We start from the raw sequence: 124,487 nt of genomic DNA, 5'->3' as shown, positions 1-124,487 counted from the left end.
TAACACTATTCCATTCACCATATTGCCAGCTTATGGTATAGAAGTGAAAATACGTTTGGACAAAAGGATTATTGTAAACGTGCGATTTTAATTCCTTTCCAAACTTTTGTTTAAAGCATTTTTAGGAATTGATCAACACTGCGACCAAATCGGATTCCGAAGATCGTCCATTACTGACACACAGGAACGTGAGAACTCAGGATGTACGGATGGTCTGACCACAGGGCCCTGAGTATCCACTGGGTCTCGTTCTCTCACAGATGGGGTTTGTGTAGATACAGCATGAAGGAGGACCAGCCACATCCCCCCCACACACACACACATGGGGAGGAAGGGAAGGGGAACACGAGTCAGCCAATTGATATGTTTTCAATACTGGTAAAACAGAGTTAAGGCTGTAGACAGAGTGTCTCTTTGTGTGTGTGTGTGTGTGTGTGTGTGTGTGTGTGTGTGTGTGTGTGTGTGTGTGTGTATGTTAGTTGATGGAGGGAGGGAGGGAGGGAGGGAGGGAGGGGGAGAGAGAGAGAGAGAGAGAGAGAGAGAGAGAGAGAGAGAGAGAGAGAGAGAGAGAGAGAGAGAGAGAGAGAGAGAGAGAGAGAGAGAGAGAGAGAGAGAGAGAGAGAGAGAGAGAGAGAGAGAGAGAGAGAGAGAGAGAGAGAGAGAGAGAGAGAGAGAGAGAGAGAGAGTGTGTGTGGCACACACATGCTGGGCACACACATGCTGTGCTTGAAATAAACACCAGACTAAATTTAGCGTTTGCTCTGACTCGAGGCTGTAACTCTTAATGGGGCTGTAATGCTGCAGTAAGCCATTCATCATACTGTGCTATGATGTGGCTGTGTGTGTGTGTGTGTGTGTGTGTGTGTGTGTGTGTGTGTGTGTGTGTGTAAATATGAGAAAGAGAGAATGAATGCAGGGCAGTGTAAAAGCAACTGGAAAAAAATATCAAGAGACTGCATAAGTGAACAGATCCACAATCTAAACAATCTCCACAATGTAAAAAGCCGTAATTGCTGCGATTTTTCCCAATTTAAATGCAAGTACTGTTTCCATAATAGCAAACATCCTGTGTTTTAAAGGAAGTTTTTTTCCCCCTCTGTTCTACCCAACAGTTTCATATAGGCTTCTATTTACCAAACTAAGCTTTTGTATATGGACAAAAGAAACAGACTTTTCCACGAATATGTGGTTCCTTATCAAACCATTACCACAACATAGAGGCACACAATTGTACATGATTTGTTTGTGTGCGGTAGCAGGAAACGTTCCCTTCACTTAAACTTAGAGACCCAAACCTATTTCGGCATGGACCTGGCCCAAACCCAATATGCGTTTTGCATGGGTTGAAGTGGAAGATCTCCTGCTAAAGAGCTCTGACCTCAACCTCTAAAAAAAACACTTTTGGGATGAATGTAAGTGCTGACTGTACCCCAGGCCTCCTCACCTCACCTACATCATTGTGGCTGAATAAATCTCCACAGGCACACTCCAAAATTTAGTGGAACATCTTCCCAGAAGAGTGGAGGATATTCTAATAGGAAATGGATATTAAATGAGGAATGAGATTTTGGAAAGGTACATATGAATTTTATATCCGCCACCTTTTAAATACATTAGCATTGCAGCTCCAACCTTCTGAACAATTACATTTAAGATGTGGGAACTTGGGACGTATTTTATAATTTTCTTAGATTTGTTATATATTAACTGTAGGAAGTTTGAGATTTTAAATGTTCTTTGAGCTTTATAGCCATTGATTTATTTAAACTTCAACATGACACATGTTCACAATTATCCGTGTACCACACACGTTCACCGGGTTGTTCAGCATGTTATTTACTCCACCTTCTCCCTTCCTGTCCCTCTTTTTCTTGCCCTCTTGGAGGCAGCTGAGTCTCTGATTGGGGTTGTTTGTGGGGTGAGGTAGCTGGCACATATCCAGAATGCTGGCGGTAACTCTTACTCCTGGAACTGAGAATTGAGAAGATTGGTGGATCTGTGTCTTCACCTAACGCGAAGGATGCCCAACTCATCGTTTCTCCGTTGCTTTAGAAAAAAGTGTGTTGGGTAGATTTTGAACTCTAGAATTTTATTCAACATCAAATATATACACATGTACAGTGGGTACGGAAAGTATTCAGACCCCCTTCAATTTTTCACTTTTTGTTATATTGCAGCCATTTGCTAAAATCATTTAAGTTCATTTCTTTTCCTCATGAATGTACACATAGCACCCCATACTGACAGAAAAACACAGAATTGTTGACCTTTTTGCAGATTTATTAAAAAAGAAAAACTGAAATATCACATGGTCCTAAGTATTCAGACCCTTTGCTGTGACACTCATATATTTAACTCAGGTGCTCTCCATTTCTTCTGATCATCCTTAAGATGGTTCTACACCTTCATTTGAGTCCAGAAATTTTTGATTATACTGATTGGACTTGATTAGGAAAGCCACACACCTGTTTATATAAGACCTTACAGATCACAATGCATGTCAGAGCAAATGAGAATCATTAAGGTCAAAGGAACTGCCTGAAGAGCTCAGAGACAGAATTGTGGCAAGGCACAGATCTGGCCAAGGTTCCAAAAAAATTTCTGCTGCACTTAAGGTTTCTAAGAGCACAGTGGCCTCCATAATCCTCAAATGGAAGACGTTTGGGACGACCAGAATCCTTCCTAGAGCTGGCCGTCCGGCCAAACTGAGCTATCGGGGGAGAAGAGCCTTGGTGAGAGAGGTAAAGAAGAACCCAAAGATCACTGTGGCTGAGCTCCAGAGATGCAGTCGGGAGATGGGAGAAAGTTGTAGAAAGTCAACCATCACTGCAGCCCTTCACCAGTGGGGCTTTATAGCAGAGTGGCCCGACGGAAGCCTTTCCTCAGTGCAGGACACATGAAAACCCGCATGGAGTTCTCCAAGATGGTGAGAAATAAGATTCTCTGGTCTGATGAGACAAGATAGAACTTTTTGGCCTTAATTCTAAGCGGTATGTGTGGAGAAAACCAGGCACTGCTCATCACCTGTCCAGTACAGTCTCAACAATGAAGCATGGTGGTGGCAGCATCATGCTGTGGGGGTGTTTTTCAGCTGCAGGGACAGGACGACTGGTTGCAATCAAGGGAAAGATGAATGCGGCCAAGCACAGGGATATCCTGGACGAAAACCTTCTCCAGAGTGCTCTGGACCTCAGACTGGGCCGAAGGTTTACCTTCCAACAAGACAATGACCCTAAGCACACAGCTAAAATAACGAAGGAGTGGCTTCACAACAACTCCGTGACTGTTCTTGAATGGCCCAGCCAGAGCCCTGACTTAAACCCAATTGAGCATCTCTGGAGAGACCTAAAAATAGCTGTCCACCAACGTTTACCGTCCAACCTGACAGAACTGGAGAGGATCTGCAAGGAGGAATGGCAGAGGATCCCTGAATCGAGGTGTGAAAAACTTCCCAAAAAGACTCATGGCTATATTAGATCAAAAGGGGGCTTCTACTAAATACCGAGCAAAGGGTCTGAATAATTAGGACCATGTGATATTTTAGTTTTTCTTTTTTAATAAATCTGCAACAGTGTCAACAATTCTGTGTTTTTCTGTCAATATAGGGTGCTATGTGTACATTCATGAGAAAAAGAAATGAACTTAAATGATTTTAGCAAATGGCTGCAAAATAAAAAAGAGTGAAAAATTTAAGGGGGTCTGAATACTTTCCGTACCCACTGTACATACAATACGCTCCTAAGTAGAATAGCTAGCTAACTTTACTGTCTCAATCAACTTAGGAGCCTGGAAAATGTTTAGCCAATGCTTTACTGAGGTTTACTAGATTACATGCCGTTTTTCCGATATTAGCTGCCAAGTTCTGAACATTTTCGGCCCAAACACGCAAAAATGCCTACGCGCTGAATCACAGGTCATAGGTCTAAAATGTCACATGATGCCTTTATTTACATGCAGTAATATTATCTATCTATCTATCTATCTATCTATCTATCTATCTATCTATCTATCTATCTATCTATCTATCTATCTATCTATCTATCTATACATATATATATATATATATATATATATATATATATATATATATATATATATATATATATATATATATATATATATATATATATATAAGCTCAAATACCACTGACTGACTCACTCATCATGAAATCTCAAAAACCACTGAACGGATTTGCATGAAATTTGGAACATACCTTCCTCTTGGGTCTTAGGTGCTCACTAAGAAAGGGTTTTGAAAAATTCGCCCTGGATCGCGGCTAACTCGCGAAAAACGCGATTTCTCACGCATTGTAAATTCTTCGAAATAACAGTACGGATCCTCATGAAACTTAGTACATTGTTTCTTATTAGATGTTAGATGCACGATAAAAATTATTTTCAAAGTAGTTTGCCCTGTATCAGTACTACAAAGGGGTAGTACGTTATATGTTGACGTTACGTTCTGATCTCTGATCATCCAGTCCTGCTCAGTGCTTACTGCTTATTGCCATATTGCTTAGCGTTCTGCCTTCTGTAGCGAAGCACGGGTACTTTCCGCTAGTATAATATAAAATTAGCCCCGATTATATTATCATTTTTAAATAAAACTTTCTCTCGGCTTCTCCCATTAGGGGTCGCCACAGCGGATCATCCGTATTCGTGATCCGCATGTTTACTTTGGCACATGTTTTTCGCTGGATGCCCTTCCTAACGCAACCCTATCTATTTATCCGGGCTTGGGACCGGCACTAAGAGTGCACTGGCTTGTGCAACCCTAATGGCTGGGGTTGGTTCCCTGACCGGGAATCAAACCCGGGCCGCAGCGGTTAAAGCGCTACATGTATAGTCTGTTTTTGTCTTGTCTGTTTTGTCATGTATAGGTTTTATTTATGTCTGTACTTTTGAGAGTCACAAACAGCTGGAACCAAATTTCTTGTGTGTGTCTGATTCTGATTCTGATCCTAACCACTAGACCACCAGGGTACCTTATATTACCATATTTAAATAATTAGTTTAATTGGATTAATCTGTTTTGATAAAATGAAGTTTGACTAGCAAAACCTAAACTTTGTGGATTCGTATGTAATATTTAAAAATCTTATTTCCCATTTAGTCACCATTTGCTCTTATAATCACCTTCACTCCTCTGGGAAGATGTTCCACTAGGTTTTGGAGTGTGTTTGTGGAGATTTGTGTGGAGATTCATTCAGCTACACTGGTGTTAGAACAACATACAACTGAGTTAAAAAGGGATTTGAATTCATGACCTTCAGAGCTGAAATCCAATGCCTTACCCACTCAGCTACAACCTCCTGTGATTTGGTAAAATCAGGTACTGATGTAGCTGAGGTGAGGAGACCTGGGGATGCAGTCAGCGTTCCAATTTATCCCAAAGGTGTTCAATGGGGTTAATGTCAGAGCTCTATAGCGGGAGATCTTCCACTCCAACCCATGCAAACATATCTTTAAGGAGCTGCCTTTGTGCACAGGGGTAGTGTCATGCTGGAACAGGTTTAGGTCTTTAGTGGTCTTTAGTGAAACCGTGGTCTTCTAGTTCAAATGAAGCAAATAATTTCATGCTACTGCATCCAACAACATCCTATAAAATTGGGTGCCTTCAACTGCATGGCAATAGTTTGGGGAAGAACCTTGGCTGGAAAACCGAGGTGTCCAAATACTTTTGCCTAGAAGTGTATGTGTGTGAACATTCCTAACAATTGCTAACTAGTTTTTCTGCTGCATCGTAAAAAATACTGGCGCTGTCACAGGTTTAGTGTTTGAACAGTACAGAGTGTGCCTTTAATGCAGCTTTAATAAGTAGCTGTGTGTGTGTGTGTGTGTGTGTGTGTGTGTGTGTGTGTGTGTGTGTGTGTGTGTGTGTGTGTGTGCGTGTGTGTGTGTGTGTGTGTGTGTGTGCGTGTATGTGTGTGTGTGTGTGTGTAAGAGAGAGATGGAGAGAACAATATGTGAAAACCAGCTGGAGTGTTTATAAATCACCTTCTGTGTGTCGCATCCCATCCACAAGTGACCTCATCTCTCTATTCTCTGATTGGACGGAGCTCTTGCCAGTCAGGATTAGACTAAAAGACGTGAAGACACACACACACACACGCAGGTAGGGGGTTTGTGTGTGCGTATGTGTGCTGGAGAGTGGACGAGCCAGCGCGCACGTAAGCACTGTCACCGTGGTAACGCTCGATGTTGAGATCTGCTCAGTGAGAAGCGCGTGGGATGCTGAGCAGCTGTGACATCATCCAGGAAAACAGCTTCCTGTCCTGCTCAACACACACACACACACACACACACACACACACACACACACTCGGCAGGAACTTATCATTATTTTCCTCTTCATCATCATTATAAAGGACAGACTAGGAAACAGCTAAGAGTTATGGAGGAACTTCTCAAACGTCTTTGATGACCGTTTTACGCATCACTTCATTAGTGGATTCCAAGCAGTAATTACTCATCAGTGTGTTTCAGAAGTTATGGAAGCATTTCAATCACCTGAAACAGGATTTAAACCATAACTAGTACCCATAAAGAACCATTGACCTTAATCCACTTTTGTTTTACTCCTCAAGCTGCTGGATGTAGCATCAATTGCTTACAGGATGAGATTCGAACCCGAACACATCAACAATATTGACACACACTAAGCTTCTCTGGTTCCCCGCCTTTTTTTTAGAGCTTTATCCTTCATTTGGGATTTACATTAACATTTACGTTCATGGCATTTGATGGACTATTTTATCTAACTGAGCGGTTGGGGTTAAAGGGCACAGCAGGGAAGCTTGGTGGTGCTCTGTCGCTACTTGATCCAGACCGGAAAACACGATTTTTACTGTGCATGTGTGAAAATCTCAGAACAATTTACGGCAGTTTCATGCATTTACAATACTGAACTGTTTGACACTCCCTGATCTTACTAGTGATTCTCTTGATATTAATACACTTTTTGGTAAAATAAAGATCAATTAAACTAAATTGATTAAATTAAATAGAATGAAATATATGGAACAATCTAATTAAATAGTTTACATTTGTTAGACCCTATTTGAACAATACAGATGTGTACATAAGTGTGTGTGTGTGTGTGTGTGTGTGTGTGTGTGTGTGTGTGTGTGTGTGTGTGTGTGTGTGTGTGTGTGTGTGTGTTTTACAATTAACATTTAATTTTCTAAAGATATGTTCTACTTAATTTAGCTCTTTTTTACCAAATATCATTAAGGAAACATTAAGATAGTTATGTATTTATTCCAGTGGTGGACAGTAAGGAAGTAAATGTAATTCGTTACTGTACTTAAGTAGCTTTTTTACGTATCTGTACTTTACTGAAGTGTTTCCATTCTGGTCAAATCTCGTACTTTTTACTCAACTACATTTTCTGAAATCAGTCGTTCCTTTTTATTCATGAGAATAAAATCTTAACTGGGGAAACACGCAGCAAACCACCAATCAGGGTCGAGCGATCGCTCCGTTTTGAACTTGTTTTGATTGGCGCTTGGTGTATCTACTGATCACCAACATGCAGTTTAACATCCATTCAACAGCAACCAGAACATTTAGAGAGGTGATCGTTTCAGATAGATAGATAGTGAGATGTGTGATTATTTCTGAAAGCTTTGTTTTCACAGTCCACACTACGACAGGAAAACTGCATTTTTTTTTACACTTTGGAGAGCGTTTTTAACGCTGAAATCAGCGTCTAAACGTATACAGAGGCCATAAGATGCCAAGAAATGACGTGTTGAAAATTGTTAAAGGTGTACATTAAACACAAAATAATCCATATTGCTATCGCAATGACAGCACTTTTAAAAATGGACAGTTTCTCAAAGCAGCTTTAAACAGATAATGCAGTAATAAAAAAATGGATAAGATTGTTCTTTATATTTGTAAGTTTGTCCCTAATGAGTAAGCTGGTGATGACTGTGTGCGAAGAAAAACTCCCTAAGATGGCATAGGAAAAAACCTTGAGAAAAACTAGATTCAAGAGCGAACCCGTACTGATCTGGGTGGAAATAACGCAAGCGATAATGACTTTTCCTGTGGAGTTTCATGGTATGGAACTGGTAGCTCAGTGGTAGTAATTTATCTTTCATTCTCTATTTACATTTACCTTCATTACATTTGACATATGCTCTTATCCAGAACAACTCTCAAATGAGCGTTTGGGGGTTACGGGGCACAGCAGGGCGGTTCGGAGGTGCCGTTTTCTTCAAACATAAGTTGGTGTAAAAGAGTCATTTCCTGCATGTGGTCTCAAAACCGTGTACCTGAGCTACATGTGCATACACTGCACTCAATGAGATAAATGATCAGCTATTTTTTTTTTTCCTTATTTATCTTGTACTTGACATCTTAGACACACAAATACATGCTTACACGATCAAATCTTGCGTTTTAGTTGGAAAGGCTCGAAGACGAGACTTAGAGTGTTATTACACACAATTACTTTTCTGTGTGTAACAGGTCTGAATGTAACTCTTTTTAAAAAAAAAATCATTTGTTAATTTTTTTTCACAGAAATAGTGTGAAAAAAGACTTGGTCTCAACTTGACTTTCCTGCTTGAAAGGTATAATTGGTGTATAGTCACACTGTTATGTTATATTAATTGCATTTCGAGGCCAAAAACTGGCTAGCGCTCTGTCTGAAATGAGAAAAAAAAAACTGGGCCGAATACAAAAATTGGGATGATTATGATGGAGGCATGTGTATATATATATATATATATATATATATATATATATATATATATATATATATATATATATATATATATATATATATATATATATATATATATATATTGTGTGTGTGTGTGTGTGTGTGTGTGTGTGTGTGTGTGTGTGTGTGTGCGCATGTATGACTCAGTTGTGGGTTTTAGTTGCAGTGATGTCATCAACAAGCTTGAATAGCTGCAGCATTAAAGACTAATGGACCTGCCAGACGCACTGCAGCGAGACGAGGCTATGAACACATACATATGCACAGCACAGACACGTACACACACACGCACACACACACACATACACACACATACAGAGACACTTTCCCTATTTCTATTCCTTGTTAACTCTGGCATTCCTTTGATTCAATAGAAAAGTGCACTGTGATGTTTATGTGTGGAAACTTGAAGAGGTGAAAAACGATTTTTCACCAATTATTTTTCAATCAAACTTTTGTTTCCTGTTAATAACATTAATTATCAGTGACGAAGCGTAAAACTGATTATGCCATGAATAATGTTAAAGGTGCCATTTGTTCTCCGATCATTTGCCATGCGGAGTGAATAATTTTCGTAAAAATCCCAGGTAGTTTTACGACATTTGATTCGATACTTTCAAGTACTGAATTCTCCATCCTCCCGTTCACACCGTTGAAAAAAGAAGTCAACTCTGAGGGAATCTTTTGGATGCAACCAAACACATACACGCTACTTGCTCAGGTAGAAGACCTGAATGCTGATGCAGGATGTGGCAAAAAACTGGGTTAAAAGTCACTGATAGCCCTTTTAAATTATTTTGCAAGATGCACTATATGGAAAAAATGTTGTGGACACCTGAGCCTAAGATTCGTATGTGTCTTTTGTCTTGTGGAGATTTGTGCTCATATAGATACAGTATTAGTAAAGTCAGGTATTGATAAAGGTGCAGTAAGGAGGCCTGGGGATGCAGTCCGCATTCCAATTCCTACCAAAAGTGTTCAGTAGAGTTGAGGTCTGAGCTCTGTAGCAGGCCAGTCAAGATCTTCTGACCCAGCACATGTGAACCATATCTTTATGGAGCTGACTTTTTGCACATTGTCTGCTGGAACAGGTTTGGTTCTCCTAGTTCAAGTACAGAAACTATACTATTGTGCGCTAATATCTTTACGGTAGCAGTCAGGGAAAGAGCTACATATGGCTGGAAAAATCCCCAGGAATCCCAAAACTTGGTCATATGGTATATTATTCACTGCTAATTGTAGACTTGTTTCATGGTTAATTATTCAATTTAAAACCTGACGTATTTGGAAATGACTTTCTGATTGTAACAAATGCAATATACTGTAATATCTGATTGCACTGCTGCGCTTTTTAGAAAGTGTGTGTTGATTTTGTATATAAACAGCATTAGGATGTGTTATGGTTTCTATAATAAAAGCTCCTGCAGTGGGACTTGTACATGTGCTTACTTCTCATAATCTAAAGATGCATTTGGTGTCGGCTGTTTGTAATAGGCACAGTGATTATATATTGTTTCTTTCTAATAAAGACTTTCTGGTTTCTCTGTAATAACACACTTTTTTTGACTTATTGAAGGGCATCTTATTGAGGGGACGTGTTTATAGTGGCTATAATATAAGCTATATAAAGAACTAACTGACGTTTTATAGAATTGAATATAACAAACTGGTAGTAACTGTTGGCAAATCTTTGGGGTAGAACCCACTGTAGATGCACCGGTGTATTTTCAGCAGGGTTCATTGTGTTATCTTTTAATTAACATACTTTTTTATCTTAGCGTGTGTACAGAAAAACCACGACAAAATCGAAACTGTGGAAGTATGATTAAAATCAGCATTGACGGTTAATGGATTTCTGAAGAGATCAGTTCATGTAAATAAATTCATGTGACAGGAAGTGAAAGGTTGTGCAGGTTTGTGTCCTCTTGATCTTGACATGCTTTTAAATTCCCATCAGGAAAGTGGATTCAGAGAAATGTGTTTGTTTTCCCAGTGCCACAGACAGAGTGAGAGAATGAGGGATGTGGTTGTGCTGGAAGTATAGTGACATTAACTTCCAGTAATATATAAATCAATCTCAGTCACTGTTCACCCTGGTACAAGTGACTTCACCTTCCTGTTTCTGAAAACCTGTGTGTGTGTGTGTGTGTGTGTGTGTGTGTGTGTGTGTGTGTGTGTGTGTGTGTGTGTGTGTGTGTGTGTGTGTGTGTGTGTGTGTGTGTGTGAGTGTGTGTGTGTGTGTGTGTGTGTGTAAGTCTGCTCTGCAGCTGATGTTTTTGTGGTTAAAATGGTGTGAAAAATGCCACGTGTGTGTTTTGAGAGTGTTTGTGTGCACATCATGTTCAGATGCTTCACATTTCCTCTAGACAAGTGAGAGAGATAGCGAGAGATAGCGAGAGAGAGAGAGAGAGAGAGAGAGAGAGAGAGAGAGAGAGAGAGAGAGTCTGTCTCTCCTGCCCTTAATGTACAGTGTTTTTTTCCATTCTCTTTCAGTGTGTCATCTTGCTTTTAACTCTCAGCTGAGGCAAAACTAGGCCAGTTACAGACTGTAAACGAAGACACTTCTAGTTCATCGTAAACGCTCTAAGATTCACCTCTAAATGTCTCTTTGATTTTATTGATATTGTGTTTATCATTGAAGAGCTAGAACTCGGTTCAGTGCGAATCGACAGAACTGGCATATCAAGTTAAGAAAGAAGGTAGAAACTATGACGTCCCATTACATTGAATTGAATACGTCTCATTACATTGAATTATTTGTATTTTATTTATTTTTTTGCCTATTTGTCAAACTTAAATAATTCAGATAATCGGGCGAATTTATAATATTACACAAAGACACACTGAGTAAATATGAAATGCAATTTTTAAATGATTTTTTTTATTAATCGGGGGGAAAAAAGGCTGTCGAAACCTGCCTGGCCCTATGTGAAAAAGGCATTGTCCTTCCTTCTTTGCTGAAAGGAGGAATCATGAATGAACTGTGATTAACCACATTTTTTGGAAAGCTGAGTTCATTTGCACTCGCCACACCACGGCCTGTTTAATACCAGTCTTGTTGAATCAAGAAATCACTTAAATAGATCCTGTGTGACGAGGAGAAGTACGCCAGAAGATCTCACATCATGCCGCGATCAAAAGAAACAAAAAAAAAAAGGGATTCACGTGTATCAGCCTGGAAAGAGTTACAAAGCATTTTCTAAGGCTTTGGGACAAATACTTTTTCCCAGCACTGTAAACACTTGGGAGTGATTTTATATGAAAAAAATAAATAACACCACAGTGATGTGAGGCAACTTCTTACAAAATTTGATCCCTGATCATTTTTCCGATAGTCACCCACCTTGAAAATATATAAATGATATAAAAAATATATCCATTTACAGTTATGTTGTGGATGCTGATATTTTATTACATAATCAACAATCATTCCAAATCATCATTTTCTCTTTTTTTTCCTATGTGAAGTTCATAGATTTATCATTTATAACATTGTCAGTAGGTTTATTATTTATTAAGTTATTTACAAACTTACTTATAAAAAACATAATCTTATATATATATATATATATTCTTATACATATATACTTTTATTCACCGCATTATTTGTGTAAAGCTGCTTTAAGACAATGTTCATTGTTAAAAGCGCTATACAAATAAAAATGAATCAAATTGAAAGTTTAGGTTTTTGTGCAGATCTGAAGGGATCATGAATATAGACTGTTGAACTGGGAAATTTGGATGCTGTCGTCCCCCCACTCTGACACGTTCTCTCCGGTTTGTTGTTGGTATTGCGCCTATGTTATTTTCTGGCTCTTCCCTTTTAGTTATGGTGCCAAAGCTCATCTTGCCAGAGTCCCTACTTACACACTGATCACACTGTACAGTGTCTTTAACTATTATGTAACAATAAGGATACTTAATATTCCTTATTTCTCTCACTGTAACCCCTCTACTCTCTTTCTTTCCCTTTGTCCCTACCTCTAATTAAGAGTTCTCTTCATTTGGGGCCCACTTTGTGCAGCTGAGGATAGTTCCACATGAACAGCCTAAAGATCCATGAAGTTACAAAGCAACTCAAGAGCATTGAGACTGGGTTTGGACTGTAATTTAGTCGGCTAATATCAGCAGTGACTCAGGACTGCAGTTTGCATGAACAGTTCTGCATTTAAAAGCCAATCACTGAACAGCACACTTTATAAATGAGGGACCTGTAAAAAAAAAAAAAAAGCACATTTAGTGCCACCCAGATAAGGATGGGTTCCTTTTTAAATCTGGTTTCTCTCAACATTTCTCCCTCATGTCATCTCAGGGAGTTTTTTCCTTACCATGACACTGACTCACTCATTAGGGATAAACTTACAGGTACTAAACTTATAGTTTCTATTATACAACTTTGACTCTTTATCTCTGTATAAAAACGAATTGAATTCAACTGAAGATAAAAATACACGTTATCGAGAAATCCCAAGGCGTAAACTTTTCGGTCTTGAAATCAGTTTTCTTTACCTTTCACTTATAGAAAGGGCTGATGATCAATTCCACTTCTATTTTTGAAATTGTGCAGCACCACAAGTCAACGTAGAACTCGCTGCAAATGAGCTCTTCCTAATGAAAAGATCACACAGGGTGCATTGATATAAACCTGGCCTTACTAAACACCTTCTGACCAATCAGAATCGAGAATTTAACAAAGCTGTGGTAGAAACCATATTCCTTATTTATACTAATAAATAATAATTAATCTAATCCGTGTGCATAATCAGACTTAATAATGACAATTATGATGAGAAGTGAACGATACAAAGTGTTCCTGTTACTTTGAAAGTCAATAAAAAAAAATAAAAATTATTTTATATACACCAATGGTGTAATTATTTCTGATTTTGCATTTGTGTTCTCCTCTTCAATTAAACACGTGCAACACACACATTTATTCGTGCATACAGGGTATTAATTAAGATCTTAATTGTGGAGACATGGATCTTGGGCCTCTGAGGACTCTTCACACACACACACTCACATCTCACACACACAGACTTATATAACAGTGACTGATGAGGGCTCTGGAGAAAGCCGGAGATAAGTGGAGGGAGAAAATAGCTTTTAAACAGAGGAAATAAACATAATTTTTCATAATAATGAACACGGCCATGTGGTAGAGACGCTGAACAGGTCAGTGCCAGAGGGGCTTAAAGGCAAGATTCTGTTAAACTCTTAGACATGCAACTTTACAAATTGCATGTGAAGTTAACTGGCTTTACACCTGGTCATTTATGAAATGATCTAATCAGCTAGTCATGTGTCAGTGGTGCAATGTATAAAATCATACAGATCTATGCCCAGAGCTTCAGCTTTAAAATCTGAATAAAGGAAAAAAAAATATCTCTCTGACTTTGACTGTAGCATAGGTTAAGTATTTCATAATCTGCTTTTACTTCTTCTTCTTCTTCCTTTTCTTAATTTCATACCCAACAGTCGAGTTTAAGCATGCTGGTGTGAAAAACAAAAAACATCTTTTCCGTGAGCAGTAATCCTGGTTGGGGTAACACTTAGTTGCTGACAGTGGGGTCAAAAGAGAATAACTAGCAGACTGCTTTGAGCTAACAGGCAGGCTACAGTAAAACCAATAATCTCACTTTACAACCGTGTTGAGCGGAAAAGCATCTCAAAATGTGCAAGTCTTGAAGGGACAAAGAGAATCCACACGTGGCACCCAAGAGCAGGAATCTGAGCCCACATTGGGTAAATAATCAGCCAAATGGGACTGTAGGATATATGGTAAACCCTTTGTAGCATATATTTATGCATTAAAATTAATCTTCATAAAGATTCTAGCGGAAAAAATACAATTTCAAATCTGTAAAACAGCCTTTACTAGGCTCAATAACTCAACAGATGTGTGTTTTATTTTTAGACTCTATTTTAAACATAGTGTTTAAATGCATTATTGCATGGAGAGACTCTGTCTGGCCTTTCGCAGTCATTAAAATCGTTTACACTTTACATAATTTCCTCCCAAAACTCTCTGACACCAAACAGCACCACAGAAGCAGCTGTTAGATTTAAAGTAAGATGTTTATATGTAACTGACTGACTCATCAAAGGCGACGTTCAGTGACGAAGGACCAGAAGCCACTCTGGAAAATCTATCTGATAAACACAATCTCAGGGACGAACAAAACCCATCTTTTTATTTCATGCTTCCTAAAAATAACTCTGATAATGACCAGGAATCCATTCTGCAATATTCACTAATGAATGTGTGTTCTCAATGCGCTGATGTGTGTACACTATTGGTTGTTTTTATGTTTTTTTTTTGTATGAGCTTCAGCGCTTCAGGTTGACTTAGTCTTCTAAAGCACACACTCCTTTGTTTTAATGTCACTTTGAGGACCTTTATTGGCCTAAAGCTAATCATGATTATCAAATGGAAACACTTTTCCTTGCAGAGACTGTCCAAACATCAGGGTCAAAAATGCCTGATATTCCTATTATTTAGTCCCCAGTAAGATATAAAAATATGGCCACACAATCATTGACAAACACACACAGCTATCGGCTTTGGTACTTGGTGTCCTCTTTAACTTTGTATTACTTGGCTCAGTGTCCAAAAAACACTGCAGATGTTATTGTGGTGTTATTTTTTTGTTTGGTTATACAATGCCACCATGGTGTGAACAAGTGTGAAATTCTACATCAATCTTCAGTCACAATCCCTCCTAGGCCCTTAAGTGAATATTCTCAGAAGGAAAACTGAGATCTAGAGTCCCAAGTGAAATGCTGTAATCTTTCTTAAAAGAAAATATGAAAACAATGAAGACAATGTGTAAAATTAGCAGCTTTCAGGGTTTTTTCCACTGGAGCGAAAAGGGTACTGGAGCTGACATGGGATGGATGCTTATAGTTATACATTTGTATAAGAAGACATCATCAGTTGTGTGTAAACAGTTTTATATGAGTTTGTAGTACAAAATATCAAATATAAATCGATTCCAACATACAGTTTTATTTCTTTTAGGTTGTGGTGTTAGAAATCACATTTACAGGTTTGAGGTTTTGAACACAGCGACACAATTTGATGTAAATCCTTATAAAATGTCTTTTTGACTATAATGGAGTATAATGAGGACAGGGTTTGACTGATTCATGTAGCAGTCTAATCAAATAAATTCCCTTGTACTGGCAAAAGAATATTTCCATTCAGACTAACACTAAACAGAATAAAAAAATTCAGGTTTTTTTCCTACTTAGATGCTTATTGCCTCTTTTCTTCTCATGAGACCAACCAATTAGCCATTCTTTGGCCTAATCTGATGCCGTTTACATCATCGCTTGTGCCTTCAGCCAGATTTCTAGCTTTTACTAGAGAGTCTGGTGTTTAAACATTACCCATGAAGCACCTCTGTTCACTGGAACACACCATATGACTGGCACTCAACCTCCAATCTTTTCCTGTAGCTTGTTTACATACTCCCGATGGAATGTATTTCCTCGCTGCTTATTTATTTGGACTGACTTTTAAAGACGGGATGTTATGAACTTTTCCATGCCAGTGATCATATTGTACACCACTGGAAATGCAAGAAAATGCAAATGGACAGTCAGGTTACATGTTTAAAATTCTAAAAGTTGTGTCCTGCTACAGAAAAAGAATTTACTAGATACTGGATTTTATATGGATGGAGTGTCTGGTGTGATTCAGTGTCTGAATCACTGTGTCTAAAGAAAGTGTCTAAAGATTCAAATGTTTGATGTAAAATTCAACGCATCAACAATCTAATCCGAGTGTACAGAATTCTCCAAAAATATCTTTCCAAAAAGATCACGGTTTGGGTTTCTTTAGTGCCTGATGCAGTTCATCATGGGCCTGATAACAAGCTAAGAAAAGGGAACAGGATCGATCTAGGAAAATACAGAGTGACCTACAGGATTTGTTTAATTCTAATTAAATTCATGTCCAATGATGTCCAATGTTTTAAAAAATCCTCTCTTATTTTTCTTGCCCAGGAGTGCTTATAATCATGTAAATATAAATGTAATAGAAATAGAAATTCTGTACACTGTTTTAATCATGTGGGAAACTAACTGTTGAACATCATGACTACAATAATTTAGACAAAATACAAAATACACTGAATGGACAATAGTATTGGGACACCTGACTTTTCCAGCCATACTGTTACCATATATATATAGGACATCTTTAGATAGCATAATGTTTTTTCTTTACTTGAACTAGGAAACTCAAACCTGTTTTAGTATGACGATGCCCATATACTTTGCTTGGCGTGGAGGATCTGCTATAGAGCTCTGACCTCAACTCTATTGAACACCTTTGGGATGAATGTAAATGCCGACTCCACCCCAGGCCTCCTCACCTCACCTACATCAGTACTGACTTTGCTAACACCCTTGTGACTGAACAAATTTCACACAAATCTCCATAAGCACACTTCAAAATCTAGTGGAACATCTTGCCAGAAGAGTGAAGCTTATTATAACAGCAAATGGGGATTAATGTGGAATGGGACGTTACAAAAGCACATACCAATATATAGATAGGTGTCCACAAACTTTTGTCTATACATTGTACATAATTTAGAGCGAAATTGAATATCACTTGGTTTCAGGTTCAGCTGTCCAAATCTGGATATATCTTTTATATTGATATCTGAATATATGGGTTATTGGTTAATGGGTTAAACACAGGATTGTTTTAGTTAAAATAAAATGGCTGCTTTTTTTTTTTATGTCTTGGCTTCACTAAGTGATAAAACAAGAAAATATTTCAGCTAGGAGCTATTTTTTTACAAGATGAGCCTCAAAGTGTGGAGTTTGTTTAAAAATTATGTATCAGTGCACAATGTGAGAAGTGAATATGTGGGTAAGAAGTTTCGGAGTCTCTATTTAAAGGCTATGCCTTCAAATAATAGGCCAGGAGACATTTCAGTGAGAGCGAGTGAGAGAACAGTGTTTTGCATCAACAGAATAAGTGCTATGATGCAGGTGAATAATTGCAGGAAGTCTGACAGACTCAGTGGCATTAAAACACACACACACCACGTCTTCATTCATGGATGATCCACGCAAACCCAGTTAGCTAATTATAGATGATTGCTGAACTAATCATACGACTTCGTTAAAATGGACAAACGTCCTCCTCTACCCATTTTTATACTTTTGAGAACTTAGTCTCATTGGCCGGTGTTTGAATTTCCTATGCAATAATTTTCCATGTGCAACTCATTGTTTTATGTTTTAAATGTTTTATGTTCATTTCTTTATTTGTCACTTTTCTAACATTTGGTTGTTTTTTCTCCACAGCTGGTGCATGTAGTAAATTTCTTTCAGTTGATTTTAACACCTGATTCTTCTTTTTTCACATGTTCATGATTTTTCATTGTTACAATTACATGTTTTTCACATGATCACATGAGTTTTTTTCAGTGGAAGACTTGAAACCTTTCCTGTCGAGGTTTTGAATAATACTAACATGTATAGTATCATGAAATTTGGACATTTTATTTAATATTTTAATAAAATGTTTGCATAGGATTTGTCGATATTTAGACTGATGCAAATTTTGCAGCTTCTTCTTCTTTTTAAATACACAAACCCTAACAACTTTCCAACACAGTAACAAAATAATTCCAGTTCTGTACGCATGTGTGATCAGACCAACACACTCGCCAAGTCTTATTTCTGGAAAAGTCATCCCAATAGGTACAAATTTAGGTCTTTATACCCCTTAAATACCCCTAATTAGAGTAATAAACTAAAATGTTTTAAAAACTTTTATTGATGCTCCACAACTGCCCTAAAACTTCCATTATGAGGGAATTTCGAGTAAACAGGTTTTCCATAATTTTCCCAGTAGCTTGTTAATTTAATGTGGTGGATTCTTTTTCAGCTGCAGATGTAGTAGACAGAATTGGTGTATAATAGAGGGTGGAATACTCCTCAAATAGAAAAAAAATAGCTTATTTTGTGAAAAACAGCATCTGCCTAAAGAATGCTGGTGTTTTGGTGTTTTTGTTCAGGGATCAGTTTGGGTTTTTGTCGAGTTTCCATGGAAACACCATTACAGCCAGCGTGACTAAGCATCCTCAACACCCAAAAACAAGCAACTGAAGATGGACTGATGCAGACGCAGTCACCAGACTGGAACTGATCAAATCATGCCCTCTGATCGCACAGATGCATTTACTCTCAGGTATGTTTTTATATCTTTGTATTTTGTTTCAGAAAAGAAAACCTTCCTTTAGGGGGTTACATATGGGTGTGTTCTGAAAGCCCCAAATATAAATCATTCAATGTTTGAAAGTAGAAACGGAATCTCTAGGACACCGGTAAACACACACCCTTCCTTTACATGTGTATGATTGAAGGCCTGGCCTGTCCATTGGTTTCAATATTCTAACCACCACCATGCCAGGCGCCAGGAACATTATGGTTGCCATGATACCACACATTAGAACAATGAGAGAGAGAGAGAGAGAGAGAGAGAGAGAGAGAGAGAGAGAGAGAGAGAGAGAGAGAGAGAGAGAGAGAGAGAGAATGAAAATCAGGTGTTATCTGGTGAAATAAAACACCTTATCTAGCCATCATCTCTGCTATTTGTGCCTGATCTGGACTAAAGCAATTGCAGTGAGGTCAAACAGTAGCTAATATAGAGTGATAGTGAGTTAAAGTAGAGATTTACACAAAATGTGACTCCAGTAAAAGTAAAATTGTCTCTTTAAACTTTCACTTGAGTAAAAGTACAAAAGTATTTAAGTATCCACAGTACTATGATTTATTATAAGTATAATGTTCCTATCATCATTTTTGTCACAAGACTTTTTGCTTAATCAACTCAGTTTATGTGAAAAGACTCAAATGTGACTCTCAGCACAACAGTCTATTAATAGAATGATATTAATAAGTCAAACACTGATTGATTTTTATTCAAATTATTATGAGCCCAAAAACTTCTATTCAACCATTTCAAAAAATCACGTAAATAAGGCCACGTGTGTTTTGGCGAATTCGAGTCAGGGGTTTCTTCCATCATTTATTGCTTCTAAATGTTCTGTTTGCTGTTGAATCGATGCTGAACTGTATGTTGGTGATAAGTAGATACCGCCAATCAAAACACTATGATTAAAAACACGTTGATTGAAAACACGTGCTCGACCCTAATTGGTGGTTTGCTGCGTGATTAGCCAGTTACGTTTTCATCCACTCATAAATAAAAAGGAATGACTGATTTCACAAAATGTAGTTGAGTAAAAAGAAAAACATCTGACTTTGAAATGTAGTGACGTGAAAGTCTCCTCAAATGGAAATACTTTAGTAAAGTTCAGATGGGTTAAAAACCTACTTAAGTACAGTAACGAATTACATTTACTTTGATAATGTCCATCACTGCAAGTCCAACTCAATCAAATCCTAACACTAGCATCATCATAAGTGTGTGATGGTCCATCAACCAAGAACCGTTAACCTGAGAGAAAAAAGTCTCAAAATTTTGGCCACTATTGCAAAATATGTGAATTGGTCATGGAAGCTCAGGATTTATGGTGGAATCAACAAGGTTCTTGTGGAACCAAACAGTTATTACACACCACCAATGAGTAAAGACCAGCTCGAACCCTGAAACATCACTGAAAAGAACTCTGTGTGAGCGAGAGAGCTCGACAGAGACGCTACAACTCAGTGTGTGTATGCAGCTGGTGTGAGACGTGTATTTTGGTATCCCAGTTTATGTCCAAAGAAAACTCTGGAACTGGATGGCCATTCATACCATTTGGCCTTCAAGGTTTTGTTTGAACTTTATACAAACACACGCACACATACACACACACCTAGTTGTGCACTTTGACCCCATTAAAAGGCTTTAAATGGCTAGCCATAAAGCACGCTTAGCAACTTTCTCTCCCATTAAAACACCACCTCCTGCCTTCTGTGCTAAAGAAACAACAGATGCTTTGTTTCAAATTCTCAGAGTTACAATAAGTTGTACTCAGAAGCAGAAGTGGCACAGAGTGAGAACATGTGGAACAGTTTGTCAGCGCTCACTTTTTCCCCAACATGGAATTTATTTTACTTCACTCATGACGTAGAAGGTAACATAAAGAACAAAGACTAGGGTTTGATAGGGTTAGGGTTGTATGAGTGTTAGGGTTGTATGAGTGTTAAGGTTTTATAGGGTTAAGGTTGTATGAGTGTTTGGGTTTGATAGGGTTAGGGTTGTATGAGTGTTAGGGTTTGATAGGCTTAGGGTTGTATGAGTGTTAGGGTTTCATAGGGTTAGGGTTGTATGAGTGTTTGGGTTTGATAGGGTTAAGGTTGTATTAATGTTATGGTTTTATAGGGTTAGGGTTGTATGAGTGTTAAGGTTTGATAGGGTTAGGGTTGTATGAGTGTTTGGGTTTGATAGGGTTTAGGGTTGTATGAATGTTTGGGTTTGATAGTGTTATGGTTGTGGGAGTGTTAGGGTTTGATAATGTTATGGTTGTGGGAGTGTTAGGGTTTGATAATGTTATGGTTGTATGAGTGTTAGGGTTTAATAGGTTTAGGGTTGTATGAGTGTTTGGGTTTGATATGGTTAAGGTTGTATGAGTGTTAGGGTTTGATAGGGTTATGGTTGTGGGAGTGTTAGGGTTTGATAAGGTTATGGTTGTGGGAGTGTTTGGGTTTAATAAGGTTATGGTTGTGGGAATATTAGGGTTTGATAATGTTATGGTTGTGGGAGTGTTTGGGTTTGATAGGGTTATGGTTGTATGAGTGTTTGGGTTTGATAGGGTTAGGGTTGTATGAGTGTTAAGGTTTGATAGGATTAGGGTTGTATGAGTGTTAGGGTTTGATAGGGGTTAGGGTTGTATGAGTGTTAAGGTTTGATAGTGTAAGGGTTGTATGAGTGTTTGGGTTTGATAGGGTTATGGTTGTATGAGTGTTAGGGTTTCATAGGGTTAGGGTTGTATGAGTGTTAGGGTTTGATAGGGTTAGGGTTGTATGAGTGTTTGGGTTTGATAGTGTTATGGTTGTGGGAGTGTTAGGGTTTGATAATGTTATGGTTGTGGGAGTGTTAGGGTTTGATAATGTTATGGTTGTATGAGTGTTAGGGTTTGATAGGGTTAGGGTTGTATGAGTGTTTGGGTTTGATAGGTTTAAGGTTGTATGAGTGTTAGGGTTTGATAGGGTTATAGTTGTGGGAGTGTTAGGGTTTGATAAGGTTATGGTTGTGGGAGTGTTTGGGTTTAATAAGGTTATGGTTGTGGGAATGTTAGGGTTTGATAATGCTATGGTTGTGGGAGTGTTTGGGTTTGATAGGGTTATGGTTGTATGAGTGTTTGGGTTTAATAGGGTAATGGTTGTATGAGTGTTAAGGTTTGATAGGGTTAGGGTTGTATGAGTGTTAGGGTTTTATAGGCTTAGGGTCGTATGAGTGTTAAGGTTTGATAGGGTTAGGGTTGTATGAGTGTTAGGGTTTGATAGGGTTAGGGTTGTATGAGTGTTTGGGTTTGATAGGGTTAGGGTTGTATGAATGTTTGGGTTTGATAGGGTTAGGGTTGTATGAGTGTTTGGGTTTGATAGGGTTAAGGTTGTATGAGTGTTAGGGTTTGATAGGGTTAGGGTTGTATGAGTGTTTGGGATTGATAGGGTTAGGGTTGTATGAGTGTTTGGGTTTGATAGTGTTATGGTTGTGGGAGTGTTAGGGTTTGATAATGTTATGGTTGTGGGAGTGTTAGGGTTTGATAATGTTATGGTTGTATGAGTGTTAGGGTTTGATAGGGTTAGGGTTGTATAAGTGTTTGGGTTTGATAGGTTTAAGGTTGTATGAGTGTTAGGGTTTGATAAGGTTATGGTTGTGGGAGTGTTTGGGTTTAATAAGGTTATGGTTGTGGGAATGTTAGGGTTTGATAATGCTATGGTTGTGTGAGTGTTTGGGTTTGATAGGGTTATGGTTGTATGAGTGTTTGGGTTTGATAGGGTTAGGGTTGTATGAGTGTTAAGGTTTGATAGGGTTAGGGTTGTATGAGTGTTAGGGTTTTATAGGCTTAGGGTTGTATGAGTGTTAAGGTTTGATAGTGTTAGGGTTGTATGAGTGTTTGGGTTTGATAGGGTTATGGTTGTATGAGTGTTAGGGTTTCATAAGGTTAGGGTTGTATGAGTGTTAGGGTTTGATAGGGTTAGGGTTGTATGAGTGTTTGGGTTTGATAGGGTTAGGGTTGTATGAGTGTTTGGGTTTGATAGGGTTAGGGTTGTATGAATGTTTGGGTTTGATAGGGTTAGGGTTGTATGAGTGTTTGGGTTTGATAGGGTTAAGGTTGTATGAGTGTTAGGGTTTGATAGGGTTAGGGTTGTATGAGTGTTTGGGATTGATAGGGTTAGGGTTGTATGAGTGTTTGGGTTTGATAGGGTTAGGGTTGTATGAATGTTTGGGTTTGATAGTGTTATGGTTGTGGGGGTGTTAGGGTTTGATAATGTTATGGTTGTGGGAGTGTTAGGGTTTGATAATGTTATGGTTGTATGAGTGTTAGGGTTTGATAGGGTTAGGGTTGTATGAGTGTTTGGGTTTGATAGGGTTAAGGTTGTATGAGTGTTAGGGTTTGATAGGGTTATGGTTGTGGGAGTGTTAGGGTTTGATAAGGTTATGGTTGTGGAAATGTTAGGGTTTGATAATGTTATGGTTGTGGGAGTGTTTGGGTTTGATAGGGTTATGGTTGTATGAGTGTTTGGGTTTGATAGGGTTATGGTTGTGAAAGTGTTAGGGTTTAATAGGGTTATGGTTGTGGGAGTTTTAGGGTTTGATAAGGTTATGGTTAAGGTTGTGGGAGTGTTGGGGTTTGATAGGGTTAGGGTTGTATGAGTGTTTGGGTTTGATAGGGTTATGGTTGTATGAGTGTTAGGGTTTGATAGGGTTATGGTTGTGGGAGTGTTAGGGTTTGATAAGGTTAAGGTTGTGGGAGTGTTGGGGTTTGATAAGGTTAAGGTTGTGGGAGTGTTGGGGTTTGATAGGGTTAGGGTTGTATGAGTGTTAGGGTTTGATAGGGTTAGGGTTGTATGAGTGTTAGGGTTGTGTATGTGTTAGGATTTGGAAATGTTTGGGAATATTTCGAGGATAAACCATGTACAAGCTTGTGGCAACTGTGTCAAGTATCTGGGTGTGATCAGGAATCCTTTGTCTGGTGTCCACAAACGTTTAACCTTAATGTGTACAATCATTGATAAAAAAATGACTTAGGATTTAAAATTCCTGCTAAACAAAAGAAGGATTGGCTTCCTGTTCGGAAGAATGAAGTACTCTTGTGTGGTGTTTTGCATGACTGCACGGAGTTATCCTTCTTGGCTCACTGACCCACCAGTTGATCAAATTAAACTGACAGGTACAGAGATGACGTCAGCCGTTTAGCTCCTGTATATCATCTAAGATAAGGAGGGTCAGTTAGAGAAGAGGAGAGGTAGTTAGAGAAGAGGAGTGTTCTTACCAGTAATAAATTGCTAAACATCAATGGAACATTTTGAAAGCTTGTAAAGAAAAATGGCAGCAAATAATCTTTCTAAACTCCACATCTGTGGTGTGTGTGATTATCATATACAAGAAATCTCCTGTATTGGGAAAAGAGCAAAAAAATGAAATTGTAAACATATTTGAGTAATGTGTGTGTGTCAGCAGTGGTTTTTTTTTTTCTTCTTTCAGTACAAAGAAACGCCAAAATTGCACTCCACTGTAATCACACATGCACTACAAAGATTAGTTTGAAAGGCAATGGAACATTCCAAAATGTGCAATTTCAAGGTTAATTTTTCCTCCAGCCAATATTCAGAAATTTCTCCTTGTGGCTTCTGTAGGCTGTTTAATTCACGTTATGTGAAGAATGTAAAGAATTCTTGAATCCGATTGGTCAGAAAGTATTGATTCACATCCTATAACAGCAGCCTATAATTCAGGCTATAATTCAATAATCGGGTTATATGAGTGTTTTTGAAATAATAGGTTATCATTTCTAGAACAATTCACAGAGATGTGTATGATGGACACACCACAATAATAGTTATACACTGAAAAACATTATTTAATTAGGAAAATTTTTATTATTGAGATGGTGAAGTTTTATCCTAGATGTATGGGTGGAGTCTCCAGTGTTAGAAACTATAATCCACTAGAAAGTCTTCAGGTTGTTTTCATAACATGCAGATTTTTTTTCCAATTATATTGTTTTACTTAAACTCTTTTTGATAATAAAGGTTGTCTTTCAAACTAAAATTCCTTTAGTTTTAAACCTAGCCTAATTATTTGTTAGCTTTACCCACCAACCAACAGAATGGTATTTCAACATAACGTAAATGTTTTACATTACATTTATATTATTAGTAATAATGCTCTTTTAATAGGTGATATATCTTTAAAAAAAAATACTGCTCATTTGTTTGTACGGAGCATAAAACAATAAACTAATCTAGCATTAGGAGGCATAATAAATACATTTAAAATCATAAAAAAAATCTCATAAATCTGATTAAAAAAAAACAAACAATAATATGCTAGTCACGCCGGGACATGTAATTTTCTGTTACAGACCGACTCAAAGCCCCCTTTAAATAAAGGTATTATTATGTGGCCCTCACAGAAAAAAAGTTTGGGCGCCCCTGACTTAAATGAAAGACAGAGTTGAGGCTGAGGCATGGAAAGTCTGTTTATAGCTACTATAATGGTCATAAATCTGTCCTATGAATGTCCAACATTATTAAATACAACTAGATAAAAAACGAATGGTTGACAAATTGCTGTGGGAGAATAGGACGCGTGAGGATGTGCGGTTATTGGAAAATCTTACAGGCAACAGAAATAGTATGAATCATTTATTATTTCCTTCGACAGCATCTCCCACATTTGTTGGATTCCATACAAATGCAACATGAAAAACTTCGCAGCAGACCATGAAAATGCCATTTAAGCTTTATTATGATATCTGATAGTTTACAATACAGTGAAAAACAGACGTGACATTTCACTAGGACAGAATGCAAAGCAATGCAATCAAGTAAAAAGAAGGAAAAAAAAGAAAAGAAAAAAAAGCATACACTTGCTTTTTTTTGAGAGAGAGAGAGAGAGAGAGAAAAAAACATAAAAACAGACTTAAAAAAGACTTAATATAGCCTTTATGAATACAACATGCTTCAGACCTTATAGAATAACAGTCCTAAGAAAAATAACCCTTCAAAAACTTCCATCTGTTTTCCTTTGCATAACGTGATGCTTTAAAACTAGAGGGTTGAAACCAGTGTCACTAAAGCAGAAGGCAAACCGAGGGGAAATAGATTTTACTTAACATCCAATAAAAAAAGAAAAATACTAAGCTGCTGATTCAGGGATTCGGGAACTAAACTATGTAAATATAAATAAAGCACAACTTTGCTTTTTTTTTCTTTTCTTTTGGTTCGAGTTTTTACACATTCACGGATGTGTACTGACAGCAGTGACACTGGTCTCACTCATCTTTAGAGAGAGTTGGTGGGTTTTTGTGGAGAATCGAGTCTGGGTCGATTGCGAATGTTTCCGCAGGTGAATCCAGCTCACCACTGTGCAGAAACTAAACCAGGCCCAGCAGACCTACTACTATACTATTACTGATGAAAAAAACTGAATAAATAGCCTTGTTCATCATAGACAACAAAAGGAAGTAAAGAAGCGAGGACAAGGTAGAGCTAGGAGAATACAAATTAATAAAACTTAATTGTGGAAGAAAAGAGGAGGGGAAAAAAAAGAACAACAAAACTCGCGTTCACACTTATTCTGTCTCGCACACAAAAAATCCACATGCGTCCAGAAAGCTAGAGGTACAGTGAACAAAAGTGCTTCAAGTCAGGGAAGTAGAGGAACTAACCCAGTACAAATACGTGTGTGTGTATATATGTGTGTGTGTGTGTGTGTGTGTGTGTGTGTAATATATATAAAACCTTAAATATGTAACTATGTACAAAATCTGACACAGGGACAATATCTTGTCTGTAACTCTGTTTTCAAGTAGGAGCTCTACGACTATTCCCGTTTGCATTGACTTCGGCTGATTAAAACAAAAGGTCACGTGACCTGACTGACCTTGTTGGCGATAAATGTGATAAACGGAGGGTTTTTTCACTGGTTCGACTTTTTAAAATATCTTGATAATCTTTCTATTTTCTTTACTCCATAGAAATCTAGGTTTAACATCAAACGCCCTGCTTGCTACTGGAAGAAAGCCTGCCCCTTCCCTTTATAACGAATATAACCTGCCTGTCGGCCCACTCGCCATCCCCACCTCGTAATACAAGTGTTACCTACACACACTACGACTACAAATAAAACAAAACAAAACAAAAAAACGATCGGATCACGTTACGCTTCGGAATATAGCTTTGAGTGGATACAAATATCTGTGAGGTTCTCGGACTCGTGCAGAGCCACCGGAGGAAATCCGTCACTGTGGAGTCATGCACTGCACAACAGGAAAGGGAGAAATTACTTTTTTTGTCCATTTGGAGAGGCACACGGTTCATGCTGCTTAGAGGCAAAGAGGTGGAGGAGGATGAAGTGCGCATACATGCGTACATACACACACACAGCTAAAGTGCAGGAGGTATAAAGTGAAAGCTCCGGATTGCATTTGTTTAATAGCAGCAGGTTTTTTTTTCTTCGCAATACGCCGGTTTTTTTCTGTACGCAGCACTTTTTTAAAAACATTATTTACATAATTATTTCTGCTTCTTATCCACGTTCTGGATCAAATTGGCCAAATTCCTAGTGTTTTTTCTTTCCCAACTTGTAAAACAGAAGTAAAAGGTAAAGCAGCAGAATGTCTAGTCTTAGAAAAGAAATGAAAGAGGGAGACGATCATGCCAGCAATCACCTGACCCTGAAGTTCATCCAAAGCTACAATCATCCACAAGAACCTGGACTGAAAGATTTTTTTGTTTGCCTCTAAACCCATGAACAAGGCCTCTGCAAAGTGCAAACAAAAGAACTGCATTCAAGTAAAACACACACGCACTCTGCAACGCATGCACGCGTGTCCGTGCGATCACGTGACCAGAAAAAACAAAAAACAAAAAAAAAAAACCACACCATGAGTGTGATGTATGATGGAGGAGAGGTGGGGTGAGGAGAGGAGAGAAGATGAAGTGGAGCTGTGAATTACAGACACTAGGTTCAGTTTTCCCTGCTGTCCAGTGCCTTTCAGACAGCATTATATATTTATAAAAACAAACAAACAAAAAAAACACAAGTTCACTTATAGTACTGATGCAAACATGGAGCCTGCCACAAATGCCACCTCGACACTAAAAGCAACACATTTCTTTTTCATGATCTTGCCTAAAGCACCAATTACAGCTAAAGACAGGGGAAGAAGTGTACCAGAGGGGCGCACAAATAATTGCACAGTGAAGTCATCTGAGGAAGAGGGGTGGAAGGATCGAGAAATCCGAAAGGAGTTTAATCGCAAATACGATAAAGTAGAGGGATTATATCATAAATACAAAATGTCACTGCAAAGCTCAAACCCCACCCTCGAAACCCTCCATGGTCCAATAAGGGTGTGAGATACTGCTACATAAGCCACACCCCTTTCTAGAAATCTCCAAGTAACACATGTCCTTTAGACCTGACAACGCCCCGCCCTGCCCTGCCCATCCCACCCCACCCCAAAACACAGAAAAGAGCATGCTCAGTGAAAATCTGTCTCTGAGAGTAATGCTAACCAGTAACATCAATCCATCAGAAGGATTCCTACATGAAACACACACGCACACGCACACCTGGTCATTCGCTTTTGCAAACAGTGAAAATTAAAAGTGTAAAGAGTTAAATTCTTCCGGATACTGTTAACTGCTCACAATGGGCGGCAACACAGGAACCAGTCAGAGAGGCGGAGCAGATCCCCGGGTCTACCCCCTGCGTTAACATCTTGGAGATGAGCGAATGCTAACGGAGGAGCGAGATCTCATTGTTTTCTTCCCTCCATCCACTGCTCCCGATCCATGTGTCATTCCTTTTTGAGTTTCAGAACACCAGTCGTGGAGTCTGAATGTATTGGGGGTAAAGCATGGTGGTGGCAGCATGGCAGAGTGTGTACGTATGTGGTGTGTGTGTGTGTGTGTGTGTGTGTGTGTGTGTGTGTGTGTGTGTGTGGTGTCACTCTGTGAAGTCCGCTACAGAGCGGCCCGAAAGGTCACTGAGCAGAAAGAAAATGGACAAGACGAGTCACTCCCAGCCGTTGTCCTTGATCATGTGCGCCAGCTCGATGATGAACTTTCCCTCTTTGTATTTCTGACTGCTCTCGAAAGCATGCTCCTGTGTGAGAGATAGACAGAGAGACAGACAGAGAGAGAGCAGGAGGGGGGTGGGAAGAGGGGGAGAGAGAATACGACAGGAAATTCAATAAACAAATTCATTACGACCCACTAAAAATGCTCTTGACATTTGCATCAGTTTAATTCTAATCACCACCTTCAGCACAAAATTGCCAATACTCAAAATTAACTCTTTCACCGAGCAACGGTTACGCTAACGTGCATTTAACTATCCATGAACACAGACCTCCAACATACTTAGACATCATAAACACATTTACGGCAGATTAGTATTACGCCATTATCCAGGGCAACATACCGCTAGCTCATTTATACAACTGAGCAGGTGAGGGTTAAGGGCCTTGTTTAAGGGCCCAGCAGTGGCAGCTTGGTGGTGCTGAGATTTAAACTCCCCACCTTCTAATAAGGAGTCCAACATTTTAACCACTGAGCCACCACTTCCATAAATAAAAGACCATCGAAAATGGAACAGGCTATTAATACATGATCGAGCGCCCCTGAGACACAGAGAGTTAAGGGCCTTGCTCAAGGCCCCAGCAGTGGCAGCTTAGCAAGGCTTGAACCCCTAAACCAGAGTAATAACCGCTGAGCTACCACTTACCCTAAGTGGTTGAGACATGGGGAAGTTGTAGTTCAGCATTCATTACTCTGGGGTTCAAGCTCCGGTATCGCCAAGCTGCCACTCTTAGGCCCTTGAGCAAGGCCCTTAACCCTCTGTGTGCTCCAGGGGCACTGTATCATGACTGACCCTGCACTCTGACCCCCAGTTTCCTAACTTCGAAATTCTTTTCTTTGCATATACCAGCAATGTGCTGTAATATACATGTGGCAAATAAAGACTTCTTGCTCTCCTCCTCACCTTGAGTTTCTGAACTACATGCCATCATTTCTATAGTAACAAGTTTAATCTACATCAATGGATTAAAAAACACTTTGCATTAGGGGACATTTATTAAGTTGTGGAAAGAGTCTCCAGTGTCAGTGCTTAGTGAGAGCAATAGAACAGTCTTCAGAAATGTCTTATTAAATTTACTAGAGTAAAAAAAAAAAAAAGAAGGCTGGGTGAGGGAAGGGCAAAGTGATAACAGGAAGTCATTTGTGTCATGGATGTCCCACTACACTAAATGTAACTACAAATGGACAGGAAGCACATGTTGTTCTGTGAATGTAACTGTGGATATAATGCAGGTTGTAGAAGACAACTCATTACATGCTGTTATAATCCAATAACAAACTTCGAGGTAATTTATTTCTGTAATACTTGAAGGACCCTGAAGTGTTTTATTATTATAATTTTACTAGATTTCTGTTAAATGGAGCTCACGCAGAACAATGGGCTTTATCAGGTAGGACTGCAATTTTGACAGAATTATAAGAATTAATTATATTATACAGACAAAAGTATTGGGACACCAGACTTTTCCAGCCATATGTGGTTCTTCCCCAAACTGTTACCACAAAAGTGGAGGCACACGTTTATTTTTGGATGCTGTTGCATGAACATATCCCTTCACTTCAACTAGGAGAAACCCAAACCTGTTCCAGCATGACACTACCCCTGTGCAAAAAGCCAGCCCCATGAAGATATGGTTTACATGGGTTGGAGTGGAGAATCTTAAGTTGCCTCCAATTGAGCTCTGACCTCAATCCTAATAAATGTGAACCCTGACTGCATCCCAGGCCTCCTTACCTCACCTCCATCAGTGCTTGACTTTACAACACTCTTATGGCTGAATAAGCAAAAAAATCTCCACAAGCACAAATCTCCAAAATCTAGTGGAACTTCTTCCCAGAAGAGTGTAGGCGATTATAAAAGCAGATGAGGACTAAATGTTCACAAACTTATGTCGGTACAGTGTACTTGAGTTAGTCACTTTTAAATATGACCAATACAGCAGAACGCTCTGGGTTAAGATCATGACCACATTGTTTCATGTTGATGTCAGATTGGGCTACTGATTGGCTGCAGAAACTGTTAGTATATGATTTAAGTCAGATTCCACCACCACCCACACTCTTCAGATCCAGCTATGGCTCAACTGGTGCCACTGGATACTGATTTATACTCCACACCACACTAATGCAGACACTTGATTTCTAAATATATATCTAAATATAATACACATATTTATTTCTAAAAAAAAGCCCTGAGAATTAGCACATGATCTACTAAGTTCCCTACTGGATGCGAGACTTACACACTCCCTTATCAGTATTTGAATCAGCTCGTTTCAGGCTGAGCATCGCGCTGTCTTTCAAGCCGTCTCTCTCTCTCTCTGCTCTTCGTTTACACCGGAAATCTCTGCTTATGCGCCATCTATGCGCCATCTGAACAGTTTTTGCTGTGTATGCAAGAAAAAAAATATACAATCCAGTTACAGATGGTGTACTTGATGGTGTCATTGCCTGTTCTCCATTATCATGCAGTGGGAGGATTTGGAAACTGCCTGTCTTACTAATCCATCAGCCTTTAGTACACGGTCCAGCTCAGAAACAAGATATCAGGGATATAAATAAATCACACACACACTGTGATCAGATGAACCTCCTCACACCTCAGCACACTCGGGACAAGCGCACAGCGAGACGATGTCGATGCGGATCAGCTAGAAAGCCCTTTGTCGCCTGGCCGAAGAGCGAAGGTCTCCTAGTTCAAGTGAAGGAAAAACAAATTCATGCTAGCACAATTGTGTGCCTCCAACTTTGTGCTAACAGTTTGGGGAAGAACCACATATGGCTGGAAAAAAGAAATGTTCCAATATTTATGAACACATACTGCACAATGCAGGTCATAATGATGTGAAATGTATTCCTCCGAAAGTGCTTAACGTTTTGCCCTAGCTGACAGGCAAGGTTTTTTTTTTGTTTTGTTTTTTTCTAAGGAATAACAGAATAATAGAAGAAGGATTTTAGGGACTCGAGTGATAGAATGAGTGAAGAAAAAAAGAAAAAACCTCCACAGAAATAGAAATGGAAACGTACGTATTTCCAGCCCAGAGTGGTTTTGCAATTTTCACAGTATATATCTGCCACGGCGTGTAAACCTGTCAGGAGAACCCTCTCTTCTGCTGGACCGCAGCCCACGTTCACCCTGAGAGGAAAAACAGAGAGAGAAAGATTAATTCATCTGCTGATAGCACGATATCCGGTGTGTTTCGCTGATCCTTTGCGGAAAGTTGTGTTTAAACAGGAACAGATGCGATTATGACGATTACGGTTCATGTCGTTTAGTAGTAGTTAGTAACACGCACTGGGAAGTGATTCTCAAAAAGCTCGCTCTCTTTCTGCTTCCTTTATTATGGCATAAAACTTTTTAATCATGTAAACCAGTGAGTAAGACTGCAAGCCTGGGAAAACTCTACTGTCAGGTTCAGTGCGAAAACGCAAGAAACCACTTACCAGCAGCGGCATTGCCATACATACCGTCTCTAAAGTAGATTTTTTGCAGAGGTTTGGACGAACACACTCACACACACACTTACACACACACATCTACTTTCCCTGAAAAGCTAAGAACATTTTATAGTGTATTCCTTCTCTGACATGATCGTGTTTAGTCTCTCGTGCTTAGATGGCCCAAAGCTATCAGCTCTACGAGGAGTGTATTGACGCACAACCCGATCGGCCTTGAAGGATTTAACCCGACACCTTTTCTTGAGTTTGCAACAAAATTTCTATTTCCACACAGCTGAAAAACACGGTCTAGACATTGCTGAAAAGATCAAGGACAGATTTCAGAGACACGTGTATATGTTGATGTAGAGGAAGCGGGTTTAAAAACTTACACAGAGTTGAAGAGGTAGGCTCGTCCTTGGCTGCCTTGGAATGACTGCAGGGGGAAAGGAGAGAGAAAGAGAGAGAGAAAGAGAGAGATTTTGTAGTTATTTTCAAAAGATTTGATAGTGTATACAAGCATATAAACATTTACCTGAAGAGCTTTAGTTAATGTTTACACAAAACATAAGAATAGGAGAAAATGTGAATTCAAAATCGTGGTTGGTTTAAGCATTTCAGAAACTACCGATCTCCAGAGATTTTTTAAACAACATATCTTGACAAAGAACGGTGCAGAAAACAAAAAACATCCAGTGAGCTGCAGTTCTGTAGACAGAAAAGGCTTGTCAAGAGGGCTCACAGGTGAATTCTGAGGTAACTTAACTGTTTGCAATTGTGGTGAGCAGAAAGGCATTGCATATTACTTGAGGCAAGATAGGCCACAACAGCACTGCTGATTGAAAGATTTGAAACACACACTGTATGGACAAATGTTTTGGAAATCCTGACTTTTTCAATCATGTGCCATTAATCCCCAACCTTTTACCACAAAGATGGAGGCACGCATGTATATTTTGTCTCTGGATGCAGTTGCTGAGTGCAAAATTTTCCCTTTCGCTTGAACTAGGAGGCCCAAAACTGTTCCAGCATGATAATGTCCCTGTGCTCCATGAATATATACTTTACATGGATTGGAGTGGAGGATCTTGAGTGGCCTGCTATGAATGCTGTCTGCACCCCAGGCCTCCTCACCTCTACATAAGTACCTGACATTATGAATACCCTTGTGGCTGAATGAATCTCCACAAGCACACTCAAAAATCTAGTGGAACATCTTCCCAGAAGAGTGGAGTCATTTATTCACCATTTACTAGTTATAATGTGGAATGGGTTGTTCAAAAAGCACAATCTTATGGGCAGGTGTCCAAAAACTTTTGTCCATGGTCTGGTATTTTATGTTAACCTTAACCAAAGCTTTTGACCTGAAGAATCATTTTAATTGTTATTGCCCACAATAGTGTACTACATTTGTCCAGAGAAACATGTTAAGATCATGCACCTTCAGAATATCAGAACACACACACACACACACACACACACACACACACACACACACACACACACACACACACACACACACACACACACACACACACACACACACACACACACACACACACACACACACACACACACACACAATACATAGAGTACCTAAAAAAAAACCTGACAAATACATGCTTTGAAAAAACTGATTATTTTGTTGTTACATACGAAAACCTGAAAATTAAAACAGCATTCAAACAAACAATTAATTTTTGTTTTGACAGCCGCAGGGTACAAGTACACACACACACAGTTTAGGTTCCATATAAGGGAGGCTGAATGGCAGACTGAATGTGTGTGAGTGTGTGTGATATTAGTGGAAAGTACTCCTAATTTATCATGGCCAAGATCTTACTCAAGGTCTGCATACAATTAATAAATAAGTGGGCTTGCGTGCTCCATTGTGTGCATGTACGTATGTGAGAGACACACTACCTTTCCTTTAAAGTTTGTGGTCACTGTGTGTGTGTGTGTGTGTGTGTGTATATATATATATATATATATATATATATATATATATATATATATATATATATATATATATATATATATATATATATATATATATATATATATATATATATTGACTGTTTATGTTAAAGAGAGAGACTGTGTGTGTGTGTGTGTGTGTGTGTGTGTGTGTGTGAGTGTGAGAGAGAGAGAGGGGGGGGGGGGTGTTGTGGTCTAACTAAGCTGTGACTGCCAAGCTCTGAACCTGAGCCAACATGTGCATTTCATTAATTCATAATGTGTGTGTGTGTGTGTGTGTGTGTAAGAGAGTATTTAAACAGTCACTTTATCTAGACCTTCACTTTCTAAAAATATACGTTATGTCAGTCTGCAGGCCTTGCTCATGTGTGACCTGCTAAACCTCTCCATCATGTTTCCCACAATGCTCTGGATGGAGAGAGCGAGTCTACAGACAAGTCTTTTTAAACCTCATCATTTAAACAATCATAACTCAGAGAGTCCAACACTTCCCTGGCGAGCATGCTGGCCTCGGTTTTCCACTGGCCAGCTCCCTGGCTGCGTGTTAAGCTTCATCATTCTCCAACACACTCACATGCTCATTTCCTCACTCCTCTCTCTCTGACCTGGTGGCTTCAAAAGCATTAGCCTGCTATATTTGTTCTCAGGGCAGATCAGGAAGAGTTTCTGTGCATCGACAGTTATACACCTACACTGCTGTCTCTGCTGCATGGGCAAAGACTTTTACCTACACACTGCTAAACAGCTACAGGACATCACTAAAGATTTCCATCATATACTAATCACACTAACAGTAATAACTCGATCTCTCACTGTAGCACTAACCAATCGCTGAGCTTGTGTATGTGTAAGAGGGCAGACAGCTCATTCCTTTGCATGTAATCCTGAGTTACTTCTTCATGCTGGTATGTTTGCATCCTTTTGTTTTTATTATTACTCAACATATTTACCTTGTCTAAAGCACTTGAAAGAAAAATCATCTCCCACACATTATTACCTTGATGAATTTCAATAACGTACTAATAATACATACTAATAACCTATGTAATAATAAGCAAGAGTGTAAGAAAGAAAAAAAAAAAAACAGCCACAAAAAGCGTCGTCGCTCTGCTGCTTACCCTTAAAAAGAGACTTGAGTTTCAAGAGATGTGAAATTTAAACTGTAATTCACCTAACAGGCAACAGAGGTCTCCAAAACTAACAAACTGCTGCTTTAAGGTAAAGAATATCCTCTGGCATTGCACACATTTCAGCAAACTTGCAAAAAAATATAAATAAATAAATTAAAAAAGGTTTCTTCGAGTGCTGGGTGATGTAAGCGGGGAAAAACAAAACTTTATTTGACATTCATTTGAACACGGACTAAACCACACTTGAACTATGTATTTAGCTGATGTGACTTTAAACTCGACATTCTCTCTAAAAAAAATAAAGGAGAAAGTTCACTGTTGCACTTTCACAGCTGTGATAAAAGTGAAAAGACTAAACATTTAAAAATAATTCTGATAAAATAAATAGATGGTCATTTTCCAAGAATGGAGGATGCCCCCGGTGTCTGTACGGTGTGGAGAATTGTTGCATTTGCTATGAAGGTGGTGCCTTTTCTTGTTTCATGTACCATGAAATTCTTTATATGCATATCCCAGTGATGTTAGGAAGCTGGCGTCAGAGCGCAGGGTTAGCCATGATACAGCACCACTGGAGCACAGAGGAGTTAAGCGCCTTGCTCAAAAGCCCAAGAGTGGTAACACAGCGGCTTGAACTCCCAACATTATGATCAGTAACCCAGGGCCATAACCGCTTTAACCGGAGCCTTCTATATGGAATATAATATATAGATATAATGCCTTAATATGCTACTATATGGAATATAAACTATAGATATAATACCCTAATATAGTACTATACAGAATATCCAGCCTTAAGTTTTAAAATAAAGGACAGTAAAAAAAATTCATTGCATATTATTCTGAAAATGTGTGGCAATGCAATGTTTCTAACAGTTGCCTGTAGGCCTCCTCCTCACTGCTGCATCACTGTGGCAGTAAGCCAGCACGCCTTTGCGAGACAGTTGACGTCTGTGGTTATACAGAATCGGCTTTACTTTTTCCGCTGCGCTGACCTGAAGGAAGTCCTGCAGGCTTAACGGGGGTTAATGAAACAAGCCACTCCTTCACCCTGAACACCTCACAACAACATGCTGTTTCAGTAAGCAGTAGTGTGTGTTGTCATAAAAGGAGAAATGTATGCAATTCTTTAGAACAACAGAATATCTCACTGTAACGTGACAAGCAGGAGAACTTCTCTGTAATTTATATTATCCACACACCACTGTACAGAAAGGTTATTTCTGCTCTGTAATCTGCACCATCCTGTATGACTGCTTCAGCATTTGACTCGAGCTGTCAAGCCAGACTGGGCTCAATTTTCTGTTTGTAGACAACATTTACACTATACCAGCCATGGGTGGTTCCTCCCCAAAAATAGAAGCACACAATTGTATCTGGATTTGTTAGAATTTAATTTTCCCCCCACTTGAACTTACCTTAAGACCTGTTGCAGCATGACAATGCCTCTGTCCACAAAGCCAGCTCCATGAAGACATGCTTTACATAGTTTCGAGTAGAAGATCTTGAGTGGCCTGCTATAGAGCTTTAAACTCATCCCTATTAAACACATTTGGGATGAATTGGAACACTGACTGCACCCCAGACTCCCTCACTCCACATACATTAGTACCTGACTTTACTGACACCTTTGTTGCTGAATGAATCTCCACAAGCACACTCCAAAATCTAGTGGAACATGTTCCCAGAAGCGTGGAGGTGATTATAATAGCAAACGGGGACTAAATGTGGAATGTTAAAAAAACACATATGAAACTTATGGCCATATCCACAAACCTTTGTCTATATAGTGTGTGATTCATGACTACAATAATCCTCACTACCATATTTTAACCTCATGATACACTTTTATATCACAGATGATGTCACTTTTGAAATTCGATTCTGCTAAGGGATTGCTTTTTTATATTATATAAGATATATATATATATAAGATATATATATATATATATATATATATATATATATATATATATATATATATATATATATATATATATATATATATATATATATATATATAATAGTTGTCCAAAGATTACATAATATGATGTCTTATACACCTGCTTAACTCACAAGTCCTTTACATAATAAAACACAGTACTAAGGAATTTATTTATTAAAGTAAACTTACTTTGGTAAAGTGAGTTACAGAATCACTTCTGTAACAAAGCACTATTTTTGTGCTTTAGTGCTTTTTTTTTTTACCTCAGAAATGTCAAGGTTTTGCAGTTTCTTCCTCTGTAAAATGATAAGCTGTAGTTTGGTCTTTAATCATTCAAGGGAAATAAAAAAAAAAGAGAGCTGCAGGTCAGAGAACTACAGAGTCCAAAACAAGTAACTACAATACATTTTTTGCTGTGGTATAAGGGGTATAAAACACTTCAGGAAATGCTAAGGGTAATGTGATGCAATCCAACATGAAGCTGAGGGTTTTATTCCTTACATGTTGTTTAATTTATGTGTCTGAATATAAACACATTACCACAGAGAGACCCAAAAATTACAGCTTTACCGCTGACAAAACACTGAAAACTCCTTTCACAAAGGGGAGTGGTGGATGAGTGGTTAGGAAGTTTCTTATGAGAAGGTTGTGAGTTCAAGTACCACATCACCCAGCTGTCACTGTTAGGCCCTTGAGTAAGGCCCTTAACCCTCAGCTCGGTTGTGCAAATAAGATAATGGTAAGTCTGCCAAATGCCAAAAGTATAAATTTATGAAAATCTATAGAATTTATAATCCAATAAAACAAACACATTTTCATTATTGAACTCGATTGTTTTAATGATGAGGATCATTATGACTACAGATTCACATTTTTGCTAATGAAGCCTCTGAAAAACTAAACATCTTGCTGCATACCACATATGGGAAAAAATGTCCTCAAGTACCGCAATATGATATTTTTTTTCCATTTCCCTCCCATGCTGGCACTGGAAGACATGATCTGAGGGCATTCTCTGGCTGCCAGGTTTCTAACAAGAGTGCCAACTGTTGCTAGAACAGCATGAGATCTCTATAAAAAACCAAGAGCATGACTATCTTTTTTCTCCCCTCACACATGATTTGTAGAATACCTCACTTCATCTTCAGTGAAAAAAATATTATCTCACTTACTGGTCCAGGTGTACAGGAGGTACGTGTGGAGGAGATCAGGGCTCAAGGTGGTTCACCTTACGGCTGATTAGTAAAAGGATAAAAAAAATTCTTCGGTGTAATGCTGTATGGCATTAGCTGAAGTGTGTTTAAAAGGTAATCATTAGCTTGCGGTGCACAAGAGCCACGAACAACTAGCGCTGGCTCACTGCAGGACTTCTATTCTAGAAATTATTGCGATTTGGACACGGTATGCCACTTCTGTGATCAATTTAGAAAGTAATGCCTTGCTAAGAGCAGGTCAAAAGGATTTGGAGGATAAACACTAGAAAGGATATTTTCCTGAAGTCAAACTAACCATAGATTCTTAATAGGGTTTTCCCTCTAAGCTCTCATAAAAGGTCTGAGACTGTAGGACATCTAACAGAATACTGATAATGACGATGACGCTTGTGTCTATGCCATTTGAAGTTGTCTCGTTGCCACACAATCAGCTCATTCTTTCCCAAGCCCCTGCATGTTTCTGGGACAGGAAAACTCAAACCAGCCAGGCCCCCCCCTGGCTCCTGTTGCTTCAGTAACCAGAGATCCACCCGTCTTGACAAAAATCGGCACAAGTGGGTCATTTATTGTTTCTATCACAGGAACCTGGTCCTGAGAGGACCCCCAGTCAATGATGGGCTTGTCCCAGGGCTTTTCAATCAGAGCCTGATTGCAGGTGCAGTTAAGAGGTACAAGCCTCAATCACATAAATAGTGGTAGATAATCTGTTAATAGCAGTGGGGCAGAACGAGGAGAGCAGATTTTCAGGAACAAGATCTACTCGAGGAAGCTCGAAAAAACAAACAACTGTGTAACAAAAGGTCAAACGTCAACCTTGAAGGGTGAGGCACTGGCTTTTGCATCTGTATCAACTCATTTACATAACCTCACATGCCATGTAATATCACCAGCATCCCAGGGTGAAAAGGGATGCTAGGCTTACGTCAATATATTACATAACATCTCAGTTGCTCAATGTAATGCCTAGCATGACCACATAAATATTGCATGGGGCTAGTTAGCTTGATCAACATGATCAAAATAAAAAAACAAAAGCCATCCAGGAGAACTGAAATCATCAGATTGCTCAAAATACCAACTGGGGTCCCCAAGTTACTATTACACATTTTAAACCATGCATCGAGAAGCTTGCTTTATGTTAGACCAAAAATTGCACTTTGTAACTTGGTAATCGTATTTTTGGCAACCTAAGGACGACTTGCTTTCATAATCCCTTGTCAAGTGTTAAAATGAATCACGCACAAAGCAAGCCTACCAACAATTCATTTCTGTACTCATTCATCATTCCTGCCACTTGTAATGCAGAGAGCTGGGAGACAGCTACATCCCTAGATGCTCTGCGTGAGAGACAGTTAGGATAGAGGACTCCAGCCTGCTGATGCCCAAGTGAAGCCTTTTTACAGTGGAGCCCACATTCCAGCAGACAAGCCCATTTGATGCCTCTCCAAAAATCCAGCATGAGATCTGAAATTTTCTTTGGCTACCCTTAGGGATAGCTAATCCTCGTTTGAATGCTGCCCCGATTTCTTGGCAGACCAAAAAGTGATGCCTCACGTCGGCATTGATTAAGTAAATTCCGAAGAATATGTAGAATGATTTCAATATTTTTATTTACTTCAATTCAGCTCAACCCTATCGCCTAAACACAGTGACTTTAATGATTTTTAACGATTCGACTGAGCGACCGGGGGAGGAGCTTATCTAATTATGTAATTATGTAATTATGCAAACCGCATGTAAAAATTGGGTGGAAAATGTGTACAAAAAAACAGATCTGCTAATGCAGAATTTTTAGCACTAACCAGAGATAAAGTGCAATGCTCAGGATATCATCTTGCCAAAGTGACAATCAGCTAATGGAGTAGAAGAAATAGGGAAAGGGGAGGGGGAACTGTGTGCTATAATTACATTTCCATGTAGAGTTTGTAAAGCTTCTCAAATGCTGAAAGTGTTACCACATTAATTCGGGCACACATGCTGACTGAGGATTCCTCTGAGGTCAAGTCCCACCTCCTCATTTGACTGAACTGATCCTGGGTTACACCCTGACCTCAGAGTCCAGGACATGATAGAGATATAATTTTTGCAATGAGTACTCAAAATGTACAAATAAAAATCCTCTGCTTTTTAAAGTTTAAAGACTGATTACTATCCACGAATGATGTTTGCTTAATGTCATGCCGATCTCTGTTTCCATCTGATTTTTCATTGCAACATGATTTATTTTGGGCTTTATCTCTCACTTATCACCTACTATTTTGCACTAATGACATGGATTCTTGCAGATGCTGCAAATGCAGTTCCAAGAGACAACACAAGTGATTTCACAAAAAGAGGTGGCGAAATAGCTAAGAGGTAGATCCACCTGAATTTTACCACAAAAACTCCAGAACTTGATGGTGGATCCTTTTTTTTTTTTCTTTTTTTTTTTCCAAACAAATTTTGGAAAGATCCCACTCCACCGTCTCGGTTCCTATTTAATCAGGATAGTAAGCACAAAGTATAATTTGTTTAGTAAGTATAATAAGTATAGTATAGTATTTGTTTAATATAGTAAGTATTTGTTTAGTAAGTATAATTTAAATAGTAAGCACAAAGTATAATTTGTCACTACCAGAAGCAAAAGACCTTGAACAAATTGCCCGTTTTGTTTTCAGTTTTTGGTCTGACCGCTTTTGTTAGCTAAAAAAGCAGAAAATACATTTCAGGTGTCTCCCATATATATAATACATTGCATACTGAATGTTCTTTTATTCATCTTTTCAAACTAAAAGAGTTTTTTTTCCCTCTATTGAACTTCAATGTCAAAGATTTAACTTCAAGTATGAGCCGTATCAAAGGCCACTCTCATGCCTCCTTTAACACTGTCTATTTCTTCTGTGCTATATCTCATAAATGAAGCTTTCAGGACCTGCTAGATGGGTCAAAGCCAATTCCCAGCGGTGCCATTCTTTATACAGAGGGCAGTACTCCATTACAGTTGATAAAAGATCCTTTCTGCTGAGGAGGTAGTGAAAAGGAAACTTATTAAGTGCATTGTAACTGGGTGTATTTTGCATAACCAGAATGTCAACATGTAACTATTAACTGTGAATACCAGCGGCCTAGCTCCACCATAAACATCACGCTTGGTGCTAATGCTCTGGATTTTTCCCTCATGCATATGGTTTGTTTAGCTTCACGGAGGCATTCTGTCCTCAAGATAAGGTGATAAGGGAAGCAGAATGAATTTGCTTGCAGGTTGGGTTTTTTTGTTTTTGTTTGGGTGGAGCTGAGATTGTTTGGGTCAAGCAGACCGCAGTGTTCTTTGGGAAACTAAGTCACGTGACTCGATTTAAAAATAACCTCAACCCCCAAGGTAACTCAAACCAAATAAGCAAAAGTATACTGACTTAACTTCATTCCATTATTTCATGATACGACTGGAAATACAAGTTCACTGACATTCTGGCAAAGCAGCTAAGGAAAAAAATTTTTTGTCGTCTGTTCAGCAGTTTCAGAATCACAATTTACAGTAGCGGAGGAACTGTTTTCTCACAGGTTCTCAAGGTCAACATAAGTGGGAAATGCCTGGTCTCAGAAACAGGAAATCACTTTGCAAACTCTAAAGCATTTTCACTCTTGAAATGTTCACTGGTAAAAATGCATTTGCTGTTAACTTTTCTTTTTGACTGTGAACAAGACGAACACAAGCCATCAATTGAGGGCAAGACAACCTAGAAACGAGCAAGCAAACCAAGCCCACCAAATTGCCCCTATTCAAGCTACACTGAAAGGAGAGTCTGGCACAATGCATGCTGGGACTGCAATCATATCTGCCTGCAGCATTATCGGCTTAGGTGTTACCAGCCCTGATGAACCTAATCAGCAAAAACACAGGATGTAGAACGCTTGCATTGATGTGTGTTTATTACAACAACAAACCCCAGTGGGGTAGATTAACCTCAGAACCTATAATAGAGATTGTATGGTGTCAGTATGATGGATTAAAATTGTGTATTGCCAAGAGGGTATAGTGGCTTTATACTGTATTGCACCTGGAGTTGCACATAAGTAGTAGATTAATCTGGACGTTTTAGGCATACACCAAATCGATTAGAACTGAGGCTGTGCAAAATTCACAAGCTGACCTTCCCTGAAGTTTGGTAAAAGCAAACAAAGCAAGGGGTGCCAATACTTTAAATGAGCCCAAAGTACACTGTGTAACTCGAATATTAAACAGGACGCAAAATTGGTTTTTGGAGGAAATGGATATAAAAATTACAAGCTATAAAATGTGTAACACAAACACGTTTATATAGTAAATTGATTCTGCTTTTGCAGTCTAGTTACCATGTGAGTGTTATACAATAAATGTATTTATAAGTTTGCCAATTTGGCAGGAACGTTTCTCAGAGCCTAGTCTGTAATATTGGGTCTGTTGTACATGTTTATCGCCCTAAATCTGTTCACTGAAACCATTTGCTCACCTTTGAGATGAGCTCATCATGGTTTGCCAGGTGTGCTCGGCAATGGATGCAGCTGTAGGTGCGGTGGCAGTTGGGCAGGTAGGCCTGGAAGGTTTTCGACTTGGTCATCTTCACCATCTCACAGTCGTGGTTCTCCTCGCTGGGCTCCTCTGCGCTGGCGCTGGATGAGTTGCAGCTCTGCTGAACTTGCTGACAGAAGAAACACTGGAAGATGCAAGCAAAAGCCGTCGTTGTTGTGGAGTGGGTGTGTGGCACGCTCCACACAAACACCACGGGAGAAAAAACAACCTTGGAAGAGTAACAAGAAAACAAGAGATGGAAAAACGTTATTGATCAAGCAAAAAGGACCACACAGTCAAAAGCTAATCTTTACTGAAGACGCTCATACGATATATTAAGTGTTTAAAATAAATGGTAATGCATTCATGCATTTATGGATTTTCCACTGTGAACTTAATTCGTTTGAATAAAAACTAAACAGATTAGAACAAATTAGCTCTTTATCAGAATGAGCATGTTTCTGCCCCCTAGCAAAAAACAATCAAATCTCCTGTTTAGGCATTTTAGAGGAATTAAGGCAATTTCTGCACCAAGGAGACCAAGTCAAGCCTCTTATTAACGCATAGGAACAATCAAACTTGTTTGATTAGTATTATAATTAGAAGACATCTGTGTGTTCATCAAACAGGGTGAACCCAACAACCACAGATCAGGTTTCATGTTTGTTACAGGTCACCTAATAGGTTTTACTGACAAAGTAAACACACTTAGTTCAAAAAAATGCCTACAGACAAGTCTTGTGAGGTGTCACCATCTGTTCTGCACACAATATGGCTCTTGAGAGCTTCTGCTGAAAGAATGGCTATGACTGCATCACCACCCATGTATAAAGCCTGGCTGAGTTACTTTTGCACGAGTTCATGATGAGCAATCGCTGCTCACTAGTGTTCCCGACAACAACCAATCAGTGATTAACGTGCTGCCTGTGCACTTCTATGTTTTTTTCTTATAGAGAACAATCTTGTACATATTTACAATTAATAAAGATGAGCTGTTCCATCTATCATTTTTCATTCATGTTTATTCCCCAGATTATTCATGACTATCGATTCTTGTTGCATTTTTAAGCAGCATCCTGTAAATTTTGCAGTTTGTGGTGCCATGATCAAAGGCTTACTGTGTCTTTAAGAAATCAATAAAATGCATTGGTTTTTTTTTATCATGAAAAAAAAAAAAAAAATCAATATTATGTTGGTTTTTTTTTTTTAGCAAATGATTGTGACAAGCCAACAACTATGTTAATGATTAATGACTACTTTTGGTGACTTTAGAAAAACTAATTGGTTACTCCCCCTAAAGAGCTCACATACAGCTGTTACAGCCTGCTGCCTATGTCCTTTTATAGCAATGCATCAACTTCATCTTTAACTTGTTTGTCCTGGCTCATGCTCTAATCATTGGTATAAACTGGCTGACCTGGTAAGCCAAATTCCCAAAATATTAGACGACGTGGGTTGAATATACCCATTCATAGCTCTCATCCTGGTGCAATGAACAATTAAAAAAAACAACAGGAAACACTGTACAGCTCTGGGCTAATAGACGGTTTCAGTAACACCATGCAAAAGACAAACAAAGACGCTTCCGCAAGAGAACAGGAAGTCTGTCTGCAGCCATGCAGTCCAGAAAACGTGCACGAGCAAGCCGGCCGTCGCGCGTGGAGCTGGAGCGAGCGCAACACATGGGCACGAGTGTGTATACATGTTACAGAGAGACAATGTGAAAGACAACAGTGTACAGAAGTAGGATTACAAGTAACCATATCAGGAAAACAAACTGATATGAAAATGCAGGTATTTGTACTAGTTGTTGATTGAGAGGTGATATCTTATGGTTAGGGCATTGAACTTTGAATCCGATGGTTTTGAGCTCAAATCCTCAGCCATACAAAGCTGGTGCTTGTGGGCCCCTGAGCAAGGCCCTTAACCTCTATCTGCTTATGTATATGAATGAGACACGTTGCTTTTATAAGGACATCTGCCATATGTCATGGATGTAATATTTTGTTAATTGAAATCGGGTGTCATTCTGTTTGTCATGACGTCATAATGTCGCCGAGTGTAAGGCGTCACTAACCGAATCTTAAAGCTTTTTTTGTTTCAGGTTTAGACGGAATCCACGGAGTCGATTCACTGAGTCATTTTATTAAGAATCTCAAAACAAAGCTGCTCGAAGGAGCACAGTTATATGCCAATAAAACCGGATATTGCTCAAAAAACAACACTATCCCTACATCATCCTTGATGTTTTAGTTAGTTTATTATTTCCTTTTTCAACACTAATGCCAATGTAACTGAGTGTTGATATTTTTCTTGTTGATTTTGTTATTTTCGCCATAGTTTTCACATTTGAAGTTGGCATACAACGTGTATGTAATGTTTATGTTGCAAAGACAGACTATTATGCATTACTTTGTCTCAGGCTAAGCACCCTAGCCAGAATCGAGTTATTTTGGTAGTTTGGAATCGACTCTCATAATTCAGAGTCGGTTCAGTTCTAAGTGCCTCGGATCGGAGAGTCGACACACTCTCAAAGACGCGAGCTCGTGGATAAAAACTAATCAGTCGGATTATAAGTGTTGAAGTAAAAACAAAGGGGGGAATAAAATTCGCGTTCAAGTCATCGAATAGGACCATGCCTTTCATTTTTAATAACAACAACTCGAGATTGTGCTCGAGTCGGTTTGTTAGTTGTTCAATGCAAACTTCCTCCTCACCTCCAAGCTTTGGCTTTTTGTCTACCTTCATGTGCATGAGATTCTGTTATTAGTGTCATGACAGCGTGTTTTATGCAAAATGTAAACCCCATGCACTGAGGGAGAGCAATGCCAAGAGTGAAAATCTCATGGAGAAACAAAGGAAAGGGAGCACGAGGATGCAACACAAAGAGCTACTTCAACCCTGAACACGAGGAAGCAACGAGCAAAGCAACAAGGTTGTACATTTCAGTCCTGAATATTACAGACATGTGGATCTGCCTGAAACTATGTGTATTTCTCCCAACATGATCCAAATATCCACTTCAAACCTACCACCTTTTTTATTATTATTATTATTATTATTACTGCAAATACTACCTCTATAGAGGTTGTGCTTCCTCTTCTCTCCAAGCAAATCAACAAGGCTGGCATTACATCACCGTTCAGTCTAGAGCAAAAATATTAACACCCACATCCAGAAGAAAACCAGAATAATCAAATAAACATGTATAGAAACTCACCACCTAAACAGGATCTCTTTCCTCACTGTAAAGCTTTATGATAAAGAAAAAGAAGTCTTAAATAAATGTATTCTTTTTTTTTCCCTACAGCAGACTGGAGCTGATTGTCTGGTCTGAGATTTGTCCAGCAGTGTTGTGTCTCATCAGCTGCTGTCTTCATGTCCCTGTTTTGTTGCTCTCTTTGTGTGTCTGTTTTTCTTTTTTGATCTCAGACTTAGCTGCTTTGTCCAGGGGACGTCACCAGGAGGCGGGGCTTGTGTAATGATCGACACTTAAGCCGTGCAATAGAAAAGCGAATGGGGCGGGGCCAGGCGCCACGGAGAACCCGGATGTGTAAATAAAAACAAGGTGTATGGTGGCGAAACTATAAACAAGATATTGGAGTCAAGAGATCGATATATGGTTTTTAGAGAACTGGGGAAGGTTTGTGTTTATAGAGTGTAAGTTATACACTTTAAAGGGGGTCATTTATAAACCTAGGTTGTAAAATAATTTGATTTTTTTAGGAGGGGGGGGGGGGGGGTAGGGATATGATCAGGGTAATGTAAACAGAAAAGGGTGGTCAAATCGTTTTTTTGTTGTTTTTTTTAAATTGATATTCCTTTATTGATGTACACAAAATCATCATCCCTAATGTACATCAGGTGCTTTCTTGACCTTCAAAATTAAATAAACAAAAACATTAAAAATAGATAGATTTGTACATCTCGAGGCATTTGATATTCCTGTACATCATATATTTTTTTCCAAGAAATAAACATACAAATATTTAAATAACTGATTGATCTCCATCTAACAATATGAATGCTCAGATCGTACGATGCTATAAATAGTACACCTGTCACAAGTCACACTTTCAGAGTAGAAGCACACACACTCCAAACCAAGCACCTGTCTGAACAATACAAATTAATATCCCTTTGGAATAATAAAAAAAAGAAGATATACACTGCTGCACTCCTGAGGTCACGTTTGCTTTGTTTGTGGTTTGAGGAACAAAATGTACCTGTAAACACAACCTCTCTCCTTTATAGAAATATCCACATATTGATCCTCAACACCAAACAACTCTGTCACTTCAGATTGCTACAGGTAAAAATCCTTCCATCTTTTCAAACATCTATCCATCCATCCATCCATAAATCCCTATCCATTCCACCATTGCTTCCATCATCCTTACACGTCAAAAGAGCATCTGCTAAACCTAATAAATAAAAAGTGAAAATCTAAAAATAAAAAGACGGACACTCTGAGCATCCCTGTAGAACATCATACCTGGAAATAATAATAAACAAAAAAAAAACAGCCTGGATATCTCGAGCTTTCCATATCATATAGTCATTTGGAATAGGATGTCAAGTATCATTGGAAAAAATATCATCATAAACAGCTCCTCTTCTGACTCTCTCTCTCAGTATTCAGGCTTCTCAGTGTTCAATGATCATCAGCTATAAAAAGGAAGCACTGAGAAATGATGTCATGATTTGTTTTCACTCTGCGTCTCCCTTTTAATAGCACACTTTCTCCTTCCCTTCACTGATAATAAAAGCACTTATAGATGGACAAACAGATGAAAAAAGAACTCATCATGAATAAAAATTCGAGCAATCTTCACTCAGATGTGAATATATATTAAGAAATTAGGATGTGTGACCTTCATTAATGGACTTGCAGTCATTTCTAACATTTCTAAACACGTTTCTAGCATGCATGATGTGTTTATTAACCTAGCCATACAAATAAGGACAGATTTAATGAAGCAATGCATGCAAATAAATATATATATATATATATATATATATATATATATATATATATATATATATATATATATATATATATATATTTATTTGCATGCATTGCTTCATTAAATCTGTCCTTATTTGTATAATATTTATTATTTATTATTTACGCTCTATTCGTTTATTTATATTTGTATAATATATATATTTGATACCTTATCGTTGCAGGAAGTGGAATCTTTTTCCCCCCTTATTCAGCAGCACTGATGTCCCACTGATGATCTGTTGTGCTGGTGGTGTTTTCTTTTCCTTTAATATTCTAAATTATTATTATTATTGTTGTTGTTGTTTACTCATGATGGATGCATGCAGGACGCGTCCAGGTTTGTGAATAGCTCCAACTTGCATTAGATTCAGGAGTGTTTTTCAGTCTGCGCAAGCATGCACCACTGAGCACCAAGCTCTGGATTCCCATCAAACACTGCAACCAACGTGTTCATATTCTGCTCATATATTCTTTATCCTTAATTATGGAGTATTTTATACTGTTGAAGATACATCCAGGACATCAAACCGTGTAGAAATGATAAGTCTATAATAAAATAATAAATTATTATTATTATTGTACGGTTCCTCCACTCCTATTTAAGACCTTCATCCTTCACACACTGCTTCAGGTTTATTTCTAGAGCGTCTGTTTTGATGCCAACCGCAGCGACGTGTCGAGGAGAGGGAGAGAAAAAATTATGATGATGATAATAATCATAATAATAATACACGCCATTGACGCAATGCTCCAGCCCACCAATGTGATAACCAATCAGAACGATTTGGAAAACCAATCCGCTGGCTCGGATTGTGTCTCCGCCTCCGACACGCACCAGCCAATCATCGCTGCGAGAGCGTTCACGCGGTCTTGTTTTTTTTTTTGTTTTGTTTTGTGCGTGCGTGTCTTGCCGTGCGCGCTCCCGAGCGCAAGGCACGAGACGGGGTCGGACGAGGCAGGAAGGGAGCGCGCAAGCGGGTGCCGAGACACGTGGAAGAGGTAAACAGTTTGCCCTACCTACCCCCAAACCCCCGCCCCCCCTCTCTTCTTGCGCATGCGTATCAGGCAAGAGGGTTAACGTACGCCTGGCGGAGAAAAACCTCGAGTCCACAATATATATATATATATATATATATATATATATATATATATATATATATATATATATATATATATATAAATAATTAAATACAAAAATATTTAAATAATAATAAAATAATAAATTAGTGGTTTGAGTGGAGTCAGTAAAATGGCCATAATAATAATAATAATAATAATAATAATAATAATAATAATAATAATAATAATATTATTACAAAAGGAGTTTAAGGACAAAATGGTATAACAGCCATTCTATTAAACATGAATGAAATATTTACAGTTGTGTTTGTAAACCATCCATTCATTTTCCTTTATTCCTTCCTTCCTCGTTTATTTATTTGCGTTCCTCTGTCGCCCTCTGCTGAGATAATGCGGTAATGCAGGACATTACTATAATGGTTGAAATGCCCTGTTATGATTAACATTTTTTTAAGAACAAACATGTTCCATCATATTTATTGAATGTATTTATTGTATTACAGAAACCCAATAAAAAAAATCACACAAATAGAGAACACGGGTTCAGTGTTCCCGTGGATCATGTGCCCTTCATAAATTGTTTAAATCCTGTAAAAAACAGAGCTGATCCATTTTATTATACGCATATCATTTTTCCTCTAGGAACTGGGACATCCCATAAATGAAATCATCTCAGACAATAAGGTCAATTTACACTTAAAGTCCATTATTATTATTATTATTATTATTATTATTATTATTATTAATAATAATAATAATAAACGAAAACACTAAAAAGTGTGGATTACTGTGAATGTCAGTGAAAATAGAAATGAAAAAGTCTGTATTTGGATTAGAAAAAAATTTTTTTTTTGGAAATGTAAAAGTTTACATGTAAAGAAAGCTATTGTCTTTTCTAAGTATTGATGTATAAATTATAATCATATTTCATCATCGTTATAACATTTATTCAGGTTTTTGTGCGAAAGCTACATGAAATCTGCCTTGTATGTCTTGTATGTGTTTTGCTTTGGTTTGAAATATATTTTTGATGCATATAATCGGAAAGAGTCAATATAGTGCATATAATCAGTTATCAGTACAATAATGTATAATCAGTATGAGCTTAGGATCTATTCTGTTCAACTGGACCAAATCTTACATATTACTATTCAAAAAGCCAAAAGCACATACATCTTTTTTATTGTAGTTATGCTGTATATAATCAGTAAACACTGTTATTTGATCTTCTCTAATGATAGATGAATCGCCTGAATCTGGTTAGATGAGATTTTCTTCTTTGTTTTATTATTTTTCATGTCTCTGACTCAGCTATGTGGTTACACTACCAGGACAGGACAGGACAGGACAGGACAGGACAGGACAGGACAGGACAGGACAGGAGCTCACTGTTGAACTTGAATCACATTTCCGGAGGAAGTGGTAGCAGTGATCAACCTCTAGGTTACTGAAAGGAAAGCTGTTGTGTCCAGCTCCAAAATTGCCAAGCTGCTGCACTTGGGCCCACGAGGAAGGACCTTAACTCTCAGTTCACCAGTGGCACTGTATCATGGCTGATTTGAGCCTTATAACTTTGCTAGGATATATAAAGAAAAAATAAGTGTGTATATGCATATGTGAGAAGTAAGGGGGAAAGAAATCCTAATTTTCCATTGTTGTTGCCATCAGTTGTCAAGGACAAAATGCCCCGATGTATTCAGGTAACACAACTTGGATGCTATATTACCCAATAATAGTACTAATAATAATTTTTAAAAAGCAGCAAACCTGTAATAATCTGTAATTCCTTTTTTTTTTCTCCAAGGTGCAACACATTTTTAATAGATTTTAATCTAATGATCTAAGATTTTGAGCTATTTTGTGAGATGTTCAGGAGCACCTGGTTCCACAACTCCAACTAACTATATAAGACTGTAGGAAGGACATTACTCAATCACACACTCCAGTTCTCATATTTCTCTCTTTCTAGTTTTTCTGATCACACTCTTGGGGTGGCACCGGCCCCACGCAACATATGCTTGGCCCCCTTGTGCCCCCCCCCAACGCTGATGTCATTCGCTAAAACCCTGTGTGGTTCACTGAGATTATTTCCCGTATATTTACACCGCCACTGGATTAGAGGGAAGCACGATTGCACAAGATGGAGACCTCATCATTGTAATTAGAATTATAAACCTATAATTATATATATTTCCCGTGGGCTCACCACCTGCAGGAGGGACCGTAAGGGACGGTGCTGTGAGGATTGGGCAGCAGTTGAAGGCGGGGGTCTGCTTAGACTGCTGCCCCCGCAACCCGAAACGGATAAGCGGGAGAAAATGAATGAATGAATGAATGAATTATATATATGTTTATATTGTTCCTGCTGTTTCAAAGATTGAAGACACAATCACTTTCCCGAATAGTCTGTGGCAACGTGGTTGAACGCTAAAAATATATATTTTTTTTATAATGTTTGCATTCTGACACCAGGAATTTGAAGATGGAGAATAGTAAATACCTTTTTGTATTGAATAAACAAAAATAAATTAAAAAATATACACAAGATTGTCATGCAATGTCCAATGTCCTTCACATTTAAATTATTTTGTCTTGAAAGAAAAAAAAAAGGCTATTAAATATTACATTTGTGGAATATTGATTGAGTTAGGAGGTTTGTTTATTTTTAGACAGCATTATGTGGACATAAATGAAAAAGGAGACAAAAGTCAGGAACAGCAGCAATACATTTTCTTTAAAAAGAAATAAAACGATGCAGTACAGTGCAATTGAGAACAATTAATGTCTGTTTAATGGTTATTTATAAAAAGAAGAGATGCCTTGTCCAGGCACATGTGCAGTGCCATTTTTATGTCGTATCACTTGTGTTGGGACACAACTTTTTAATCTTGGGCCCCCAATTGACTGGTTCTTTGCCCACCTTCATGCTTAAGCAGGAGACAACCTGCCCACACCTACCGCATCTGGCATGTTAGATTGTGGAATAATAAATTACCACCAACAAGAAGAAATAGGATACAGTGTTTATTCTGGTATGTTCAGGTTACATGACTTGGCAGATGCTAAATTACCCAATAATAGTAGTAATTTAAAAAATAGTTTGTCAGCAGCAAAGACAAACCTGTAATCTGTAATTCCTTTTTGTTTTTCTTCAAGGTGCAACACATTTTAATAGATTTCAATATTCAATTAGAATGCTTCCCCCGAATGATTACATCAACACCCCCCAGTGAAGGTGAGAGTCAAGGGAGAGGCAGGGAAAACCTTCAACCTGTAAGTGAAATCCACAACTGTTTAGAACATTACTTACAGAAGAGTTTATACATAGATACAACTCTGTAACGAGATTAATAACCACTAGAAACATTCAGTTTACAATAAAAAAATAAAAGAAAGAAGGAAAAGGGAAAAAAATATTTGCACAAAACATCCAAAAAATATCAAGAAGCCCCTATAACGAAAAGAAAAAAAAAAAAAAAAAGAAGAAGAGGAGGAGGGGTGGATCAACTCAAAACAGAAATAAAAGTTTTTAATTCGTTACTTAATTCATTAATACCTTCCCAAATTCAAATCACAAAAAAGTCACAAAAGCTATAGACTTAAAATGAAGAAATCAGATTCATCTAGTTTTTTTTGGTTGATTTTCTTTCCTTTTTTTTTTTCTTTTATTTATTTTTTATTATTATACGTATTTAAGAATATACCGCAAAAAATCACAACCGATCCCCGACGAAACGAAGCTGCACGATAATAAACCGTTATTCGTTATAAGTAAAGGCACACAGAACAGACAGGCTGCACATGGACTTGGCTGAAGCTATCTTACAGGGTTTTGCAGTCCTTTTCAGAGGAGGAAAAACAAACAAGAACCAAAACAAAACAAACAAAAAATATCAGCCCGTTATCTCTGCTCTAGTAACTGAACAATGTCCTCTGTAGCACCTGACACTGGGTCAAGCCACTAGATGGCACCATGCTGGATATAAAGTTATAGGCAACAGCAGTGAACCATAGAGCAGTCTGAATTTTACGCTTTATTCGTTTTTTTTGTTTTTTTTATATTAGATATATTTTTTTCAGTAAGTGCTAGTTCGCTCTTCAAGGTACACGCTGTCAGATCTGCGCTCAAAGCCGCCTTTTTTTTTTTTTTTTTTTACAGGATTAAAAGCGAGAAAGCGTGGCTTTGATTGGCGCTGAGTAAAGCGTGAGGTTTTCCTGTGTAGTGAACATCTTCACGGCTAAACACCAACAAACTTCACCCTATCGGTGTTGACTAACCTGACTGAGTTTCTGAAAAGTCTATTCTCCGAAATGGTCTATAAGGTCGAAAAAGTAGGAGGGAGTTAAAACAAAAAACAAAACAGCAATTAACAAGAAAGAGGGACTATAAGAACAACCACTGAAGGAAAAGAAAAAAAAAAGACCTGAGAGTCCCGATGTGGAATCCCCAGAAGTGTGGCACCTCCATGTTCTTTGTATAGAAAGCTTTTTTATCCCCCCCCCCCTTCTTTTCTTTTTTTCTACCTTTTTCTTTTTTTTTTTTTTTTTTTTTTAACAGTCATGCAAGGACACAGTCTTATTGAGAGAAGGCAAGAGAGACAAAGAGAAAGAAGACACACACACACCGGAAAAGGAAAAGCCAAAAGCCAAAAAAAAAAAAAAAACACGACGAGGCACTGTACTTTTTAGCTCATGTTTTACTCACTTTTTTTGTCTTTGCATGTGTTTTTTACTTAAACGTGGCAACACGTTTAAGTGTTGCCACAAATTACCCCTTGTGAACATTTGACACTTCCCTCTTTACCTCCCTCCCTCTATCCCTGATAGCCCTGTATGTGCTTCGACATGATTCGGAGCTCATCTTTTACACCGATTTTAACGATATGGACCAAAAAAAAAAACATGTATAACCCCACCGAAGAGGCCCAAATAACCTGTTCTTCTTTGGTGCTTGAGCTCTTTTGAAATGTTTTCAAACAGCATCCAATCTTTAGAAAACATCTACGCTATATTAAATCAGTTATACAATAGTTCATTAAAAAAAGACCCCCAAACTTGGTATATAGTGTCCTGTTATCGAAGGGGAACGTGGCATATTAGTTAATTAAAAGCCTTAAACGTATGGCACCTTGGCAAACTGAGCTGTGTTTTTTTTTTTTTTTTCCCCCTTCCAAATTTGGCCTCGAATCGAAAATGGCTTTACGGATGCTTTACAGGAAAGCAGGAGTGAGACTGACGAGAAGCTCTTTTTTTCTCTTAAAAAACAAAACAAAAAAAAAACAGAATTGTTTAATTAAGCACAGCAGTTACGATCACAGGCTTTTAACTGAAGCATTAAAAGAGTTTCATCCGTAGAAGCAAACCCTCTACGATATTTTGGTCAGCCTGCACTCCGTATTTCAATGTCACACACACACTCGTACTTTTTTTTTTTCTCACACACCTTTATAGGTTGAACTCAAATCATGAAAAAAGAAGAAGATGAAAGAAGATGAAAAAAACTAATCCAGAACAATTCTGATCTAGGGGAAAAAAACAAAACAAAAAAGTGTCAAAGTAATAATAAAAAAAAAATTAAAAAATGAAAAACTAAAAATAATATTATGCGAAGAGTGAAACTTGGAGATGGAGTACATATAGTCGGCTATGTTATGGTCTGTAGCCTGGCTGGAAGCGTGCAGTTTCTTCGAAGATGAGCGCCTTGAGGGTCTCTTTGGGCAAGTCGTCGAGCTCCATGTCGAATTTGAATGGCGCCTCGGCGACAGGCTGGTGAAAATGAAACCAAAGTTTAGAAATTCCAATTTGGGCGATTTGAACCCTTATTGGTGGATTCGAGAGCTTCCTTACCTCATCAGTGGGGTCGTAGTACTGCTCCAGATAGGGGTGTGCTAGGGCCTGCTCCACTTCAATCCTCTTATGGGGGTTAAATGTCAGCATCTTATCCAACAGATCCAATGCTAGACGAGACGAGACAAAATAGCGAAGAGTTGAAAATCCCGAATCATGATCGTATCCCTGATTTCAGTTATTTAACAACAACAACAACAAAAAAAAAAAAAGAACTTGATGATGAACTCTGACCTTTCGGGTCGGCGTTTGGGTAGAGGCGGACCCAGGGCACTTTGGCACGCCCAGGCAGAGAAAGTAGGTAGTTTCTGGCCTTTATGTTGATGATGCAGTTCAGGTCTTCTTGTGTGGGGGAACCAAGAACACCTGTGAGTGAGTGAGTGAGTGAGTGAGTGAGTGAGTGAGTGAGTGAGTGAGTGAGAGAGTGAGAGAGTGAGTGAGTGAGTGAGTGAGAGAGAGAGAGAGAGAGAGAGAGAACAAACAGTTGAATTTTTCAAAAAGCTTTCATTGATGTGTGAATGTGGACATGGAATAAGACAGCTACTTGGGTGGAGACAAAAAGGGGAAGAGAACTAGGAGTAAGAAGTGATGAGAAGAGGGAGGCCAGCCTGAACTGTGTCGTTCTTGCTTCCTCTGATCGGCGGCTCGGGAAACGTAAAACAAATGCAATACACAATCTGGAGAAACACTGTTGCCTAACTGCTAAAGCACTTTGAGGAAGTCTCAAAATAGATACCATTTCCATTCAATAAATGTGCTTTCTTCTCATGATGGTTTGAGGCACATATGTGTACGTGCTCCTTATTATCTGCGGAGGCTGTTCAGAGTATGCCATGTTCCCAAACTCTGAGAGGGAATTTTGTGCTGGAATCTTAATCTGAAAAAAGTTTCCTGAAAGAACACATTGAATTATGCTTGATGTTCTTACTCAACACATCACCAATGTCTGTGTAGCTTATGTGCAGCTGTCCTGTAGATGGCATGCCGGAGCCAAAACATTTTTTCTTTTTTCTCTATATATTTCTTTTTGCCATCTGCACCGATGGTATTCACGATCTGCTGGTGGTTGGTGTTAATATTCAATAATGATCCAGAGCAGTAGTACCTGATTTGTGACACAACAGTTTTTCTTTCTAAGGAAACAGAGTCACATGCTGCTATACTGCTTCAACCCCTTACACTTGTATTACGCCACAAGGATCAAACATGTCTGACAGCTTTTGAATGGCTTTGAATGTAAGCGGCGGCCATTTTGCATACATATTAACAGCTACTATTCTCTCTCTCTCTCTCTCTCTCTCTCACAAACATTTTCAGTAAATAAAGTAGCTCAAACTGAAGTACAGAAGTAAATTTCTCACCCTATAGTTGAGTGTATGCGGGTGGCGAGAGGAAGCACAAACACACACACTATAATTAACTAGACTGAAGAAACGGTTACAAAAATCGAGGCTGTACGTGTAAAAGAAATGGTACTGAACAGCAAATGCACAATACCATACACATATGTCCATGATTCAATCCTGACCTCGAGTTACTGTCAGTATGGCGAACAGCATGTTCTTCCTGGGTTTTAATTTTATTCCATGCAACTCTGTTATTACTATATGGACAAACGTCCACCTAACCAGAAGATTGGTATGTGCTTTTCTGAACCTCACATTCCACATTTAGTCCCCATGTGCTGTTATAATAACCTCCAGTCTTCTGGGCAGATGTTCCAATAGATTTGTGCTCGATCAGAAACAAGAGCGTTAGTAAAGTCAGGTATTGATGTAGGTGAGGTGAGGCGACTAGGGGTGCAGTCAGCATTCACATTCATCCCAAATGTGTTTTAATAGGGTTGAGCTCAAAGCTCGATATCAGGAGATCTTCCACTCAAACCCATATCTAAACCATATCTTCATGGAGCTTGCTTTGTGCACAGGGGCATTGCCATGCTTAGATATCCAAGTTTAAATTCAATTTTACCCCACCCTCAGACATCCTATCCAATTGTATGCCTCCAACATTGTTGTTTGGGGAAGAACCACATATGGCTTGAAAAGTCAGTTGTCGAAATACTTTAATCTATACAGTGTAGATCACACTTAATAAAATACATTTGACAACAGATTTTCACTCATTACAAATCTAGACATCCAGAGTTCCTTACCACTTAAGACTTGGGGAAGCAACCAGGCTAAAAATGGAACCTGTCCTTATATGGGTGTGACCGTGTAGGACGATTTTGATTCATTATTCTTACACATGTTTCCTGGAGAGTCACTGTGTGCATTAAAAGGAAGTTTAGTATGAACGTGAGAAAGGATTTTTCTATTGTACAGATCAGGCCATTGTTCAGTTGATATCTACAGGGATACACACTTTCACTGAGAAATGAGCACACTGCTTCCCCTATACATCAAAGATGACATGATGCATCCATAGTGATGCACACACTGGTGAATTCTATATGCAAATGCTGTCCATAGAGAATGTTTACATTTAATCATACATAAAAAGTGATGAACTGAAAATGCATATATGCAAAATCCAACCTTTTCTCACTTTCCTTTTCCTTTACAGTACAGTGAAATTCTTTCTTCACATATCCCAGCGATGTGAAGAAACTAGGGTCAGGGCGCATGGTCAGTCATGATACAATGCCCCTGGAGCACAGAGGTTTAAAGGCCTCACTCAAGGGCCAAAGAATGGCAGCTTGGTGATATTGGGGCTTAAAAACCTCGACCCACTAAACACTATAAACACAAATGGAAAAGCAAATTTATAAATAAACAAAAACAAAAGAAAAAGGCAGCTTAGCACAGTGTAAATGTACTCAGAGCAAGCAACAGAGAGAAATGAATCAAAACTAAAGCTTTAACAGCTGGTAAGACTCAGATCCTACTTATAAATTAAAAGATGATTTCAGCATATGGAAGGTAACATTTCTCAAGTCAGAGCACAGAGATAGAAACCTCAGACAGAAAACGCCACAGGAAGCTGATGAACGTGTCAATCACCAGAATGTATATCAGCGAAAAGTGTGAACGAGAGCTACCCGATAGGACTCCAGTATCTGTTCAGGAACAGTCTATTCAGCTGTTTTTACCTGATAACCATCAAGCGCTGATTTGGCAATTAGTGTGCAGATTTGACCACAAAACATATAAAGCGAATATAGGCAGAGTTGTAGCTTTGCTTTTTCCTCTATAATTTATTTATTTATCGCTAAACGGGCCGATTGTACAGCTTTCAGTACGTATGTCTCGTCTCTGAACTCAAGATGCACGTCTTTTACGGTGTGTGTGTGCGTGTGTATGTAAAAGTCTAACCACAATTTGATTTTGGTATAAATCAGAATTAAAACTACGCAGACACCCACATAAACCCTGCGATCTTGTCAATCAGTGTGTCTGCAGTGGAGGAAAAGTGGAGACCTGAATTTTTGAGGCCTGAGAATTTGTTGATGCAAACAGTTAATTCAGATCACAAGCACAGGATTAATCAGTGTGTATAATCTATACCTTTTTATTGTACAGGTTTTTAGAAAGTCTTTGATCTTAAGTGTTTTCTAGTAATAAGTATTTATCAAGTATAAAAAAAAAAAAAGAAAAAAAAAAAGAAAAAAGAGATACATACCTAAAATGTGATTGAGCTGGTCCAGGTAGTGCTTGCCAGGAAATATGGGTCTGTTCGAGAGCATTTCAGCCAGAATGCATCCCACTGACCAGATATCAATAGACTTGGTATAACCCTGCAAGTCAAACAACCAATTCAAAAACAGGTCAGTATTTTAAGTTTTATATATATATAAAAATAAATTTCCCCTTCACTTGAACTACCAGAACCAAACATGTTCCACCATGACGGTGCCCCTGTGCACAAAACCAGCTCTATGAAGGTATACTTCACATGGGTTTGAGTGGAAGATCTCCTGCTATAGCGCTCTGAACTCAAACCTACTAAAGACCTTTGGGATAAATGTGAATGCTGACTGCACCCCAGGCCTCCTCACCCACCTAATAACACCCTTGTGCCTGAATGAGCACAAATCTAGTTGAACATCTTCCCAGAAGATGGTTATTATAATACCAAATAGCGACTGAAGGTAAAACGGGACGTTTAAAAAGTACAAACAAATTTTATGAGCAGGTGTCCTCAAGCGCTTGTCCATATAGCGAATATATTCATTTGCGTGTTCTGTACTACAATTATGTCAGCGTTTCCATAGTAACAGCTATTACATCGAAACGTGTATTAGAAGGGTAAAGCATTAACCAAGTTGCCAGATAAAAAAATGAAGTGTTCTCGCTTTTTTTTTTTTTTTTTTTTTACATAAAATGCTGTTACTCTTAAAATCTAAAAAGAGACTATAAGGGCATAACCTTTTGTAGCTGCTGTAAGATAAGTGATAATGTGGAGAAACAGGTTAAAAATTTTGAGACACACTGAACATGGTAAGATCCTGTTGTTAATCATTTTTCTGTTGCAGCACCCCTGTCGTGTTTTATTACTCACTTATTACTAGCTCAGGACTTTTAAAAAGTCGACTGACTTACAATAAAAACTGAATGTTAAGGCATATCTGATGCAGTAACTCTTTATATAACATGTCTTTCACAAATATAATTCACATGCCATGTATTCAGGAAGGAAAACATACATTTGCACGTTTATTTATTGTTATGTGAAAAAAAAAAAAAAAGCTAATTCAAATAATTAACATTAACAGCAGGAATCATATCAATTTGGTTTAAAAATTGTTGATCAGTCATTAAATATAACACAATTATCCTTATTAAAGCATCTTGCCTTTGAGTTGAGCATGATCTCCGGGGCACGGTACCAGCGCGTGGCTACATACTCTGTGAGGAACCCGGTATGATCGTGGTCCGGGTCGGCTACACGTGCGAGCCCAAAATCACAAATCTGAAAACACAAGGTGACTTAATAAACAATCACAGATGAGGGACACACACACACACACACACACACACACACAAAATCTTTGAATACGATTTTATTAAGGTGCACCTTGAGATCGCAGGTGGTGTTGAGCAGCAGGTTGGAGGGCTTCAGGTCTCTGTGGAGTACGTTGGCTGAGTGGATATACTTCAGGCCACGAAGGATCTGGTACAGGAAGTAGCAGATGTGATCGTTGCTGAGGTGCTGCGTCTTCAGCAGCTTGTACAGATCGGTCTCCATCAGGTCCTGCACGATGTAGCTGGAGATTGCTCAAGTCAAGGATGTGCTGTATACAGTTTAAAGAAGCTTCTAGTCTGTATGTTTGGACAAACGTGAATGCTGTTTGGTTCAGGAAATCTATCCAATATTTGCACTGCTGGGTGGTGAGGAGTGTGTTTGGGTCGGGATTTTTTTCCCTCCAAAGTTTCAGAAACATCTTACACTACGTGGGGGTTTTCTGTAGTTTAGCAATGTGTCGGGTACCATGTTATTGCATGTTACTCAGTTTGAGCCCAATGCTTTAAAATACACAGACGCAGGGTTATTAATGAGTGCATCTTTGTGGTATGAGTGCTTGCACAGAACAACGCATAAACATCCTGTACATATCCAGAGTAAATCTCCTCATGCCAAACAACCCCCAACAAAAACAAAAAAACATTATTTGTCTAAAATGCCCCTTTATGAGGCCAAGCCTTTTATGATATCCTTATATAGTAATTTTCAATGTAAATTCAAGCAAGATTTAATGTACAATGTAATGTTTTCCATTTAGGAAACGCCTAAAAAAAAAGGCCGGGGGTCTACGCCTCGATTTTATCTTGATATCACTGTCAGATGTTTTGAATAAAAGTGTCTGTCAATTTGAGGTGATGGAGGAGAAAAAAAAAAACATGTCCAAGCTATTAATCATTAAAATGTTTAGCAGCCCAGTGGACAAGTAGGTTTAACAACCAGAACAGGAACCAAACTTCCTGCTGACTTTCGCAAACTCCTCAACAACTCGTCACCAACGCAAAGCGAAACGTTTCTTTTCTAGCTCAGAACAGCATCGATCAAGATGTAACCTAGATTCGATTAAAGTACACAACCCACAAACACAAGCTTCTTTTATCTACTTTTCAGGACAGAAAATGATAAGCCTTCAAAAAAAAATAAAAAATCTCACAAAGCACATTTCAAGGCAGAGCTTCCAACAACCCGTGCCATTTCAGCTGCCATCCCACACACTGAATATAGCATCCAGCCAAAAACCCCTCCGCTGAAGAGGGGGAGGATCTCTTATTGCTGTCTGAAGCCGCTTCTTCCTGAGCATGATGCACAAGAGGGACTGAGTGTACAGAATAGCAGAGGCTCATCCTTTTCTACAGGAACGTTTGTGCTGCCAGTGAGCCACCGAACGCCTACTGACTATTGATTTCTGCGCCAAAATTAACTCTTTACTACGGGGCCTGCTGCCTACTCATCTACTACGTTGCGTAAAGGAAAGAAAAAAAACGGAGCTTCGGCGCCCGAACGTCCGACTTGGCAGTTGAACCCTAAGCTTTCAGACATTAAATGAAACCAGTGGGACTGTCTGACTGAACAGCGTTTTATTGATGGAGAGAAATCTGATTAGGGAGTCAGAGACAGGTTCCTTCCAGAAGGTCAGCCCGTACGATCCGTCCATATGATTACGTTGACCTTGAGCTGAGGTTTTCAGAGGATTATTTACTGGTGTGTATGTCCTTGATACCAGAAGTATTGTGATGCTAACGATACATGTGTGTTTGTTCTGAATTAAAGGTGTTTTTATGAACATCATTACTGTCTGAGTGGCCTGGAAAGGATACACGTCTTTCATCTGGTCGATGGAGGGTGAACGGATGATGTCGTTGATGCCGATGATGTTCTCATGTTTGAAGCGCAGCAGAATCTTTATCTCGCGCAGAGTGCGCTGGCAGTACGTCTGGTGCTCGAATGGGCTGATCTTCTTTATGGCAACGCGTACTTTATTTTCACGATCGTATGCCGAACTGCAGGGGAAAAACATGAGAAAAGAGGGAAAAAAAACAACACCACCTTAGTTTCATAAGCATGGCCACTATTCAATCATACAATTAAACTAGAGGACATGATCATTAAAAAAAAAACATTTAACCTTTATTTTTAATGTATTCCTGTCAGAAAGAGTTGGACAGAAAGCAGTTTCCCTGTGCAACTGTTGAATAACACTGACATTTTCAAAAGAAAGACATGAAATCCACATGTGAAAGTATTCAAGTGCTCCTGTGTTATTACAACTGACAAAAAATATCAATGTTTACACATTATAATGCCACATCTATAAGTTGTCACATGAAGATCAGCTGTATTGAATCTTGTGGTCAATAAGTTGGCCAAAGTTATTGAAAGACAGACCAGGGCCATGTCCACATTAATAGGTTTGCGTTTAAAAAGGCGCACTTTTCCTCTGCGTTATGGCCTTTCTTCCACACCGAGACTGCATTTTTTAGTCGATAAAAAATGTAGCTTTTTGAAAAATGCTCTCCAAAGTGAATAAATCTGAAAACGTAGCCGTTCGAAAACAATGAAGCATTTGCCGCAAAGTTTCAAAGATCCGGAAAGTAAATAAACGCAGGGTGGATCGGTTTAACACGTAAGTGTTTTCAGACGTTTCACTGTAGATGAGCCACTTGTGGGAAACGATTGAAAAGGATAGTGTGGATAAGGAGCGTTTTTAGACCAAATTGAACCAGATTAGTCTATTAGCCCAAGACTTCTTGATGATTCTGTGCTGGGTGAGACATTTGTGGTATTCTGTGGGATCGTAGGCATCTACTCTTACAAACTTGCAACAGCAGCAGAATTTGGAGGACACAGAAAGGGAAGACGATGACAATGTACTGTCTGATACACTGGGAAAAACTGAACAGAAGGTCAGTGGATTCGTTAAATTTAAGTACAAGAATGCCACAAAGGATCATGTACGGCTCATGCTCTGTTACACACAACAGACTTCAGTGCAGTGTAAAAGCTTGGAAGTGTGTTGCCATAGTGACTCTTTGAAATTGACGGTACGCTAGAACAGAGGCACGACGCGCGCACACACACGCACACACACACTCGCCCATTATAGCTGACCTTCAGATCAGTCTCCTCTTTCAAAACCTCATTGCATTTCTCTCACTCAGAGGTAACAGTCCTCCCCGTTTCCTCAGTGTTTATTTCAAAACGCTCAAAAAGCGCATTCAGTCCGGACACAGGAAGAAAAAAAGCCTGATGCAAAGCCGTTTGTGTAATCCATCGTTGCACAAATGGATTGTACAAGAAACAGTCTAAGGCTTGTTTGATCAACCTCCAGACAAAAATATTATGTGAATAACGAGACAAATCCCGAAACCTACCCCTCCTTTAGTCCCTCTAACAAAGTGCATTAGGCTGTCAACATTTAAATATAAATGATATCACCAATACCATGATGACACTAGTCATCTCAGACGAACCGTGATGTGCACAATGATGCTTCCATTAACTACACAGCCTGGGCTCCCAAATGGAGTAGCAGAAGTGTCAGCCCTGTATTGGAGAGAGTATATATCCCAATAAGAACATGGCCATCTGTGACTGGGAGACTATAGAGAAAGATTGGGCATGCTTTATTGAAGGTAAGCATTACTCCCATTCCCCAGTCAATCGAAGAGACACTAACCAATCATGGTTGAGGTTGGCTTTAATTGTTTCAAAGAAAGTAAATTGGAAAGGAATGGGGTGATAACACTATCACTAGTAAGCAGAAGAGGAGAAAAAACCTTGACAGTGGAAGAGAAGAGAAAGATATCTGATTTGACTAAATAAATAAATAAATAAATAAACTGTTGATTATTAAGTCAAACAAAGGGACCCACCTACATACGTTCTACTGGCTCACAAGATTTAAGGATGTGGAAACACAAGCAAAAATTTACCTAGGATTTAAGCAAACGTCACTGCTCCCAGAAGTACATGCATCCTTTCTCCTTTAGTGAATAGCTTTTCTGAGAAACTGTGTAAATATCTGATTAAATCACACCCAACTGTTGGGGTACATAGTCTAAAACAATGGTCTAAAATATCTTTGTACACTGAAACATTAATTTTCCACCACTGGAATTGAGAGACCCAAATACAACACCAAATCCAAAAAAAGTTGGAACAATGTAAATAAAAACAAAATGCAAATTTTATAACTATTTTACAACTTTTTTTGCCCTGTCACAGCTTTTTCAGCAAATCATTGCATTCTTCTTTTTATTTCCATTTTACACTTTGTCCCAACTTTTTCAAAATTGTGGTTGTAGGTTCCAGCATTGTGATGCGCCTGAAGTCTCCATAAAGACACGGTGTGTTCGGGTTTAAGTAGAAGATCTTGAGTGTAGTGCATAGAGCCATGACCTCAATTCCTCTTGAACACATTTAGGTCTTCAAAACAGTTTTCTAAATAACCTAATCCTGATGTTCTTGTGGCAGAATGAGCAAAAATCCCCACAGCCACACCCAATCCAATTTAAAGCTTTCCCAGAGGAGTGGAGGTTATTATAACAGCAAAAGGGAGCTACAGTAAATCTATAATGGGATGGTAAACAAGCACTTATAGGCATGACCGGTCAGGTGTGCACATTCGTTGCTCCGAAAACGTAACAAATTGTTATTTAATTTGGTGACATCGGGAGGAAAAACAAAAGTTTGGATGGAAGCAGCAGAAATCATTGGTACCTCAGGTGAGTTGCTTACTGCTATTACATAATATATAAAAAAAAAGAAAGAAGGTACTTTATAAAATGTCACATGTACTTTTTTACAGCAAAGTGAAATTCTTTCTTCGCATATCCCAGCGATTTAAGGAAGCTGGGGTCTGAGGACATGGTCAGCCATTATACAGCGACCCTGGAGCACATAGGGCCTTGTTTAAGGGTCCAAAAGTGTTAGTTCTGACAATTCTGTGGCTTAAACCCCTGACCTTCAGATCAGTAAGGCTTAAACTTCCAAGTAAGAAAGTGCCAAAGACCTAGAAACCATTGGTCAGTAACTGTCGACAAAACCACTTGGATTCACTTGCAGTGTTTTGGAGATTTGCGTTTTTGAAGATTGAAAACAAAGCGGATCAGTATAGCGCAACATCAGCACACGCAACATATACGTGGAGGCCGTATCAGGATTTATAAGGCTATGATCATCCAGTATCATCTTGTGTTGCGACATGAAGGAAGACTCTCATGGTTCGTTTCAGACCAGAAACAAGAAGATATATGTGCTGCTATGTGCCTGACAAACGTTCTTAACCTAATTTGGATCGAGCAGCAAAAAAAAAAAAAAAAAAAAAAAAAGGCATGCATGTTGCATCATTAGAACAGGCTGTAATTGCGAGCTACCAGAAGGCTGATGTAGTGAGTTACTGCAGGAAGTGGACAGCTGAGTGGGGTGGGATAGCAATTAGCCTAGCGAATATAAACCACCGCAGTCGACACCCATGCGTGCGCGCGCACACACACACACACACACACGAATGAAAAGTGTAATGGCAAGCAATAGAAACACTGGAGGCATAAAGGGAGGAAGAAAAGGCAGCAGAATGGAAGAGAGCGAGATGAAGATAGGGAGAGAAAGAGCGATATGGTTTCCAAGGAGACGGACCGGCAAGACTTTGCAGAGAAGAGAGTTATGCAACGAGATATTTCCATGGCGACGCGGAAAGGAGGGCGGCAACAAAGCGTAGCGGGTTTATTTATATATATATATATATAAAAAAACACACACACACACACACACACACACACACACACACACACACACACACACACACACACACACACACACACACACACACACACACACACACACCTCGCTTTGGTGGAAGAAATTATGAAGCGAGGGTTAAAATGCTGACAACTACACCCCGGTTTATAAATAAAGAAGGGTGAAAAGTGTGTTTAGGCAGAGGCGAGGGATTTGGGATAGAAAAAAAACATTAAACGGCAGCGATTTCTAGTCTGTAAACAAGCAGATGAGCAAACTGCAGCTGTGACGCCTAGATCACCAACGATGTGTGTGAGATTGTGTGGGGGGGGAAAAGACGAGTCGAGTCTTCAAATCAACCTCGATAACCATCTATTCACACTAGTAATCAGCAATTCACACATCGTGTTGGTTTCTCATGGGTACAGTGTAATGGTGTAGATATGTTTTAAAGCCTGGCATCAATCAAGTAGCTAGTGAGCGAGAGACAGAATGAAGAAAGCACTAGGTTTTGTGCCCCCAAAAATATATTTTATTCACATTACAAAAACAGATTTCTTTTCCATACTTTTTAGTGCCTTTATTTCCACAAGGTGGGACACACACACCCACTATATGAACCAATGACATCCACTGCCCATTATATTGTATCGTATTACAAAACCTGACAAATGTTACACATTTGTGTAGGAATGCTGCAGTCCATCATTTTTTAAATCCAGCTGAGTTTTGTTACTTTTTCTGCCATCCAGCAGTTCCTGACTACACAGCTGATATTATTATTATTATTATTACTACTATTATTATTGCACCCTCCTTTCCCCTACTCTCCTTAAACCTGAAATGGTCTTTAAATGGTGGAAATGCTAATTTTCCTGTTTTTTGATTCCTGAGCAGTGAGAACTCAATACTGCACAGGCCCAGCTAATCCCATGTTCAGCACAGAAACTACAGCTAATAATAATAATAACGCCAATCATTAACTTAAACTTTTCATTTTCAACATTTTTGTAACACGTTTGTTTCACTTATTGATTGGATTGGTGGCTCTGCGTAAAAAAACAAAAAACAAAAAAAAAACAATAAAATCACTGAAGACATTTGCTAGAAGAAACGGTTAGAAGAAGATGGATGCATACATACACATGGAATAATCAAGCGCTCACTCTTTCGATCACTCGTTCTCCTCATCCTGACACAGTACGTCTAGCCAGATTGAATGGCGGTATGCTGACGTCATTGGCAGGAACGTTACCATGGTGACCGGCACCATAGCAGTCCTGGCATTAGCCACCAAACAAGCCCCCTACGTGCAGCGTGCATGTGTGTGTAAGTGTGAGTGTATAGAGGTGCGAGCTTGAACATTCGAACGATGAAGCCATGTGTCTATGGAATAAGCATGAAGGGTGTGTCACAGTGAGCGATCTGCGTGTCTCTGCATGTGTGTGTACACAAAAAGATAAGCTACGGAGGTGAGAAGGCAAAGGTCAAGCTCACCGTTCTAAGTGTGTAAAAAAAAAAGCATCTAATATTAGTATGAGCAATGACACTCAGGCTTTGAGAAATATCTGTATATTTCAGCAATCAACAAAAACATACAAACTCTTACCTCTACATAAACTCAATGGTTTTCTCAGTGTTTTCTGATGAACACAATAGGCCTACACAGAGCTCATTTTACTACCGGCCACTGATAAGCATCTCAATCACTAACACAGACATAAACACAGCCAGAGAGTGAGAAAGAGCAAGAAACTAAAAGCACACAGGTCTGATTAGCCTGATATATATTTAGCAAACTGAAGTCAAGAGAATACTGGATTTAGACTGGAACGAATTACGATTTTCTATTCTCATTTGCATTTTTTCCCCTTCATATGTGTTTAAATGCATTTTTTTATGCAGATAAGACTTACACACAATCTCCACAAGCACGCTCCAAAATGTAGTGGAACACCTTCCCAAAAGAGTTATTTTGACATCTCATACAAACCATAATATGTAGCACTACTACTACTACTACTACTAATAATAATAATAATAATAATAATAATAATGAGCCATTAGAGACATTTTAGATATTTTTACTCTTAATAATATGTTTCCATACAAATTCACACCAAGTTAAAAAAAAAAAACCCTAAACAATTGTTTTTCCGAATTTAAATACAAATTCTTCAACATCAAATCAGCTGCTTCTAGCCAGTAATCTATCATTTTGAAAAAGAAAAAAAAAAAAAAAATGTCTAAATAATGTGCTATTTCTCACAATATAGAAATGTCTACCAATCTTTCTAAATGCATTTCTTGAGAAAAAGTAAAAGTTGCAATGTCAAAAAGTAGCTTGGTCTAATACGAAAACTCAGACCACGCTCACACACACCCGGGCAAGATATTTTTCCTTATACATTTCCTCATTCTTACTATTTCCATAAATAAAACTTGTACCACTTTATGTAGTAATCATTCAGAAATCATTTTCTTTCTACCAGCTGACAAAGTTTTGGTGTTTTTCGGTAGCTCTACAAAACAAGCAGGATTTTCAGAAAGCTCCATAAAAGAATAAAAAAAACAGCATGTTCATCTGGCAGGCCTCGCGAGTGTGTAAAGCAGAGCGAGTGTGCTTATCTTACACACACACACACACACACACACACACACACACACACACACACGGAGTGCAGCAAGGCATCAGGAACTATTTGAGATGATTAAGTACTGATTTAACTGCAGGGTAAAAGTGAAGGCTACAGTGTAACACCTCTCTAAAGCAAACAGGAGCTCTGGCACAGGCATGGAGATTGTTACACAAGATAAAGTTTCCGCCCAACAGTCAAATCTGAACAGGGAACAAGACGTGACATCACCTACAGAAGGCCCCCGGAGTTCAAATCCAATACAATGGACACGAGTGCTGGCATGCGGATGGCTGGGAGCAGGCAAACACACACACATTTACAGGAACCACCGCTTCAGTGATCATGAACAACAAAATGGAATGCCCTCCCTCTGAGCACATTTTTTTTTTCCCTCTGCCAAATTCACCCAGTCACTTTTAACTGTTTTACTCAAACTATTCCCCCTCTCTCTCTCTCTTTTTCCTGTTTCCATTCTTCCTGTCTCTTGCTCAATCACACATTTCCTCATCACACACACCCTACTTTCATTTTACCTCCTAAAACCGATTCGACTCTTAACAGAGCACTGTTTGAAACGCTACTGGAGTCTTCCTGAACCTTTATTTATTTATTCGGATAACTTTTAAAAAGCATTTTTACAACAGAGGAAGCAGTTCGGTGTTGCTCGAGAACACAATGAGGTGAATTAGATGTGGCTGGGATGTGAACTACAATCTTCTGATCTCAATTATACAACACAGGCTCTTCATAGGTGTGCTGGTATAGAAAAATAATTACAATAAAGTGGTTTGATCAGGGTACTTCATTTTTCCCATCCCGAGGGCTTGATTACCATCCTACAGCAGCATGCCCCGAAGTGTTTTATTCCTTTTATACCACTGTAATTGGTATTAACAATTCTTATTCATTACTCGCTTCGATTCCATACAATGTCGCAGCTATCTAAGAAAGCAAAATGGTCCCTAATCTCCAAATGTGAGGGATGTAACACCATCTAATCTGTCAATCACATCAACACCAGTCAGTAAGTGCCTGAGAGCACATGAGGGCAGATAGCACTTTTCTACAACCAAGACATGTGCAGCAATTCAGAAAGAAAAAAAAGTGTCAGTGTCCTGAAGAATCTTATGCTTAAAAGCTTTGACAGTTACAGCTAGCTGATCGTCAAGACTCCTTCCAAAAAGGAAAAATCTTTTCATACAAAAAAAGGTAATCATGTTATGAATATAGGTAAATATACAACATTTCTTACATTTATTTTAGATAAAAGCTTCCCGTGGGCTCACCACCTGCAGGAGGGACCGTGAGGGACGGTGCTGTGAGGATTGGGCAGCAGTCAAAGGCGGGGGCCTGCTTAGACTGCTGCCCCCGCGACCCGAATTACGGATAAGCGGGAGAAAATGAATGAATGAATGAATTTTAGATAAAGTGTCCAGTATACAAGTCCCTGTAAATGAATTTGAGTGAATGAGCAGTTACTATAGAAATGTAGTAGTAAAACAAGTGCCTTGATATAAACGTCATGAAGTTTCTTTTACATTAAACAAAATCAACAAATCAGATTTAAGAACTCAAAAGAAATACTATCCTCGAGTCCACCAGATCTGGGTCTACTCATAGTCTACTCATATAGTCTACTCATTCAGAACAGTTTCAAGGTCAGTCATCCTTGACGCCTAACCAAACCCTGGATCCCATCACTGATTCACTGTGTGATCTGCTGACAGGCTCAGTCGCTGTGATTTTCTGCTCTCGGTTGATACAGGAGATTCGATGTGAGGCTGCAAGAAATGAGGGTTTCATATTCAGTGCTGGAGGCGGGATGGAAAGTTTAGCAGAATGCCAAGATTTGCCAAACGGGGGGACTGCAGGACTCAAGGGGAAGGAGAACACCCCAAGCTGTGACACTGCATAATTAAGACTTAAATCTGCTTCAAATAAAATCCTGAAACGACACTTGAATTTAAATTATAACTAAAGGAAACACTGCTATGACATGTTTTCTGGCTACCCAGCCTAATCCTATTTCCCATCTTTAAAGCCACAGGCCTTCAGACCACCCTTCCCATCTTACTAACCCAATGCAACAGTTCGTTCCATGCCTTTGCTGATCGAATATGCACTGGGATTCATTTTATCTCTGTGAAATGCCACTTGCCAAGTCCAGATAGCAGCCTACTTCCTCCCAACACAGATGTCCATACAGCGTGATGTACTGCAGCTTTCAGTTTGCACAATGATTTGCTTTTTGTTGTTGTTGCTGCAGTTTACAGGGTGTAAACCGGAGGCCTAGCTCATTCATTCCACTCTGTGTGAGAACTTAAAGCAGGCTCGGGCCAATAATGAGATCACACTCAATGCATGTCCTTTCACTGGGAACAGATGGACGGCATCGGACTGGGATCGGACAGGATGTGCGCTTCGACTCGGTTAAGGGCGAGCTGAAATCTTTTGCTTTTTTTTTGGGCTTGATTCATCAGTCACGTATCATTTTTCACTCCAATCATCGAGCAGTGAACGCATGGGCAAGGAATTAATAATATTTACCACAAAGAGGTCATATTTTACCTCTCCCTACCTCCAGGTATTAAACAAACACCAAGCTCGCCCTGTTTAACTCAAAAATATCTCATGTTACCAATACAGTATTATTTCCATTTCACATTATTAGTACTATTATTATTATTATTATTATTATTATTATTATTATTATAGCATTTGGGGGCGAAACACTGAATTCTGAAATATCCGAATTTTAGCACTGGTTGACATCTGGTGCACAGGAGAATTATATTCATCACCTTCGATTCAAAGTGTGTTGTATGCAAATATTTTGTGTAAAAAAAAAAAAAAAGAACCAAGCCTAGGTTATGAAGGATTTCCATAACATGTTCCCGATGCTGTTTTACTTCAAAGCTGCATATCGTGACAGAGATTGTTCTCTGATCCATACTCTTAATTGTTGGCCCAAATGACTAAAATCTTCTCTCTTTTTTTTTTACAACCAAGCAAATGATGTGATGCACATCAGAACACCTACACTGAAATTAACAAACTACATTTATCAGCATAATGTACAATTTTGTAAAATACTGCAATTAGATCAGAAATAATATATTACTAATTTTATGTTGATAACAGCCTGCTAACTTTTAAACCTCCTTTAGCAGCAAACTAAGCATCAGCTGTTAGCAAAAGCTCTGTACTTAATACAATTCTCCAGCTCAGACCACCGTTGCTGGTTAAACAAATTGGTGGGTTCACTTGACCACACTTACCTGTGTAAAGACTGTTTGCTCTTGCAAAAATTCTCAAAAATGAACCAATGATCACCTTTTTTTTCCCAGTCTGTCCAATAATTACTGATAATCAACAATCCCATTATCCATTCAATGGTTTCGATACAATTTTTCAATCCATAGTGTTTAACTGTGCCCATTTCCCCAATACACATTTTTTCTACAGTCTTGAATAAAAATTATAGTATTGCATAGACACACACAGTGTAGTTCCTGGTGCCAGGACAAAAAAAAAAAAAAAAAAAGATTTATTTTGAAAGAAAAAAAAATATGATTTTGTTTACATTTTATATTTTGATTCCTGTTGCACATTCCTTCATAAAATCATCCTTCCTCATGCAACAGAAGTTAAAATGCAAATGAGCCAGCAATGCAAACCATTTTTGTGATGTCAGACGGATATTTTGCGTAAGCATCATCTAGTTTTGCAACACTGAACTGCACCAAACCACCGACCAAAACTAGTAATGACTGCAAAAGATCCTCCTGCAACCAGTTGCTTACAATCAACCTACATTTACACAGAATGTTTTATATCCAAGGAAACAAAAAAACTAAAACAAAAAGAGCTCAATTGGAGGAAAATGTCTGAACAATTTTCTTTACATATTTTATTATTATTCCTATTACACATTTCTTTATTAAATCTCCCTTAATCATGCAGCACGAGCTAACAAGTAAACGAGTCTGATGAGCCTATGAATATGCAAATTTATTTTGTGACGTCACCAAGATTTTTTTGCGTATGCATTATTCTAGATTTGCAACACTGCACTGCACCAAACCACCAAACAAAATGATCTATAATTGCAATTTCCTTAAATGCAATCACTTGCTTGCAATCAACCTACATTTATGCAGAAACATCCGACAGAAAGAGCTCAAAACCTGCAGGGAAATGTCTGAATGTCCTACAATTTACAAAAACTAAATATAGAGATCTCAAAAAAACTCATCAAACCGATCTTTTGAGTTAAACATGTTACAGAAAACTCGAGTGAAACCGAATATCAACAAGTGATCCAACAAGTTAGCTAGCTAGCTTAAAAAAAAACAAGCCACACATCCTGTACAGACTTGATTTTCCGAAGAAATATGATTAGTATACATTATTAAAATGACTGAAGACTAAATATTTCGCCATAAATGATTTCCCTGAAACATACAGCGAACATTAGCCACCCGAGCTAATCTAACGGCTAACGAGAGCTGAGTCCCAAACCGCGTGTACTTACGCACTAAATAGTAAGCGAGGAAAAAAAAAAGGATTGAGACGCCGGTGTTCCAGCGAGCGTACTGCGGAGTATGGAAGTGTCCGTACTGCACCGAACTCGGAGCCTGGCGCTGCACTGATTGAATGAACGCTTTAGAAGAACCGAAAGCGACTTTTTTCCAAAAAAAAAAAGGGAAGGAAAAACATAAAAAAAAATACAGCCTGGGACTTACCAAACCATCCCATAGGCTCCTTCGCCGATGTAGGACAAGTTTGTGTACCGCGGGCCGACGTCGAAGGCCTGCCCGCGGACCAGTTCGGCGCCGGACACGGGAGTCGGGCCGCCGCCGCCGGCAGCAGCAGGAGGAGGGCCACACACCGCCGCTGCAGCCGCTGTCGACATCGCTGGGAATGGAGGAGGAAGACAACAATAATAATCATTATAACAATAATAATCATTATAACAATAACAAATAGTTATAACTATAATAAATAAATAAAGATTTCGCGACACACACCGAAAGCCCCACCGGTGTGAACAGAGCAGCAGAGTCCCCCCTAAAAAAAAAATTATAATTATCCCAGAATATATTCCGAGTTGAAGGAAAGAGATGCTCTTGCGGCGAGTTCAGAAAAAAAATGGCTGTAAAGAAGGAAAAAGTGTGAGAGTACGTGTGTGTGCGCGCGCGTGTGTGTATGTGTGTGTGAGCTGACATGCAGTGAACGCGCTCGAGACTGCAGACGGAGCTAACCCGCTGCGGCAGGAAATAACGGGGGAGGTCACGTGATCCCGAACAACTCATACAAAGATCCCATGTCTAGTTTATTTTAAAGGGGAAAAAAGATGGATAAGGGGTATTTATATTTTTTGATACTACAGCTGCTGATCTGTCGACTGAATCACAATCAAGCCCCCCCTCCCACATTATGCAATCATGTGTCAGGGAGTCAAACAGGTCAAAAGCTTCAGGTAATCCATCATTCCATCCACCGATTATTAGTAATCATGGTGACTGGATACTTTGATCCTGGAGTATTTAAGATAGTGCTGAGCTGCCATTTGCGCAGCCATGACTATAGAGTGGCCAGAAAAGGAAAAACATTGGCTGAAGAAAAATTTAAATCATTACTGTGTAGAGTGGTGCAGAAAAGGAAAAACATTGGCTGAAGAAAAATTTAAATCATTACTGTGTAGAGTGGTGCAGAAAAGGAAAAACATTGGCTGAAGAAAATTGCAGCTATGACTATAGAGTGGCGCAAAAAAGGAAAAACATTGGCTGATTAAAAAATGAAGTCATCCCTGTGTAGAGTGGTTGAGAAAAGGAAGGAAAAACATGGGTTAGTGGAAGACATGGGACAAGACTGGTTGAAGCTGACCCACACTCATAGTAGTTTTATACCGTGTTTACACCACCAGGCAACCTTCCGAGTATTTTTAGGTGCATAGTATAAAGTTAGATACTATATATATATATATATATATATATATATATATATATATATATATATATATATATATATATATATATATATGACTGTAGACAGTGTTCTCTAAATGCTCAGCAGAAATGAAGTTAAAATACTTAACATTAAAGTTTTGTATGGTGTAATATTATAAAGTTGAGAATTTCCTTTCCTTTGACACACAAACAGTAAAACCGAACACTGTACTGCGGCAGGATGTTTTAAAAAGTATCAGCTATGTAGGCTAACACACGTATTTCTTTTTATTGTTTTCAACATTCTAAATTAAAAGTGAAGACATCCAAACTATGAAAGAACATATGGAATTATGTAGTAAACAAAAATGTGTCAAACAACCCAGAATGTGTTATATATTTTAGATTGTCTGAAGTAGCTACATGTATGATATTGATGACAACTTGGCAAACTCATTGCATTCTCTAATCAGAGTCACAATTTAATCACCTGGTCTGGTTTTCAGTTCACAGGTTCTTTGTCCAGAGTTTATTGGTGATATTTCTTGCCCTGAGTGGCAAGTGGTCTTGTGCTGAGGAAACAAATTCAATAGTTGTTTTGGTTCTACTACATCTACTGAACAAATCCATATTATAGCAAGAATCAGTAAAGTCAAGAGAAAACACAGTCCATCATTCCTTTAAGAAATTACTTTAAATGTATCCCGGAGTGCAGTCTCCAAAACCATCAAACTCTATCATGAAACAGGCTCTTGTGAGTCAAGTCAAGTCAAGTCAAGTCAAGTTTATTTCTATAGCGCTTTTCACAACAGACATTGTCTGAAAGCAGTTTTACAGAATATTAAGAGTCAATGTGAATGGTGTGCATTAATCCCTGATGAGCAAGCCATGGCCTTAGATGTTATGAGGAAGAAAACTTGAGAGGAACCAGACTTAAAAGGTGAACCTATCCTCATTTGGGTGACATCAAGAGTGTGATCATACTGAGGACGTCCAATGTCTTTGTTAAATGTACGGAGGGTGAACAGACGGTTCCTGAATGTGTGGTTCCCACTATGAAGCATAGAGGAGGAGGAGGTGTGATGGTGCGAGGGTGCTTTAATGGTGACACTGTAGGTGATTTTGTCAAAATTGAGGGTACACTTAACCAGCATGACTACCACAGCATTTTGCAGTGACATGCCATTCCATCTGGTTTACACTTAGTGGGACCACAATTTGTTTTTCAAACACATCTTTTAGTTATGTAAGAGCTATTTGTCCAAGAAGGAGAATGATGAAGTGCTGCATCAGATCCACACGCAAACCCCAAAACCTAGTGAGACATCTTCCCAGAAGAGTGAAGGATAATATAACACCAAATGGGGACTAAATGTGGAATGGGATGTTCATAAAGCCAATTGCAATCTAATGGTCACAAACTCTTGTATATATAATGTATATTTTATGCATTTAAGAATCTACATTCGTTAAACCCACAAATGTGGACAACTAGCTGTATTAGACATCTTAAACTGGTTTCTCATCCTGCAGTTTGATACTGAAGCTGTAGAAGAGAAACCGAGTAATGTACTTAATGTAATATATCATATTATAGTAATGTTATATAAGCCCCTAAATGGAGTTCGGTTTGGCCCTCTGGCAGAACAAATAAAGGTTTTAGTACTTTCCACTACATTGTGTTCCTTTCGTAAAAAGGTTTGTTTGCTTTCCACACAACCTGTACAGCAAAGCTATTATAGAAATGTGTTTTCCAGTTAAATTCCTAACACATTTTTATTTATTTTTTCGCTAAGAGTCATTATTTTAAGGGTTTCTCTTAGTTTATGTGTATTTTTCCTAACTGATACATAGAGAGCCTAACAATCACTTCATTAACACAGAGCCAGAACTCTGTATTTGTACGTTCCCAGCTGTTAATTATTGAACAAGGTATATGTCTACTGACACCAGATCCATAATAGCAGTAACAAACACAGTTTACTGGCAAAAGTACTTCCTCATGAATTTTCTTTTTTACATTTAAACTACTAAATACGCTATATGGACTTTTTCAGCCATATGTTTCATCTCCAAACTGTTCACATATTTGTAGGCACACAATTGTATAGGATGTCTTTGGATGCTGTATCATGAAATTTTCACTTCACTAGGAGAACCTGGAGACCAAAAAACGTTCCAGCATGACAATGCTCCTTTTCACAAAGCCAGCTTCATGAAGATATGGTTTACATGCAATTAAGTGAAAGATATTTAGTGACCTGCTATAGTGAGCACCTTTGGTATACATGGCAGGACTGACTGCACCTCGGGCCTCCTCACTTCACCTATCACAGTACCTGAATTTACTAATGCCCTTAAGTCCACTTAAATCTGGTGGAACATCTTCCTAGTAGAGTGGAGCAGCAAGAAGGGACTGTATGCAGAATTGGATGTTCAAAAAACATTCAAATCATATGGTCGGGTGTCCATGAACTTATCCATTAAGTGTATGGTCTGAAATGGGGACACATCCTGATCAAAACAGCTGTCCTTTTGCATCACAAGTCAAATCTGTGGGTAATTTATTGTAGCCAAATCACTTTGCATGATTTTGGACATGGGTGAGAACGTATATAAAACGCCAAACAAATATTAGCTTGAGATCAGGATCCAGAAGGAGTTCAACCTGACTAAAGTCATGCACCATCAAAACTGTTTTCTTGAAATGAACTTTAAATCTTTCAAATAAATATCTACACAATAGGTTATAAATAACTCGATCTGGAATTGTAAAAGGGGATAAGAAAATAAAAATGATCATGTTTATTCAATTTATTATGAATAGAAAAAGTGAGAACATGCAGTAAGTAAAAAAATAACTGGCCATGTTCGATTTGCACTAATTATTTTCAAACCATCAATTACATTAAACAACTTTGAAAAATGAAAGTCTTCTACAGCAGCTGTTAAACAAGGAATTTTGCTAAATTGCGACAAATGAGACATGCAATCGAAACATGTGGTTATTGTTTATTCAATATGCAGGCTGATTAGATTTCAACTGTGTTAGTGAATGCAAATGAAATGCAGATGTCATACTTTCCAGGAAAACGATTTTCCAAAATATATTCATGTACTTTCCCATACAGAAAACTAAAATCAATTACCAATGTTATCCGTATCTAAATGAGGTACGACATACATCTAATGACATACAAAAACACAGTGGAATCCAAAGTGATTCATCAGTTTAAAGTAGAAAAGTTTATAAACAGATACAAGAGCACATAGAAAAATGTGAAAAGGGAAAAAAACCAACTTGTTCAGTTCAGTACATGTAAAAAGAGTTGTGTGTATTGGCAGTGTTCGTATTATGAGAAAATAAGGCACAAAAGTTAGAGATGTATGTTCCATTTGGGTTGAGTGTTCTGGATTCACGTCCTCGAATAATACAAACATTAACATTAAACAACACAAGCTACAAGTTTTCACTTTGTATTCGGTCGATAACGAACACTTTAAAATGTCAGAATTTGCTTCATCATCAGAAAGGAAGTCACCAGGGACTGTTCAAAGCTGAAAAAAACAAAACGCTGAACCAATGACGTTCAATATTATACACGTTAACACACCTAACAAATAATAGTGCACGACAACACTTCACCAGGATATCAGATAGATCCAAACCTGTCTGATTACATCACCAGTAATGTCGGGAGGTATTACTATTCTGATGGGAAACGTGAGATCAGACAGATTAAGTTGCCACATTATGCAAGGAGCGCAGAATGACTGTAAAGATTAGTTGTTAATAGATAGCCAAATGAAAGCAGGTCGCAGTCAAATCTATACACTCTCGATCCCGAAGGGTTTTCAATGTCAGAAGGAAAGCACCTGAACTTCATCTGAACATTTAGTCACACATTTAACAGGTTCTTAAGAGATTCAGCGGTAACAGTCCAAAATAACTTTTCCTAAAAGTTCTGAAAAACACCTAATGTTTACAGTTGGGCAAAAACCCACAAATCTAAGGTGACTGGAAAAGTGAAATGTTCTCAGGAAATTAAAAGTACAAATTTAAATCCTGACCATGACACAGCACAAAAGGGCACAAAACTGCCCATGATTTCAAGGTTTGAACGGGTTTATGCTCTCTCTATCGTCCAGTAATTAATCATGGATGTCCATGAATTCATGTATGTGAAAGAGAACAGACTGCACTTTTCTCCGTGTGCGTTATACTGCGCTGTGTTGTATCATGAGCAGCATGTGCTGATCTTCACATTTCCTCACTGGTAGCTGTTGTATTATAAGGGAGAGCTGGCTGGTGGGTGGAACGTGGCAGGAGAGCAAATTGGTGAGATAAAAATCCAAAGTGTATATTTCCATGTAAGATCATTGTTAACAGGAGAGAATAAAAAAAAAAGAAAAAAATATCACAACAAAAAAAATTAAAGAAAATAATCTCTATTCAAACCTTTTATATCTTTGAAAGACAAGAGAGGTCAGCTCTGCTGGTCCATTTTTATCAGTAACCATGGCAAACATGATGGCATTATTGAGACACATACAAGATCATTTAAGTCAGTTATTCACCTCACAAAATGTGCACGTCTTGTTAGATTTAAAAAGGAGTCCATAAAAAAAAGAGCATTTACATCACTCCAAAAATGTCCGCTCGCCGAAGCAAATGCAGAATATAAAAGAATCATTACCGTCTTCTACACACCAAATCATTAAAACAACACTTTCTCCTTCTTTCCTCTATATAGTTAGCTCTATTCTTAGCTCCAGGCCGTTCGCCTGTTAATGCTACGGTCCAGTCATATTAGCTCCATGTCACAAGGCTTTCAAATATTCATGACATTTGAACGGGTGGTAATGTGAGACGGCCAAGCGCATGCAAGACCCGAGGCCCGACAGCAAGCCAGCCTGGCTGCAAGTTAATATTCCGCAAACACATGCACACAAACAAACATTAAACTCTTGGTTCTTGGGAGGAACCAACATGCCTTGAGGGACAGTTTTTCCAGGCTTGGACTCAAAAGTAGAATTAGGATTAATTCATGCCTGGAAAACTTCCCTGGACTACATGTTAAATGTTAACACTGTTTTCAATAAGAAAAAAAAAAAAAAAAAGTCTGTTGTCTGTAATGTTTAGAAATGCTTTCGGGCCTGTAATAACCAGATTTTCTGGAATACTTTCAGATGACTGGGATTTGCAAGATTGTTAGGCAATATATTTGGCTAGATTCCCAACCCCACCCCACCCAATATTTTCAGGTGATTATTATTATTGCAATTCAGCTTACAGGCAGCACAAAAAAAAAAGTTAAATATATTAATTATGTACATATACACTGAAATAGATTATAAACATGAGTCCTGGCTTAATTAAAGTCTTGTAAAATGTTATTTTGGCACTCGAAGGTTGTTAACAGTCTTCAACAAATGCATATTAAATCTTTACAAAATAAAATAATGCAAAAAAAAACCAAAACAAAAACAAACAAACATACAAAAAAAAACAACACTGACTGGCATTTTATAAGAAGGCAAAACATACTAACCATTTCCTCTTAAAAGCATGACACCTTAACCAATACAGGCTGGTGTGCACTATAATGTTATACTGCTCTGTAACAAAAAAAAAGAAAAAAACACATCCGAAACCCAACAGTTAAACCAAACACGTAAATCTATTCTTTTCAAACAGAAAATGGTATCACAGCGGGATTTTTTTTGGAACAACAAGCACCTCAAAGAAATCATAGGCAGTATATATGTCAAGGCAGAAATAGCTTAAAGAATTCAAATTGCATTTATAAAATAATAATAATAATAATAATAATAATAATAATAATAATAATAAAAGCGTTTTGAGTGAGATAAAAACATTTTGTAATAGAAAAGAAAAAAAATCTCTGATATTAAAAACAACACAACACTGAACATCATTACACTTTTTGATGACCTTAATCCTACTGACGTTGAGCAACATGATGCATCAACGTCAGATACAGTGAGACGGCAAAGAGATCACCAGCCCTCTAGTGGTCTGCTTAAACCCTAATTCTATCCGTCTTTCCATCACACTTGGTCCACTAGTGTAGAAGGTCTCGTGGCTCACGCAGGAACACCAGCAGGACGGTGATGTTATCGCTGGAGCCTGCAGCTTTGGCCTGAGCCACCAGGCTTTGAGCGATGTCCTCCCCCGAGCCACCAGACTCACGCAAAGCCTCCAGGACCAGACCGGGAACATCAGCTGGACGCAAAACATCAAAGAAACCGTCACATGCCAGCAGGACGTAGTCCTCGTCTCCACTCAGCTGGACCTGGGTGCAGTCTGCCGCATTTGATATATACGGCTTCTGATCGAAATCACCTGAAAGTTGGAGATAGAATTGCCAAATGAGGTATACATCATGACAGGGTGTGATAGATCGATCGATCGATAATTTTAACCATCCATCAAATCATAAGTAGAAGTCAGTAACACTGTGATTACAGTAACAGAATGAGTGGCCAGAGGTTGTGCTTCCAATTCCAGTCCAATCACTCAGACAAAAAATAAAAAGGGGTGACATTGTTCTCCTGGTTACTTACCAATTGCCCGGGAAACGGCGTACGTCCCGTTAACACGCCAGCAACCCATGAATGCAATGCAGCCTCCCAGGTCCTCTATTCTCTTCTTCTCATCCTGCACAGGAGCACATACAAATAACTCTTAATAGAATTAGGAATAAAAGCTAATATCTAAACCTTTTTCAAAAGGCAAAATGAGATATATATTAACTAAAGCTTATCCAAAACAAAAAAAAAAAAAAAAAAACAAAGTACTTAAAAGACTGCTCTTGTTTTTCTGTTAAACCTTCAGCTTAACATTTTCACTCTGTCATGAACAACAATTATATTTTACTTTATTTATATACTCCAGATTTTAGAAGAAAAGATTTTATCACCAAATCTTATACAAACACACTGATTACATCTCCTATTAAAGGCATTTGATTTCTAATCTCTCCTGAGGCATAGTTAAAGGAACATCTCAAAGTTGCAGATTTGGCTAAATGAAAGTGAAAACAGATGAAATCACTTATGGTGAAGGAAACCAATCCTTTTAGCACCCATTTCAGCCTCCTCATAGCAAATCCAAGGGAAAATAAAATCATCCACCTCATGCACTTAACAGTCACTTCAAATGAAAGTACAAGTTAACTGTATTTCTGAAACAGAACCTTCAGCAAAGTTTAACAAGTTTTTTTTTTCTTTTCTGGATGGATAAAATATCGGTTTGGACTGATTTATGATGTGCTTTCGTCTTCACGAGAAACAGAAGACTGAAAAAAAGGGAAACATTTTTCAAAATGCACAAAAGCAGGACTAGACTTTAGTTTCCATGTATCGCTGGTGTGTCTTACTGGGGTTCATTTTTTTACTTTACTTAAGTGGCTTTTTCACATATCTGAACTTTACTGAAGTATTTCCATTTGGGGAAACTTTTACTTCACTACATTTCGAAAGTCAATTATCTTTTTACTTTTACTTAGATCAGTGTGCTGAGAGTCACATAACTGAGTTAATTAAGCAAAGAGGCTTGTGATAAAAGCCATAATAAATCAGAGTACTTTGGATACTTAAATACATTTTAAGGCAAATACTTTTGTACTTTTACTCAAGTGAAAGTTTGAATGGACACTTTTACTGTTACTGGAGTCATATTTTACAGAGTGCACCTCTATTTTAACTCAACTACATGGTTTGTGTACTTTGTCCGCCACTGATGGCCATCCATGATGTTTGTGTTGTGTACCTCTCTTTCAGGTTTATGGGGGTCCATGAGGATGACAGGCTCGCCCTTCTTCACCAGCATGACCTGCGAGTCGCCCAGCCAGGACACCGTCAACCAATCAGCAGCCAGCAACACGGCCACGCCCGTACTCCCACTGCGCATGCGCTGCAGACACAACACACCCATGTTATCATTCATGAACCGCAACTGATGCAAGGAGTTCGCCTCAGCGTGTGTTTGATTCCATTCTCAGAAACAACACCTAAACGAAAAACAAAACAAAAAAGCTTTCTACATCGAGTGACTAAACTCGAAGCCTTTCATATGCTACTTTCTCTGACTTTCAAGAGCGTTCTCGCTGCACCCACATTAAAGCAGTGTAACCAACGCTGACTAATATCTCTACCTGCACACACTGACAGCACGAAAGCTTCAAACCAAACATTCATCCACACTCTGTGAAGGCGTGAAGGAGATTTTCTCGGAAACTAAACAAAATGTTATCAGAAGTTTCCACTGGAACAACACCAGAGGATGAACCTGTTTTTGTGGCTTGTTAATAAAAAAGAAAAAAAAAGAAAAAAGAAAATTTTAAATATTACATTTATACTTATTCATTAAATTTAAATTATAGCCTTATTTTATTCTTGGGATTTTGATTTAAATCTTTCTGGTCACTGGGACAGAACCTTAACCCACAACATGCAATCAGGTTTTCCATCATAAACTACATTTTCATGATTAAAAAGCCGAAACCCAAAAGCAATAGCACATGAATTATTGAATATATTAGTAACAATATTAACTGCATCCTGATCAGAGTTCTCCCTATTATATAAATATGACGGGGTTTGTTTTAATCATTCAGTCACATTTTTTGGCTTCACTATTAAGTCTATTTTTGTTACAACTCAACATTTCAAAAATCCATGAGGTAAACATGACTGAATTACTTGCCTTCTTTGACTCAAAAAACTATACACTTTAAGGAATTCAGGTTTAAGGCACAAAGTAATAATGAAGGGTTCCTTTGTTTTCTTCCAACTGAGATAAGCAACTGTGATCATTTAATTCAGAGCCTGTAAAAGGGTTAGAAACACATAGTTTTGCCTGTTCAATTTGTTTATATGCAACAAACTAGGTAAAGGCAGAAACACAAACAGTGAATGAGTAGAAGAAAGTTCTGTGACATTTTTGGCTCTAACAGAATCATTTTTATAAGAGAGAACAGGAGAGAAGTTGTAAGCAGACTGCCTCACACCCACAGTCAAACTTGTAGCTCTATGTTGTTTAGTGTAGCACCAGGGTTCTGGAGGAACGTTGTCTCGTTTTTACTGTGTACCCCTGTGTATAGTAGAAATGACCATAAAAGCCTCTTGACTTGACATGGAAGTGGAAGCTTAACTGCTTGTTTTAGAGCAGGGAAGGTTGGAGACTTATTCCGGGTGTACGGAATACTAAACCAACATCGCTACAATTCCATACATCAACACCGTGCAATTCTGTCTGGACTGTGGCTCATTTTAACCAACTTCACCATATAACACGACAATGACCCTCTGCGAGCGTTATTTAGAGAGCAAACATCATCTAGAGTGATATCTATCATGGAATGGTCTGCCCAGTCACTGCATCTAAATCATATTGAACTGCTCTGGGATGAACTGGATCTCAAGGTCAGAAAGATCTCTCCAACTAATAAAGAACTCAGAAGAGACACAGAAAGGTATTTCAGCTGAATGTTTGGAAAAACCAACTGTCCAGATGCACAGAGTGTGTAAAGCTGTTATTTATGATAAGGAAGGATTTTCAATAAAAAAAAAAAAACATCTGCATATTTATATATTTGTTTGTTCAAAATTAAATCTGCTACATTACCTAGCTTGTTGCATATAAACAAACGGAATATGCATCATTTGAGACAACTTGACAATTTGTCTCTGAAAAAACATTGTGTGTTTTGAGGAAACCAGGTAACAGGACAACAACAATAAAATATTTCAAATTAAAAGCTACTTCAGATGGAAACTGTCTGTTTGAGATGTTCAAGATGTATCTATGAATAGATTCTTCAGTGTTAGTACTTTGTAAAAGACAGCTGTAATGTTTCTCATACAAGTCTTCAGGACAGAGATTTTTTTATTCTCTGTAACTTGACAACCTGCATTTGTAACGTTCAGTAAAAAGAATAAAAATAAAGCTTTGATTAATAGTCACGATATCCATCATTTGTGCAGATATACAATTATACATATGATTTCTTCTTCTTTTAGCCTCTGGAAGTTTTTCTTTGTTATCAATTTAAAAAAATGATTGACTGAATAAAAGCTAAAACACGTAACTTTCACTTGAAACACTTGTTTCACAGATGTCCTGCAAATGCAATTAAATACAACTACAAATCGATAGTTTGTTGACAAACAGCTCTCAAAGAAGAAGTGCTGTTATTGGAACAAAATTAACCTCAGAGTGGTAGCAGTGACTCCACTTTGCGTTGGCCTTCACCACAATAGTGATATTTTTCCAATAACAGCACACCCCCAAATGGTTTATTCTTCACTTAAAACACAATAAGTATTATAATACACTAATGTGTGAGTATGTGTGTATATTTTATATATATATATATATATATATATATATATATATATATATATAATTAAAATATTCTTTTTTTATACCTCTCTCCTGGCCTTTATCATGAACATATCATCTGTCTGGACGAAGGAGTTTTTAAAGGCCGTACTCGTGTCACTCTTCAGCACCTCTTGTTGGCTAAGGATGACATGCAAGTGGGTAGACGTGTAGGTCGCAGCATCGACTCCTCCATGACCATCAAACACGGCATAATACTCACGCTCCACACCGTCCTGTGGGAAAGAGAACAACTTCAAATCAGAAGCACTTAAAGGAGTATATACAAGAATACACACTGAATAATTTATACCAGGCAGACAAGTTGCAACAATATTTCATTCCTAGTTTTACTCTTAAGCTGCGTAAAGTCTTTGCATCATTACTACAACACTTCCTTTGACCCATCGCTTTTTGTCAGAATAAAACATTTAAGAGTAAAAAGTATATGGTTTTAACAGACAAAAAGACCCCACTGCCAGTGATTAATGTCTGACCCTCCACGACGAGCTAGTTTGTAACTTGCTAGTTTTCAGTCATATTAAAAATAATCTGCTAACTCACGCAAAGATAGACTTTGGTTTTATTTTTTGTTAAATTGAATGCCCTTTGTGGAATGAATGCTGAATTGGCTTTAGCCATAAAATAAAAAGCATCAATTTAATAGTAATTGATAACTACTAAAAAACTTATGGCAAATTTGAATTAACAGGCCATTAATTAACATGTAGTTAATAATAATATAGTGTTGGATCTCTGGTGAACACAGCACTCTAAAGGTGAAAAACATAAGTAGTTAAAATGATTTTCTAGTAAAATCTTTCAAAATAATATTTCAATACAACAGGGTAAAAATAACTTTGGTATTTTTCAATTCTGTAAACATTTCCATTTGAACATGTTTTCCTCAACAAAAAAAAAATAAAAAAACATTTTATTACACTATTAAGTTATGGCCTAATCTTTACAGTGCCTGTCAAAGGTTTAGAAACACCTAATCAATTATAGTATTTGAGACATGTTTTTGGGTTATTTAAACAGGATTAAAATTGACTTTAATCAAACAAATATATACAGTGAGGAAAATAAGTGTTTGAACACCCTGCTATTTTGCAAGTTCTCCCACTTAGAAATCATGGAGGGGTCTGAAATTGTCATCGTAGGTGCATGTCCACTGTGAGAGACATAATCTAAAAAAAAAAATAAATAAATCCAGAAATCACAATATATGATTTTTTAACTATTTATTTGTATGATACAGCTGCAAATAAGTATTTGAACACCTGTCTATCAGCTAGAATTCTGACCCTCAAAGACCTGTTAGTCTGTCTTTAAAATGTCCACCTCCACTACATTTATTATCCTAAATTAGATGCATCTGTTTGAGGTCGTTAGCTGCATAAAGACACATGTCCACCCCATACAATCAGTAAGAATCCAACTACTAACATGGCCAAGACAAAAGAGCTGTCAAAAGACACTAGAGACAAAATTGTACACCTCCACAAGGCTGGAAAGGGCTACGGGGAAATTGCCAAGCAGCTTGGTGAAAAAAGGTCCACTGTTGGAGCAATCATTAGAAAATGGAAGAAGCTAAACGTGACTGTCAATCTCCCTCGGCCTGGGGCTCCATGCAAGATCTCACCTCGTGGGGTCTCAATGATCCTAAGGAAGGTGAGAAATCAGCCCAGAACTACACGGGAGGAGCTGGTCAATGACCTGAAAAGAGCTGGGACCACCGTTTCCAAGGTTACTGTTGGTAATACACTAAGACGCCATGGTTTGAAATCATGCATGGCACGGAAGGTTCCCCTGCTTAAACCAGCACATGTCAGGCACGTCTTAAGTTTGCCAATGACCATTTGGATGATCCAGAGGAGTCATGGGAGAAAGTCATGTGGTCAGATGAGACCAAAATAGAACTTTTGGGTCATAATTCCACTAAACGTGTTTGAAGGAAGAAGAATGATGAGTACCATCCCAAGAACACCATCCCTACTGTGAAGCATGGGGGTGGTAGCATCATGCTTTGGGGGTGTTTTTCTGCACATGGGACAGGGCGACTGCACTGTATTAAGGAGAGGATGACCGGGGCCATGTATTGCGAGATTTTGGGGAACAACCTCCTTCCCTCAGTTAGCGCATTGAAGATGGGTCGAGGCTGGGTCTTCCAACATGACAATGACCCGAAGCACACAGCCAGGATAACCAAGGAGTGGCTCTGTAAGAAGCATATCAAGGTTCTGGCGTGGCCTAGCCAGTCTCCAGACCTAAACCCAATAGAGAATCTTTGAAGGGAGCTCAAACTCCGTGTTTCTCAGGGACAGGCCAGAAACCTGACTGATCTAGAGAAGATCTGTGTGGAGGAGTGGGCCAAAATCCCTCCTGCAGTGTGTGCAAACCTGGTGAAAAACTACAGGAAACGTTTGACCTCTGTAATTGCAAACAAAGGCTACTGTACCAAATATAACATTGACTTTCTCAGGTGTTCAAATACTTATTTGCAGCTGTATCATACAAATAAATAGTTTAAAAATCATACATTGTGATTTCTGGATTTTTTTTTTTAGATTATGTCTCTCACAGTGGACATGCACCTACGATGACAATTTCAGACCCCTCCATGATTTCTAAGTGGGAGAACTTGCAAAATAGCAGGGTGTTCAAATACTTATTTTCCTCACTGTAAATGTTTAGATGTTACACTTATTTTTACTGAAAAATCCTCAATTAGTATAAATAACAGCTTTACACACTCTGGGCAGCTAAAATACTTTACTTGCCAAAGGAATTCACTAGTTGGAGATTTCTTCTGACCTTGTACTCCAGTTCATCTTAGTACGGTTCAATAGGATTCAATAGCTGTGACTGGGAAGCCATTCCATGATAGATATCACTCCAGATAACTGTTTGCTCTCGGAATAACTCTTACAGAGAGTCAATGACTTGTTATATGGTGTAATCTGGTAAAATGAGCCACAGTCCAGACAGAATTGCATGTTGTAAATAAAGTCTCTAACATTCCCTTCTCCAAAACAATCCCAAACCACTTCCACATCCATGTTCGACTGTGGGGGAGAAGCAGTTTGCTAACATCTTCTCTCCTGTTCTCGGTCTTACAGAAGTTCTGTTGTCCATAATGTCATATTTAGACTCATCTGTCCATTAAACTTTCTTCCAGTTATTCCCATGCGTGTCTCAAAAACCATAAAAGACTAGGTGTTTCCACACATTGACAGGTGCTGTACATCCAAATAAAAGACAACATAAAGGAAGTGCTAATGTGAAACAGGGCAATTGATTTCATTTATTTCACTCTAACATAAAAACATCTGCAGTTCCTTGCAGATGTGGCACTGAACCAGGTTGAGGCAATACACCTTACTAGAGCACGATAAAATTGAGACAGACCCCTGACCTGCAAACCAAAAAGCTGGTTAAATTCAGGGAGTAACATGTGACGATCCTCCATCTTTCTGCGCGTGTTCCGTATGGCGTGGACGGAGCAGAGGCGAGAACGTGAGGAGCAAGGTGTCAGATTGGGCAGCTGTTTCTGCCAGGCCACACCCACTTCTCTCAGCTTGTTGATAAACAGACGCTGAACAGGCTCAGACTGTAGCACTGTGGAATGAAAATTCAGCTTGATTCTGAGGCTCATAGCATGGGATAGAATTAAATTTTTGAATTATATTTATGAGAACAAGCAGTCTCGATTGAGAACAGGTTCTCTATATAATGCCAAGCTGTTATGTTTCATTTGAACACCAGAGGGCAGCTATGTTGCATTATCCCATTTAGTTCAATCTTACATTGGTGTAATTTTGATCTTTCAGATACAATAAAACAAAAACCGAAATCACTCACACACTACGTCTGCTTCACCCCCCTGCTGCTGTTCAGGGTCTTTAGGGGAGTAGAAAGGTGAAAGATCATCTTTCAGAAGCTCAGTGACCGCAGCATGGCACATCGAAGCACTCAGGCTGCCAGGCGCATTTCTGCATACATACACAAGCACATCAAACACCGAATAATTAAAAGTGCAATATGCAATCATAAAAACAAGTGCAATGCCGCACAAAACTTACAGCAATTTATAAAAAAAAAAGCCTGAAAGATCATCAAAATAACTTTACTGCTAATATTCATCTTTTACAGCACTCAGATTGCAGTATTAGGAGGAAATATGTATTTTACACTTACGTCTTTAGTGGTGTCCTTACCTGAAAGAATCCACCTCTTAATGTCATCATTATGTCACCATGGCTATAGAAACCATCAATATTATACAGAAAGGCAGTAAAAGAGAGTGCTGCTCCACAGATAGGAATCTTATACAGTTAGAATGAAATGCCATTGCTAAAGCAAGAAACCCAATTAACACAATTCAAGAAGTCTCCTTTCACTGTAGCCACATCTGCACCGCCCGCATACATCATCTCTAGCAGAAGAATCGATATTAACCTCATCAAATGACCCCGGTTTTCTGTGCATTTTCTTCCATGCATTAATGTTTTCCTGGGGATTTAAAGGAAACAACCGTGTTTTTTTTTATCAATCTATTCTCACAATGTCCAGCTTTTCTGGAAAAGTCCTTCTCGTAAATGCTCCTCTGTCATCCATTGTGGAATGGAAAAAGAAAAAAAAACAGCCATTAATTCGACACAAATATATTTGAGCTTGTGCGGTTTTCTACAGATGCAGTTTGCAAGCTCTGACTAGTGCACTCTTTGACCGTCCAATCAAAGGACGTGACTATGTCAACACGATTGCACACCATCTAGAGCGCCTCGGAGTGGCCAAATTGCAATCTGATTGGTTAAGGCAACAGCTTCAAGCAATACAGAGTTTTATGCTAAAAGAGCCCGAAGGTGCTGATTATGAAGGTTATGTGGTGACTAAAATCTGATTGATAGAAACTCTCACATAAAATTTAATTTTGGAGAAAAAGCTATAAAAATATATAAAATGAAATGAATAGACTTAGGAATAATTTATTACATATTCTTGTACTGAAATATAATAAAACATGATATAAGACATAAAAGTCAGTGATTCTGAAGTAAGGCCAGCAGAGAAGCCCTTACTACCATCTTAATCAGCTGATTTTGTCTTTAAAAGCTCTTCTCTTGTTTCTGAGTCCCTCAAACCACCAAACTTCAGCTCTTAGCTGAATTTCCACTGCTAACGTTTTAACAGTGTTAAAGTATCCTCCTCTTTCCTGCTAGCGTCTATTAATTTATGACCACTCCTGCTAATCTCCAGAGAATCGTAGTAGATCCTTCACTTTATGTATACTTTAATAAAGGAGAAGCTGATCACACGTTCATGAGAACAAAACTTTTGTGTTTAATTTTGGCACAGAATAACGATCAATTTCATTAAAAGTAAAATCAGATTAGTGAGGTCAATGCAAAGCTCTGAAAATGGCATGGTGCTACGTGAACAGGAAATTAACTTTGAATCGCACAGGAAGTGGTTAGAACAATGGTTGTTTCGTGAACAGGAAGTCTGCCATGTGGAATGTACTAGAAACAGAAAGAGTGGGAAAGAAACACGCGGGCAGAGACGCAGGCAGAGACACGGGCAGAGACACGGGCAGAGACACGGGCAGAGACACGGGCAGAGACACGGGCAGAGACACGGGCAGAGACACGGGCAGAGAGAAAAGACAATGAGTAGGACAGACAGAGAAAAACTAAAGAATGGGAATAAAACACACAAAGAGCAAGAGTGTGATAATAGACAAGAAACAATATAAGAGACAAACAGAGAGGGAGACTCATGTCTGAACTTGTGCAACTGCTATATATATATTTTTTTTTAAAAAAGCATACACAAGATTTGGAGGAATGTGTGAACACTCCTCATCTGCTTGAGACAGGAAGAAGCGGCAGGTGCGAGTCTACACAGATAAACACACACACACACACACACACACACACACACACACACACACACACACACACACACACACACACACACACAAGCACAACATACCCTAATGAACAAACACACGTGCAGATTTATATAAGGAGACGAATGGACAGTTAATGCCATCGCTTTTCCTAGTGACGTGATGCATAAAAAAAATGTAAAAAAAAAACTATCCATAAGCAGTTTTATGAAAATTAATCTATATAAACACCACTGCATTTTGTGTATGACTGCAAATTTAGGTCACATACAAACACCCATTTGGTATAAAAAGTAAGATGATTGAATGTTTACACACACACACCAGTGGCAGGCCTTATTATAGAGAAAGGCCTTATTTAATTACATAATTATATATTACATATTATATTGATGCTTCTGCTAGAGATGATGATGTATCTGGGTGGTGCATTTGTGGTTGCAGCAAAAAAAAACCTTGTTGAATTGTGTTTCTTGCTTCAGTACCGACATTCATTTTCGCTGTATGAGATTCCTGTCTGTGATTCAGCGGTGTTATACTACGTTTCTATATAATATTGGAGGTTTCTATAGCTGTGGCATCATAATAATGATATCAAGAGGTGGATTGAATCAGGTAGGACACCACTAAAGGCCTGGGTGTGAATTTACTCACCTGGCAGACAGCAGCCGGAGCCCCAGGTCCAGGCTTTCACCCTTCACCTCGTCCAGAGTTACAGTGCGACTGAGCGGAGCGAGAGGAAGAGGATCATCTTGGCCCAGCGGGTTCGCGAACTCCTCCACAAACCGTTTCAGAAAATTCTGAGCTCCGTCCTGCTCGTTCATCCCCATCACGGCCTTCTGACGGGTCTCTCTGTCTCACAGCGCACACTTCTGCAATCTGCCTTGTTCCCTTTCGCACCTAAGACAAAACCCAGCCACACACAAACACAGTTTTCCACAGTCTTTCATTACATCACTGTGACCTTTTGCCCTTTGTTTTAAATAGGTTTAATCCTGCGAGTCAGTGTTTCGATGAGCACACTGATCAGTTGCAATGCAGCATGTGAGTCAGAGTGGGGTGATACAGACACTACATCATATTATGAACAGCTTGCTCTGAAATTCCTTCGCAATTCTCACATGCACCTGCAATTAAAAGCTCAAAATCCAAACAGCCAAAGCCACACCAATGATTGTATCCTCACCTCCCGCCAGAAAAAACGCCTATATTTACATTTATATGCGCAACATTTGGCAGACACCCTTATCCAGATCAACCTACAAACGTGTCCCGAGAGTCACACAGAATACAGATTAACATGGCAGAGGTAGAGCTGTGTCTTCCTAAAGATACAACAGAAAAAAGAAAATCTGGTTTTATGCAATCTTTTTCCTTTTTTATTTGCAATACAAAGGCTTTGTTTGTGAAAGGGCCGTGCGTTAGAAGTCAAAAGGAACTGAAGCTAACCACTAACACTAACTCCAACAACATATATTTCATAGAAAATAATTCATTCATTTTTAGAAAGTCTGTGAAAGATTTACAGGCTGGATGCCTCTGTAGTTAGTTTCTAGTCGAATGAGCTGCCTTTAGCAAAATCATTTACACAAATGGATAAATCGCAACAGATGATCTGTGTAGAAGTGTAGAGTCATCTGACGATCATTGACGATCCTTGGACTATGGAGGTTACTGGACACAAGCAAAATCAAGCAAAGTTGCACATAATGCTGTCCTTCTTCAAACTGTCTCAGTCATTACAAATACAAAGAGAAGCTTGTTTCTGTCTCTTTGTCAAGCCAGTGTGTTTCACACTTCAGTCATATAAGCAGTAAAATACTCCAATTATGATGGCGTATATATATATATATATATATATATATATATATATATATATATATATATATATATATATATATATATATATATATTATAAAAAGAAATAACCACATACTTACCAGATATTTTCCGGACTATAAAGCGCACCCATATATAAGCCGCACCCACTGAATTTGACAAAGTGGGTATTTTTATTTTAAACATAAATAAGCCACACCTGTCTATAAGCCGCATGGTGTCTACACTGAATCTAATGAACTTTACACAGGCTTTAATGAAAAACAGTGTCTGTTACACGGTGTAACGGGTGAAATATGTTGCGCTTCCTTTAGGAGCATAGCGGTATTTTGGGAATAGCCTGCCACTGCATTTTTTCCGCTATTACTGGATATGTGCAAGGCCGAGGAATATGTCCATATTATTTTCTGATGCTCATTTCTAAGTTTCTTTGACTAACCCATAACGCTGTTGCCAAGAAAAATAAGAACGCACGAGTTTTGGAAACCTGTCTGTGCTTATATGATTGCTGTTGCAACTGGAGTTAGCAAGCTCTCCCTTCACCCAGACTCAACGCCGACCAAGGAAGTCATTGTTCACTGTCTTCCTCCTTCCTTTCACAACTATTTCTCTCGGAAGTTTATCTTTTGGCATCGTCGTGCGTTTAAGAAAAAAGTTTTTTCTCCCGATGCCGTGCAGCTCAGAACACAGGTGAGGTGCGTTTTTTTCGTTTCCGTTCGGAAATTTCATTGGTCTAATGTTATGGGGCTCAGTTTTTTGGCTTAAAGTTTGTGAAACCAGGAAAAAACCCAGGAAAAATTCATAAATAAGCCGCAGGGTTCAAAACGTGGGAAAAAAGTAGCGGCTTATAGTCCGAAAAATACGGTAAATCAATTTGCAACACAGATGCCAATGATTTAGTGACGGCTTTCCTGATTCATGATGTAGAGGTTGCAATGCTCAAATATTTCCACGCCTTTTTCTAAATGACGAAAAGGCACCTTTTTTGTGTTTGGCCCACAAATATTTATTTTCCCAATTACATACATGCGTTTTCTATACAAAGTTTTCCCATACTGGGTTTTAGAAGACCCTGAAACATGACCCAGGGAAGTACAATTGCACTCTCTCACACACACACTCACACACACACAGCAAATATTTGAACATGTCAATCAACCTGTCAGTCAGTGCATGTCACCGGAAAATGGTGTACCCGAGGGAACAGTGATGCCTGGGGAAAAATACGCAAGGAAGGCAGGATTTAATCCTAACCCTACCATCCTAACCACTAACACACAATAATATTTAATAATGCAAAAATAAATATTTTAAAATCCAGTTCACACATTCACTTGTCTGGGGGGAAAAAAATCCAGATACAGAACTAGTTTGCAAGAGAACTAGTGTCACTCAGAGCAGTCTGTGGACTGGATTTAGAAAAGGAACAACTGGCAACAACATTCATAACATTGCATACATACCAGATGTATGTTGCAAAACCGGGGGTCTCAGAAATCAATATTATCGCGGTTCTGTGAAACGATTTATTATACCGCCCTGCTGTGAGTAAGACTAGGAGAAACACTTTTTACACCAAAGCTCTGTTTTGCATGCTTTTCCACTCATAACCCTACAGAACACATGCCAGACTGATATTAAACATATGCAAGAGGAGCAGAAAGTGTAAAACAATGTAACAATGCAAGAATAGGCCTTTTAAAACAACATCCTGCTAACTTTCAATTTCGGTTCCAACACATTTCTTATTTATGCAGAAGGGGAAAAAAACCACAACTTTGTTTGTATATGCACACAAGGTAATACGTACCTTTTAAAACCCTTTTATCCCGCTCCGACACTCCCTTCTCTCGGATATAAAAGACTTCAGCTCAGCTCACTGCCGGAAACCAGAGACCGGAAATAAACGAAATGTATACACTGTATCCAATTCGGATTGACCTCGCAACGGATCATCCAGGCTTTTGAAGCTTGTAAGATCTGTTTTGTGTGTGTGTCTGTCACGAAAGAAGAAAACAAGAATTCTGCCCCTTGTGGCATCTTGACGTCATTAACAAATTTTTTTAATAAATAAACGCCATATAATCTGGAATCTGATTAATCAAAAGGTGTTGATTAATTTTTCCACCACCAATAATTGTTAATTAATTTAATTAAAGGAATTTTGTGTTTTTAATTTTCTTTCTTTCTCAAAAAAATCTTCACACTGTTTGTGGACACCTGAGCAAAAGATTTATATTTATTTTCCCCATTTGCTGTTATTATAACCTCCACTCTTCTGGGAAGAGGCTTCACTGCATTTTGGTGTGTGCTTGTGGAGAGGTATGGTCATTAAGCCACAACGGTGTTAGTAAAGTCAGGTACTGATGTAGGTGAGGTGAGGAGACCTGGGCTGCAGTCTGTGTTCACATTCACTTCTAGTTTAAGTAAAGCAAAAACATTCCTGTTACCACATCCAAAGACATTCTATACAACTGTGTGCCTTCAACTTTGGGTAACAGTTTTGTGCACTGTTTCAGTGTCTGGTGACACACCATATGGAGTCCCAACATATTATACCGCTTTACTCTGTTACGTTTGCCTTCCATGCAAAACCATAAGATTTATTTTCATCAAATTGCAAGTCGAGCCATCTGTGTGTGTGTGTCTCTCTCTCTCTATATATATATCTATCTATATATATATCTATATCTATACATATCTATATCTATACATATATATATAGATATATATATATATATATATATATATATATATATATATAGATATATATATAGATATATATATAGATATATATCTATATCTATCTATATCTATATCTATCTATCTATCTATCTATCTATCTATCTATCTATCTATCTATCTATCTATCTATCTATCTATCTATATATATATATATATATATATATATATAAATATAATTATGTGGGGTGTAACGGTGCAAGTATTCATACCGAAAATGTTCGGTACTGGGCTTTCGGTTCGATCATTTTTATGAACACCAGAGTTCAAATCTGAGTTCCCTCAGGAAGGTATTAAGTGGTGGACCACAATTTTGTTTATTATTAACCTTAAGCGCATACACAACAATAGGAGTGGTATAAGTTCGTTATGGTATAAGGGAGTTCGTGCATCGTCACTGTGGCTACTCACTCCATACCGGATTTGTTTTATTTGTGTTGCGCTAACTATTGATTCTTTAGTGCTTAATGTCCAGCTTCAAGAATTTCTCTTAAAAGGAGAAAATCCTGACAATTACACATATCGAAAGAGACTGAAGGAATGAAGACATTTGTTAAAGTCATATCCTTAGAAAATTATCTGTATTAACCAAACGGGGTCTAACAAATGTAAAACATTTATTTACATTTTTCCATTTATTTTATTTAAATCAATTTAAGTTGTGCCAATGTAATCAATATAAGTGTATTGCATTAATTTGATATATATATATATATATATATATATATATATATATATATATATATATATATTTTTTTTTATATAAAATATTATAAAATATTTTTATATATTATTTAACCAAGTGGGCATTTTATAAAAAAAAGTTAATGTAAACTGTTGTTTACAAATGTTAATGGTTCATAAAAAAAACCAAACATATATATAAAAAAGTAAAAAAAAAAAACTAATAACCTAGCAATTTTATGTTTTGCATTTCTTCTGCCTAACCGTACTAAAATTGAACACCCCTAAAATCTATATGTACACACACACTGTTCTGAGAAAAAAACAGAAAAACCAATATTCATTTTGTTTGTTTGGGAAACAAACAGATGTTCTGGTCTGTGGTAATAAACTATCAACTACAGGAGTGTAAAAACAAAAAGAGCACTCGCTTAAACTAATGGAAATTAGTAATAATTTAAAAAAATCTCAATTTTATAAACTGAAGTTACATGAGGAATAAACAGTACACAACATCAACCAAGTTTAACTAAAATTTTTATGACATTTTATACCCAACATCCCCACATTTCCCTGTATTACATACACTTTTATACAAAGTATGCAGCCAAGGCAGCCATTTTGTCTTTCGGTTTTTTAGGATTACCCCGTCCTCCAGGCCGTCTCCCTCTACCCCTTCCCCTTCCCCTCCGAGCTCCGCCTCCTTTGTGCATAGGATGCCTCATGGTTGCGTGCTTGAGCTCCACCAGATCCTGGAAAATGGGATCGCAGAAAACGCATCCGTTGTGTTGCGTCTCTCCGTCGGCCAGTGGCGAGTGAGCTTTATGGAAGTCTACTATAACCAGCGACGCCTCACACGACTCGCAGCTCTCTTGAGAAACCTGCACCTTATGGGCCTGCTCAAAGAAATGCACCACCACGCTGCACTTGTTGCAAGCCATGCGCCATTTAGGGCCAGAATTAGGGTCAAAGACGAGCACGCCTGAGTCACATTCCACACACTGACCAATGCCGAGCGAGTTGAGAGAGTGAGGACAGGTAGGGTGGGTGCACTCGTTACACCCCATACCTGCAGGACATGGAGAGAGAAGGTGAGGTCATTTCTCGTTCAAAATAATATCCAACAAATTTCCTTCTGTCAGACTTGCAGAAGGTCAGTAAAGCCTGTCAGTCTCATTTAACCAGGTCACTTCACCTGGCCGCCATGTTTTTCAGACAAAGTGAAGGAGATGTGGCCTATCGGCCTGTCAGTCTCAGGAAAGGAGACAGAGTTTCTGTGCCAATCATGTCCTAAAAGAAGGTGTGGCTTTCACGCCTGTCACTTTAATTAAAGCAGGTGTGACCTTTGTGACGTGGCCACCATCTTCGTCATGGCCTTTGTCAGTCAGTCCCAGTAAAGGAGGTATAGCCTCCAAATCTGTTAGTCCCAGCCAAAAGATACATGACCTCTGTCAGTCTCAGTGAAGGAGGCCTGGCCTTTGTGTTCTTAAGTCCCAGGGACGGAGGCATGGCCTATTTGCCCATAAATTTTAATAACGAAGGTGTGTTCTCTGCACCACATAGTCTCAGTAACATGCACAGCCTTCTTCTATTTAAAGCGAACACATTTATCACATAGGAATAAACTGTATGTCCAACATGGAACCACATGTTTGCACTACACAGCTATAAATCAAATCAATCTAAGTCACTGAATACTTTAATGGTCCTCTTGAAGTTAGTTTCCTGTTTCAAAGTGCTTGTCGTGTCTAAATTCAGAATTTGTAACTCTTCATTACCTTTCTTCATGTCTCTGAAGGGAGGGTTGCTAAAGCAGTAGGGACACAGAGAGTAGCTTTTCCCACGGGAGCCTGATGTCCACAGAACAAGCTCGAACTCATCCAGTGGACATCTGAGCTCTTTGTAGAGCTTGATGGCACCGTTCTGGGGCAGACTGTACGTCTCATCACAGTGTGAACAGTGCAGACGGCTCGGCTTGGCCTGGGAGAAACACACAGAACATGTGTAAATACGGCTTTTACTAACACTATATACAATTGCTTTCCTACTTTAGGTTTAATCAGTTCATGGTTGCTTGTCCTACTTGATTTTTTTAATTGTATGGTCCAAAACATTCCTACAATGCATTTTTATTTATAATGCCAACTTTATACTTCATGAGTTGAAACTTTAGGACTCAATGTTTCTGATTCAACAGGAAGTAAAAATGAATTTTTGACTGAATTGATGAGGCTAGAGATTTTAAAAAGTTTGAAAAACATCCCATCGAGGTCAACGCTCAGCAATTACGTCAAACGTCTACGTCTAATGTCACTCAGTCAGTGTGACCCCTATTAGGCAAATTAAATCAGTAAATATCCCTTTAATATATGAAAATAGAACAGAAGACTGAGGAGCATTTATGATTAAATCATGAGATAAAAAAATTATAATAAAGCTTTATTGCGTGTGTGTGTGTGTGTGTGTGTGTGTGTGTGTGTGTGTGTGTTTACTGCAGTCAGAGTGGGACTGTAGTTGTAGACTTTAAATGTTGGGCGCATGCATGCATCGTTCATTTTCATTGCTGAAGGTCATTTAGAGCATCATCAATGGAGTTGTGACATCATTACATCATTCTGACTGAAAATATTATATGACTTGATTCATGTGATGGAAAAAATGAGGAAAGAGCAGTGAATGGAAAGGTAAGAATATCTGTGCGCATAAATACTATAAAATTTATTTAGCAATTTATTCATTATTCCACAGCCCAGTTTAATTCCTGAATCTGACTGATCAGAGAGTATGCTTTTTTTTTTTTTTTTTTAGAACAGCAGTAATTCTGCCTGTAACATGAACATTAGAGATTGGTATTAATGCCTGTTCTAATATAATATTGTTTCTAGTCTATTTACCTAAACTAAACAAAAATATACAACAAAATGTAATGTAATAATAATTTTTTTACATCAATAAAAAGAGTCATGTGTGTGAGCGTTGTAAAAAAATAAATGAATTAATTAAATTAAAATAAAGTGTAGTAAATAAAAATAAAACAAATTCAAAGATTAGGAAAGTCCACACTAAAGAAGAGTGTATGCATTATTGTTTCTTGTAAAATGATATGAGGGGGAAAAAAAAAGAACGAAAGACAAAGATCAGAACCGTGACGTGCGTGGTGCCGCATCACACCCCTCGACACACCCCTCAATTATTTTAAAAGAACAGCACGGTCTAGAGCATTATTCCAAATTTAAAATATCATGTGGCAATACAATACAAATTATTTTACATATTATATCACAACTGCTTTCATAACTAATTTCTTTCTAAAATGCTGTCCAGAATTAATTATTAGCGATACATATTGAGCAACACAGGAACATCATATATAATGTCTCATATTAAATCATCCTATCATCAATTTTTTTACCAAAAAATATAAATAACTGGCACAAATTCTGCTTGTATAGAGTCATATCTTTTTTTTTTATTATTTACATCAAATTCAAGAAAACCGTCTAACTGTCAGCTATAAACGATTCTGAATCCACACAACTCTTTCTCTGTACAGACCTGAATATACTTCATGAAGCGATGGCACTTCCCACAGCGTGAGAATGGCTTTCCTGTAGCAGCGATGGGCGAGAAGGACACCTCCATCAACTCATCCATGCCTGCACAACACAGAGAGAATTAAAATCTAAACACAAAGATGACTTGATGTGTCTATAACTGCTGTTATTATTGGATAGTGTCATACGTGATATAAGCATCTCAAGATGTTTTTTCTCGCCACTGTCACCACTGGCTCGATCTTATAGGGACTAATTTATTATGCTGAAAATGGATATTTATAATCTGTTTATTTTTGTGAAGCTGCTTTAAAACAAAAAGTTAGAAAAACACAATGCGAAAAAAAAAAAGGAATTGAAATAAACGTGTAAATAAACAGTAGAGTTGTTTAAGTAATATATTCACTAGTCACTAAGGACGTGCATCTCGATAACCGAGACCGTTGGGATTCGCATCTCGAATCATAGCCAACAATACAATACATTTAAGACACATATAAAGCAGATACCGATGTGAATTCGATACAATTCACCTCTTTTATCATCCGGTGTGATCCAATTCCGATTTGATTCAACACAATGCAATTCAATGGAAAAAATTTACTAATACTTTCAAGGAAAAAATATACACGCCTTTGTAGTCAGACCAGACGTTCTTTTTCTGCTCTGTTTCTCAGGAAGACGCAGCTCTACCTCTGCCACGTTAATCTATATTATGTGTGACTCTCAGGACACGCCTCGGTCTTTGTAGTGTTGTGATACGTGTATTCACGTAGCAGCAGCTATGTAAAGTGCATCTACTAATAATTTTATATAAATAAATTTTTATTTTTTTTTACTAGTCACCACTAGTAAAGTCACCACAAAAATACTATGCCTGCAGCGAGTCCAATACGACTCAGCTGGTTTAGACGAAAATCGGTAGCTCATGTCTGCTCAAGAGGCAGATCCAGACTCATTTTGGGGATGATACTTTAAATGGACTTAAAAAAAAAGCATAAAAACATCTCAGATGCTGCCAAAGACATCACAGTTTATTGAAAAGGAAATTGCAGCTCAGTGGTTAAGACATTGGGCAACTGTTCAAAAGGTTGTGAGTTAAACTTAAGCACTACAGCCACCCCTGGGCCATTAAATTAGGGTTTTATCACTCAATTGTTCAGTTGTATTAATAAGATAATTGCTATACATTATAATTTAGCTGAAGTAGCACATGTAATTAGAATTTTTGTGATGGTTTAAAATGCACCATAGGGGGCAACATCACAGCTTCAAGCACATTAGTGTCATCGAATAACCGAGGATCTGGAACCTTCTACCCATGTCTATATTTAAAGCTTAAAACCTATTTTCTAGAATCTACATGGTGTGTTTATAATTTGAGTGCATTTTAATTGTTTGCAGATGTTATTGTCAACATAAAATATATAAGACTAAAATCCGTTTTAAGACACAAAACCACTTACCAGAAATGGAATCGACAAAGTAGTGGAACTTCCGCTTAAAGATGTCCAGTGTGTGCTGTAGTACCTGGTTAAAGTTCGCTTTGCCCAGAGCAATTAGGTTCAATTGCTTCTCCAGGGCACTGCGAATAGTGGGCAATACCAATTCGGCATCTAACACACACACACACACACACACACACACACACACACACACACAGACACACAGAAACACACACACATGCGTGAACACATATAAACAGTAAAGTTTTTAATGCTTTTGTATTTTATTATGCTTTTGTTAAACATTCTTTTATTTAAAAAAAAGTAACTACAATCATAAAAAAAACTAATCTGATCATGTGCCTTCAACATTTTAATTGAAAAATTCAACAAAATATAATGGTTTAAAACACAGGTTTATACGTCTGACATGAAACTCTGCATTACTTTTAAAGCATCTAATAAGTCTACTGAAGACTCGAAATATCCTGCATAGTCATGTCCCATTTTTGACCCACATGCAAAGCAACACAGAAATATAAACACATTTATACACAATCTGACATCTATTCACTCTGGTAAAACATTCACACCATCAACTCATTCCTCACTCACCTATCTTGTAGTAGCCATGAACCAGGACGATTCCCAGATTAGTGGGTTTGAGTTTGCGCCCGCTCTCCACCGTAACATAATTCCGCTGACAGATGTTATTGATGTGAACGGGGATACTAGCATCAGTACCTGAAGAAAAAAAAAAAAAAATAATAAAAATACATATAATAAAACAAATAATAAAAAATATATATAAATATACATTTAAAAAATAATAATATAAATAATAAATAATAATAAAAAAATAATGACAAAAGTAATTTTGTTAATCCAAATTGTGTAGTCGGTCACAAAGGGTTTTTTATGCGTTTCTTTTCTTTAATGGATTAGAAGGTGGATAAGTGTGAAAAGTCTTTTTTGTTTATTTTAGACTCACGCCTTTTCTTTTGGTTTATATGCGCTCAAACTTGGCAAACGGAAAGACAGCGAATGGCTGAAAGAAAGTTTTGTGGACAGATTTTTGTCTCTAACAGAAGAACTGAATAGAAAAGATGATGTGATCAGGCTCCCTCACACCCACAGTCAAACATAAAGGTGGAAGCTTAATGGTTTGTGGGTTGTACTAAAGCAGGGATTGTTGACTTATTCCAGTTGAAAAGAAAACTGAATCAACATGGTTACCATTCCATACAACCAACATACAACCAACTTCACCATAGAAGACAATGAGCCGAAAAACACGTCCAAGCTCTGTGAGTGTTATTTACACAACAGTCAGCTAGTCTGATATCTATAATGGAATGGCCTCCCAGTCACCACACCTAAATCCTATTGTACTGCTGTTGGATTAAATGGATTGCATGGTCAGAAAGAAATCTCTACCTTTAAATAATTTTACAGGAAGCATGGCAAAGTATTTCAGCTAAATGTTTGGTGAGCAAACTGTAGAGATGCTATGAGTGTGTTATTCATGCTTAGAGAGTATTTTTCAATGAAAATAGAGTAACATCTGTACATTTATATATTTGTTAGGTCAAAATGAATATACTAATAAATGTCCTAGCTTGGTACACATAAAAGGAACATGTATGTGTCTCTCAAAAAGGTGTTTCCGAGTCTTTTATCTCTATTAGGCTTCAAATAATTAAACAAATGTGTGGAAAAAAAATCCTTATAAGTAACACCAGTATCACCTGTGATTTGATTTGATTTGATAGTTTATTCTTCTTTACAAGCCTTCACAATTCCAGCTGCAGGTTTTAGGTACAAATCTACACTTAAATCTGAATTGAATCTCCTCCTGGTCTCTCACCGATCCCATGTTTCTCCATGAGGGTGATGAGTTCAGCCTCTGTGAGGTAGTCGGGTGGGTTTGTCTGTTTCTCCAGCAGTTTAATCTCGTCGACTGTGAACAGGTCTCCTTTCTCACATGATGGTAATGCCTCCTCGAGAGGAATTCCCTGCCAGGGCATCACCTCTGTAAAACCTGGAGGTTGAAAAATAAAGCTCTATAAATGAAATCCATCTTTTTGTGACTGAAGAATTCGAAGATAATTCACGTACACATCGGTACACGCACCTGCAGAAAGAAGAGTTTTGCCGGTACTGGAGAATCCCTCAGCGCCAATTTGGAACGAGATAGTGGTCTGCAGGTACTTGCAGTCTTGGCTGACCGTGGCAATGAAGTGACGTGTGATGTATTCATACAAGCGCCAACCGTCGCTGCCTGCACATTGCAGAGAGCACGAAAACTTCAACACCAGCACTAGATATTTAAGTTTCCGAATGACAACTATGTATTCCGTATGGTTACTGGAAGTGTGGATCCGTACCGAGCTCATTTTCTGTGGCAGCCCTCATGGGGGTGATGGGAGGATGATCTCCTGCATCTACACCCTTTCTGGGTCGGTTAATGCCCTCAGAAATGAGAGTTCTCACCTGTTTTCATGAGAAATTCAACAGCACTACAGCTTAATGCGAAACTCTGCTTACATACAGTTCAGGGTGTCATCCTTTTGATTTATTTTACAATAAGGTAAGTTGGAGAGGAATTTGTTTTCCCACATTTTACGACACATTTTAAAGACTCACCGGTTCAGCCCAGTAAGAGCAGTTGGCCTGCTGCTTTAGTGTCCCCTTGAGGTCAAAGTTCTCAGGGTAGTGAGTGGTCTCAGTTCGAGGGTAGCTGATGTAGCCTTGTGTGTACAAGCGCTCGGCTATCTGCATGGTGTGCTGAGGACCCATTCCTACACACACACACACACACACACACATACACATTTATGTAAAACACTGTATATGCAAAGAACGAGAGGCATTATCAAAGATGCCTCTCACCACAATCCTGGACCATTCACCCTCCTCCCTTCAGGAGGACACAACAGGTGCTTCAGAAGCTGCACAAACTGAAAAATAGCTTTTTCCCTGTAGCTGTTGTCCACTGACCAATTGATCATACAATGTTAACAAATACACTACTGCACTGACATTTTCTGTCTATACTCCACTGCTTCATTCAACGGCACACAATGAAAAGGTAGAAAGATAGATATTGTGTAAAAGATTTAAAGAGTGAAAGTACTGACACCAGAGAAAACTACTTAAGTACAGTAACAAAGTATTTGTATTTCATTATTTCCCATCTCTGGTTTCAGGTAGATATTCAAGTTTCTTACCCAAAGCAGAACTAGCCACCCTCAACATTTCCACTGTGTTCAAGGCCAAAGGTCTCTGCTTGGCTTTCTCTTTCTTACTGACCGACTCAACCTGAGAAATGAGACATGTGGTAATCATAACATGTAGGATACTCAATTTCACGGACATTTAAAGATATTAAATAGGCTAAAGACTCACCAAAGCTTCTCTTGCTGACTTTGCCATGTTGACGAACATCTGTCCAATTTCTCGGTCAAACACTCGTACACGATCCCAATCCAGCGTGATCGGACTGTCCTTCCCTTTAAACACCTGTGGTTCAAAACAAACAAATAAAAAATTATAAAGCTGAATGTTCATCTCATTGTGCATCACTGCATCACTGACACCGAGTCCCCACAATGCTGACCTTGGCCTGGATGACCCAGTATGTCTCAGGTTTGAAAGATTGGATCTTGTCATGCCTCTCTACGCAGAACCCCAGAGTCGGGGTCTGGCACGGGCCAAATGAGATCAGAGAGGAGTCCAGGTTACCGTATTTTCCCTGAAAATACTTGGTTTGGAACCTGAATAAATGAAAAAGAGAAGATTAAGAAAGAGGATTAGGTGATATTTCTGACAAAAAAATAGTCCTAGCAAGAAGAAATTAAAAACAAAAGGTTCCATCAACAGTATAAAATTTTATATACTGTGTATATACTGTGTATATATCTCCTGTTCCTGCCTCTGTACCTTGTGAAAGCACAGCCGATCCGAAGATCCAGTTCCTGCCTTGCATCCACGGACAGAGATTCGTTCTGATTAGGTTCTCCCAGCCGATTCATTGCATTACAGATGTCGGTGTCTGTGATAGAGCTAAACTTGGCCCGGTACACAGTACGCTCATTATTGTAAGGCATATTCATCACTGGCTGGATGGCATCCAAGACCTAAATCACACATAAAGAAGATAAAAAATACGATTCATTTGCTACATATGCAGGAGATTCTCATCAAAATATCCGAGACTGAAGCTTACCTCAAAACAGATGTTCTCTCCTTCTTTATCGCAATCCAGCCACAAGACAACAAAGTCACAACCTTTGGCTTCAACCTATAAAAGATTACAGACCATAATGCTTTTCAAATTGACTTTGTTTTATTTTGTAATGTCCTCGAAAGATAGCTGTGAGTGACGACAGTAAAAGCATCGGGTTGATCACCACTCATTTATGTTATCCCGCTTTATAGGCACTGATTTCTGCAGACATCATCACAGGTACAGTCTCTCCTTCATATGTCTCTCTATATGTGTTCTGATATGATGAGTGTAAATATTTACATCATTTCTTTTCAGACTATTTAAACCATTCAGGATGGGATCATCCCTCAAGAGACCATCCCCATAAGGAGAGAAAAGATGACAGAAAAAAATTTTATCTATAAAAATAAGAAAAATATATATTTAAAAAATAAGATTATGTAATTTTTCTTTTAATTTCTCACCCATTATAAAATCACTGTGGAACATTTTTAAATGAAAAATGAAGAATAACAATATGACAAAGAACTTTTATAAAAACACTATGATTAAATACAAACTGTTATTTGTGCACTGCATTGAATAATATTTGTGTGCGGTTACAATTAAACTAATATTAATTCAAGTGCAATATAAAACAGCGTTGCTTTTAATGGCATAAGCATCACATTGCTGAAGGAGAAAAATAAAAATAATAAAAATAAAGAAAGACTCATGAGTGCTGCAGCATTGCTTTAGAGGTTGCAGAAGTGAAAGATCCGCTTGTCAGTGTTCAGACCATACGCCGAACACTGCAACAAGTCAGTTTGCAGGCCGTCATCACAGAAGGAGCCTCTTCTGAAGCTGCTCACAAGAAAACCCGCAAACAGTTTGCTGAAGACGACCTGTACAAAAGCATGACTTACTGGAACCATGTCCTGTGGTCTGATGAAACTAAGATAAAGTTTGGCTCACATGGTTTACAGCATGTGTGGCGACGCCCTGGTGAGGAATAACAAGAAAATTGTGTCTTGCCTACAGTCAAGCATCATGGTCTGGGTGCTGGTACTGGGGAGGTGCAATTCACTGAGGAAAACATGGATTTCAACATGTACTGTGACAATCTGAAGGAGAACATGATGCCCTCTTTTCAGAAACTGGGACAAATTGCAGTTTTTCAACATAATAACAACCCCAAACACACCACCAAGATGACAACTGCCTTGCTGGGGAAGCTGAAGGTGATGTAGGGGCTAAGTATGTCTCCAAACCTAAACCCTATTGAGCACCTGTGGGGCTCCCGTGATGTCATTATGGAGTAGAAAAGGATCCCAGCAACAAACTGTGCAGCTCTGGTGAATTCCATGCCCAGGAGGATTATTAAAGCAGTGTTTTGACATGTTCACTTAGGGTGTACTAACTTTTCAGTTATTTTCAGAGGACAGTGAATCTGTACTGCTATACAAGCTGCACATTGACTAAAATATATCCAAGTTTTATTTTATTGTATTAAATTTTTTATTTAAATTTTTTTATGTAGAAAAATAATTAGCACTCAAAAGAAGAAATAAAAGTGAAAATCTGTGAAAGCGTTTCTGAAGATTAAGAAGAAACAAAAACATTTGTCAAATAGTTTGATTCTTTTGCACAACTGAAAAGTTTTACATTATGCTAAAGTTTTAGATATTATGCTCTATTACTGGGCGGAAAAAATGAAAAGGCACCTGTAGAAATTTGACCATGCTGAGTTTAGGGTTGGCTTCTTTCTTCTCAGTCGGTGCTTTAGTGAATAGTTCAGCAGGATCCACTTTATCCCAGTTATTGTATTTTCCTTTAACAGGAAACACCAAAAAAGAAATTCAATTAAAAAGTAACGTCATAAACAAGATCAATAAACAATAATAGAAAGCATTGAACTAAACTTGTGTATAAACTACAGAATATACACAAGTTTACTGCATTTATTTAAATTATATATCAGTTGTAATAATATTTTATTTTTTGCTTATTCCAACACAGGGACAAATAAAAGAAAATATTCATAAATTCATAAATCAGACAGACATTTTTAGAAATGTATTACAAAAAAATCAAACAAAACTGAAGGAATTTAAAAACTTGGACCTACAATATGCTTCAAATTATTTGTAAAATTGGGTAGGGAAAAAAAAAAAAAAAAAAAAAAAAAAAAAAAAAAAAAAGACTGGAAGGTAAAACACTTGCCTGTGAAATCCAGACTCATGACATGACCACAAACTGAGGTCATCTTAAAGCGCACGTTTTGGCCCATGAAGTATCCCGGGTACTCGTGCACTGAGCATGCTCCGTTTAGGCCTTTACGGCTGGAACAGCCACCTGTTAGACAGACAGACACACACACACACACACACACACACACACACACACACACACACACACACACACACACACACACACAGTGTTATAGTTGCAAGACTACAATAATATACAAAAAAAAAATTACTTTATTTGCAAATGACTAAAATTGAGGAATTTTAATTCAAACCAAACAAATTAGAAATTATTCTTCTATACTATTCTCAACACAGTGATTAGACATAGCGATCCATTTGCCTTAATGGCCACGTGTTCATCTGGATATTCTCCCTCATCCAAACCCATAGCAAACTATTGAATGACTGAATAAATGAGCAGAAAAAAAAGAAAGAAACATATACCCCCCCCCCACACACACACACACACATACACTGTCTAACCATTCTTACAAAATCTAGTCTCCATCGTCGTCGTCCCCTCCTCCCCATCACTCAGTCCATCAATTTGAACTCGAATCAGATGACGCTGACTTTAATGCTCTGTTGTCATGTCTCGCCCAAGGCCGAGCTTCTCATTTGCAAATTCTAGACCCTAATGAAGGATAAAAATTGCCATGATCATCCCTGCTCCCCCTTTTTTTTGAAGAATGAAGGGTGGGGGGTGTGTACCTCAGATGGCCTCTATTTAGGATGAACAGCATAAATAGGAAGGGAACAGAATCAGTTTGCGACCTACAGCTTCACAATTGCCGACTGACTGCACCTCAGTAGCACCTGTTCGACTCGACAGCATCTTTCCTACGTCTCCACTACAGAGCAGCATGCAACAGGTAAGTGTCTCTCAATCTCGGTGAACTCTAGTTTCCTCTAGAATGGATGTTTGGAGGACCTCAGGACTTTCTGATGCTTCTCGAAAAAAGTAAATTCGATCTACAGAGAATTTGGAGGAAACGAGATATGGTAATATGCAAATCAAATTTAATTGGACATTTTCGCACACTTCATGAACAGTTCTGTGTTTTTTTTATTTTTTATTTTTATTCTTTTTGAATTATATAATACATATGTCTCATCGTAAATATTTAGTTTTGTCCATTTTCTAAAAAAAATAATGTGATTCAACTCCAAATTACTTAAAAATCACTGGAACCTGAATCAGTACTCCGATTTCTATTGTTGTTAAGTATAAAAAAATGAAAAAATTACATTACTTAAATTTTTTTTTTTTTTTTTTTTTTTATTATTGTCAAGAATAATGCAATTTTGTTCAAATATTAGATCCTCAAGGAAATCAAAATCTGTCAATTATTGCAATAAAAAAAATCCTATTATCGCTCCGTCTTTCTCTCTATCTCTCTCTCAGCTCCTGATTCTCCTCACTCTGACCCTGCTGATGTTGGTCCCGAGTCTGTGCGGTCCCACTGTGGGTTGTGCAGTGGACGAGGCGATAGCTCCTGCCTGCATACCCAGCCTGGCAGATTACTACACTCAAGTTACTGATCTGCCCAGACACCTCAACGAGCGCAGCCTGGCAGAATGGACCTACGTGTGAGGATTGGCTCACTTGTGCTCAGAGCAAGACTCCACTTTGAAGCTTATCATATACTATTGTTAATATTTTTTGGCTGTGCATATTAAAGAGCTTATGTACTAATTTAGGGGACATTACTAGTTTCGATAGTGAGAGAAAACTCAACAATTTGAGAAACATCTCCAAACTGAAACAGACAAATGCAAAAATGCTAAATTTCAGTATAAAATAAATCCTGGATGCTAAATACTAGATAACATTTATATATGTTGTTTTGACATGGTTCATCCAGAACCAGAACCTTAAACCTTCTGCCTTTCTCTCATCCCCAGCGAGAAAATCGACCTGAACCGTGTGCCACAGGTCATTCACGAAGCCGTGTGCCTTTCCAAACACACGTGCAGCGGTGTGGACAACAACCTCAGCGTGGAGAGCATCCCAATCACTATCAAAATCCCCGTGCTCAGGAGAAACCCGGGATGCCTGCACCACTCCGTTGAGTTCGAGTCGGTGAACATCGCCTGTATATGCGCGGCTGCGCGACGAAACTAAATAAACATCGCCTGTTAGCCTATTGTTTTATTATTATAAAGCAACTCACTTTTTAGCAACTAAAACTCATGTAGTGTCAGTGATTATCCTGAAAGCCTGTCAAAATGTATATTTATGATAATGCATTAAAAAATAAAATCAAATTACTGGTCTGTATTGTTTTTATTTTATTTTATCAGCTTCTAAATTATATGTGATCAGCTCTGACATCCATGTGGCTCCCTCAAATGTCATGAAAAACATGAGGAAACTAATTTTTTCTTTCTTTCCAGTTATTTTCATATCATTTCTTTCTTTCCTTCTTTCTTTTTTTTTTGTTTATATATTTTTTTTTACATCCATCTTTCTGAAATTTCTTTCTTTCTTTTTGTTTACATTTTTTACATCCATGTCTGTCTACAATTTCTTTCTTTCTTTCTTTCTTTCTTTCTTTCTTTCTGTTTACATTTTTACATCCATGTCTGTCTACAATTTCTTTCTTTTTCTTTCTTTCTTTCTTTCTTTCTTTCTTTCTTTCTTTCTTTCTTTCTTTCTTTTTTACATCTATGTCTTTCAGAAATATCGCTCTTTCTTTCTTTCTTTCTTTCTTTCTTTCTTTCTTTCTTTCTTTCTTTGGCTGTATTATACTTTATTTCTTATTGTTTCTGACTTAAAAAAGGAATCAATGTTGCAATTCTGGCAAATTTAATAAACAAAAAAAAAAAGAAAAAAGAAAGGGGGGGGGAGACTTCCCAAAGCCATTAGACGCAAAACCAGTATTTAATTCATTTTCTCCCGAATCTTTTAACCTAGTTTTGAATTATTCACACACACACACACACACACACACACACACACACACACACACACACACACACACACACACACACACACACACACACACACACAGAGACACACAGAGACACACAGAGACACACAGAGACACACACACACCATCCAACTCTACAACTACAAGAGACGGTGAAGTCTATCATGCACCTTCTCTGGAAACATGAAGCCTTGTCATTCAAGCTGCTTCACAAATTATAACATACATGGAAGAAAGCGCTATCTGCCCTCCTCCATATGAAAAGAAGAAGGAGAATGCTGTACATTATAATCCTTTGCAAAGTCACAATCTTCAGACAACAAAAAACCCTTTTCTGAACACGTCTGCATTCCCAGCAACCACCTACAGCATCGCGGTACATGGAGAGAAAAGTTGTATCTGTGCACTTTAATGGTACATAAAAGCTGAATTTTAAATAACTCCTATCTGTAGTTCACTGTATGAATTAGTTAATTATACTGTATTAATTAATTAATTAGTACATTGTATAGTAGTCTGAAACTGAGTTACAGTACAGTGGTCAGGGGCATACTGAGGTTTTCCAAAACAGGTTCCACGCGAAACAGACCTCGCAAGGGTCCTTCAAAGAAGTTGAGTCCTTGTGCTGTGCGTCAGGTGCAGAAGGTCCGCTTGTCAATGCTCAGACCGTACACTGAACAAAAGGAAACCTCTTCTAAATCTGCTCACAAGAAAACCTGCAAACATTTTGCTGAAGACCAACTGTACAAGAGCATGAATTACTGAAACCGTGTCCTGTGGTCTGATCGGACTAAGATTAAACTTGTTTGGCTCAGATGGTTTACAAAATGTGTATTAACACCGGTGAGGAGTAACAAGAAAATTGTGTCTTGCCTACAGTTAAGCGTGGTGGTGGTAGCATCATGGTCTGGGGCTGCATGAGTGCTGCCGGTACTGGGGAGCTGCAGTTCATTGAGGGAAAACAAGCAAAAGTTGCTCTCCCTTCAGAAAATGGGATGAACGGCAGTTTTCCAACATGAAAACGACCACAAACACAAAAAGCGGAAGGTGATGGAGTGGCTAAGTATGTCTCCAGACCTGAACACTATTGAACCAGCAGGTTCAGGGACAGCTTTTTTCCATCCACCATCACATTACTGAACTCTACACTACACCGCTAAATCACTACAAAACAAACACAAACAAAAGACTGTATATAACCTCTGTACAATACATGTACATACTACATAGTATATCTTTTTCACTCCTCAGTACATCTGCACTTTTTATATCTGTATGTATCTTTATCATTACTGTACATTCTGCCCAACATTTCACATTCATTTGTGTATATAATGTATGTGTATATATTTATATATAGTAGACTGTTTATTCAGCTTGCTAGTCCTTAATGCCATAATCTTGTGATCTTGTAACCTTTCATTTCTGCACATTTTTCTTAATTACTGTACGCCTTTATATTTATTCACTGTATATACTTTCATATATACCACTTGCTGCAAATATGCTGGATATAAATCTGCACTTTTGCACGACTGCTACATTTTGCACTTCTGGTAGATGCCAAACTGCATTTCGTTGCTGTGTACCTGTACAATGCAATGACAATAAAGTTCGTTCGTTCTATCTATCTATCTATCTATCTATCTATCTATCTATCTATCTATCTATCTATCTATCTATCTAGCTAGCTAGCTAGCTAGCTAGCACCTGTGGGGCTCCTCAAGCGGAAGGTGAAGAAACGCCATCTGTCGGACATCCAGCAGCTTCTTGATGTCATTATGAAAGAGTGGAAGAGGATCCCAGCAACAACCTGTGCAGCTCTGGTGAATTCCATACCCAGGAGGATTAAGGCAGTGATACATAAGAACGGTGTTTAATGATGACAATGCACCCTGTTACAGTGATCTTCTCGCCTAAAACAACACGATCTTACTTTCACACCCCGTCTTCTCACCAGATTTGGCTCCTGGAGACTATGCGCTCTTCCTGAAGATGAAGATCTGGTTCAAAGTGTCGGCGACTACATTGCGGATATCCAGCAAAGAATCACAGAAGGTGTTTGACACGCTTCGAAAAAAAGACTTATAAAGATCCCTATATAAAAATATAGATGTATCTAAGGCACATTATATAAACATACACGTGTGTGAATACAATACGTGTTCGATACGTATATATGTACAACAGAACCCAAGAACCTGAAACTGAGCTACAGATCTTTGGTTTTACAGATTAATTAATTCCTCATTAACTTCTTAAAACTCATTAACAATGAAAGGACTCTTTGTTTTGTAAAGTGTTTATTTTATATCCTTTTATACTCTTTTATCTTGAGCTTAAAAAGAGTCAGAAATACTGAGGTGTATAAATTTGCAGTTTGGGTGGAAATAAATTAGCCTCAGACTCTTCTTATTTATATACTGTAGCTTTTTTTTTTCATTGTGACCACTTGCCAAGTGGTTGTTTATTAATAATTAATGATTAATAATATTAATAACAATAAATCATAATCATTTATTTCATCTGAGTTGTTTTATTCTTTTAAAGAGAAAGAGGTCTCAGCATTGATACACTTTTACATCACTGTATATATACAGTATATCTGTTCATACTTACCATCAGTCTCATATTGCAAACTATTAAATAATCAGTAAAATAATAACTTTATCAGTTTTTACTCACCTTTAGAGAGGATTTTGGCGATAGACTGAGCCAAAGAGGGCTTTTCAGCCACCATCAGCACTGTCTTCATTTCTGCACCAGGTAATAACTAACAGCTTGATTTCTCACACATACACATTTAACTAAGATTCATTTCTGCCTCGAAAACAAATAAAACAAACGTCGAATTTCTGCTCAAAAAATATTAATTAATCTACAACCTTTTTACTGAGTTATATTAGAAAGTGAGCGGTATTTCTTTAGCCGTACGGAAGCACAGTTTTCTACTTCCGGGTCACAAAATAAAAGCCTTTAAACTGCTTCAAAGTCATTAAAATTCAGATGCGATCGTTTTTCTTTCTTTCTTTCTTTCTTTCTTTCTTTCTTTCTTTCTTTCTTTCTTTCTTTCTTTCTTTCTTTCTTTCTTTCTGTTTCATTTTTTCACCATCCATATCTGTCTGCAATTTAATTATTTATTTTTCTTTCTTTCTTTCTTTCTTTCTTTCTTTCTTTCTTTCTTTCTTTCTTTCTTTCTTTCTTTCTTTCTTTCTTTCTTTTTGTTTATATTTTTTACATCCATGTCTGGATACAATTTCTTTCTTTCTTTCTTTCTTTCTTTCTTTCTTTCTTTCTTTCTTTCTTTCTTTCTTTCTTTATTTCTTTCTTTCTTTCTTTCTTTCTTTTTTTCTGTTTGTACTGCAGAATATAAATCTTTACTCAGTAAAAGTTTTTGTTTTTCTCTTAAGAGAAGAGGTAAGTATACTTTAAGTCTCTTCTCTATTCTGACACTGGGGTGATAGAACGCACTTCCCCTAGATGTTATCTTCAAGCGACTGGTGAAGAACTTCCTCTTTCTGAAACATTTAAACTAAAACTTTCCAAGTTTGCTTTGTTTAAAAAAAAAGCTCTCAACAGAGTTATAGGCTGCTTTATCAATTCCCCCAGTAGGCAGCGCTCTCGCTGCTCCCTCTGTAGCATGATGTGAGGATGTGTGGTGGGAGCTAAGCCTTTCACAGCTTTCTCAAGGAGTAGAGGCTCTTTTGGGCTTTTCTTTTAATGGAGCTGGTGTTAAATGAACAGATGAGGTTCAACTGAAAGTGGTGCAGAAACTACAGAAGCTGGTGAACCTTGGATGTCCATCAGCATTACTCGGCTCAATCAGATGTTTTTTCATCTTGTTTTTTGAGCTTGATCTTGGTTATTTGAGTCATATTATAGATCCAATCCCTGAGCAAAGGATGAGTGAATTTACCCTAAGCAAGGTGCCTGTTTTATCTATATTTTGGAGAGTAGGAGGAAAACTGGAACCCAGAGAAAACCCACATAGACATGGAAAATATGTGCAGACATCTGCACAGACAGTAAGGATTAAACAACACATATCAATGTTCTCACAGTAGGAGGAAACCTGGGGACACAAAGGAAACCTGAAGAGATGTGTTGAAAAAGTTCACACATCTGCACAAACAGCAACTGGGTAGCAACACATCCGGCTTGTACACTCTGGGTAATACTGAATTGCAACATTCTGCCAGAAATTCATATTTCCTCTTCTTTTCGAGAGAAATAGGGATGTTATAGACACCAATCAGCCGTAACATTTTATGTTACCCTGGCATCTGTAAAAGAGGGTGGGATTTATTAGCCAGCAAATAAACAGTTAGTTCTTCAAGTCGGTGTGGGACAAATAGCACAAGGATGCATTATGGGATCAAAGGGATCCAGGGAAGACAGTGTGCTACTCTGGACAATGTTATTCTGGCATACCTTGGGTTTTGGCATTCATGTGGGTAATACTGTACCCCATTAAATTAAAAATTGCTGCGGACACTTCTTCATGTGAACAGTAGGCGGCACTGCCGTCTTTAAAAAAATTAATCAGGAATGTTTTGAGGAACAAGACAAAATGTTTGCTGACTTGTCCTCCAAATGACCAATATTGCAAATTGTTTGATGATCATTGGAGTCGGCTGGACAAACAGATCCAATCCATTGAGGCTTCACCTCACAACTTCTGCTAAGGATCTGCTAATGTGTTGTTGCCAGATGCTACAGCAACCCTCCAGAGGTTTTTTGGAGTGTATGCTTTGATGGATCAGGCCTGTTTTGATAGCACCAGGAGGACCTATTAAAAGGCTTTTATGTGTCACATATACATTACAGCACAGTGAAATCTTTTCATTGCATATGTTAGAATGCTGGGTTCAGAGCTCAAGGTCAGCCATGATACACCACCCCTGGAGCTGTGGTTAAGGACCTTGCTCAAGTTCCATCAGTGGCAGCTTGGTGGTGCTAGGGCTCACCCCCCCCCCCCCCAACCATCCAGTTCCCTGTGATGGCTGATCTGTGTATTGGTGTATAGTTTTAGTGGCACTCTATTAACTCATTCTGTAGATATTTTCTCTCAGTATAAATAATTTGTTTTGTTCAGTGTCGTGAAACAGCGCCCTCTATCGGTAAACTCCACAATCGTTACTATTTGAAGTACAAATTCAGCCCTTCAGTAGCAAGCAATACAATTACAATAAATATTCTTGTTTTGTGTTAAACTAAAGTAAATTAAATATTGTAAATATGTTTTTTATTATTTTAATATTTATCCTTTAATAATTATAACATTTTCAGCTTTAAGTAATTATTATTATTTATTCCATTAATTCCTTTAAACAAAAAGAAATTGTTCTAAAACAAGAAGTGATTGATTTCTTCGAAAATGTTCCAGTATAATTGATTTGGAATCTAATTGTGACAACTGAAGCTCAAATGAAATATGATATGACATATTTGGTAATATTTGAAAAACTGAATGATTAAATTCAGTTTGTGCTGATATAAAAAATGAGAAATTCTTGTAAATGTTATGGGTATGGAAACAGGCAAAATGTCAGCAATATATTCATTGTTATTAAATAATTTTAATTTTTTTTTTATATATATATAATTTGTAATTATTCACGCATTTGTTTGTCTGCTATCTATGTAAGATCATTTTTTTGCTTATTTTGTCGGCAACATTTTCAGGACTTCACTGTATCCCTGTCTTTTTTTTTTTATATATAGCTCTCACGAGTAGATTGGATTTGGTCTCAGCTGTATTAACGCTTGGATAATACAAATGGAGTTACACAATATGACCACCAGGTGGCGGAAAATCCCAACAAATGAAAAGCGAAGCCCCAAATCGGAATTGACTTGTCAAATAATAGAAAAAATGTACCTTATAAAAACAACTTGTGTCAAGATTCAAATGAAGTACAGATGTGAGGTCTACTTTTTGTGATTCACAAAAGATTCACCAGAGACTCGGGCCGGATATTTGCACTGCAAATTCCATATATTAAGACTGTGAGCTTTTTTTTTGGATGTTTGGTTGAATTATCACTGAGAAGCGATATATAAATATTTATTTTCTTTTAAATAAATGTTATAATTGGAAAATATTTGCTGCACACACGTAAGGTAAAGTAAAGTAAACAACACCCACTACAAATTTTTCTCATCTTCAACATGATATAAGAATTTTATATGAAATCTTTATCCACATTGTTCAACTATAATGTCTTTCAGAAACAGGATATGTTTGATATTTTTATGTAATTTTTATTTTTATGTTAAGGATTATTATATGTAAGTGTATCTATATAACCTTATTTATCTATATAATCTCATTTATTTTCTTCCCTGAAATCAGATGCTATGTAATGAGCCAAGAAAAAGAGCCATTTTATTTTATTCAGTCTTGTGGTATGTAAGCAATTGTTGAATTAAAAATGCAAGAAAAAGTAAAAAAATATATATTATTATATAAGATTATAGCAGTGAATTATTATGCACTTTATTACAAGAAAAGAGAAGAGAAAAGAAGAGAAAAGAAGAGAAGAGAAGAGAAGAGAAGAGAAGAGAAGAGAAGAGAAGAGAAGAGAAGAGAAAAAGGAGACAAGAAATGGAGTAAAGTTAATTGAAGAAAAGAAAAGAGAAGAGTTAGGATGGGAAGAGATTTGTAAAAAGTAGGAAAGAAAATATTAGAAGAGAAGAAGAGAAGAGAAGAGAAGAGAAGAGAAGAGAAGAGAAGAGAAGAGAAGAGAAGAGAAGAGAAGAGAAAAAGGAGATGAGAATACTAGAGAAGTTGAATGAAGAAAGAAGAATAGATTTGTAGCAAATAGAAAAAATAGGTAAGAAGAGATTAGATGAAAAGAGAAAGAGAATTGAAGAGAAAAGAAGAGAAAAAGGAGATGAGAAACAGAAGTTAATTAAATAACAGAAGAGAAGAGTAGAGAAGAGTAGAGAAGAGAAGAGAAGAGAAGAGACAAGAAGAGATCAGAAATATAAATCCTTATAAACACACTGTATTAATGCCACAAATGTACCATTTCGCTTTATATTAAAAAATCTGTAGAATGATTTTTAATCACTTTTGTCCGTCACCTTTTCTGTTGTGAAATGATTTAATTGTAAATAATTGTATAAAAATATCTGCTGTTGCTCTAAAGAATCCTGTATTTTATTTTTAGAGTAGAGTTAAAAGGTCCCATGTGAGCAAGTCTGTGTGCTCCGATCCCCTATATTTACTATTATTATTATTATTATTATTATTATTATTATTATTATTATTATTATTATTATTATTATTATTATTATTATTCCTTATTACCTTTAATACTTTTTACTTAAAATGAAGTGCAATAAAGGTTTCGGGCTTTACAAGAAAAATGAATACAATCAAATAATTATTTCTTAGTTTTTAGTGTGACATTCAGTGGAATAATACATTTCTCACCACAAAGCTCCTTCCAAATAATAACATTTACTTTTCGTTTCTGTGGCCCCGACAAAATCATCAAAGATCCATCAGTTAAAGGTTTTAAAGAAATTTAAGTTTTTCAGATTTTTTTTTTTAAATGAATTGTATTTGTACAACATTGAGTTGTTGTTTCGGTCATTTGAATTTGTTGTTTAATAAAAGTGTTCAGTGTTTTTCTAACGTTATCGTTTATTCTTTTTGCAGGTAAAAATTATTTCCATTTCATTGACACGTCGCAATTTAGGTAGTTTACAGAAGTATAAAACAAATCTATGAAATTTTATTGTTCCGAATTGAATCATTAATGTTTTTTGCCCACACTTCTAGGATTTCTGTATCTTTCTTTTTTCTTTCTTTCTTTCTTTCTTTCTTTCTTTCTATCTATCTATCTATCTATCTATCTATCTATCTATCTATCTATCTATCTATCTATCTATCTATCTATCTATCTATCTATCTATCTATCTATCTATCATAAGTAGAGGTCAGTAAAGGTTCCCAACATAAAGCAAAAAACACTTTTACTATTAAAATAGCTTTATTTGATCATGCTGTGTCCTGTACAACTCTTCATTTAGAGCTACAATTTATATTTCTTTAATTATATATTTTACTTTACAGTTTTTCTCAGTTGTTTTGGAGCGTTTCTCAAAACAGATATGAAATTCTCAAAACATTTAGTCACTTGCGCACACTACAAAAGCGATTCTCATTGATTTGATCAAACTGTAAATGCTTTGGTACATTTATTTAATTGATTGTGTACAAGGGTCTGCTGTTTCCTATATTATTAGTTGTTTATGCCATGTTGATCAAAATGTACTATACTGGTTTGACCTAAATATTGTTAACTTTCAAAACACCTCAACATCAGTTAATTGTCTTTGAATGCAAAATGGTTAAACCAGTTATTAGAATCTGTCAAGATAAAATTTCTTTTAAACCTTTTCTTTTAAATTTCTTTTAAACACCTTTTTTTTTCAAATGTGTTTTGAATTGATGAATTGTGAAGATGAATCTTGAATTCCAATAATAGTGGGATGTTTACAGCATCAAATGAATCAATAACCAACTAGTTCTCTAAAACTGGTCAAAGGTAAATCTTGTGAAACTTCAAATGGCAAAACGCAGAATTACGATTTCTAAAAATTGATGAACAACCAAGAAACAAACGGACACTAATACAGTACAGTAAAAGGTCCTGCCTGGTCTCTTGCAATCAATATAAATCAAATATGCAATCAAATAAATGAATTTGTGCGGCTGAAATGTATATATACAATACAGAAGAAAATTCAGATCACTGTGATCCAAACTGTAGTTTATATCAAGAAATACTGAAACTGTGCAGCATCATACCGACAACACGACTTAACATTTTGACGATCTTGTTTTGACTTAGCATTCTAATGGGAATGAGATGTTCATTCATCTTTAGGAAAAGTTCAGGCTTTTGCAAGAAATCCAATGTGTTGTTCTGTTTGTACAAAATTGTTTTGAGAAATACACTTACTGATTTGGAAATATTAAGGATGATTCGAGAAATGCTTCAAAGCAACCCAGAAAAACTGTAACTTCTATTTTATTACAGTTACATATAAGCTTTTTTTAAAAAAAAATATTACGTTCATGAGTCAGAAAGCTGATTCCTGTACACCTGAAACATCCTTTGTGAAAGATAAAAGTTGTGGACGAAAAATGGTTATTACAAAATCATGGTTTTAATATTGTATTATACTTATACATGATTAAGTAATGAAATTGTACAACCCACATTTTAACCCCAAAGTTGGGACACTGTGTAAAATGTAAATAAAAACAGAATGCAATGATTTGCAAATCTCATAAACCCATATTTTATTAACAATAAAACAACAAAAAAAAACCATGAAATGCTTAATCTGATAATATATATCATTTTGAATGGTATAAAGTATGTGATTAAAACTTTACATTTCTTTAACTTAAAAATGTTATATGTTTTTATGCAAAGTGAATATAGGTTTATGTTTTTTTTTTTGTTTTTTTTTGCAAATCATTGCATTCTGGGTGTATTTACATTTTACACAGTGTTCCAACTTTTTGGAATTGGGTTGTAATATAATAATTATAATAGGAAGCATTAAGGATGTAGAGGGTCAGGTTGAGAGTTAATGTCACATTTATGAGGTCATGTGATTGCTAAGTGCTACCAGCAGACTGTTGTAATACGGTATTTTACATTTTTACAATCCAAAGCAAAATAATGCTGTTAAGTCAAGTTTCAAGTCAAGTCAAGTCAAGTTTATTTCTATAGCGCTTTTCACAACAGACATTGTCTCAAAGCAGCTTTATTGAATTTAACAATTAAGGTGAATGATGTGTATTTATCCCTGATGAGCAGCCATGGTGACTGTGTCTAGGTAAAACTCCATTAGATGATATGAGGAAGAAACCTTGAGAGGAACCAGACTGAAAAGGGGAACCCATCCTCATTTGGGTGACATGTTACAGTATTTACTGCATGTCAGATGTAACCTATTACTCTAAAACTGGATTTAGAAAAAATCTAAACATGAGACAGTTTCAGAATCAGAGCAGTCACAGTGCAACTCAGCTTTTAATTAGCTGAGAAAACTACTTAGCTGTAAGAGGCAGATGTAAATGTGGTGTGCAAAGTCGAATGTCATTTTCAAACCCAGTGGATTTGAGCTATGAATAATAATAAAACAACACATAAAACTACAAATGTAATGCTTTTAATTGCAAAAAAACAAGCCAGATAAGAACAGTACAGTAAAACTCGCTGAAAAGCAAGTGTTATTAATGTCAAAACAGTTTTGAGGGTGTTTTTGTGGTTTTTTTCATATTCAGAAGTCGGAAATACCAAGTCACGTGGTTCAGTAGAACGCATCAAGAGGCTTGGAAAATAAAAATGTGTTCAGATCGAAAAAAGCCTGAAAAAGAAGTGCAACACTCTTAACCTTATCTAATAGACAAATGTTAAAATGTGTCCAAAAAACTTCTACATTTCGAAAATGAAGCAAATGAACACCTAGGCTTGTAAAAGGTCCCTAGAAAATCATTATATAAAATCTGTATAACTTACATAATTTAGTCATTTCACTTTTGACAGATAGAGCCAGTTCAGTACAGCAGATATATTGATAGATAGATGCATCACTTTGTTCAAACCAGAAGGAATTTTAGGTAATTATTCGATTGTACAATTAAAAATTAACTGTTTTTCACTAAAGATATCTGTATTGTCACCGAGAGACATCTTTTCTATACTTTTACATAATTGAGAATAGACTTATTATAAATAAAAGGTAAATTAAAAGTGTTACTCCAGTATTTTGATCTCGGTTTCTAATGTATGTATTCAGTAGTCAATACAGTCAATACAGTTTTTATAATTTCCTGTAATATGAGAGACAATAACAAAAAATCCCCAGAAAAACTTGTACACTGTATAATGTGTCAGATTTCCTGCAAGCTATAGATGAAATAAACAGACATACAATTTTATGTAATAATTAAGTAAAACTAATGATCTAGTCTAAACAAAAAAAAATAGTTTAATAAGCAGCAAAAATAGGAAAAAATTTACATGCACAGGGGGATTCTGACATGTCGTATTTAGGATTATCAGATTATCAGATAACTTTACATCAAAATGAAGTGTGTGTGTGTGTGTGTGTGTGTGTGTGTGTGTGTGTGTGTGTGTGTGTGTGTGTGTGTGTGTGTGTGTGTGTGTGTGTGTGGCCTTATCAATGGTATCCTATCTGCTTCAACTCAGTGATCAATTAAATTCCCATTGCCGCATCTCTATTGATCCACATATGTGTATGTGTGTGTGTGTGTGTGTGTGTGTGTGTGTGTGTGTGTGTGTGTGTGTGTGTGTGTGTGTTTGTGTGTGTGTGTGTGTGTGTGTGTGTGTGTGTGTTTGTGTGTGTGTGTGTGTGTGTGTGTGTGTGTGTGTGTGTGTTTGTGTGTGTGTGTGTGTGTGTGTGTGTGTGTTTGTGTGTGTGTGTGTGTGTGTGTGTGTGTGTGTGTGTGTGTGTGTGTGTGTGTGTGTGTGTGTGTGTGTGTGTGTGTGTGTGAGAGTGGGTGGGTGTGTGAGAGAGAGACACAGAGAGAAAGAGAGAGAAAGAATGGTGGTGGTAAGGTAATGTGATAAGTCATGGTTGGAGTAACTGGCTGATCTGTAGCCTACAGTTCATCAGTATTCTACACTGATCCACGAGACATCACACACTACGAGAAAGCACGAGAGAAGCGTAATCACAGACGACTTCCGGTTCCTCTGCGAAGGACAGATGGAGAGAAAAAGCAGGAGGAGCGAGATGAGGAGGAATACTGTGTAAATTCTGCCTTTCAGTATGAAGGTGATGTGTATGGAACTGTATCTATGTTTAAAAAAAAAACAGATAAGCAAGAATAGCAAATGATTAACACACACACACACACACACACGCGCACACACACACACACACACACACACACACACACACACACACACACACGTGCACACACACACACACACACACACACACACACACACACACACACACACACACACACACATGTACACACACGTCTTTTCTCTTCTCTTCTTTATTTGTTCCTCTCTTTTCTCTTCTTTTCTCTGCTCTTCAATGCTCTTCTTGTCTCTCCTCTTCTTTTTTTCCTTCTTTTTCTCATTTCTTTTATTCAGGGAAGGAAAGAAAGGAGACTAAGGTTATATAGGTACTTAACAATAATAATCTTAGACATAAAATATAAATAAATAAAAATAAGAACTATAAAAAAATATTAAAATGTAAGCAAAAATTCCTGTTGCTGATGCAGGAGGTGGATAAATATTTATACATTTATGATATATGATAAATATGATGAAGGATAAAAATATTTATGCTAAATACTTATGATATAAAATCTCTTCTCTTCTCTTCTCTTCTCTTTTCTTCTCTTCTCTTCTCTTCTCTTCTCTTCTCTTAAAAATGTGCATGAATTAGATGATTTTTAAGAGATGTCTATCAGCAGTTGAGGAAAATAGTAAAAGCACAAATAGTGTTACTTTGTCTGTAAGAATCGGACCACGTTTGTTATCCGTACGTATTTGTAAGGTTAATTCTTTAATTTATTTTTAGTTTTCCTGATCATTTTCCTTTTCTCCTTTCTTTTTCTATCCTTTTGTTTTCTTACCTTCTTCATTTTTTCCGAACAGTCCAAGAAAATAATATTTTTGAATGATCTCTTTGTTCTAGACATTTTTCCGGTAAACATTCATTTCATCAGGTGAAAAACATGTTACGGTGTATTTGAATGTTATACTCCGAAACTGCATGAGCGCATCATCTTCACCGACATGAAGTTTAGATGACGTTTCTTCACTATGTCTATTAACAACAAATATCAGTCAATATTCATTGTAAATGTGATGTTCTTTGTGGGGTTTTTTTGCCAAAAGTTGAGACTTAAATACTGCAGACAAAAGCATGATAGGAAAAAGTGACCAATAACAAAAAGAGAGACAGAGAGAATAGATGGTGAAGAGAGGGGGGAAGACAAACTGGTACAATGAACAACACCTTATTGAGGAACTAGGTGAACTAGTTTTTAGCCTTTCTTCCTCACTTCCCCCAACTCTCTCTCTCTCTCTCTCTCTCTCTTTCTCTCTCTCTCTCTCTCTCTCTCTCTCTCTCTCTCTCTCTCTCTCTCTCTCTCTCTCTCTCTCTCTCACTGGGTGGTTGTTTTTTCTGATCTTTCTCTTTTTTTTTCTTCTTAGTGACATCCTGCACTCCGTTTGACCCTGTATTTCACAGTAGAGTGGAAGAATGTGAAGGAGCCTCTGTCTCTGCCTGAAGGCCAAAGCACCTTACAGCTCCTTGTGAAGAGACTGCATTTTCACACACACACACACACACACACACACACACACACACACACACACACACACACACACACACACACACACACACACACACACACACACACAAATATTTAAAAGTCAGCACATGCATTCCCATGAACAAACATGCACATATGTTATCACCTCCACATATAACAGCATTCCAGAATGACAGTAAGACAAAATCTTCTTTTTTTTCCGATTACATTCTTGAAGGATCCAGAAATGTAATAATAATAATAATAATAATAATAATAATAATTATTATTATTATTATTATTATTATTATTATTATTATTATTATTATTATTATTATTATTATTATTATGATTATGATTATTATTAATAAACTTTAATTGAAACTTTATTATAATATTATTTCTATTATTATTATTATTGTTGTTATGATATTATTATTTTGTAATTAATTAACAATTAATTAATTGATTAATAATAATAATAAAAACGTTTTACAAATTAACAATTGCAGCACAAGATTATGGTTAAATGGTAGCGCAAGCATCACATTGAATTTTTTCTCTCTCTCTCTCTCTCTTTCTCTCTCTCTCTCTCTCTCTCTCTCTCTCTCTCTTTCTTAAAATAATACACATATGCATAGATGTTTCAGTTCATTTAAACAGATACAGTAATGACTTCA

The 124,487-nt window shown here is 37.8% G+C and overlaps 4 protein-coding genes and 1 long non-coding RNA gene across 8 annotated transcripts; 1 reads left to right on the top strand and 4 right to left on the bottom strand.

Moving 5' to 3' along the window:
• Nucleotides 1-25,670: 25,670 nt before the first annotated feature.
• On the bottom strand, nt 25,671-48,950 carry ypel1 (yippee-like 1). Of its 4 annotated transcripts, none has more exons than XR_014531187.1 (6): nt 46,479-46,750; nt 43,200-43,487; nt 32,860-32,903; nt 32,057-32,165; nt 31,601-31,721; nt 25,671-29,054 (listed from the first exon to the last, which is right to left on the bottom strand). XR_014531187.1 is itself a non-coding variant. In XM_083527496.1 (6 exons), exons 2-5 carry the CDS (start codon nt 43,314-43,316, stop codon nt 31,677-31,679), a joined length of 315 nt encoding a protein of 104 aa, XP_083383622.1. In that variant the 5' UTR covers nt 43,317-43,487; nt 46,479-46,750; the 3' UTR covers nt 25,671-29,054; nt 31,630-31,676. The 4 variants fall into 4 exon arrangements, 3 of the variants coding, with proteins under 3 accessions (XP_083383622.1, XP_083383621.1, XP_083383620.1); XM_083527496.1 differs by having other exon boundaries at nt 31,630-31,721; XM_083527495.1 differs by lacking the exons at nt 31,601-31,721; nt 46,479-46,750 and adding an exon at nt 48,436-48,950.
• A 3,407-nt stretch (nt 48,951-52,357) lies between these two features.
• Nucleotides 52,358-73,974, bottom strand: mapk1 (mitogen-activated protein kinase 1). Its single transcript, XM_083527433.1, has 9 exons — nt 73,567-73,974; nt 73,282-73,453; nt 61,976-62,158; nt 60,213-60,402; nt 59,991-60,107; nt 58,818-58,932; nt 55,428-55,559; nt 55,194-55,303; nt 52,358-55,112 (listed from the first exon to the last, which is right to left on the bottom strand). The coding sequence occupies exons 2-9, from the start codon at nt 73,449-73,451 to the stop codon at nt 54,996-54,998; spliced, it is 1,134 nt and encodes a 377-aa protein (XP_083383559.1). The 5' UTR covers nt 73,452-73,453; nt 73,567-73,974; the 3' UTR covers nt 52,358-54,995.
• LOC310718595 lies at nt 56,207-57,904 on the top strand. Its single transcript, XR_014531199.1, has 2 exons — nt 56,207-56,955; nt 57,042-57,904. It is a non-coding gene; the product is annotated as an uncharacterized lncRNA (long non-coding RNA).
• A 3,513-nt stretch (nt 73,975-77,487) lies between the features above and the next one.
• ppm1f (protein phosphatase, Mg2+/Mn2+ dependent, 1F) lies at nt 77,488-94,611 on the bottom strand. Its single transcript, XM_083527430.1, has 8 exons — nt 94,459-94,611; nt 91,464-91,709; nt 88,760-88,890; nt 88,314-88,516; nt 84,943-85,131; nt 82,283-82,426; nt 81,076-81,169; nt 77,488-80,854 (listed from the first exon to the last, which is right to left on the bottom strand). Exons 2-8 carry the CDS (start codon nt 91,637-91,639, stop codon nt 80,574-80,576), a joined length of 1,218 nt encoding a protein of 405 aa, XP_083383556.1. The 5' UTR covers nt 91,640-91,709; nt 94,459-94,611; the 3' UTR covers nt 77,488-80,573.
• A 1,983-nt stretch (nt 94,612-96,594) lies between these two features.
• Nucleotides 96,595-113,443, bottom strand: top3b (DNA topoisomerase III beta). Its single transcript, XM_083527338.1, has 17 exons — nt 113,154-113,443; nt 107,507-107,638; nt 107,008-107,114; nt 105,302-105,376; nt 105,016-105,212; nt 104,693-104,849; nt 104,482-104,595; nt 104,304-104,394; nt 103,720-103,874; nt 103,461-103,566; nt 103,208-103,354; nt 102,941-103,114; nt 101,689-101,817; nt 101,095-101,244; nt 99,630-99,730; nt 97,853-98,054; nt 96,595-97,143 (listed from the first exon to the last, which is right to left on the bottom strand). Exons 1-17 carry the CDS (start codon nt 113,221-113,223, stop codon nt 96,665-96,667), a joined length of 2,586 nt encoding a protein of 861 aa, XP_083383464.1. The 5' UTR covers nt 113,224-113,443; the 3' UTR covers nt 96,595-96,664.
• Between the last annotated feature and the right edge of the window lie 11,044 nt (nt 113,444-124,487).

This window comes from Silurus aristotelis (assembly GCF_946808225.1).
Source record: "Silurus aristotelis genome assembly, chromosome: 23".
In the NCBI taxonomy this organism is placed as follows: domain Eukaryota; kingdom Metazoa; phylum Chordata; class Actinopteri; order Siluriformes; family Siluridae; genus Silurus; species Silurus aristotelis.
Note: the sequence above shows the minus strand (reverse complement) of the source record. Positions and strands in the feature narration are given on the sequence as shown.

Excerpts from the sequence above, each read along its gene's own strand:
- mapk1 (XM_083527433.1), bottom strand. The coding sequence starts at position 73,451 with ATGTCGACAGCGGCTGCAGCGGCGGTGTGTGGCCCTCCTCCTGCTGCT. Across the intron at positions 62,159-73,281 it reads GGAGCCTATGGGATGGTTTG|TTCGGCATACGATCGTGAAA; the intron begins GTAAGTCCCAGG and ends TTTCCCCTGCAG. Across the intron at positions 60,108-60,212 it reads ACACCACCTGCGATCTCAAG|ATTTGTGATTTTGGGCTCGC; the intron begins GTGCACCTTAAT and ends TTGTGTTTTCAG.
- ppm1f (XM_083527430.1), bottom strand. The coding sequence starts at position 91,639 with ATGGGGATGAACGAGCAGGACGGAGCTCAGAATTTTCTGAAACGGTTT. Across the intron at positions 88,517-88,759 it reads GGGTGAAGCAGACGTAGTGT|TGCTACAGTCTGAGCCTGTT; the intron begins GTGAGTGATTTC and ends TTCATTCCACAG. Across the intron at positions 82,427-84,942 it reads TGATAAAGGCCAGGAGAGAG|CGCATGCGCAGTGGGAGTAC; the intron begins GTATAAAAAAAG and ends TTGTGTCTGCAG.
- top3b (XM_083527338.1), bottom strand. The coding sequence starts at position 113,223 with ATGAAGACAGTGCTGATGGTGGCTGAAAAGCCCTCTTTGGCTCAGTCT. Across the intron at positions 105,213-105,301 it reads GAGAGAACATCTGTTTTGAG|GTCTTGGATGCCATCCAGCC; the intron begins GTAAGCTTCAGT and ends TGTGTGATTTAG. Across the intron at positions 103,567-103,719 it reads GCTCTTACTGGGCTGAACCG|GTGAGAACTCTCATTTCTGA; the intron begins GTGAGTCTTTAA and ends TCATGAAAACAG.
- ypel1 (XM_083527495.1), bottom strand. The coding sequence starts at position 43,316 with ATGGTGAAGATGACCAAGTCGAAAACCTTCCAGGCCTACCTGCCCAAC. Across the intron at positions 32,904-43,199 it reads ATGATGAGCTCATCTCAAAG|TCATTCCAAGGCAGCCAAGG; the intron begins GTGAGCAAATGG and ends TTCCCCCTGCAG. Across the intron at positions 29,055-32,056 it reads CCACTCTGGGCTGGAAATAC|GAGCATGCTTTCGAGAGCAG; the intron begins GTACGTTTCCAT and ends TCTCTCACACAG.